At 41.1% G+C, this 124,583-nt stretch overlaps 3 protein-coding genes and 1 non-coding gene across 8 annotated transcripts; 1 reads left to right on the top strand and 3 right to left on the bottom strand.

Annotated features, from left to right (window-relative positions):
- Positions 1 to 933: 933 nt before the first annotated feature.
- On the top strand, positions 934 to 63,294 carry col2a1b (collagen, type II, alpha 1b). 2 transcript variants are annotated; one of them, XM_061833221.1, is made up of 55 exons: positions 934 to 1,008; positions 3,891 to 4,063; positions 15,378 to 15,587; positions 18,048 to 18,064; positions 18,819 to 18,851; positions 21,465 to 21,497; positions 21,578 to 21,631; positions 23,636 to 23,737; positions 25,564 to 25,644; positions 28,031 to 28,075; positions 29,579 to 29,632; positions 30,251 to 30,304; positions 32,042 to 32,095; positions 32,321 to 32,374; positions 32,462 to 32,515; positions 33,479 to 33,523; positions 34,159 to 34,212; positions 34,298 to 34,342; positions 34,576 to 34,629; positions 37,890 to 37,988; positions 38,090 to 38,134; positions 38,279 to 38,377; positions 38,517 to 38,570; positions 39,530 to 39,637; positions 40,223 to 40,276; positions 42,213 to 42,311; positions 43,217 to 43,270; positions 43,485 to 43,583; positions 43,931 to 43,984; positions 44,075 to 44,128; positions 44,251 to 44,304; positions 45,740 to 45,793; positions 46,646 to 46,690; positions 47,030 to 47,128; positions 48,552 to 48,659; positions 48,744 to 48,797; positions 48,977 to 49,030; positions 49,116 to 49,169; positions 49,246 to 49,299; positions 50,804 to 50,911; positions 51,074 to 51,127; positions 51,216 to 51,269; positions 52,151 to 52,312; positions 53,597 to 53,704; positions 56,357 to 56,464; positions 59,156 to 59,209; positions 59,350 to 59,457; positions 59,544 to 59,597; positions 60,131 to 60,238; positions 60,348 to 60,401; positions 60,519 to 60,626; positions 60,705 to 60,993; positions 61,214 to 61,401; positions 62,175 to 62,417; positions 62,492 to 63,294. In XM_061833221.1, the coding sequence occupies exons 2-55, from the start codon at positions 3,988 to 3,990 to the stop codon at positions 62,636 to 62,638; spliced, it is 4,461 nt and encodes a 1,486-aa protein (XP_061689205.1). In that variant the 5' UTR covers positions 934 to 1,008; positions 3,891 to 3,987; the 3' UTR covers positions 62,639 to 63,294. The 2 variants fall into 2 exon arrangements, with proteins under 2 accessions (XP_061689205.1, XP_061689204.1); XM_061833220.1 differs by lacking the exons at positions 934 to 1,008; positions 3,891 to 4,063 and adding an exon at positions 11,445 to 11,605.
- Positions 63,295 to 65,919: 2,625 nt separating this feature from the next.
- LOC133507678 (leucine-rich repeat-containing protein 3-like) lies at positions 65,920 to 78,051 on the bottom strand. 4 transcript variants are annotated; one of them, XM_061832978.1, is made up of 5 exons: positions 77,949 to 78,051; positions 75,006 to 75,077; positions 74,711 to 74,806; positions 70,009 to 70,116; positions 65,920 to 69,859 (listed from the first exon to the last, which is right to left on the bottom strand). In XM_061832978.1, the coding sequence occupies exons 2-5, from the start codon at positions 75,010 to 75,012 to the stop codon at positions 69,066 to 69,068; spliced, it is 1,005 nt and encodes a 334-aa protein (XP_061688962.1). In that variant the 5' UTR covers positions 75,013 to 75,077; positions 77,949 to 78,051; the 3' UTR covers positions 65,920 to 69,065. The 4 variants fall into 4 exon arrangements, with proteins under 4 accessions (XP_061688962.1, XP_061688964.1, XP_061688961.1 ...); XM_061832980.1 differs by having other exon boundaries at positions 74,892 to 75,077; XM_061832977.1 differs by having other exon boundaries at positions 74,711 to 75,077.
- A 2,688-nt stretch (positions 78,052 to 80,739) lies between these two features.
- Positions 80,740 to 112,979, bottom strand: myg1 (myg1 exonuclease). Its single transcript, XM_061833051.1, has 7 exons — positions 112,481 to 112,979; positions 111,089 to 111,201; positions 100,015 to 100,174; positions 97,350 to 97,499; positions 93,957 to 94,079; positions 93,662 to 93,843; positions 80,740 to 82,331 (listed from the first exon to the last, which is right to left on the bottom strand). Exons 1-7 carry the CDS (start codon positions 112,850 to 112,852, stop codon positions 82,142 to 82,144), a joined length of 1,290 nt encoding a protein of 429 aa, XP_061689035.1. The 5' UTR covers positions 112,853 to 112,979; the 3' UTR covers positions 80,740 to 82,141.
- On the bottom strand, positions 84,245 to 84,317 carry trnat-ggu (transfer RNA threonine (anticodon GGU)). Its single transcript has one exon. It is a non-coding gene; the product is annotated as a tRNA-Thr (tRNA).
- Positions 112,980 to 124,583: the final 11,604 nt, after the last annotated feature.

Consider the following 124,583-nt stretch of genomic DNA (forward strand, 5'->3'; position numbering starts at 1 on the left):
TGAGTGAGTGAGTGTGAGTGAGTGAGTGAGTGAGTGAGTGAGTGAGTGAGTGAGTGAGTGAGTGAGTGAGTGAGTGAGTGAGAGTGAGTGAGTGAGTGAGTGAGTGAGTGAGTGAGTGAGAGCAGCTCACAACAGTGACAGTGCAGGATTTTATTGATTCAGCTGGGAAAGGAGCCCGGTGCAATCATGCCTGAATAAAATTTAGGGGCACAAATGTCAAATATTAAATAATGGTCTTTCATCTAATCCAAAGAAATTCTATAATACTGCCTCCATTTTTAAAGCTAAATGGAATAATAATGTAAATACATAATTGATGTGCTGTTGCCTTAAGGACATTTTATGCAGATTTCCTCATTTTAAAACCATTCCCAGGTGTCTTAATGGCATATTTGTGATATGTGTTCATCCAAAAAAAAATCAGGGACCAACAATTGTAGGATACTTTAAACATCCTATTTTTATTCTTGCTCAAATAAGCATATTTGAGAGGCCTGCCCTCTTTCATGCTAAGTAGAGTTGTTCTTTGACCTACACACAGCAGGCCTGGGTCAATTGCAAGTCCGGCTTCAATTACCATAACAGCCAAGGGCGGAGCTGACTAAATAAATTTCAAACTTACAGAAGTAGAGCCCAAAGTATTGGGGGGGAAAAAGCGAACACCCATAAAGACAATGAAGCCATTTTCACTTGTGGTGGTGGCACCTCACACGCCACACCGTGTGTATGTAGTGCTACTTCATCCACAACTTCACTGAGTAATCAATTATGGGCACTCCAAAGACTCAACTATTTGTGTCCAAACAATTGAAAAGTGAATTTTACATTTTATTAACCCCCCCTACCCCAGTTTGTTTTGTTTGAAGAGAGTGTTTCCAGATGGTTCATTGAAGAGGTGCTGGAGTTGAGGAAATCCTTCAAAGTGGATGACCGTGACAGCTGCCTTTTTGTGGAGATCCTATGTGACCAAAGTCACTAAATGATGTCTGTTTTTCATCACCACTCAAGGTAGCCTCACTTCTTTTGCCAGGTCAGTGTCGCTTAAGGCAAAGAATCCGATTCCATGCTGTCTGTTTTCCACAATATCTAAAGAGAGAGAGAAAGAGAGTGAGAGAAGGGTTTTTACTTTCCTTGTTTTGTTCCCATTTGCCCCCAGATTTTCTCTCCTAGGGTGTACTAGATTTGCATCCAAGGATTGATACAAACTGCTATGTAGAACATTCCATTGACAGCTACAAAGTCCAACCGTCCAGCTAATCTCTATAACGCTCAACCTGTGTAAGGATCACGGCTCTATCAAGCCAGCCCTCAACTCCTTTCAAACGTGCACATTTCAATTCCAAAGTAGTTCGGAATTTGTGCAAAACAAATGAAAACACATTTTCAAATATTAATGTTCAAACAGATAAACTGTAATTTTTTTTTGCAATTATTCACTGCAAATATTAATTAACTTTGAATTTGATGCCTGTGACGTGCCAAAAAAAGCTGTGATGTGGGCATGTTTACCACTTTTCTTCCATCCCTTTCCGTTTTGGCGATTCTCAATCAGTGTTTGGGAACTGCAGGCAATAATTGTTGATTTCTAAGTGAAATTCATTTGTTCAGCAACGCGAGGTCTCCATTGTCAGGTTTTGCGCTTCATAATGCGCTACAAATTTTCAATGTGAGACAGATCTGGAATGCTAGCAGGCCAGTCTTGTACGTTCACTTTTTTACTTCAAGGGCAGGCTGTGGTAACCCTTGCAGAATGTGGCTTGGGATTGTCTTGCTGACATAAGCAGAGAGGTTCCTGAAAAAGGATTGCTTGGATGGCAGCACATGTTCCAAAACCTGTATGTATCTCTCAGCATTAACGCTGCCTTCACACATGTGCAAAGTTACCCATGCCATGGACACGAACATACCCCTATACCAGGACAGAACCTGGCTTTTGAACTTTGCAATAGTAATAATCCAGATGGTCCTTTTCATCTTTGGCCCAGTCTACATCTTTTCCATTATTTCCCAAAACAATTTCAAATGTCAACTTGTCAGACTACAGCACACTTTTCCACTTTTGTGTCAGTTTGTCTCGAATGAAATCAGGCCCGTGACATTTCTGGGTATTGTTGATGTGTGGGTTTATGGGTATATGGCTTTGCATGGTAGAGATTTAACTTGAATCTGTAGATGTGGCAACAATGGTTTTCTGAAGTGTTCCTGAGTCGATATAGCAGGATCTTTTACACCAAGATGTAGGTTTTTATTGCAGTGCTGCCTGAGGAATCGAACGTCACGGGCATTCAGTGTTGGTTTTCAGCCTTGCCGCTTACATACAGGGATTGTCAAGATTCTCTGAATCTTTTGATGATACTATGGACCGTAGATGATAATAAAGAAACAAAGTTATTTTGGGATAATCATAAATACTGCAAAATAAGAGACATTTGAAGCTTTTAAAGTGTGCAGTTTTCGACTCTTTGCTCTGCTACTCTGAATACATCTGGTTTGTCTATTAGCTTGTCCATCTGCCATCCCACCTCTGCAGCAGGTCCAGTTTTTGGGACTTGGAAAGGTATTTCTTTCAGTCAGGCTGTCTGGCTTCCTCCTTTCCGTAGCAACACATCACCACCACTGAACATTGTCTCCTTTCAAAAAAAAAACTATGATAATGAACCAAATCAAATTATGTCATTAATAGAAAGTTGTGACTTGAATAATATATTTAAATATATGCAGCTTTTAACCTTTCCTTTATTCCTTCTTCTGCTGCTCTTTCTTCTTCCCTGGGTTTTCTAGTAGTCTGGATTTCCCAGGTTCCATGCTCCCACTCACAGGAAAGTCTTTGTATTAAACCACAGTGACTGTTCATTGGTGGTCACATCTTTCATTTTATCTGTTGATTTTTGGAGGCGTCTGCATTAGTTCATATCCCATGTGTCACACAAAGACAGTATTTGAGTGTGAAATCTGATGTTACTCACCTGAGTTACGTGTCACCAAACATGAACACATGAAATTTCCACCACTGCTTTCTTTCTTCTCATCATTATTTTTCTGACACTTTCAAATTGGAGTCACAAATACATCGTTGGACCATTCAGTCAGTTTCGAGACAAACTTATCCATGCCTCGACAGCCTGAAGATTTATTTTCTATGAAATGTCTCAATAATTAGACAAAAAGAATCATCCATCCATTTTCTTTGCCGCTTGTCCTCACGAGGGTCGCGGGGAGTGCTGGAGCCTATCCCAGCTGTCAACGGGCAGCAGGCGGGGTACACCCTGAACTGGTTGCCAGCCAATCACAGTGGAATCATACAATTAATCATCAATAATTTCCTACCTCTGGTGCATTACTTTCTGTTAAAAAATAAAAAAAACACAACATACTTCCTGCTGCGTAACTTTACAGAAAGCAAATTATTAATGTAATAATGAGCATTTAGCATCGTTTCTTAATAAAATCTAAAATTTCATTTGTATGAGCTGCATGATTGAGTAAAGCACAAATGTTCTTGTAGATAAGTATTATAGATACAAGAAAAAACTCAACAATCTGACAAAAGTAATTTACAGTAGTTTTTGTAAAAAATCCCACTAAATATTTAATAGAACTTCTGCATGCTGCACTTAAGCACAAAAATACTTGAAGATAAAGGAAATTGAAGATGCAAAAAAATGGCTGAGTATTTGAACAAGTTATATGCAAAGCTGTTACAATATCCAACTAAATATGAATAAAACATCTGTTGGTTATAATTAATAGGTCAAACTGATTTTGATAAACTGTTTTAATAATTCATCAAAAGAAACCTACAAACACAAAAAAGGGCCCTCCAAATGTGTTGCCTTTTGAACAAAACCCTCCAAAATTATCTCTCTCATCAAGCATGTTATCTCTGAAAGGTGATCACGGAAGAAGCTGGAGTGACACTTTGGCGTCAGCAGCCGCTCCCCGGAATACTGCGAGCTTTGTGCGAGACGCCCGCTGACTTCTGCAAAGATGACGGGGGCTCCCCTGTTGACTCTGCCCACGTGCTGCGAGCCAGACAGAGGCGTGTGTCTCGAGTCTGCAGCAGGTACACAAAGATGGCCTCTCTGACACATCCCCACGTACACACACACACACACACACACACACACACACACGTGTCTGTACTCGGGCTAGTATCAAGGTTGTTGTAAGAGTACATATGGGAAGCAAATCCATCTGTGCAACACATCATCACATGGACAGTACTGAATACTTTACAAACATAACCTGGATCTTCATATCCTGTGCAAAAATGGGTATAATATGCAGCAGCGTCAACACTGTTACTGCTCACAAGTACAATTAACCTACGAATTGTTTGACAGTCTCGCTCCCAGGGCGGTCCCCCACATCAATAAAGTATCATTTGTTTTTTTGGGTGATTTCTTTGGTTTATTTAGCCAGGCTGGAAACACATTAGCGTGCCGGTTCCCAGACCCCTTTTTTGTACACTCCGTCAATAAACATTGCAGTTCATAAGACGAGTGGTGTTATTTGCTGGCGGATGTGACTTTAGGGTTATTTGAGATGTAAAAATGTCTGACATTCCTTCGGGTCGGTTGTAAAATTGAAGGGCCAGCCAAAGGAATAGGTACACCTCAAATAGAAGTGGTGTGTCCAAAAGAAAGTCAAGTCCTGTTTATTCGTTTCACCCTTAATCAGAAATGGGTTTCAAATGGCTTCGCAGTCTCCTGGTTCACAGAAATCCACAACATCCCCAGTCTACACCCTAACTCCTCCGAGGGAAGTGGTCCTTCTTAGGATTTGCCCAGATCGGTCGATGCTGAATCCTCTACAACAACAGCCTCGCTTTGCTCGTCACTCCCAGATCAGAGAACAGGGGGAGAAGACCGAGATGAAACAGCAATAAAACAGTCCAAAATACAGATGTTAGGGAATGAGGCCATTTTTGGTTGTACCTCTAACAAAATTTGCGAATTAATGCACGCACACCAAAAAATGTTTGGAAATGCCTTTGTTAACAGTTTAAACCTGAAATATGTCGACTGTAATCACAAAATACTTTATTTAACGTGTTACTATATTACCCTAAAAAAATTAATGACTTATGAAGGATTTTAAAAAAATGCTCTGCAAGTCAAAAGATTCCTTCTGTGTGTGTCACTGAGTTACTGTACCTAATATGGTTCATGGCATTGGTTTGACTGAAATACAGTAAAGGAGTAGTCAAAGCAATTGTCGTTTTGTGGTAGTCGCTAACCCCGTTTGGCCCCACGTTGGAAATGTTTTTCGTCATCCCGGCCAGGATGTCACATGTCCTCGGTTACGATGCTAACTTTGCTGTGTGCGCCGTCGACGTCCCACCCGCCTGCTCCTCCTCTTGCACCCCCCCCTCCATCCCTCCTTACCTCTCTTTTTTTATTCCTGCAACTGCACCAATCCCCTCCCTCTTTCTTTCTCCAATAACCCCCCCCCCTTCATGATTATCTTTCCAGACCTCATTCCTGAACAGCTTGTGACAGAGATGGTTCCCAACATTTTTGCCTGCTTTAAAGTGCGTGTGAATTCTTTATACACCTACTTGACCTTGTGTATTACCTTGCTATACAAATGGATCAATACTTGGCACGCTTCACCGGAGCAATTAGCCACAAATCTTGGTAAATTCGTTTTGGACTTTTAAGGAGTAATCACTATCAATGTGAAGTAAAGCTGTGTCTTAACTCACTCATGTATTTATATATACAGCCAGTTTACTCTTGATTTATTTATTCTTACCAGTGGAGTTAAAAAAATGCCCCACCACATGAAGAAAATGTTTTTGTACCCAAATTGGGGATCAGTTTTAAGACAAATGTTCCTGAAGTAGTACACTTTGAAATAAAATTTAACAAAGTGTTGGAGATCGTCAACTCGAGCATATACTGCAAGACTTCAGCAATGTACTATAGTTGGCCAGCTTCTTTAATGTGTTGGTGAGGCCGCCACAGCGGTGTACCAGTCAAAAGGGAATACATGACTAGAACCTGTGGTGGCTGTTGGAGGTATAGAAGTACAATGAGCTCTTGACAGCTGTTCAAGTTTAGTCTGAGGAATTGTGCTCCAGGACGATTCAGACAACTCTTCATATGTCATTAATTGGAACTTTCGGTAATTCTGTCAGACGGCGCCGACAAGAAGTTCATATGCCACTGAACCCGACGGGGAAGAGCTTGGTGCATAGAGTCTATTTAGATCTTGTGCAGGATTCTTGCATCCCAAATGCACCTACCTGTACACAGTGGTATAAAAACGTATAAACCCCCTTCTCAAATTTTGATATATATATATGGACAGTTTCCAAAGACACGCTGGTGTATTTTGAGCGAGATCCTTCCGAAGAACCCAAGTGTGGTTCAGGTTGAGGTCACAGACTGATGTCTGAACATTCTCCTTCAGGATTTTCAGAACAGAAATTATGGTTCCATCAGTCCCAGCAAGGTGTCCAAGTCCTGAAGGAGAAAAGCCGCTCAAGGCCATCACTCTACCACTAACATGTCAAATGTTGGTTTAAAGTTTTTTGTCTGAAAAGCTGTGCCATATTTACACCACATCTAATGACACACACACCTGTCAAAACGCTACATTTTTTATCTCGTCAGTTCGTACAACATTCTACCAAATGTTTAGGGAATGTTAATGGTTTTTTTTTTTCATTATTTAATGCAAATGTAGGACAAGTCTTCATGTTCTTTTGGACCACCAGTGATTTTTGCCTTAGAACTCTGCCATAGATTCCATTTTTTTCCCATGTCTCTTTCTTGCTGTTGTGACCTTCACTGAGGGAAGGGAAGCCCTCAGTTATTGAGAAGTTGTCCTGAGTTCCTTTGTGACTTGCTGCATGAGTTAATTGTTGTTCTCTTGGGGTCATCTTTGTAGGCCGGCCACTCCAAAGGAAAGCTCACGATTGTTCCATGTTTTTTTTTTTTTTTTTTCGGTTGGATTAATGGCTCTTCTCATGGCTCACTGGAATCCTAAAACTCTAGAAATGCCTTTTTTAACCCTTTTCACAATGATGGATGTTCATTCTTTTCTCAACTGTTAATGAATTTGGTTCGTGTCATTTTGTTACAGATTTGTTTCACCTTTTGTCTAATTTGATTTTGTAAGAGCAGATTCTGTTTAAGTGGTTTCTTGATTAAGCAGGTCTGGAGGTAATCAGACTTGGGTGTGATCAGTTAACAAAATACGTTTTCACACAGGGCCAGCTAAATGAATATTTATTGTTGTTGGGTTTTTTTTTTTAAATTAAATTACTATCCAAAAATAGTCCAAGTTCACCTGGGTTATATTTGTTTGATATTTACATTTGTTTGAAGAGTGTAAACATTGAAGTAGAGAAACTATCCAACAGCAAAAGAACTTCAGAAGGGGGACTGTCTCAAAAAGAGGTTACTGCGCATATGCAACTTTTAATGAGAGTGTTTGGGACAATTTTGCGACACCAAAACCAGAAACACAACACAAAATCAGACAACACAGATTAATGAAACAGCGATTATCTTTATTGATATATAATTCGGTCCTATATGTAAAAGTAGTGACACATTTCAAAATATTGAAATTTCATTATTTCATTTTTAGGTTTTCATTTTTTTTTCGTCTTATTGGTCGTATAGTGCCCTCTATTGGGCAGCCTATAATAGCCCTACAACAGCGCAAAAGGAACATTTTTTTTTTTTGTTTTTGTTATTCTTCAAGGAATTAACTCTTTTTTTCTACGACGGAGATCCGTTCCTACAGTAGCGACTTAACTCGAATTTCAACTCTAGTCGGATTCCACCATGAAAGTAAAAATTTACATCAAAATACTTTGTATAAAAAAAACAAATACAATGAAATAAGCAAGATGATCTACTTAGCATTACTGCTGAGAAGGTGGATGGAGAAGAAGAAGAAGGGGAGGCTGTGCTTAGCTACTGCGAAGGAATCTGGTCCTCACTTCTCTCGCTCTCAAGAAGTATCAAATAACCTTGTTTTGTGATCATTGTATCCAACATAGGAACGGAACATTCGCTAAAATACGGGCTTTGTCTTTGATAATTGTCACCACGGTCGACCGACTAAGGTCTTGGTGGTGTTGGTGTCGCTCCTTTCTCCAATCTTTTTATGATCTTGAGCTTCGTTTCCATGGTAATGGATTTTCTTTTTGCTGCAGAAACATTGCTAAAAGACACAGCGTTCTTCTTTGGGGCGATTATGTCTAAAAAGGAGGGCGAAAAATGCAAAGATACTCCCGGGGTACAAACACTGACAAACATTAGCCAGACAAAATGGCGGATGGGGGACGGGCGTTGTAAAGTCGAAACGTCTTAGTTCGAGACCGTCTTAACCCGAGGACTCCCTATATTCCAGTTCTGAATGTCGAGACATTGCCTGTAAATTTCATAAAGGTATTATGCTGGCCACTATTTCACACAGATTGAGAAAAAAAATTCTCAATACAAACAAAACAGAGACTGTCGGATGTCATACAACTACCGGTAATTGCTTTTTATTTTTACCTGACTGTGTTCCTGCTGGTAAAGCTGCCCTTTTCTGCATTATATGGCAGCTTTGCTCTCTGCCCTCAGTTACCAAGGAAACAGCATAGTGAGTTTGAATGATGATGCAATTTTTTAAAAAAATTACATCCGATGAATTCTCTCCAGTTCCAGACAACAAATGACCACATCGGAATTTGATGTGACCAGCAAATATAAAGCTAGTTATTGTATTGCTTCAAGTTGCTGTTGACTTTCTGTTTGTGTACGCGGCAATAGAAAAACTACAAGTTAAAAGTTAACAGATCAGCCAGTAAGATAAAGTAATTTTCCTGGTATGTGGTCCACATGCTGCGTATGCGGTTGGTGCCCCAGCAGTTTCATTCCTCTTAACACACCAATGAGCCTAACGTGGGTTTTGAACGTGTGAACGCCGGCCCAAACAGGCTCCTAACCGTCAACCAGAGTGTAGAGGAGACCGCCTCCTAAGCTGATATTAGATCTGCAGCCTATGGATGTGTAATTGGTAGTCTAGGGATCCTGTGACTTTGATCGTGAAGCTGCAGGCTTTATGGGACTTCCACTTTGGATGCAGAAAAGAAACAATTATAAGTTACAGTTACATAGTCAGGCAGAGGCCGAGTGGTTAGCATGTCTGCTTCACAGTTCTGAGGGTGCAGGTTTGAATCTCAGCTGCATGTTCTCCCTGTTCTTGCGAGGGTTTCCTCCGAGTTCCTCTCATGTTGCTAAAACATGCATGTTAGTTCCAGTCCGGGGTGGACCCCCGTTTCTCTCGTCAGATGTCAGATGGGATAGACTCCGTTTCACCCGTGACACTAATGAGAATAATTGCTGTAGAAAATGGATGGTTGTTTGTGGACTTGCGTCCTGTGATTTGCTGGCAACCCGTCAAGGGTGGACCCTCGTTCCCCCGTCAAACGTCAGCTGTCATAGACTCGAGCTGGCCTGCGATCCTAAGGAGGAGAAGCGCCCATGTCATGTGTGAAAATGAATGTAAAATGGCATCTGCTAATATAGGATTAAATCAACTTTTACTCTGTTTGGTTCTAGCAAAGGTGTAAATGAATTAAATTGTTTTTGGCAGTAGTACGCTCATGCTTGCCAAATGTAGAGCCCGTGGAGCTTTAAAGGTGTTAATGACAGGATATCCCCATCATCATAATGTGGCGCTCTTAAGTAGGAACTCAATTAACGACCCCCACAAACAAACACATTTTCTTTTTTTTCCCCCTTACATGGCAGTTAGTAGAAAATAGATTCACTGGTGCACCAGCTGCTCCCCGTGGCCAATAAAGTGGCCGAGTTGTTCAAAGGTCAAATCCCACAGGTCACAAGCTGCTCTGGGGTGAAAGACCTTAGAAAGAAGACTCACCCAAGACTGTATCCCCTGTGATTTATTTATAGAAACAAGTTGAAGCTACAAACATTTGCTCCTTTACTCCAGAAAGAAAATATCATTTATGTAATGTGGAGTGCTTTGTTAACATTTACATCATTGTAGTTGTGCTGAAGTAGTGTTTAACACGTGTGTCTCACAGTTCCGAAGTTCTTGGTTTAAATCTCAGATCAAGCCTTCATCTGTGCATTTAGAAATACGCGTGTTAGTCATTGAGGACTTAAAATGTGCGTCCATAAATGTGTTTGTGAGTGGTTTTCTATTTGTCCCTAGTAGCTAGTGCTAGCTGGCTACTTGTTCTCACACAGCCTAGATTCTGAAGAGGAAAAAAGGAGTCAAAGCACGGTTTGGATTTTTGCAAGTGGGGGCAACACTTCATCACCTAGTTGCCAAAGTATACTTTGCCAATTAGTTAGCATAGCCGTGCACGTGGCGCACAAACACCCCAATCCCCACATAGACAATTTATCCGAAGATTTGATTATGTGCTGGGGAGGTGTGACGTGAAAATGACAGATCTTCGCCGAGCCTAGCTGCCAAGTTATGGTTGTAGAAAATTGGTGTGGTGTAAATTCGGCCCAGTGTTACATTACAATCCACCAAAATTGATAAGATTTATATTTTATTTATTCTATTTGATTGAAAGATGTCATTAAATCATCATTAAAGACATTAAATCGTCAACATTTCTATAATATGTCCTCTTTAATCTATACTCTGTTCCAGTTGGTTCGCTGAGCGTTTGTGATAAACGAGCAACATTCATGTTTTGTAATTCCAAGAGCTGCTGGGCCATAACAAAATTCCCATTAATTACTGTAGTCCGGCGCAAATAACGCAAAAATATGTGCGCCTTTTGAACAAACCTGTCGAGGCAAACGCACTCGGTATTTCCAAGTCAGCCTCAGGCTGCGACCAGTTTGCTTTTTATGTCATATTCTTCGAGGAGGCATATTTTGGTGATATATGAGGTTCTCGTGATCTGCTATGCGTTAGACATTTTCAGAACCTTTTGTCGGGCTCCGTTCACATGTGATTTGTATGACACCTGTTGGGAGTGCATTGAGGTCACGCGTACGCAGACAAAGGCTGCATGAAAAGCTTTCTATGAACCTGACATGAAGAAAAGGGGGAGGGAAGCAAAATTTGGAAGCAAAGTTATTTTGGGGGAGAGGGGGGCTTCTGTGGCAGCATCTGGGGGGGGAAAGGAGTGGTCTCGGACTGATGGAAGGAGGTATGGGGGGGGACTGGAAGACAGAATGGGAGGGAAAGTGGGCTCAGATTTCAGCCTCACTGGGGGTAGGGGGCCGGGCTGATATTTGGGAATATACGAAGATTCATTGAAGGCAACGGGGACATAAAACTACCGCTTGTGGCCCGCAAAGCGGTCGGTGCTGAGCTTGTTCTTGCAGGTCCGAGTCCTGCCTGCCGGATTTCTTCTGCCCCCCCCCACCCCTGCTCCTCCCCCCGTCAAGGGCGATTCTCTGTTGAATGGTGCGGCTTTGAAATCACCGGAGGACGCACGCACTTGAGAGACTCCGTTGGCGCAAAAACTTCTTTTTCCCTCCAGGGCCACTGCGTGTCTAATATTTAGACATGGTCAGCTTCCTGGATTCAAGGACTCTACTGCTACTTGCAGCCGCACAAGTGTGCCTATTAGCCGTTGTCAGGTGTCAGGACGATAACCGTAAGTCCCCTTTTGCTTGTCTGACTACTTCTTCACATCCTCGTGCGTCCAAGTGGTCGTTTTTGCGCATGGTGCGATGCTTTTACAGACAAGTTGGAAGCAGTTGGCTGGTTTAGAAGAGGAGGTGTGTGTGTGTGACTAATAGTTATGTGGACCTTCTGGCGAATAAGTGGGATGGTTGCCTGTGTCCACTGCCTTCCCTGGTGGCATAAAACATGACTTAGACGAGTAAAAGTGAAAAACGAGATAACTCACACAAAAGCTAGAGTCAAAATCTCCAAAGTTTGGGTTCCCATCTTCCTTACTCTCCCTCCTCCTCCTTCTGCTGCTGCTAAGATGAACAACCTTGTGGGTGTTTTATGAGTGTTGCCAGGCTCACCTTTTAACTGTAGATTCACTTAATCTGAAGCAGAGGCTCCTGAAGCTTTTACACTTTAAAAAAAAAAAAAAAGATGAAGGCTCTCCAAGTACCACTTAACCAACATTAAAATACAGTAGCTTGTTCATTAAAAAAAAGTTATTTCTACAAAAATTCTAATATTGTAAGCCACTGTAACATTACTGTATTCATTGTTTAAACATTGACACTGCACGTGAATTTGGCAACATTTAAAATCACATTAATAAGGATTCAATGTAAATGTATTGTAATTTAAAGTTAAATACAACTAAACGGTGAGTAACAAATGTACTGTACTGGATTTTTTTTTTTAAAGTGCACAATTTAACATCAAATTCAATGCTTCCTCCACACCTGTACCACATTGACGTTCATTGATATTGAGGGTGAGGAGGGAGGGTTGAGCAAAAACTGCTGAAAGGTGGTCAGGCTCAAGGGCCTTCGGTGAAAAGCGTTCACATTCCATTGCCGTCAGAGGGCAATCCAGGCAAATCTCTGCTTGCCTCCATTTTTTCAAGTTCACTACTGAGTAATATTTGCATGACAATTTTAAATGTTAGCCACTTCATCAATAATTGAATAAATTGGCTATGGAGGCCCTCTGAAGTGAAGCTGAGTCCCCACGAGAGGTTTAAGAGTGAGGGATGGGCTCTAGGAATCACGTTCCATAAGCAAGTTTTCCATCTGCTTTAAAGATTAGCCATAAAATGTGACAGTCCGCCTGCGTGGAAGCAAGAGAGGGTTGGGGGGGAGAAAATAGAAGATGCGGGCTTTTGTTATCTTCTTGAAAATGATCAAGGTGTATTTTCAGCCTAGAAATTGGGACAAAAGTGGGATTGTTGGGCCAAAGTAAAAGCCAGTCAGGTCTCAGGTTTCCCTCACCAAAACGCTGGCCCCTCTGTTATAATGCGCCCCCTTCCCTTTTTCTCACTGTTACCTTGGGCAAAAAAAAAAAAAAGGATGGAGAGTGGTAGTAAAGTTATATGAGGAGTCTTAGGTCACTTTTTTGACCTTTTCAGTAAAAAGAGAAAGGCGGGAGGGGGGGGGGGGATCCTGGATTGCTAAACTTCAACCAGACAGCATAAGATGGAAAACAGCCCCTCAAGATGCACCTGGGAGCACTTAATGCTTTTCATTTTTGTACCCCCATCTCCTTTCTTCTGGAGGGAAAAGTTGCCAGCACGACGTATTTGCATCCTTGCAACAACCCCACCACCTCCCCAATTGAAGCAGACATGTGCCTCCATCAAAAGGTCCGCACATGAACGCTGAACACTTTTCCAACCCCCGGCACCCAGGTGGGCTCCCAAAAACCCCATGTTGTGTTTACGCAACAACAAAAAAAAAAGTTTATGAATTCCCCGCTCTGTCCCCCCCTTCAGAAAGGCCTCATTCATTCACGGCACGCGGGGGGCCTCTAGGTCACCTCCACCTGAATGTAAACAGGGCTACTGAATTTGGAGGGTGGGGGAGATTTTCTGGATTCCCTCGCATGAGTTGCACAAGCAGTCGCAGCATCTGTGAGTGGAAAAATCAACTCCAGTGCTAGCAACAAGCTCATTGTTGGGAGGGGGGGGGGGGCTTTAATGTACAGTAGCAGCTTTGAGAGCCCCACTCGGTCTCTCCTCTCCAATAAATGAAAAGCAGAGCTATGTTGAATGTTTTTTTTCCCCCATTTCATTTTATTGAATTCCCTATGATTTTATTTGACTTCATTGTTTGCACATGGTCTACAGTTCTTGTGATTTCCTTCAAGGCTCCATGCTGCAATATTAGAGCGCCATCCCGTGGTCATGTCTTATATTGACTGTGATTGGGATGAAAGCGTCTCAGCTCGTATAATAACCAACGTAATTCATCACTCTCATAAATTTGAGTGGATATGTTTGTTTTACAAATGATCATCAGAAGTTACGTTAGGAGGTATTCATTTTACATTTTTAATATCTTCATGTTCTTTTTCAATCCAGTAAATGGTGGGAAATGTTTTGTTTTTCACTGATCCGAGGCCATTATTACCTTTATGAACAAATGGTTGCAAATATCACACTAAAAATTTTAAGCATTTGTTGCAAAGATTCTTCTGGGGGCGTTTCATTTCTTTTTTAAAAAAATAATTTTAAAATAGCAGGTGAGATTTAAAATCACTTTCAGCCCATCTGTGGGCCCCAGGCTGTAGGTTGCCCACCCTTATCCTGGCTCATTCTACTAAATTGGCAACATCCTTTGGAAATGGAACCCAATGTAGGAACTATTTGAAATTCTTAGTGTTTTGACACTTTCATGTGAGATTTCCAGAAAGCACCACACATACAAATGTTTTGTGAGTTTACGTGTAAACGTCAGGCTTCACTCAACAGTGTCAAACGGAAATGAGTGCAAATTAGTACGACATTTTCATTTGTTCTGAGTGAGCAGCCACAGCATTTGGCGCATATGCACGAAACACACAACTCTGCGAAGAAGATATTGCTCAATTTTACTGTTGATTCGAGTGTCAAACTGCACCGCATCACACTGACAGTTGCAGAAAATGTTTTTGCCTCTCTTATCATGGTCAAATTACAGATTTAGTTATGTTTGTATAAGGAGGACTAAGCGGTAAGTGTATTCCATCCTGCCATTTTCAACATATACAGTATAGGTGCATCTTAATAAGTTAGAGTAGGGGGAGAAATCATTTTCGATAAATACTTATGTTGCATAGCAGAGCTGTGGATCAATTCTAAAACAATTTTCTTTCGCCTTCGTTTTGAGACAATTAAAAGCTCTGAAACAATTGTGATGTAGCGCATGAATCTGAAATCGCAGCCGTAATGAAATTGGGTTATGTGGAGAGTAATAGGAGATAAAAAAGAAAAAAAATGATGAGAATAAAATTATACAATTCAGATTCACTTGTTTGAAATCCAACTTTGTTCCCTCTTCAAACGTAAACATGGAATAACATTTTGGGCTTATCTCATAAAAATACAACTTTATTCTGTTTCTCCTTGTAAAAATCAAAACTTTTTTTCTTGAAAAAAAATCATTCCTTTTGTCTCATGATGTTGCTTAACTTAATTTCCCCCCAAAAAGACTTCTTTATAATCTATCACAGATGGAAATTTGTGATTTTCCCTCTTTTGACAACTCCAAATCAAGAAATTAGAATATTACGGTATGTTAAAACATATCAAAATGATTTTTAGTCTAGAAATTAGCTATGAATTTGTCTTCTGGGAAGTACTGTAAAATGAAAAAATACCCTTTGAACTTTTCAATAACACTCTGATTTGTTGAGATGCACCTGTACCTATGAAATCCATACTATGTGCTTATCTGACATACCCCCACCCCCTACACCCCCCGCATGCCCTGTGGCTGGCGCAGAGGGCGATGCTCTTAGCTGCTTGCAGGACGGCCAGCGCTTTAGCGACAAGGACGTGTGGAAGCCCGAGCCGTGTCGCATCTGCGTGTGCGACACCGGAACCGTCCTGTGCGACGAAATAGTCTGCGAGGAGCTCAGAGACTGCCCCAAGCCCGAAATCCCATTCGGAGAGTGTTGCCCCATCTGCGCCGCTGACCCGCCGCCGCCCATTGGTTGTAATTTATTTATCTCAATCCTCTCATAAATAAATTACCCACACCTTGTTATTTACTTTGGGGTAGGTGGAGAAAATACTTTCTTTTCTTTTTGCCACCTCAAAGTTAAATACAAGATTTGAAAAAAAATTTTTAAAAATCCTGATTTCATTGAAATGCTTCCCTAAAGTTTTTTTTTTTCCCCACAAGCTCACCTTGGAATAGTCTTTTACTATCGTGATGTTTAAAAAAAAAACAACAACAACCATGTGTGACTCATTCAAGGAAATACCTTAAGTCAAGGAGAGGCAACTTCACATTTTTATCCCTCACTCTCTCAGTACTTTGGTGAGTGATGTGGTGAGAAAAGTACGAGGGCTTCATGAATGAGTTTTACATTAAAAAAAAAAAAAGAAGAAAAAAACTCACTGGGGAAGCATGAATGAAACCGAGTGCTCAGCTGTTGATTGAATGAGATGCTTTAACACTGTCCGTTCACATGCTACAAACGTGTTAAATTGCATAGTTTCCCATTAGAAGTCCACATTTCTTAAATGTGAACTTCTATTTGCGCAACTTTGTGTTTTTCTTGACCAGCAGTAGGATTTTTGAAGTTAACATGAGGAAATGTTTTTACATTGTGACTGTCCAATGAAAACTGTCCAATTCTATCTTTCCACACATTTTCCAACTATAGATCATTTATCCTCATCAAAGTCACCGCTGAGCTGGCTTTGAACGACAGGTGGGGCGCACCCATGACTGGTCGCTTGCCAATCGGCACAAATAGACAAACAGCCATTCATGTTTGCACTTTTGGACAATTTCAAGTACTGTACTTGTATTGAAGACAAACCCCCCCCCCCCCCAAAAAAAAACACGTTCTTTTGGAAGACGGCACAGTGGTTCAGCTGGTAAAGCGTCGGCCTCACACACTTCTGAAGACCCGGGTTCGTTCCCGGCCCCGCCTGTATGGAGTTTGCATGTTCTCCTCGTGCCTGCGTGGGTTTTCTCCGGGAGCTACGGTTCCCTCCCACATCCCAAAAACGTGCAACATTAATTTGACACTCTAAATCGCCCCCAGGTGTGATTGTGAGTGCGACTGTTGTCTGTCTCCATGTGCCCTACAATTGGCTGGCAACCAGTTCAGGGTGTCCCCCGCCTCCTGCCCGTTGACAGCTGGGATAGGCTCCAGCACTCCCCCAACCCTCGTGAGGATAAGCGTCAAAGAAAATGGATGGATGGATGTTCTTTTTGATGATTTCCATTGGACAGTGCGAATGTGTTATTTCCCCTATTTTTAGGAGATCAAACATTTCAGTGTTGATTTCAAACAACAGCAACAATTACTTAATAGATGTAATAATGTTTTTTTTTTTTTTTTTTTTACAAATACACAAAGTGCATCTAAAAATGTACTCTCTTGACTGCCGAGTATATTTTTTGTTTGGTCCTAGTAGGTCTCAAATTGGCTCAAACACACACAAAGTAAAACCTCAAAAAATACATCTCTTCTAGAAACACCATACTGAGTAAAACTAAAATACAACAGGTAATAGACATTAGCCTGGACATTTAATATTCAGCATGAATAAGGTCGAATTTTCATCCTTAAAAAGTATATTTAATATTTTTATTAGTCACTGTAACTGCAAGGAAATTTTGTACATCAACACTGCGCTTAGATACACAATTTTTTTTTTTTTAAATAGTACTTAATGATAACAATAATATCTAACTAATCAGAACTAAAGAGAAATGTTACCTAGATCAGTGATTGGAAACAATCAGTTCTAAAAAATTACCACAAAGTATTACTTAAATGCATCTGAACTAGTCTTTTAAAAAATGTGCTGTACTGGATAAAAAAATTTAAACAACTTTAACATGCACAGCTTGAACAATTAATTGATTCTTTTTCACACCGCTAGAGGGAGTCTACGTACTACTTCGTTAATGCCATCAAATTACTGTAACCATCCCTTCCATCCATTTACCGTCCTGCTTATCCTCACCAGCATTGGCATTATACTGAAGCCTATCTTTGGGCCAGAGGACCCCCGAAACCGGTCAAAATTAATGTTATTCTCTTGACTTCAACTAATTTGACTTTTAAATATGCCAAAAAACACCTGGATAGAAACAAAACGTGAGTACATTTTTGAGGGTCACCCTGGATTTTATTGTGCTCTCTTTCATCGCCTGCTGCCTGGCAGATGCTAAGACGCATCTGCCTTTTGCTTTAACACTTTTATGCTCCAGATGGAGATTCAGCAACATCCAAATGGGCAATTCGGAGGTACCAAGATATCACATTTTTGCAGGGTTCTCTTTAGAGTGGACTATTTTTTTTTTTAAAGCGGTAGACAAAACAGGCGTGTCAGCGTGTCAGGACAGATGTTTAAAATGTGTTTTTGTGTTGTTTATTAACCTGTGTGCTAACTTTTTTTTTTTTTATCATCTACTGCCACGTCACAGGAACACCTGGAGCTAAGGTGAGTTTTGTGTGTGTGTGCACGTGTAACGTCTGTCCTGTGTTCATTTTATAGCCTGTTGCTCTTAGATGTTTAGCCATTGCGGTACCAATGGAAATTTCTTCTGATGTGTTCTGTTCTTCGGTTCAGTGAGATTGCAGGAGATTTTTATTTCAATGTCTTACTTGGCTAATTCTACAAAGGAGACTTTCCTGTAAAATGCCTTAAATTCAGTCATGTCTGGCTGTGTACTTTTACCATGTTCCCTCAAAGTAGTCAAAAAATGTCCAAAATGTTATTCAAAGATTTACTGTCACAAATGACATAAAACATAATCCATATTACCTTGTGCAGTAGCAGCAGGGCATTTTTAGGCACCTAGGGTTAATTAATATATATTTTTTAATATATATAGTTCAGGTTATACCCTGGATTTACTATTTATGATGATATTGGATATCTTTTATGGTCGTTTTCCTCAAATAAATCGTCTAAAAAAATCATATTGCACTATTATCCATCATCAATTACATCACTGACTCCATGGTAACGTTCAGATTTACGGATGACAAATCTGCTATGGTAAAGATGCCTATTGTGGTAGTGATACATTGAAATAATACTGTATATATTTCACTTTTCCGACTCCATGTTGTTTTAATTGTGTGGCAGGTGTGTATTTGAGATTTGGCATTTATTTGTTGAAGTGGAAGCGTATAGTTGGGCAAAGCATCTGTTATTAACTGTTTTTCTGTTTTGTTTTGTTTTCTCACAGGGCCAGAAAGGTGAACCAGGAGATATTACCGATGTAAGTTAATGCCACATAACGGTCACCACACAAATTATTAAAGAATAAGATTGTAAATTTACAATGTTGTTGTTGATGTTACTGTGGAAATGCAGTCAGTTACAATTACAAGTTACTCAGTTGAAAATGAAATAGTAATGTAACCATTTCAATGACATTCTCAAAATAATGTAACTAATTACATTTGATTAGATTATAATTATTTGTCTTCATTTCTTAATGAATGCATCAACACGACTCTTGGATGTTTCCGGTAAAATGTGGATTAAATGTATCCATCATTCATTTGGAATTCACCACATATTTGTTCTTTACACAAATAATAAACGGTAAACAAAACAATGAAATATATTCATATTATGTCTGTTTCCTGTAGAAAACCACTATACCATACCATGTTGACCTAACAACAAATGTGAACATTTTAAACAATATTGCTTGATATGACCACCCACATAAGTGAAGATTCCAAAAGAAAGAAAAAAGCCCAGAATGGTCAAAAGTGTAACTATAAGTCAATCGTTTTAAAATCTCAGACAAAAAGCTAAATTGCACCGCGACGTGGTGCTTGAAGGTCATATTTGGAAAACTATGTCATCTTTGAGAAGACGACAGAATGGCACTTGACCAGAGACAGCCAATCACGGTCTTTAGAAGGAGGAAGAGATATGGAGAAGAAAAAAAATTAAATGCTGTAATATTAAAATTGCGATCTGCTGTATTTTCTCCCAGTAATGTCAATTTTTGTCCATCAGTCTATTTTCCATGGCTTACTCTGGGCGAGGGGTTGGCTTCACCCTCAACTGGTCGCATAGAAACAAACAAAAATGCGCACTCAAGTCAAAAATTACACTTAAATACATTTTGTACTTCAGTTCTGTCATCCCGTTACATGTCATTAGTTGCCCCCCAATGCTGTTGATATGTACTCAGTGAGCTCGAAAGGCCCCATTGTTATCCAAGGCCTACAAGGGACCACCTGGAAACACTTTGCCCCTCCGAGTACACAGTACAGTACTTTTCGGCTTGCAAAAACGGAATTGTTTATCCTATCGTTCGTTGAAATGCTTTCCCGTTTGAAGGTTAGCCATTAACGAGTCTGCTCTGATGAGTGGGGGATGGGACTAATCCCTTGCTCCCCGCCTTTGTAAACTGGAAAGACATCCAAAATGCGGAAAGCTTTTGAAGCTCTGCGGAAGAACGTTGAGGGACGCATCGGGATTGGTAGACTTTTACCATGAATAGTACGATGAACAATCTCGACTTTTGTAGGATTATGTAGTATATTTCAGTAACACGACTCACAACATTGCGGCACTGTGGCTCAGCTGGTAAAGCGTTGGCCTCAGAGTTCTGAGGTCCCAGGTTCAATCCTGTACCCGCCTGTGTGGAGTTTGCATGTTCTCTCCGTGCCTGCACGGGTTTTCTCTGGGCAGTCCGGTTTCCTCCCACTTCCCAAAAACATGCAACATTCATTGGACCCTCTAAATTGCCCTTTGGTGTGTTTTTGTGAGTGTGAATGGTTGTTTCTATGTGCCCTGTGATTGGCTGGCAACCAGTTCAGGGTGTACCCTGCCTCCTGCCCGTTGACAGTTGGGATAGGCTCCAGCACTTCCGCGGCCCTTGTGAGGATAAGCGGCTAAGAAGATGGATGTATAAATGAATGAATCATCTTATAATAGCCCCCATTTTTCCACATTCTTTGATTGCTTCAAACCATTTAACGTCAAGGTAGTGACGCAATTTTGGATCTCTTGTATGCTTGGGGTGGAACATTTCACATTATCCACGGTGCGGTTCATAAATATTTGTTTTATTGGCCTCTGGTTTTGGTTTGGGTTAGTACACGTTGACTCTTGGGAAATTCAATTGTTTTGTGTAGTTAAGTTAAAATGCAAAGTATGTACACAGCATGATAATTAATTATTGTTGGTTTTTGTACTATTGAAATTAATTTTTAATCAGAAGTATAGGTAGATTTGTGAGTCTATAAATGTTTATAAAAACTCAACTGATTACATAGTTGTATATGTGGCATAGTTAAATCCACATAAACTGAGACGTTTCATAATTCATATGGGGGAGTGATTATTATATACTAATGACAATGATATGTAAATGAGCTCAGCTCATAAATTAAGTTCACTCGAAATGTTAATTTTAACTGCTGAAGTCTTCCATTCAGGTCAAGACAACATTATTAATAGGAGTTGCAACTCCATGTTGTCGGTTTTATGCGACATGGAGCGTTAGAGACCAGTGGTGGCTTCCGATGGTCTCTCTCGTGTTATTTTGAATCCCCCTCGAGTTCAAGGCAAGACACGCCCCTCTGCAATATGATTGGAGGGCATGCCAGGCCATTGCATCGATCTAAAAATAATGGCTATTCTTTAATGATGTAATTGCGTCAATTAAATGACGCACACATTAAAGATTTTCCCCTCATTTTATTTTATTTGAAAAAAGTTTGTGCTTTCTAGTTCACCCACACTTTTGACAGAAAACGACCCTTGTGAGGATAAGCAGCTTGGATGGATGGATGGATGGATGGATGGATGGATTCTCTAATTACTAACTGATGTACTGTATTTCCTTTCCTGTCCCCAAAAACAGGTCATAGGACCAAGAGGACCACCCGGCCCAATGGTCCGTTCTCACTTCTTACTTTTTCCATTCGCCGCATGTAAAGGAGTAAACCTTGGATCTAACATGACGTGCTCCCTCAGGGCCCACCAGGAGAGCAGGGACAGCGAGGACCAAGAGGAGAAAAGGGAGAGAAGGTCAGTCTCCTACAGCCTCAAGATATGTCACTTTTAAGGTAGTACAGTAAGGAGAGGTTGGAGTATACAGAGAAAATGGCTTTTCACAGAGTCTCGTGTTATTTACATTAAGCCGGGACTCAAGCGGGCCTGTTGGGGACACTTGATGTAAAACTTGGGCCTCCCATCGTGGGCACGCAGCAATCCACGCAACCTTACATCGGCATCTTTTACAGTACACGATTCTGTGTTGGCATTCAGATTTTACACATGGCCGGCCGCCTCTCAGCACATTCTTGCGATTTGTTAATGCACGCATCGTCTGCCTCCTTAACATGTCCTCAAGGGGAATATTTACACCCATTCTGCTGCAAAGTCGAAGTTGGGGCTTGACTAATTGTTGGCCCCCCAGCAGCAGCAGGAGTGAAGCGTTCGCAAGGTCACATAACATCCAATGAAGAAACACTCAGAACAGAACAGAATAGGAATTTATCAGCGTTGTTCTGCAACAATAAGAAGTAGAATAGTGACATATTACAAACCTATGTATGTCTACCAAAATGGAGTACTCTAGTGAAAATATATACACAAATGTACATCCAAGGTCCAAAATGTCATTAACAGCAGGGACACACTTTAAGCAAAAAATATTGCACTAATAAAGCTATTAGGCGTGTCATTTGACTTGTAATAAACACTATATTTTTGGTACGGTATGACATAAATATGCACAAAAAACTATTTTCAACATATTTCGGAATAGAACAGCAATTTTAACATGAGCATCAATGTCACTGTGAAGTCATCAAAATCTTTGGGCCATCATGAAAATCGAGCAGAACTCTGAGGTCTTATTAAAAATGATGAAACACTTCGGCACACACAAGCACAATATGTGTCAAAAAATCTTTTTCCTTCATTTTATATCTTATTACTTAAAAATGGATTGTGTGTATGTACCACTGCTTTGCTAATTACAGTGTGTAATAAGTGATTATTTGTTATTTGATAAAAATGAATCATTTTGATCATGTATATTCATATATATTTACACGTATATAATATTTTACGTGTCCCTGAAATTGCTGTCCACTCTGCCTTTAAGGCACTGGTGTCAAACTCCAGACTTCTGGGCCAGATCCGGCCTGCCACATGATTTTATGTGCCCCATGAAGGGAAATCTAGTGTGTCAACTTCCATGATTCTTGTGACAATCTATAAGAAAATTTCAAATTGTCATGTATCATCATTGATAATGTTGAGATATTGCAAGCACTTGTTGTTACTAAACATGAACAATATTTGGAAAAGCCCATTACCCTTGATTATTGGTTCCAGAACTGGTTCATAAATTTTGGTTTTAAGTTTTATGGTTTCACAGTCCTCACGGCACTCTCAGGGAAACTGTAACTACAATCTGGCCCAACGATGGGTTACTAGCCCTTTAAGAAACCCTTTGACATTTTCAGTGATGTTAAAACCAGAATTTTCTAAATTTCTAACCCTTCTTCAACAAAGGCTGACACGGTGGATAGCTGTAGACCAAATACTGACACTAATCTTAATCATATAATTTGTGTAGTTGGATGCTGTCGGTCTCAACATTAACATTCTGTTAATTTAAAAACAAGTGCAGGCGTCTGCTAAATATGCGTTTGTAATGGCGTAACAGGTACATACTAAAATCTTAACTTTTGGGGGGTGAAATGGGAACGTTTGAAAAACATAGTGATATCAATTTATTAATGTATAGTACAAACTGGAACAACAATGTATAACTAAAAGGTACCAATGCTTATGTACTCGTGAGCCACAATATTTTATACAACTTAACCAGATCTGGTACAAAAGTCATTCAGATCACTTTGCAAGGCAATAAGTCGACTAAAAATATTACAATGTGATTCTTTTTCCACCAAACAATCAATAAATAGGAATAAACCAACTTCTCATACCTTTAATTATGTGATCAATGTCAGTTTTTTTTATGTATAATATAGTAAATTACATTCATATTGATTGCAGGGAACACCCGGTCCACGTGGCAGAGATGGCGAGCCTGGCACCCCCGGAAACCCCGGCCCCCCTGGACCACCGGGACCTAATGGACCCCCTGGGCTCGGTGGAGTAAGTATCCCACGATGCTCAGGGACGGTAGACAGAAAAAAAAAAGATTAATAGATCATTTTTGTCATTATTTGGAGGAGAAAAGAAGGATGTTGAAGGCAGTCGGGGAAGTTCCAAAAGGGCGGGGATGTTGCTTATTTGGGGGTGGGGGGGACAGGAGAGACTTTGTGAAGAGGAGATGGAGCCGGGGGCGGGGTCGCTGCGGTCCCCATTGGCTACCCCGACGGCCCTTGACCACACACCGTTGAAAAAAAATCTCCGAAACCGGAACAGATTTGAAGATTTTACAGCACTTCTTCACTCAACAATTGGATTCACCCAAAAGGACGGCTTCGGACCAAAAGGGATGAATTAGGATTAAATTCCGAGGACGGCTCCTCGAGGCTTTTTCGTGTTATCATAGACGCGACCACCCAATTTTATGGCTCTCTGTGAAACCCTGGACTCAGACCCCAGTAAGCCTAGTAAGCCATAAAGTATACAGTGAAGATAGACACCACTTGCACTAACTAATAATGAATCTGCATTTGCAAAGATAATACAGACGGTCCTCCTTTTTCCGTGACTCGAACGTATGAGATTTTGAGGTTACGATAGGGGTGTTACAAGAACAATGCTCATTTTACTGTTTTTCATTGAATTGTTTTGTTTTTATGACCGAGAAGGGTTTTACATAGAAACATTTTCTGTAAAGTTAACCTCCAGCTATTCACCAGGGCTAGGGGGCAATCCGGTCCTATTTTGAACCAAAAACATACAACAAAGTTTTTTGTATCAGTGATGGACCGTCGACAAAATTGGGTTACATCGCTGCCATAGGAACGGAACTGTGTTGTAAACCAAGGCTGTTAGCCAACAGCAATGATATTAAACCGACACAGAGGGTTGCTCTGAAGAAACAACAGGAAGCAGAACTGGAGGGAGCAGAAATGAAGATGCTGAGGTTCTCGCTCGGTGTGAACAGGTTGGATAGGATTACAAACAAGCTCAGTTGAGGGACAGCCAAAGTTGGATGTTTTGGAGACAAGAGAGAGCCGACTTTGATGGTTTGGACATGTTCAGAGGCGAGAGAGTGAGTATATTCTTAGAAGGGTGCTGAGGATGGAGCTGCCAGGCAAAAGAGCGAGAGGAAGACCAAAGAAAAGCTTGATGGATGTTGCGAGGGAGGACATGAGGACAGGAAGATGCACTAGGTAGGCTTAGATGGAAAAAGATGACACGCTGTGGCGACCCCTAACGGGATAAGCCGAAAGGAAAGGAAGAAGAAAGAAGACATTATTTAACTTCATGTGAAATCCTGCTGCATGCTTTGAATGGCAAAAAGTAGTGCCATCTCGTGGACAAAGCCGGAGTGCTAACATCAAGGATGTGAAAATAAATTTTAGCTTGTGCAGGTGTATGTACAATGTTCCCAGCTCTATCGCGGTTCATGTACTACAATGCTGTTACATAACAAACTTTTGAGTAAAACTTATCTATTTGTCTAAAGCTGAAATCCGTGATGCCCTCGCATGTGGAAAAGGACAGCCACAGTTACCGATATGCTTTTTATTATTTTTTTTACCATTTATTGAACGGTGGGAAAAGACTAAAAAGCATAAACACAATGAAGACATGTGTGCTGCTGTCAGCCACAGCTCACACGCCACCCCACCAGACCCCCACTGCCTCTTAAAGGCACATCGGTAGACGCAAGCACTACAATAACTACTGCCTTTTTCTATCATTTTTCTGGTGTGTTCAAATATGTTTTCTATATCGCAGATTTTGACCTCTCTTAAGTGGGTCTGGAACCTAAACCCAGCATCTTGTCCTTTGTTTTTCAGAATTTTGCTGCTCAGATGGCAGGCGGCTTCGACGAGAAGGCCGGCGGCGGCGCTCAGATGGGTGTGATGCAAGGGCCCATGGTGAGCCATCCACTTCCCCCTCTTCTTTTTCTTCACCTTCTTCCCTTTCGCAAGCGAATTTAAAAGAGAGCACAAAGAAATCGGGGTACTAATCTGCGGGACCAGAAGAGCTCCACGAGACGGATACATCGTCATCGTGACGGGGATTTAAAATGATCAAGGAGAGAGAGGAAAGAGGAAGGTTTTCAACTAAAGAAGCTTATTCCGCCCGGAAAGGTTTTTGGAAGACGGAATAAAGAGGCTTTATTTTGGCTGCCAGTCAAGTCTGGAAGAGTAACATTTAATCAAAAAACATACACGCCGGACCCCGCCTCCTACCCCACTGTGGAACAACACTGCTACTGAGACCCTCTTAAATGCATTCATACAGCATATCCAGAATTTAGGACGTTACAGAGCTCCATTGATAATCCTTGCGCTCCAGCGGTCAAGGCTTCCCGATCCCACTCAAAGGTGACTTTCATTCACATCTGAGGACCACTGTGCCACATTTATTTGATTTATTTTTTGGGGTGGGAGTGATTATTTTAAGCCAAGATCCCGAAAGGCACGTTTATTGGGGGAATATGTTTAACTCAAAATATTTGAAGAACTTCCATCGATTCCTATAGTGCCTTTCCTGTATACTGTAACAGCCACAAGTAAACTGTTGCCAATCCCAGTTGACTTTTTGCAGGGGGGGAGAGGGGGTAAGACATGGACTGAATGCCCCAGTTAACTTTGGGCAAAGGAAGCAGGGCCGTGGTTTTTCCTAGCTGACATTTGCCGAGAAAAGTGGGTACACCCTGGACTGGTTGACACAAATCCAAGGCACTGGTAGACTAATAATCATTCACTCTTTGGATCACAGCTATGGACAATTTAGAATCGTTGCTCCCTCATCGTTGTCTTCAGTTTTCAAATGTGGAAACAAAGTCAGAATTGAAAACCCACACAAGGACGGTGACGACATGCAAAAATGCTGGAGCTGAGATTCAATCCCAGAACCTCAGAATTGTGAGGCAGGCATACATTTCCCGCAATCGCAGCCATTTAAAGAACTTGTTAACGCTGAATTCCCCACATTTTTCCCCCAAAGTGAGTGTTTGCCTCATCACCTTCACAGAATGTGATTTTCTGTTGTTAAGTGTTCAGGCGTGGGGGTTTGGGAGGGGGGGGTGAAATTGAGGTTGAGTCGAAAAGAAATGAGTCGCAGGAATCTCACCTGCTGCTGAGGGGAACAATTAGACCCACGTTGGTCTTGTTTTTGCCTTCCGTGTTGCCGCCTAAAAGTCACGCAGAGTTCAAACATGCCGCTGAACTGTCAACCGTGGAAGTACACGACCAGGGTGCGTGACACTGTTGAATTTCAAATGCTGTTTTTTTTATATGTGGAGGTGGTATAGCTTGAGGCCCAAAATGACAAGGTGATTTATAGCCTTTCGTGAGCGCCAAATATTGGGTTGTACTCTCGCTCTCGGAGATGGTAAACGTGCTGCTCAGTAAGTAGAAGCACGAAAACTTGTGTAAAAAAAAAAAAAAAAAAGATGTGCGCTAAAAATATTACGATTCTCAAACATTGCCTCCCAAAATGGCGTGCGATTATGTAAGTGTTCAGTCGAGAAATACTGTAGTCACAGAAAACACCTAGCATTAGCACAGTCGCACACACCACCGTTGCTAGCATGACTCATTCATTCTTTCTTAGTTTTATTATAACACTAAATGGGCTGAAGTTTTATTTTTTAGAATTTACAAATAATTAAAAATCATGAAGCGGTGATAAACCTATCTTGTAGAAATGTTGTCCTTTTTGCGTTGCTTCTGAGTTCTCTAAGCTGCCCGAGGACTGTTTGTGCTTCTTCTCTTTGCTCATCTATTGACTGATTGTTGGCAAACAACGGATTGGCATTTTTATCAGCAAAGCTCCTGAAGCCCAAGGTGACAGGTCGGCACAAGGTGTTGCGTGCGCCTTTGAGTACATGACAAATGACTGGTTGATTTTCCTTAAAAATGTAGTTCACGGTACAAGATGGGGCCAGAAAGGGCCGAATTTTTCCACACATCCTTTTATGAATGTAGTCCTGTCAGGTGATTGGGATAGTTTGAATAAATATGACACAAAGTTGTTGTTTTTGAAAACTCAAAATTTTCTCTTTCATTATATTGACAAAGCATGCCACGAAAAAGAAAAAGACAAAAGTGCTCAATTGTGGCATTATTTTATCATGTGTGAGTGTGCATAATATTAAATGTAAACACATTGATAGAACAGAACCACCACCACAAATTTAGTACTGTTGAAGAAATACCTCAATTAGTTTATTAAAGGCATTTTGGATCTGAGCTGGTGTATTGTTTTGCTGGGAGATGCTAATTACTGATTGTGTTGTTCCTGTCTTTCTAGGGCCCAATGGGTCCCCGAGGACCACCTGGCCCCACTGGATCTCCTGTAAGTAGTCCACTTTGCGGTCCACTTCCTGTCCCTCTCCCTCTCTCTCTGTCTCTCTCGGTCTCACACAAACAATAATTCACAGCAAGAACATAACCTGGACAGACTACATATTTAGAAAGCAGCATATGTGAGGAATACTGCCAGCTGCAAGCTCCCCCGGGTGTTTTCACTTCCCCCCCCAAAACACCTGACAATTTATGTCTCGCGCCCCCGCCCTTGTCTTCTTCACCTGCTCCTCCTCATCTGTAGGCCTCGCAGCTTCCTCCTAGCCCGTAGAAGGAAAGGAAACTAAACATGCGATGTCCGCCGACGGGTCTCTACTTGCTAATATACACTACGCGCTTCCAGGGGGAGGGAAAAACATCGTGTGTAGATGACATTTTGCATTATTAGTGGATTTCAACAACAGTATTTCATTATTCGTCGTGCAATTCACCAAATTCTTTTGGATTTGAAACGAGGACGGACCTCAGTACTGTTCAAACCACATCTTCCAAATTTTGAAGATTGATTCACTGAACCTGCTTATGTAAAATATCAACCAAATACCTTATACAGTCGTGGCTTGAGATGCAATATAATATAATAATATCATATTGTACGGGTACAAATTAATTTGTGTGTTCATCGACATTTAATGCCGCAGTCCATTTCATTGTGTTGCTCCTTCTGGTGTGCCCAACTTGGCCACTGAGAGGCAGTATAACACACACATGCAAACAAACTGAGAAGTGTTGTGCTTCTTGGACTTCTGTAAGTGACTCAATAAGATGCTTTGAGGATAAATAATATATTCTTGTCCTTCTTGTTGTATTTTTTTTGTTGTATTATTAGTATCATGACTTTATTAGCGAATATATTAGCACAGTACTCTAGCGTCTATTACACATTTACTTTTATTTCTATTTTTACTTTTTACATTTTTTTTACAATACTAAAGAACACATTCATAGCGATCAGTACTATTTAGCTGCTTTTTTTTCATTTGACTTTATCACACATTATTTTTAGTACATTCCATTTTACTTGTATTATTTTAATATGTATTTATCATGTTTTGTTTTTATGTATTAATTTCTTTTAATTCAAGAATGATGGAGTGATGAACTACATTTTATTATTTTTTTTATATTGTTTCTTTACTTTTACTTGTATTTATTTTTTTATTATAGTTAGAGAACACATTAGATGAGTAATCTTTATCTTCTTAATTTTCATTTGTACTCATTGCTTCCTTTTGATTTATTTTACCAAATTATTACCAACCAAGTTCGAATGAGTGAATTTTAGCTCTTTAATTCTTTTTCATTTCCATGCATTTGCATTTTTACTTGTGGCATTTATTGATTGTTTCTTTAATTGTGATTTGATTGAAATAAGTCAAAGCATTGGGATCTTCTAATTTTTATAAGATTATGTAGTACGTTTAATTTTGATTCTGTAATTGATTTCATGAGGACAAGAACATTTTGAACGTCTTGCCCTCCTTCCCTTGTTTAGGGCCCTCAAGGATTCCAAGGCAGCCCCGGAGAGGCTGGAGAACCCGGACAATCTGTGAGTGTCCTTCCCCTATCTGCACATATTTTGCCAAATCTATCAGTACAGTACATCATCTCACGATATATTTCATCGCTATGAACATCAAATGTTCCTTCATTCTATTCGTCCACTTATTTGCTGTCCCTCACCCCCATCCCCACCCGACTACGGCATTTTCTAAGAACAAATTAGAACATTTTGCTCCACTTATGAGTCAAAGCTGAGCTCCTGATGGTGTGCACAAGTGTCCACGTGCAGATTGTAATAACATCTGTTTCTCTTTTATGGATTTATTCATGTAGACAAAAGGCTCCCTGTCGTTTGAGCCCACTTCCTGCTTCCTCCTTTCTTTTATTCACCCCTAATGAAGCTTCCAGAAATCACAGAACCCTGCCCAGTCCCCGTCCCTCAGCAGGTAGACTGAACCTGGGGGCTGTGCTAATTCCTCTCCTGCGGAGTTCGGGATTATCTTGCGTTTCCCCCTTGACAGCGCATCATTATGTGCGATTAAAACGATCGCCAACCGGGAAAAGCTCGGTGGGCGCGCTGAGGCGACTCTTGCGGACCGTGCGCTTGTGTACCAAAGACGCAATGATGATGGTATACCTGTGTTCGTTTCCTCGTCATTTACAGGGTGCCTTGGGACCCCGCGGCCCCCCTGGACCCTCTGGAAAACCTGGAGATGACGTGAGTGTGCAAAAGTTACTCATGAAAGTTCAAACATTTTGGCTCGCTTTAATTCAGATCCGGAGCGATATGCTGATACTTACTTTAGTCACATTTCCACTCAGCGTTCCAGGAACTTTGAGCTCTTGGTTTTTGTAGTTCCAGGAATGAAAATGGTTCAATCAGGCTCCGAGTTGCAAACCCCTGCACCCGAAAGTAAAGTCTTTTATTCTGAGTCCAACTAATTGCTTTGAACTTAATTTAGACCCTAGTTCCACCAGTCCAAACGCACAATGGTCCGACAAATGTTCTTAGTTTCAGCATGAAGTCCCTGCAATTGGTTACTTTTACTCTATAAAAGTTTTAAAATGACCTAGAATATTATGGGAAATGTTGAGTTGTTTTCTGTTTATATGTTTTTCTTTATGGTTATTATTCTTGATTATTAAAATGTCCTGCAAGATTATCAGGAGTCAAATAATGTTTTGATTAATTTTTTTTTCAATATTTGATTTAATGTCATACTTTTTAAGTTTTTGGTCATGTAAAGTTGTCTTTAATTATTCATATATTTTTATTATACATGAATATCAGACTTCCCTAAAATGTTATGAGAAATAAAAGCAGCACTTTTTATTTTAATATTTTTGTAATTATTTTAAAATTATTTTACATGTTTTTAATATCTTGTGTATTTTCAAAATTCCTTTTTACATATATTTGATTTGGGAAATTAATTAGATAATATTTGTATGGTAATATGAATATTTTCATAATATGTTGAGGAATACAAGAATCACTTTTTATTTCATTAGTTTTGTTTTGATTCTCTATTTTTTAAATTTTACTTTTCATCATTTTAATTTCTGTTCAGTTGTTATTTTATGTATTTAGAACTTTTGAAAATTTTGTCACAGTCAGAAAACTCATTGAACCTCCAAATGTACATTGTTTGGAAAAAAACCTTCAAATTGCCTAAAATATATAAAAATCTGTAAAAGTGGTTTTTTAGTTCTGAAATGTATTTTTATTTTTGTAATTTGATTTTAGATTTCAATTATTTTAATTCATTTATTTTTATCTTCTTTTTCTTTCGGCTTAACTGAATTATTATTATTATTATTATTTATTCATTAATATATATTTTTTTTACCAGTTTTGACTCGGTAATTTTTTCAATTGGGCATTTTCCACACTCTATATACAATTTCGGTTCCTGTTCATGACTGATGCGTCAACATATGGGTGTAATGTTCTATTCAGCCACTGGATGGCAGCAAACATTTGATATAACTGTATACGCTCAAGGAGAGTGATATCCAACTTTTATAGAGCCAAGGCACATATTTTACAATTGAAAAATCCCACGGCACACCAACAAAAGTAAATGTCACAAAAAATGGATCGATTAATTAATGTATGTACTTCCTGCCATCTAATAGAAGAGGATTTTTTTTTTTTGTTGTCTGTCATTGTGCCTCACTGGCATAAATAGATGAATAAAGATGCATTATTTATTGGAATAAATGTTTTTTTTAGCAATTACATAAAATTGATAACTTCCCACGGCACACCTGAAGAGCGCTCACGGCACACTAATGTACCCCGGCACACTGTTTGGGAATCACTGGTCTAGGCGTACTACTGGACTTGCCCAATAATTCCACTAATTATAAGAAGCAGGACTGTACAAAGGCTCACAAAATGTGTAGTATTTCTAATTTCTTCTGTTTTACATTTTTTTTTTCTATGATTTAGGGTGAGAGTGGCAAACCTGGAAAATCAGGCGAGCGTGGACCTTCTGGACCGCAGGTGAGTGTCACTTTACAATACCTAAAAATGACTATTTATTGATTGCTAAAATAGCTACGGTGTGGAGTGTTGGTCACTTCCAGACAATGGCAGAAAGTAAAAAAAAAAAAATAAAATAAACCTGCGTATCCTCCTACTGCCAATTTCAGAGGAGCAAATAACAGCTTTGTATTCAGGCCCAGAGTAAATATGTTGGTGAATAATTTCACGTTGTCTGCTTTTCAGGGAGCTCGCGGATTCCCCGGAACGCCCGGCCTGCCCGGCATCAAGGGGCATCGAGTGAGTGCGCTTGGTCTTCTTCTTCATCTTTTCTGACATTTTTTTTAATTGTTCATTAATGATGTTTTCTTCTGTCTGTTGATCTAGGGATACTCCGGTGTTGATGGTGCTAAGGGAGAGACCGGTGCTCTTGGGTCAAAGGTAGGATCTCTTACACTTGGCGAATCTTGATGACCCCACAATATTTTATGAAGGAGTATTAAAACCGATCTGGTGGGGGTGGGACACACGTCCTAAATAATGCCTTAAGAAAGTCAATGTTCTTTCTCAGAATAAAGTTATTTTTATCAAGATTTTCTTGCAAAAAAAAAAAAAAAACGGAAGACATACATCCTTTTAAAGAAATACATTATTTTTCTTGTTCGTCTGACTTTTTTTCTGGAAGTAAATTGTAAATAAAATAGCATTACGAGTTCTTCTCTGAAAAAAAGTACTTTTTATCAAAAAAAATATAAATCTAAAATCCAAACTTTATATTGAATTATTAAGGTTTTTATTCTGATTTTGTTTTTGTTAGAAAAGTCATCTCAAAAAGTGTTATTTTTTTCTAAAAAAAAAAAAAAAAAAGAGAGAGAGAGAGAGAAAGAATAATCAAATATTAATTACTTTATCAAAAAATTGGAAAGGTAAAATTATTTTGGTGAAATGATGACTTATTTTCAGAAAGAAATATGCAGATTTTATAAATATGTTTTTTGTGGGGGGAGAATAAAATGCGACTTTCCTGCAAAATGATTTTTTCAATTTCCAGAGTATTTGATTTTTTAAAAAATTTCATTCTATTATAACGTTTTTTTTTCTTTTCAAAAGTATGTTTTTTTCTGAAAAAAAATTCAAACATGAAGATGTATTTTGAAAAAACTTTTATTTTAGAAGATGCTACTTTTCTTGTCAATACAAAACTTTCATTGATTAGATGATTGGTTTTATTTTTGTAATATTACAATGTTCCATAAAAAAATCTTTGATTTCATCTCGAAGAATGTCATACATTATCTAAAAAATATTATTGGGGGGGGGCGCTGGGGGATTCGTTTCACTTTATAACTATAAAATTCAAATTATGAAAAAGTGATGATGATGATGATCACTTCCCGTGTGCAGGGCGAGTCTGGTGCTCCTGGAGAGAGCGGCGCTCCCGGACCAATGGTATGTATGTTATTCCCTTTTCCGATATCCAAGCTATCCCTCAGATGAATTTGGCAATTCTTTCAAGAGCGCAAATGCTTTCTTCGAGCCCCTTTTTTGACACGTCCAGGTGAACTTTATTTTCCAACGAAGCATAAACCAGAGCCCGTTACCAACTTGTATTTAACCGAGCACAGAAGCTCTCTTACGAAAATTCGCTAGGCTAATGCTAACACATAGTTGAAAATACCATAGACAGGCCAAAGAAAAAATATATCATCAGTGTTGAGGTCATTATGAAGCCGAATGCAATTTATATTTGAACACAAGCAGTAGAAAACCTGCATTCACAGCATCCAACAATACTCACAGGGATATATTCTTTATCCTCCATTGTACATATTTATTATCCTGCCCTCTGGTGGCCAAGGAGAGCACATCAGAAGGCTCATTGAGTTAAAGCGTGACATCATCCATCCGTTTTCTCTACCGCTTATCCTCACTAGGGTCAGTGGGAAAAACTATTTGAGATTCAAGTGTTTTCAGATATGAGCGTGATCACGGAGCAAATTTAAACTCGTACGTCAAGGCACAACTGTGCAATATATCAAATCTGAATGCGTCCAGTGTTACTGACACCATTATGACCGCCACAGGGACCTCGAGGTCTGCCCGGGGAGAGGGGTCGTCCTGGGCCCAGCGGCGTTGCTGTGAGTGCCTAAATAATTAAGCTTCATTCAGACAACAATATCTCATCAAACGTGCTGACTTTGTGGTTTATTTTGGTTATTCTAGGGTGCCCGTGGTAATGATGGTTTGCCCGGTCCTGCTGGTCCCCCGGTAGGTAGCCAATGTTAAAAAAAAAAACATTGTTCATCCTTAGTCTTAGTTTTTAAAGTTGGAAACTTTACACGGGAATCAACAGTGTAATAGCAAAACATTTCCTCAATGTGATGCCTGATTTTCATAGGAAAGCATCAAAGTAACATGTTCAGAATTAAGGTGAATATTTTTTGCATGGAAATCTGCTAACTTGTTTTTTTTTTGTTGTTGTTGTTGTTGTTCCTTGGTAGGGCCCAGTCGGTCCTTCTGGAGCTCCCGGCTTCCCTGGTTCTCCTGGTTCAAAGGTCAGTCTCAGTGTTAGGTGAACAATTTCCTGTTTGTTGAAGGGCCAATTGCCACAGGAACATTTTAGCCAGCTACTAAAATTTTGAACATCATGTTGATACACTAATGAATAGCATTAAATGACAAATATCACAGTAAAAAAAAAATTTAAATAAAGTATCAAATTCATTACAGTTAAATAAAATGGATTTAAGTCATCAAATCAGATCAAATAATTTACAACAGCATTGAATGAAATAAACTAATACAAATAAGTTGAATTAAATTAAAATGTTTCAACAAATAGTTCATATAGAAAATTAATTATTAAATGTAATAGGATTGTATCAAATGTATTAAGTTGAACAATAAAACCAAATGGTTGATTTTGATCTAATTAAATCAGATAAAATTAAAATATCGAAATTAAGCTCAATTAAATCCAATTAAATTGAATTAAAGTCTATTAAATATTTTTTATTAAATAAAATGTATTACATACAATAAAATCATTCAAATGTTCTCTTAAAATACAATTTATTAAATAGAATAAAGTTCTTCAAATTAAATTAAACTGAAATTTCTTCAAATAAAATCAAACAATATTAAGGCAAATATATTAAATATAATTAAAGCCAATAAAATAAGATGTTATACCACTACACAATCAAATCATGTGAGAGCAAATCAAATGTAGAATAAAAAATAAATGCAATGTTACAAAATTGTATTAATTGCAATAAACTAAATTAATCTAAATCAAACAAATAAATGAAATCCAACTGAATCATATTAAACCACATTAAATAAAATTATTACAAATACTGTAAATTACATTTTTTTCCTTTTAGATATTATTAAGTTGGGGCCTGTAAAAATAGTGGCACCCAAGGGACATTTATTGGATGGAAATGAGCCACAAGTAGATTTCATGTTGGGAAACCTCAAAATGGTCTACAATAGTTAATGGAGAAGGGAACATTCTCTTACTGCATTTTCAACACGTAACCCGCAATCTGTTTGCATCAAATACTCAAAGGAGCGTATTCTTTTCATTTGAAGTTGTTCTATTTTTGTATGCATTTGCAGGTTAATATAGAGACAAATTGTAACAATTGGTGTCTCTTTATACCGAGTCAGAGCGTTCCGATCGGCGAGAGATTACGTTAGAACCAAGTGGTCAACTTTTGAAATGAGACAAAGCTGCGCTGCATTGAAAAGTGCTTTAAAAGCAGCCGCCTGTGTGGAAACTTGGACTGAGGGTCTCATTCCCCCCCCCCCCCCCAACCCCTCACCCCACCCCCCTTCCCCAAATCTGATTTATTCATCCGGAATGTGCAGACAGTCTCGGCGAGCCCGATCTGCTTCCGTGGCCTCGTTATTGATTCTCTGCCTCCTTTTCGTTCTTTTGGGAATTCACAAATGGAAGATCTCTTTGGAAAATCTGGCAGTCGTGGAGCCAGTTTGATGTCTGCCATCTTTTGCGTAGCTCGATTTTACAATCTGTTAAAATTCTAATAAAGAATACTCGCCGATCCTCAGGACGTCCTTAATTACAATTTCCAAAATGAAGGCCTGAATTATCCTTAAACGTGACCCTTTATTCTTGAAACTGCTGCTCAGAGGTCTTAATGTAATGCATCTTTTTTTCATATTTTGTATAATGGCAACTAGCAAGCACCTGCCAGCTTGCCGACTGACATTTGTAGAATAAATCGTCGTTTTGAAGGATATTCCGTCCTCCAAAAGCCCCGTCATTTTCAATGGTTGTCCCATTAGCAGCCCCCCACAATTTGGGGGAAAATCCACCCCCCAAAGCAAATTCATTTACCTTCATGAAATTTAGCAGGCTTGCTGATCATGGGGGCACAGTGCCGCACATGGTTAGTGTTGGCCTCCCAGTCCTGAGGTCCAAGGTTTGATCCTGGCCCCGCCTGTGTGGAGTTTGCATGTTGTCCACGTGCCTGTGTGGGTTTTCTCCGGGCACTCCGGTTTCCTCCCACATCCCAAAAACACGCAACATTAATTGGACACTCTAAATTGCCCCTAGGTGTGATTGTGAGTCTGACTGCTGTTTGTCTCCATGTGCCCTGCGATTGGCTGGCAACCAGTTCAGGGTGTACCCCGCCTCCTGCCCGACGATAGCTGGGATAGGCTCCAGCACCCCTGCGACCCTCATGAGGATAAGCAGCTAAGAAAATGGACGAATGTTGAATATTAGTATATTTTAGGGTCACTTTGAACAATTGACGCAAAGGCAAAGTCATCTTTGTTTTTTCTATCCACTGAACTTCATCTCGTTAGTCAAGGGCCAGTTTGAACTTACTGTCACCAAATTCATAAAAAAATAATCCCAATGGGCTTCCTAAATATTTGTCTTTTCTTACTTTCCAAAAATGCGCAAATATGGCTAGGCGAAGGCACCGATGCTATTGGGCTACTAGTGAGTTTACTAGACAACCACAGCCTATGCTAAAGTTCACAACATTTGAGTTTTCGGGATTACTTGTGGGTGGAGTTTGGCGGGAAAGTGTGATGTGATATCCCATATTTTTAAAAAATATTGTGATATGCTATTGCGCCTGTATCCCCTTCTCCCCGTGGCCACATTTCAGGAATGTGAGCTCTAAAATTTGTCTTCCTAAGACTTCAGAGGCTGTAACCGAAGTGCAGCTAAATGAGCCCGTTCGGTATTTGACGCAGCACATTTAAGCGCTAAAAGGACCCGAGAGAGGGGGGAAAAAAAAGCATAATTAGGACCTCAGCTGAATAAACGAAAGCTAAAAATATCCACCTCAAACCTCTTCGTGACCTGAAAACGAGTGACGGCTTTTGTCTGGAACTTCCCCTTTTTGGCAAGATTGACGGCCACTAAGTGAAATAGCATCGGTTGGTCTGCCATGTGAGCAGAGGAATCCTACCCATCCACTTCTCAGCCCCAGACCCCTCCCCAACAGATACATTCTAGTTATATCCCCCCCACCCCCAGTTATGTCATACTCCAGAGTCCTATAGGAAAGGAATTCAGTTCAATGCCTGTAATCCCAGGAAGTATGTTGGGCTATCTGGCACGTGGCCATTAAAGTGCTTGGGGGTGCAAGGGGGGCTTTTGTGCTAATAGTGAAAGATAGAGAACGCTTCAAAATGTTGAGCGTGAGACACACTAAACAGAATTTAATTTTTCAAACGTTAATACAGATGAAATGCAATCATAAAAGTTCTTGGTTTTAGTACCAGAGGGAACCCACGCTGAACAAAAACGTCTTGTGTTGTCCATCAGGGAGAAGCCGGGCCCACCGGTGCTCGTGGACCCGAGGGTGCGCAAGGGCCCCGCGGAGAGTCCGGCACGCCCGGATCATCTGGACCTTCGGGCGCTTCTGTAAGTGATTTGACATGAAATACTTGGTCCTTATGATTTATTGCAAATATGGACTTTGGACTATTGTAGGGAGGCTTACTTCACTGTTTTGTTCTTTAAAGGGAAATCCCGGTACTGATGGCATCCCCGGAGCCAAAGGATCATCTGTAAGTAGAAAAACACTTTAGTGGGATCCGTTTATGATCCGCTTTATGTTATATTATCATAAAACAGGAAATGAAGTCTTAACGGAGAGTTGTTTTTTTTTTTTATTGTTTGTTTGTTTTTGTTTGTTTTTTTTTACTTTGAAGGGGGCTCCCGGTATCGCAGGTGCTCCCGGTTTCCCTGGACCTCGCGGGCCTCCCGGGCCTCAGGGAGCGACCGGACCTCTCGGGCCAAAAGGAACATCTGTACGTGATCATCGCATAGTACAGCCAGCAGAGATAGTGGCTTTCATCTGGAAAATACGAGGATTTCCACTTCAGAAGTAGTTGAAGATGAAGAAGGTCTGTTTTTTTCTGTCTTTTTTTTTTTTTTTTTTAACTTCAGGGCGATCCAGGTATCACAGGCTTCAAGGGCGAGGCAGGACCGAAAGGAGAGCTTGTAAGTGTCATTTCATATTTATTTCTTTGCATTTACCCCGGGAGACACGTTTCCCCTGAGTCCTTTAGTCACGGCCCACTTTAAGAAAAGTCAAACCGAGCGCATTTCCATCCATCCATTTTCTAGCTCATCCCAGCAGACATTTGGCGAAAGGAGTGGCATAAACCCTTGATTGGTCGCTAGCCAGCCAATAGGGTGGCATATTTAGACAAGCAAATTTTCACCTTCACGGTCACATCCATAGACAATTTAAAGGAAAAGTGTCAAGCAAATCATCGTCTATGTTCCCACAAATTGCCAGCTGCAGTCATTTTGTAGCGGGACAGTGGTCATCGCCTCTGCCTTGCAGTCAGGATATGTGGGTTCAAATCTCTGTGAGGCTTTTTATATTCTGTCGCAGCTTCCTCCCCCCAAAACATACTTTTTAGGTGAAATATAGATTCTCAATCGTCAACAGATGTGAACGTGGCCGTGACTGGTCGGTTTTCTACAAGTGCCTTGCGATTGGTTGGCGGCAAGTCAAGGGTGCTCCTCTTCCCAAACGGCAACTGGGAGGCTTTCCAGCTTTGCTGCAACGTAACGTGGACAAGCGCTCTCGAAAGTGGACTGATGGGCACTCACTGTTTAGGTTGCCTGGAAATTAACAATTGTTAAGTGCACCCGTGTGAGGGGAAATACATGCACTAGTAGAAAAATCGTGAACGTAGCATCCATCATATCATTACTTCTGACTTTGAAGAAAAATATCATTGATTTAAATATTTCAATGCCCTGCAATTGGCTGGCAACCTTTTCGGGGTGTACCCTGCCTCCTGGCTGATGATAGCTGGGATTGGCTCCAGCGCTCGTGCGACCCTCATAAAAAATGGATGGATGGATCGATAATTTGAGAACAATGCACCCATTTTGTTAATCTCCTGTACTTGACATTAAGTGCTAATAACAGCTGCGATGTGCAGGGACCAGCTGGTCTTCAGGGAGCCCCCGGCCCACAAGGAGAAGAAGGCAAGAGAGGACCCAGAGGTGAACCCGGTGCTGCTGGACCAATTGGACCTCACGGAGAGAGAGTGAGTACTCTAAAATATATCCCGCATAGCAATATGAAGGTTCTGTAAGTGTGAGGAGTGTTTGGTTTTTTTTCAACTCAACCCCTGAAGCTAGTTTTATTTATTAAGATGAAATTTGTTTATCATAATGGGTTCCATCAAGGAAGAACTTCTTCCCTTTCCTTAAAGTTCTTGACTTGTGAACCTTTTGACATACAAACAAATAAGAATCCTTTTTAACTGTTCACATTTAAGTACTGTAAAGTGTTCCCTCACATATTTGCAGACTGGTAGTCACTAATTTGCCCATTTGTATAGTGTGTACAAGTAGAAATATTTCTTTAGCATGATCCGGTGCCATCTGAGTGCCCAGTACTTTTGTTGCATGAGTCAGGCCATAGTTTTGTCTAATAGAAATTGCTTTGCCGCCATCTATTGGGAATCTATAGGTAATCGCAAAGCTTTTTGTATGGGTGGCAATTACTCACAATCAGTAAATGGGAATTCTAATTTGTCTGAATATTTTTTTTCGTTATCATACATTTAATGGCGAAGCCCAATGAGTAAGTTGTTTCTTCGTAATAGTAACCCCATTTTGTTTCCTAGGGATCTCCCGGTAACCGCGGTTTCCCAGGTCAAGATGGTCTTGCTGGTCCCAAGGTGAGTCATGTCCTGATTTCCACAAGTTTTTGTGATGATAATTGCAGCGCAAAATGGAACTATGCCCTTTTTTAAAATGCATTAGCGAGAGAATCCATTCTTGTCAACTTGCAGTTTGCCATTGCAACTTTTTGCTATCATGCTCGCAAAATGTAATTTAAGAGTCAATGTTATCTCCTACGACAGGACTATAATTCAATTTTAATCCTATCGACACCTTAACCTTCAAATCGAACCCCCCCGCCCCCCCCCCACACACAGACACCGAAAAAAGTACTTCCCATTTTTGCTGACGCATTTATTACAGCGTCAAGGCAAGACGCTTTTTTGCCAAACTCACAATCGCACATTTTGTTCCATTGTATTGTTTGTGTGATTTCGCAAGGATATTTTGCACCTTTTAGCATTTTTCATAAACTGCTTTCAAAAAAAGACACTAATGATTTGTTTAATTATGCATGTTGTGGGTGTTTCCAAAGAGTGAACGGCTCACTTGCACTTCCTGAGCATTTCTATAAAGTAAGATCAAACAACTATTGTGTCTGATAAATACATATTTACAGCCCAAACAAAGTATTACAGTACTATTTCTTACTTTGTTTTCAATGACTGGTAAGTGTGGGGGTGTGCCAACTCTGATGGAAAATTAAAGGGGTGCATGGGTTGAAAAAGTTTGAGAAAAGTTGTTCAATCTTTCACTGCAAATAATACCGATCTTATTGCCACTCGTTTCCCAAACTGTCGTGCGTCCACCTCCAGAGGTAAAAAAAGATGGATGGGGCAATCAATTATTTAAAGCCTGAACTCTTGGTGGAGGGGGTAGGGGTGCTCCAACCCTGTTGGGATGTTGAAGAGCATGTGCGGCTTTAAGAATATCGAGGAAATACTATTCTGTACTTTCATGTGAAAATTGTGAATATGGTTAGTTTTCCATTGGAACATCTAATTCCATTTTGGGGCCACAGGATTCCCAAACTGTGTTGTGCACATATCCTTGTGTGTGTGAGATTAAAAGTGTAACGGCGCCACAATTATGCATTTACAACCAAAATTCTGTCAAAATTTTAAATTAATAATAATAAATCAACGGCGGGTGCACGACAGACGGGGTGCACCAACATTGTTAGAATGTTGAAGGTGGTGTGTGACTAAAAAAAGAAAAATTGTGGGGAAGGACTGTTCTTTATTTTCACATGTAAATGCTAACTGGCAGAGATTGGAACTTGCATTGAGGCATGTAATTCCTTATTTTTGCCATTTTCTGTGTTGTGGGCATCTCCAGGTGTGTTACAGCTCTCTGATACTGTAGTTACACTCTTACTGACAATAGCATTCAATCGAGGCATGTAATTTCATTTTTGCCACCATATTCCAAAAATATTGTTTTATACACACCAGGGCTGCAGAAAAAAAGGGCAGGTTGATGTTTGTGTCCTTTATAATTGAGATATGAGGTTGTATTCGTATCTTTTTTTTTTTTTTGTTTGTATGGTTAACTATAATGCCTGTTTTTGTTACCAGGGGGTGCACAAACAGTCTGGCTGTTAAAGGGGAGGGGAGTGAAGCTTTTTTTTTTAAGTGCGGGGCTGTTCTATTACTTTTAGTAATAACCCTGCTGAGACTTGCCATGAGGTATGTCATTCCATCTTTTTGCCACCAGATGGCAGCATCGCTCGGAATCCGTCACTGCACCAGTGACCCAAATGTCTCATGTGTCAGCAGCAGAATCTCATTTAACGTCATCTCCCCACACGCAAATCTCATTTACACTCAAATGAACCTGCCAGAATTTAATCTGCTCATCTTCAGCAGGTCAATGAAAATCTTTACACCATCCAAAAGAAAAGTTCCTCTCCTCCTTTTGTCTTTTAGTGGGTGGGGGTGTTGGGCGGGCGCAATGAAAGGCCTGTTTTTCATGCTCTCGGTCTCTGTTTAGGGTGCCCCCGGTGAGCGTGGACCCTCCGGCGCCAGTGGTCCCAAGGGTGCTAATGGTGACCCCGGCCGTCCCGGAGAGTCCGGTCTTCCCGGCGCCAGAGTAAGTTCTCATGAAGGAAATGGATTCATGAGATAGTTTCGGATCATGCTTGAGAATCATCCTTTGCTTTTAGTCCTGCAGTTATATGGTATGAAAATATCATATCATCATTATAGTTTGCAAAATGACCAAGATTATCAGTACTACCGTAAATCAGTAGAAATAGTAGAAAATGAATGACACAAATATAATAATACATTGGATGAAAAAACGTAAAATATAAAAAAAAATACAAATTTCCATCAAGAAATTCTGAAAAAAATACAATCATTTTTTTAACTTAAAAAATATCTGATAAAGTATTTAAAGAATCTGAGAAAAGAAAACAAATAGTTTAGAGAGAAAATAATACCAAATATTAGAAGAAAGAAGAAATAATACCAAATATTACATTTATACTAGACAAAAACATGTGTAAAGATTAAAACAATCGAAAAGAAAATTAAAGATGTAATATTTGAAATGAAAATAGTGTTATACAACATACAAAAATTATAAAAACATTTCAAAACCATTTGAAGAAAAATGTGTTGAAGGAAACAAGACAAAATATTAAACGAAAATGTAAACATATTAGAAACACAACAGAAAATATTAAAAATATATTCCAAAATAATCCTAAATTCACTGTTATCAAAGATACTAATTATGGTATTATAAATATTTACTAAAGAGTGTGAAATGTTATCATGTTTTATCAATAAAGCATAAATTGTTCCAAACCCCCCATGGGGACAAGTTCCACCAACATTTACTGTAAGTTATTTTTTCCCCATGTCTTGCATTAGTAACCATTTTGTTATGCAATCTAGCAGAAGATTCAATAACTAAAATGGTAACGTGCATCTTGTCTCGATGCAAATGATCTTTACGATTGTTGATTGTGTGTCTGTGTATACCGACAGGGTCTTACCGGACGCCCCGGTGACGCCGGCCCCCAAGGCAAAGTGGGACCTTCTGTAAGTGTATTCCATACAATTGTGTGACTGCTAACAAAAAAAAAAAGACCCCATCTCCTGCTTCGGGGGCTGTTCTGTGATTTTGCGTCTTCGCAGCTACAGAGACGCTTTTTTAGTAACTGAGCAATCCGCTTTCATTGACGAATCCAGTCATGACTTTGCGGCCCGCTAGTTTTACTGTGTCGCTTCAAGTTGTCTTTTTGTGACCACACAGGGAGCTCCGGGTGAAGACGGCCGACCGGGACCTCCCGGCCCCCAGGGCGCCCGTGGCCAGCCCGGCGTCATGGGATTCCCTGGCCCTAAAGGAGCCACTGTAAGCGAGCTATCACAACGTTAACCTAAACTTAACACCATGCGACTTATTTAATCTACGTCTGGGATGATGTATATTTCAATTCTTGGGGCAGCACTCACTCAGGCGACTTACCCGGATAATTAGGGTACTCAGATGCACTTGCAAAGTTACTGAGACGGTCAGTTGTGTCCCCATTCTTGAAATAAAACTGGCATGTGCTCGTTTCTTGATTTGGGGCCGCAGCATTCTACTGCCCTACACGGCACAGAAAGGACACAGCGATATGATTGGGGCAAAGACCACTTTACTCATCTGAAATGGATCAGCTCTCACTTCTGCATTCTGTCTCTGTTGTGTGTTTTTAGGGCGAGCCTGGGAAATCCGGAGAGAAGGGATTGGTGGGAGCTCATGGTCTGAGAGTAAGTGTGAAGGAATCAACAACAAAACAAACAAAAATATTAAAACACAAAATCCACACATCAACTTTGGATTTCTTTCTCTGTACTCAGGGTCTGCCTGGCAAAGATGGAGAAACTGGTGCCGCTGGACCCCCGGGCCCTGCTGTACGTATCTATATCACCCCTAAAAAAATGCTATGGACGGCTTCTATTCTAGGACATCAAGCATTTTTCCAAAATGTGTATTATGACAAATGTCATAGTAATTTTGTTACTTTTGTCTTTAGGGCCCCGCCGGCGAGAGAGGAGAGCAGGGTCAACCCGGTCCTTCTGGTTTCCAGGTCAAACTCTCACACTTGAAAACTAGTTTGCATACCTGCAAAATGAAAAGCATGTATGACACCTGCAAAATGAAAAGCATGTATGACAAAATTGTTTTTGCTGTTGTATTTCAGTTTAAAATTCATTAAAATTTTTCAGAAACAAATCATTTTTTTTCCATGGGCAGTGAACGGTAGATGCCAAAAGAGGAAAACATAAAAGAATATATATTTTTTAAAATAAAATAAAAAATTAGAAACATTTCCTGTTCAAATACTAAAATTTGATTTCTAAAAAAAGGTAAAAAACAATATTCAAAATTAACTTATTATAGATATATATGTAACTTATTATATGTATAATTATTTATATATATATGTTAAATTGTTGATGGAAATGAAATGAAAATGGAAAAAAGATATAGTTCCAAATGTAGCTTGTTTTTTCCTTCATTCTATTTTTAAGAACAAAATACTTTTCATTGGACACAAACAGTAACAACCTTCATGTCAAAAAAGAAATCCATAAAAATGCAATTGCACTTCTGTCCACAACTAAAATGTTAATATTTTCAAAATTATTAAGTAAATAAATACGTATTTTGAAACGAACCTGTTTCTTCCATATCCTAAAAAAATCCCATGTTCTTTAAAAACAAGGGAATTTGTTTCCCATATTTCCCATTTATTTCATTTATATTATTGTATTTCAAACATGTCTGAAAAAGCTACTTAGACAAAATAAAACAAAAATTTGAATCTGACAATGAATAAATAAAAATATACATATGGTAAAAAGATAGCAAAAAGTAGCTGCTGCAAATGGAACATACTAATTATTTATACAAAAAAACATATCAGGAATTATATTCATGCAGTATGGAGTGTGGAATCCAAAATAAAATGTCATAAAGAAAATCAATTGTTGGACATACAGGCGGCACGGTGGACCAGCTGGTAAAGCGTTGGCCTCACAGTTCTGAGGACCCAGGTTCAATCCCGGCCCTGGCTGTGTGGAGTTTGCATGTTTTTCCCATTCTGTGTGGGTTTTCTCCAGCCACTCCGGTTTCCTCCCACTTCCCCAAAACATGCAACATTTGTTGGATACTCTAAATTGTCCCTAGGTGTGATTGTGAGTTCGTCTGTTTATCTCAATGTGCCCTACAATTGGCTGGCAAACAGTTCAGTGTGTACCCCGCCTCCTGCCCGTTGACAGCTGAGATAGGCTCCAAGCACTCCCCGCGACCCTTGTGAGGATAAGCGGCAAAAGAAAATGGATGGATATTAAAAATAACCTTTATTGCAACCTCTTGTCCATTCATCCCTAGGTAGTATTTTTGTATAATGTATAGCAACATAATTATGATAACTATATACCTAAGAAGTACGTTATTGATACACAAGTGCAAACGTCTGCTCGCCCATCTGGTGATGCTTATGTTGTGTGTCTGCACAGGGTCTGCCCGGTCCCCCCGGCCCCCCCGGTGAGGGTGGCAAGCCTGGAGATCAGGTACGTGCACACCGAGCAGTCCTCCAATCGTGTCGAATCGCCGCTCGGAAGCTAGACGACAATCAGATTTAGTCCTCAAGGAACCCGGCAAAGGTTGAGCAAATGACTTTGTTTTTGCACTACGTCAAACTTCCTTCCCTCCGGGTGTGTGTGACTCACTTCGGATAATTTAGCACTTTTGAAAGCGCCGCTAACATTGACTTGAATAGGGAATACAATTTAGATATTATGCAGTACATTTGTTTTTCTCCTATGGGTAAAAAAAAAAAAGAAGAAAGGATATTTGTTTTGTCATCTGGGACGAGAAGGCTAAAGTAGCTCAGCTCAGGTGTTGTTTTGATTACCAAATATTTTTGTGTATTCTGTGAGTATGTCAACTCGATCAGGATTTATTTCCCAGATCAAAGTAATACCCTTCATCATACTGAATTCCTTCATTGATGATGATGTTTATATATTGTTATTACTATCATTAGTATTAGTATCAAACTCCACAAGTTTTTAGTTTTTTAATGTATTATTGAAAAATATTTTTCTTCAGCCTCTCGTTTCACATTTATTCATTTGATTAATTATTGCATTATATTTTAGTATTATTGAATTGCAAGTTCCTTCAACATCTCTGGTGATTATTATTTATTTTATTTCATATATGTTTGTGTTTTCACTTTGGGATACATCATACTTAACACAAAGAATTACGCACTTCTCCCCTTTTGGGGCGCATCTGTTTGCATCCCAGCTGCGTAATATTCATGATTCAAATCAAGTAATAAAATTCATGAACTTTCCGAGACCCACATTCTCTTTCATGACGTGTCACTTCCTCTCTCTGTTTCTCCCGTGTGCCAGGGTGTCCCAGGAGAAGGCGGAGCTGCCGGTGCCACCGGGCCCAGGGTACGTTGACACGATCCGTGAATCTTAACTAAGTGCTTGTCAATATTTTTTACACCAAGTACCACCTTGAAAAATATTTTGTCCCACCGTAATGGCCAACATTAAAATACAGTAGCCATGTAACGATCGGGGGAGGAGGGTCTTCTTTAAAAAAAAAAAATCGGAAAAGAATCCCAAAAAGTTCTAAATCCAACTGAACTGTACTTACCAAAAGATAACACAGTGTAACATTCTGCATAATTTGAACACTGAATTATTAATAATTGAGTTACTTGAGTGTGTACCACACGTTGAGAAGAAGTGCATGAACTGATTGATTGTCTTTGTGTTGATGTGCAGGGAGAGCGAGGCTTCCCCGGAGAGAGAGGAGCCGCCGGTTCTCAGGGTCTGCAGGGACCCCGCGGCCTGCCCGGAACTCCTGGAACCGATGGCCCCAAGGTGGGTCATAAATCACAAATGCGCCACTCCATTAATTGGAACCAAAATCAATAGCTGCCTGCTGTTTGTTTGTTTTTTCTGTTCTGCTGCTTTTCCCTGCAGAGGAAACTTTATTAGGGAATCATTTTGATAAGACTCCTTTTCACTTAACAGCAAGCAATGATTATTTAAGCAGAAATCGACTTTACACAGGCGCAATCTGCCGTGTGTTTCCAATCCAGCAACCGGCACATTTAAGCTGCTTAATCGCAGCGACGTGGTTTAAGCAGTTGGCATTTTCACACGCAGGGAGATCGGAAACGATGTCCTTATCATTGTCAAATGTCAGACAGCAGCAACTGAAAGACAACCTGCAATTGGTCCCTTACAGCCATAATTGGGATTTATCAGATGGCCATTTGGTACACCTGCGCAATCTAACAATAGCTGTTTATGTCAGGACAAAATATCAAGAGACACTGAAGAACCGACGGGACCCGCCTGTGTTGGAAACCCTTGTGTATATGTATTATGTAGCCATCCATTCATTTATTCATTTTCTTACCGCTGATCCATGTAGCTTCACGTGTAAATATGTATATTACGTTTTGACTTTTAGGCCCCAAAAACACCAGTTGTCTATTTTAGTTTATTCCTTGAGACTAAGGAGCAATTTTACAGAGCAATCGCAAGGAAGGCTGTATGGAGCTCGTGCACGTGACGTCACCATTTTCACGGCGCCTGGTCAAAATGAGCTGTTCGACATTGTGGGAGACATTGAACTCCCAGAGGAGAATATTTACAGTACCCGAGACCTGTGGTGCTGTTGGTTGTCACAACAGGCGAGACAGATATTCAAAGAGATCATTCTATGGAATACCAGCTAAAAAGACCAGGAAAAAAAAAAAAAACATTTAAAAATGATGACCAACCAAAATACACACAATCACAGTATAGCGATCGCTTCATTTCAGGGAGGAATTACTCTTCTCAATCTCAAATTACCAAAAAGTATTTATAATGCCAAATTGGCTCATTTGAGAACAATGCGTATTCTGGCCGTCGTTCTACAAGACATATTTCCGTGTCGTCTCCAACCGACTTAGCATTGAGCAATGCTTAGCTTGACCGGCAATATGGCAAGGTAAAAAAAAAAAGTCGCGTGATTTTATGACGTTGGTGCCTGAGCTCTATAGAATGTCCTGAGACAGACAAGGTTGCTCCGGTCCCACTCGTCCTAACTTCCTCCCGATTTTAAACAGCAGCATTTCACCAAGTTCTACACACTTACGTTATGGTGAAGAAGTTAACATTCACCAGGAGATTCATCCAAGAATTTATTATAGGAATGATTTCGTTACGGTTATTTTCCACTCTCCTAATCTGTTGCTCCCACTGGTCTGGGCTCGCTTCATCATGTCTGCCGTTTGGTCTCGCTGTCCAGGGAGCTATTGGACCCGCCGGAAGTGGCGGAGCTCAGGGACCCCCAGGTCTGCAGGGTATGCCCGGAGAGAGAGGAGGATCCGGTATTCCCGGACCCAAAGGAGACAGAGTAAGGACGTCTCCCTACGTGTTTACGTCTGCACAAGCAATATTGCTGATATGAAATTACCTTTTTTTTTCTCCACGTTCGCAGGGTGATCTTGGCGAGAAAGGACCTGAAGGTGCTCCCGGAAAAGATGGAGGCAGGGTGAGTTTAAAGTGCTGAAGAAACCCAAAAAAACAAAAAAAAATGAAGATCCAACTCTGAACAAATTGAGCCATCATTCTATCAAAACAAGACAACGGACAACTTCTGGTGCCCGGTGTCAGTCATGGCGACTGTAAACGTTTTTGCAGTTATTTCATGTATTTTAAAAAATTTTTCAGGGTCTTACTGGTCCCATCGGCCCTCCTGGTCCTGGCGGTCCCAACGGTGAAAAGGTAAGGTTGATATTTTTCATCATGTACATAATGAATCTCAAACCGTATACTGGTGTAATTTATTTCCAATTGTGTTTTATTTAAGGGTGAAACCGGTCCTGCTGGTCCTTCTGGAGCTCCTGGTACCCGTGGCGCCCCCGTAGGTTTTTCCTCCCGGACAAATGCAATATGTCGCAATTGTGCATTCATCCGCTATGTCTCGTGTCCTCCTAAAGGGTGATCGAGGTGAGACTGGACCTCCTGGACCTGCTGGATTTGCTGGACCCCCTGTAAGTAACACCTTGACAGGCATGACATCTGCACGGTTCATTATCAAGTATACTATATGTGAGGATGATGCACGATGTCGTCCTCGTCATTTCCGCACATCTGTTTGTCGCTGTCGCAGCTTATCACCACGCGCGCTCAAAATGGATAGCGGTGACAAAAACACTTCTGAATTCTTCCCGTTATTTTTACTTGTAAATGAGGGTGCACTTGGTTCACTTAGCTCAGTTTTACTATTTAAGTGCCACTGTCATGAAATGCATGATTTTTAGTATGTTATTAATGGGGAAAAAAAGGCAGCCGGAATGGACCCGTCTGTTTTTTCACCACACAACATGATTTTAACATATATGGCTTTTTGTCACTCCCGGCATGAAAATCCTCTCGAGGGATTTGTTGTCAAGAAGAAGAAGGAAATGCCGTTAGTCGCAGACGCCCACTCAAGCGGACTCGTATGTTTCTACTAGCTTTACCTGCTGGAAGGTAGTTCTTTGTTCCTTCGAGTTAGCCAAAATGCCGGCTCGTTGCACTGCTTGATATTGTTCGAACAGTCGGGAGGATAGATTGAGTCTTCATAATTTTCAAAAAGACCCGGTTCGTCATGAAAAATGGTTTGCACGGGTGCAAAGGACGAGAGCTTCGTGGGTTCCAAATGACAGTTAGGTGTGTGTAGAGCTACTTAAAAAAAAAAAAAAATTGAGGGGGGGCGCAATCCTCTCAGAGAGTAACAAAAGATCCATGCACGTAAGTCAGGGTCCTAAATGTGTCCATATACCCATCGGCGCCAAGCACAGCTTTGGCTGGGCTGGCTCATACATACTATCTCTGAGTCTATTGTTAGTTAGAAGTGATCCGCATATCATCTAAATATGGCTCGAAACGGAACAAAACAATAGGATAATATTGCCCCGGTCACTTCACTCGACTGTGTCCGAGGCAAACGGCTTCGGCCGGGCTGGCTCATACGTACTGTTTGTGAGTCTTTTGTGATCCGCATATCATCTAACTATGGCTCAAAATGATAGGGTAGTATTGGGAGATGTTCTCCTATTTGAAAAGAGTTTCCTTGTCCCATAGTAGGTGGCACAGCATGTTTTCAATGGCAAATGTCGCGGTGTAATGTCACGGACAGAAGATGCAGCAAATATGACGACCACTTGAATGTCGCATGAGACTTCCGCAACTTTGCGGATGGATGATGCGATCTCCGGTCATATATATTTTTTTGCATGGACATTGAAGCGAATAATGTTATTTTATGTTATGTTAATGTATTTTTCAATACAATATCTATTTTCGAATGTTTATAGGCATGACACTTGACCTTTAACATTTAAGTCATTCAAATATCCTCACTCATATCCTCACAAATCAGGAACACTGATGACCATTCCAAAACAGAATAAATGATGGTACTAGTAACGCAAACGCCATCCACACGTTTGCCACCACAAGCTAATGCAACGTCTTCAAGATGACCCGAAATTGTTGCCGTCTCCCCACCAGGGCTCTGACGGACAACCCGGACTCAAGGGAGAGATGGGAGAGTCCGGACAGAAGGGTGACGCCGGCGCCCCAGGACCACAAGGACCATCCGGTGCACCCGGACCCGCTGTGAGTGACCTGAATAAAATCTAACATCCACATAATAATCCGTTAAATGTTAAGAACGTGGCTAATTATGTGGAATAGTCATCCGGAAGCATCTGAGGTCAAATAGAACCCGCGCCATGAATTTAGCACTAAGGTGCAGCGTGTTGTTTGTTTCTTTTCCAGGGCCCGACTGGAGTTTCTGGACCTAAAGGAGCACGCGGCGCTCAGGGGCCTCCTGTAAGCGACCCGCCAACACCCTACAGCCTCGCCATCACGTTTAATAATTTTCTATTGGACAGATTTGTATCCCATCACTCTCTTTCAGGGCGCCACCGGCTTCCCCGGAGCCGCTGGCCGTGTCGGACCACCCGGTCCAAATGTAAGTATCAATGTTAAAATGTGTTCATCTTTTATTCCAGAAATAAAAATTTTATTTGAAAGAATTGAGACTCTTTATATTGATATTTTTTCCAGAAATGCGCAAAATCATCTCATCAAGAACATATCTAAATTATCACATTATTCTTGTTAATAATTGTTACTAATGATTATTACAGTGAAAATTAAAATTTTTTGATAATGTTATACTTTTAAAACAAAATGCATGTATCTTTAAATTTATATTAGTTTTAATTATAATGTTTATGTTAATTTTTATATATTATTTATAGTATTTTCTACCGAAAATAATTTTTTCAGATGAACATTAAAAAAAAGAGAGATACATGTTTTTCTTCATCCCTCAATTATATGGTGTAATTATTCTAAAGGAAAACCATGTATCTTCATATCTTCATATCATATATTCACATGATATAATGAATGGGCGGCACGATGGCTCAGCTGGAAAGCATTGGCCTCACAGTTTCGAGGACCCGGGTTCAATCCCAGACCCTCCTGTGTGGAGTTTGCATGTTTTCTCGTGCCTGCGTGGGTTTTCTCCGGGCACTTGGCTTTCCTCCCACATTCCACAAATATGCAAAATTAATTTGAGAGACTAAATTACCCTCAGGTGTGATTGTGAGGGCGACTGTTTGTCTCAATGTGCCCTGCGATTGGCTGGCAACCAGTCCAGGGTGTACCCCGCCTCCTGCCCGTTGACAGTTGCGATAGGCTCCAGCACTCCCATGACCCTTGTGAGGATAAGCAGCTAAGAAAACGGATGGATGGCTATAATGAATGTTACTATTTGAAGGGAAAAAAAATGAAATTTTGCTTTTACTTCATTCCTGTTCTGTTACTGAATTGGATGCTTCCTAGGGCAATCCTGGACCCGCCGGTCCCGCCGGCCCTTCAGGCAAAGACGGCCCCAAGGGCGTGAGGGGAGACGGCGGCCCTCCGGGCCGACAGGGCGACGCTGGACTTCGCGGTCCGGCCGGGACTCCTGGAGAGAAGGGAGACGCCGGAGAGGACGGCCCCCCTGTGAGTGTGTCATCAGCGCCATTGTAGGACGGCCATTAGTCACTATTAGTATGGTACATTTCAAGTTGAAAGTGGCGCTGTCAGCACGGCCGACTGCAGAGAAACAATGCCATCCATTCTTTGGACGTAATATAATAGCAGGGTAGTACAGAGGCAACCGCCTCCATCTTACTGACAGGGAAACACACGCACACAATCGTGTGTCCAGAAAATAACATTAGAAAAATGATTGCATACTCAACATGATGGCCTCCTGCTCTGTGCTCCATACGGTACATGTTATCTTCATCCGGACCTCACCCAATTCCTTTGGCTCACAAAGCGCATGTGTTCTGGGAGAAATCACTGCATGGAGTACAACTAACAGTTTGATGTAGTGTGCGTGCTAAAGGTGGAATGCCACACGCGTCAATGACTAAAGGCAATCGTGTGTCCGTACAGTTGTCCCATTTCGCCCAACGATGGGAATATGGGAATTTTAAAACTGACACATCGGCCAACTTAAAATCTCTACAGTATGTAAAATAGTTCAGTTTAACTCTTTTCCATTGGATTATTCATTGGAATGAATGAAATCGTTAAGTTGTGTATTTAAGAGACCAGGTACAAAATTAGATCAACAAAAACACATTAAAGAAGACACAAGGAGCTGTGTTTGAAAAGGTGTGGGAAAAAGTCAAATTTATTAAGCCCTACGCCATGTTACATTTCATTAATTGTTTAATTTTATTGTTTTACTTTTAATTGAAAATTGATTAATTATTCATTAATAAGTTATTCCATTATTGACAATTATTACCACTACACGATTTATTAGTTTAATTATAATTTATTAGCCAATTATATGAGAAAGACAATCAAATATTCCAACATATATGTAATGTGCTCTTTAAATCATTTTAAATAAATCAATTAACATTTATTTACTAAAATGAAAATATTTTGATTAGCCAGTTTTTGAGGCAAAACCAGCTAAATTAATGATTAATGGAATTTTCCGACTTGGGGTTTGTCACACTTTTGCACATGTTGCCATCACTGGTAACCCTGTGTGGTGGCGTTAAAATAAAAAAAACAATACACAATTGCTTGTTTTTTCCTGTTCTTTTGCATTTTCACTAGACTACAATCTTAAATGCGCCATAATATAACAGAAGTGGGAAATTAGTAACCACCTCAACATTTTCAGTGTTGAAATATACAGCGAATAAATGTCAATGCTCATCATTGACGGCTGTGATTTTCCGTTTTAATGGCTTCCTTGTCTCCGTCGCCTCTGTCCAGGGCGCCTTAGGTCCCTCCGGTCCTCAGGGTTTGGCCGGCCAGCGCGGTATCGTGGGTCTGCCCGGACAGCGCGGTGAGAGAGGTTTCCCCGGCCTGCCTGGACCCTCTGTAAGTACCCAAATCTTCCCCACAACAAAGAAAATCATTTCACAGTGAGCGAAAGCTTTGGCGTGTCAAATTTACATAACTAGAAACAGAAAACTATTCCAGAAGAGATAATGTTAAGTATAGCAAGAAGCTAATTTACTCATACTGCACATTTTGTACACAAGGGAACTCCATTTGCTCTACATGATTAAAAACATTTCAAAACAAAGGGAAAAAACAGCTTCTAAACCTTTTAAACATCATAATACAATTCAAACAGCATATAGTGCGAGAAGGAGGAAAAAAAGAAGAGTTTTGAACCTGGATTTAAAAACGTTCCCGCAAACGTCACTTCTGTTGCCAACGTACTCCATTCATGTGCAGCAGAATAGCCAAATGCTGCTTCACCATGTTTGCTTTGGACTCCAATGTGCTCGTACTGTGTTTATGTTTCATTATATTCCATCCTAATGGGTTTCTGATTCATAACTTCAAAAATATTTTGTTTTCATTGATATTATGTACTGAAGTTGAATGTAATTCAGGCTCTTTTGGATGCAATTTTAGTACCAAAAGCACGTCTTCAGCTTTTATAGTTCTTGAGATACATGTGATGACAAAAAAAAAATGTTTTATCCATCATGATTTGGAAAGTATTGATTTTGATTCAAATGTATTGAAATTGTATATAATCGTGGGTATTGCGGGTATTGTGGTTTCCATCTGGTACAGTTCCGGCGCTATGACAATGCAAATCAACACTGTTTGAGGTTTCATATTTTCATATATTTATTCCTAAACCCGAAAAATCTACCTGTATCAAAGATGCCATTGAAGATGAAAATTTAATCGATTGTTTTGATAATCGTTGATTGATTAAGGTGGCACGCTGGTTAGCACACGCTCTCTTTCTCTGCCTCGTCTGTGCGGGCTTTGCAAATTTTCTCCTCGTTTGCGTGGGTTCAAGCGGAATGCCCGGACCCGCGGGTACCCCGGTATCCTCCAATATCCCCAAAACATGCGTGGTAACTTCATTGAAGAGTCCAAATTGCCCGTAGCCATCCCTGCGGCCTCTGACTGGCTGACAACAAGTCCAGGGTATACACGCCCGCAGTGTACAGTATTTCAAATTAGCAGCCCTTCGCATTAATCACTACCCAAGAAGTACCTCTCAGTTTCAAATACTGTATGTCGGTCAATTTCACATCACTCTCTCATGTCATATTACTCATAAAAATGTACGGGTGTGGTCAGTCATGCCCGCAGATATAAAGTTGCGGGGGTGTGTTCTGTTTGTAATTATGAGTATACCCCTTTAAGAGCGTAGGGGGGCAGTGTCAGGCAAACTAGGAAGTAGAAGTAGGTTGATCAGCAGCTCGAAGACCGTCTCTTTCCATGTCCAAAAAAAAAAAAAAAAAAAAACTGCAATTGCAAGACTACACAAAATAAGTGATGTCTTTCAATATCTATGTATTTCTACTAGTAACATATTTTATGCGCATGATTTTTTGTGCTCGACTGTCACGCCGTCAAATCACAGTGACTGTTACTTGTTGTTTATTTGATTTTCTTAAATCATTTTTTAAAATGCCAAATAAACAAACAGTAAATGGGAAAAAAAGAACTTCAATGCAAAATAAATACTTGTGTGAGTATTCAATAAATCAGTGGACTAGTTGGTTGAATAATCAATTGTAAAGACATTCGATGATGTGAAGTTGGAATTGTACGTGGCCAGCAGTATTTTTTGTGAGAGCATACGTTTGTATGGGTATATAGTTGGAGAGTGTATGTACCAAATTTCATATCCCCCTTTGAAGGATTATTTGACTTATCTGCGCTTTTACTAATGAGTACATTCGTCGTCCACTAGTGCGCGATTTCGCTTTCATGCCCTTGAAAGCAACACTTCATAGCTTTGGTTGAAAGCGTCTTATATACGTCTATGCCCATGCATATACGTATTTTTATATATTTCCAGAACCTATGACACTATCTGACGCCGTCCGCATCCGTCAGTCCTCGAGTCGCGAATGCAGGTTGTCATGGCGATCAGCGGGGGCCCCCGTGTAGTGTTCGACCGGATGAAGGCATCGTTTGTATGCCGGGGATGCTTTCCTGCATGACTTTTTTCATCATAAAAATACTAATACTACTACTTCATTTACGAGTAAAAATACGTACATTCCGTATGTGTCTGTAGATTTTTAAGAAAAATTAAACATTTCTTTTAATCATTTGATCTGTCATTCGAAGGGCTTAAAAAGGCCATATTGTAGTTTAACTCCTTCAAATCATGAACACAGTCAAAGTTTCATTGTGTTAACTGACGTTAAAGTACGTGAACGTCATTCAAATTTAGCAAAATAAGTAAGAAGGATGAATCATCTGCGCGCTACTGGCCGATGGAAACACTCCTGTGAATTTCGACCATTTGCAATTAATTCCGAAAAGTACATTTTGAGCCTTCCTGTTAAAAATAGCAGCAGCTCACTTGTTTCTGCAGTCGCTCATCTCAAAATACGAATCATATTCCTTCACCGTCGATGAGTCACGCCGGCGACATTTTACGCACGGTTGTGACTCAAAAGATTCGCATCTCCATCCGCAGGGGCCTTTATCAGCTCGACACACACATAGATGACTCACTTCCTCGTCTTCCTCCTCTCTCAGGGTGAACCTGGAAAGCAAGGAGCACCCGGCGGCAGCGGAGACCGCGGACCCCCCGGACCCGTCGGACCGCCCGGACTCACCGGACCAGCAGGAGAGCCTGGCAGAGAGGTCAGAGAAAGGCCGAGCGCCCGGCAGGGTGGTCAGAGGCTATTAAAGAGCTCATAAACACATGTACGGTGCAGTACGAATGTGTTTACTGCTTTAGGCAGAGGAAATGTTTGCATAAACAAATGATTTTTACTTTAATGCCACAAAAGGGAATGTTAATACTGTTTTATATTTAGCAGGTACTTTTATTCACGCTTTCTATCAAAAATGTTTCTTGTTTTTGTTTCTTTTCAACCCGTTTCTACAAGAATAGTCTTTTTTTAAATGAAAATGACCTTCCTTTTTTAATGTGATTAATTAATACAATCAGGGTTTTGTCTAGTTTTTTTTGTAATTTTTTTCCAAATTTTTATATACAGAGAAAGAAAGAAAAGAGAAAGGGGGAGAGAAAAAACACTATTAATTCACATTCATTAACAGTGGGATAATAATACCTTTATAAATGACAGAATCGGAGGATTTCGCTCATCTCCAATTATCTGATCTAGTAGGTCGTCCTCAACCAAGTTCATACCCGTAAGTGAGCAAAAAAAATTAACCTTAAAGGGAAAACAAGAATAATCACAGTAGTGGAAAAAAGAAGAAAAATGATACCACCTCAAAGCACCTGACAACAAACGTTCCAAATACAATGTACAATGATTTACATATTGGCTTCAAGTAAAAAAAAAATTTTGGTTTCAAATTTTCTTGGTATGAGAACCCATGGGGTGATACCTGTTCAAGACAAGATGCAATACTTTTGAGTTAAAAAAAAAAAAAAAGAAGAAGAAGAAAAAAAGACCACTGCACAACATGCTAAGAAAAAAAAGATAATAATAACAAAAGGCATAAGTGGTGGGAACCAATGAATAATTATGTAGTAACATCTTTTGATGGTATGGCGTATTTTGTCCAGTTTTCCCAATGTCCCTCAAACTTGTCTTGTTCTTGCCTCAAGATGAAAGTTAACTTCTCCATTTTAAAGATCCTTGAATCCAATTCTCAACTGTGGGATTATTCTTGATCAACCATTTCCTTGTGATAGCTTTTTTTGCTTGCTCGTGACAAAATACTGTCTATATATTCATTAATCCCAAGCATAAGGTTTCCATTTTTAAAGGAATCCTGACTTCCATAATTATCTCCATATTTTGTTTTATTTCTTTCTAGTATTTTAAAATGATTGGACAGTCCCAGAAGACATGAAAATGTGTTGTTTAGTTTTTATTTAAAAATGTTCATCCTTCCATCATCTACCGCATTTCCGGGGTCGGGTCGCGGGGGCAGTAGCTTTAGCAGGGATGCCCAGACTTCCCTTTCCCCAGCCATTTCATCCAGCTCTTCTGGGGGGGATCCTGCAGCGTTCCCAGGCCAGTCTCTCCAGGGTGTCCTAGCTCATCCACGGGGTCTCTTTCCGGTGGGTCGTGCCTAGAACACCTCTCCTTGAAGCCGTCCGGATCAGATGCCCCTACCACCTCATCTGGCTCCTCTCGATGCGGAGGAGCAGCGGCTCGACACTGAGCCCCTCCAGGATGACCGAGCCTCTCACCTTATCTCTAAAGGAGATCACAGCTTGATGAAGTCAAAAGAACCACATGATCTGCAGAGAGCAGAGATGCGATTCTGGGGCCACCAAGACGGACACCTTCTACGCCTCAGCTAAGCCTAGAAATTCTGTGCATAAAAGTTTTGAACACAATCGGTGACAAAGGGCAACCCTGACAGAGTCAGACTCTCACCGGAAACGAGTCCGAATTACTTCTAGCAATGCAGAGCAAACTCTTGACTACGGTCGTACAGGGGCTAACAATCACTATCGGGATGTTCGATATACCATACCGCCCTAGGACCTCTCACTGGACTCCGCGAGGTAGAATGTCGAACGCTTTCTCCAAGTCCACCATATACATGTTGACTGGTTGGGCGAAGTCCCTCGAAGACTCTGCTGAGGGTGTAGAGCTGGTCCACTGTTCCACGTCCAGGACGAAAACCACATTGCTACTCCTGAATCTGAGATTCGACTTGCAGACCTTACAAGGGAAACTGAGGAGTCTGATTCTCCTGTAGTTAGAACACACCCCCCAGTCCCTCTTCTTAAAAAGGGGGACCATCACCCCGGTCTGCCAATCCAAAGGCACTGGGCCAGATATCCACGCGAAGTTACACAGGCATGTCAAGCCAGGACACTTCCAAAGGATATTTAAACATTTTTGAATTTATTCCAAATTAATTGATTCATTTGAAAAATTTGAAATACATGACTTCTGTCATTTTTACAACAATATCTGACTTTGTCAAGAACTTATCATTTGACCTAAAAAATACATTGATTAAAAAAATGTAAATGCAAAAGTACACTCACTTTTTTTTAATAAAAAAGAATTGGACAGAATACATTATTTTTAAGAATAAAAAAATTGTGATTTATTTGTTTTGAATGGAAATAAAACACAAAATGAGATAAAATTAATGAGTTACTTTTAAAAATAAATACAAATTGATTCATGAAAACAACCTTTTATATATATATATAATATATATATATATATATATATATATATATATATGGTCTAGGGTTTTTTTATGCTCCGAGGCATCTGTTTGGGAGAAGATAATTATTTTTGGAAGAATGTTATCTAACAAAAGTGGAAATCCCTTTTTTGCAGTTATACATAATACAGTAATATTAATAGGTTTCTCCTGTCACAGGGCAACGCTGGATCTGATGGGCCTCCTGGTAGAGACGGTTCTCCAGGAATCAAGGTGAGGGGTTTTTTTTGGGGCCCAGTTTTGCTCGCTAAATTATTTGGTATGTGTATATATATATATATATATATATATATATATATATATATATATATAATGAGTTCGTGACTTTGTCGAAACTTTTTTTTGTACTTCAGGGTGACCGCGGTAACACCGGACCCGCCGGTGCTCCAGGTGCGCCTGGCGCTCCCGGTTCCACGGGCCCAGTCGGTCCCACTGGAAAACAGGGAGACAGGGGAGAGGCTGTGAGTGCAACCGTCGGCAGTGATGCGACCTTCCTGACTTGACTTTCGTTCACTGCAATTTTATCCTTTTTCCCCATCATCCTTAGGGTGCACAAGGACCCGCCGGACCTCCAGGAGCTGCTGGTGCCCGAGGGATGCCCGTATGTAACTCTTGAATTAAAAAAATATTCAATCTCAAGTACAAGAGGAAACTTGGAACTTGAACAATTGGTTCCGGAATGATGTTCGATGAAATTTCCCAGCAAGAAATAATAGTCCAGTGGTTGAATTTCCGCCATTACTGTATTACAAAGTGTGCATATTTGAAATTCGAGTCAGGTTAAGTGTCATTTTCCCACATTTGGGAGACATTGTTATGGTCCGATCAAGCCGAGGTTGCACCTTTGGCAAACACAACCCTGCTCATCGCCAAACAAGGCCAATAGCGACAGTGAAACATGGCAATCGTGCTTTTGGGATGTTTTTCTTCAGTCGGATCTGCAGCCCATATCATGGTGGAGGGAATATAGAACAGTTCTAACGAGGAGTCTGTGTTTGTGCAAAACAATCAGACCTCTCCTAGAACGCACCCCCGAGACACCAGGGAAACTAGCCTACGAGAGCAACTCAACTGTATTTTTGGTTCATCATAAGTATTTTAAATGATTTATGATTCATGATGATTTTTTTGCAGGGGCCCCAAGGACCTCGCGGCGATAAGGGTGAAGGCGGCGAGACTGGTGAGAGAGGACAGAAGGGACACCGAGGGTTCACCGGTCTGCAGGGTCTGCCCGGACCTCCAGTAAGGAGCCACGATTGCCATATTATTATTATTATTTATGCCATATTTTTTGAGTCACGGGTTAAAAAGAAAAAACAAACAAAAAAAAACACTCGTCCATTTTTTGTAGGGTCAATCTGGAGACCAGGGTGCTACTGGACCTGCTGGACCTTCTGGACAGAGAGTGAGGAGACAAAATCTTTTCACATTGACATGTTCCTATCCTCCGCAGTCTCCACTTTGCTGCAGCCGTCCTGCGTGACGATGGTTGGAAATGTCTTTTTTTTTTTTCTGAAAACAGGGACCACCTGGTCCGATCGGGCCCAGTGGAAAGGAGGGTTCAAACGGTATGCCCGGACCCATCGGACCGCCCGGACCTCGTGGTCGCAGTGGAGAAACTGGTCCTTCAGTGAGTTCGAGCTAGAATTTGTCTATGGAAAAAAAACTAGAAAGACAGACAATATGAACACCCTCCTTCATCTATCAGGGTCCTCCAGGAACCCCCGGGCCCCCCGGTCCTCCCGGGCCCCCCGGCCCCGGCATCGACATGTCCGCCTTCGCCGGCTTGGGTCACACGGAGAAGTCTCCCGACCCTCTCAGGTACATGAGAGCCGACCAGGCCTCCGGAAACTTGCGGCAGCACGACGCCGAGGTGGACGCCACGCTCAAATCCCTCAACAACCAAATCGAGAACATCCGAAGTCCCGAGGGCTCTAAGAAGAACCCGGCTCGCACCTGCAGAGACCTCAAGCTCTGCCATCCCGACTGGAAGAGCGGTGAGTGGGACGGCGAGTTAGCATGTAGCTGTTAGCATATCGGTTTGTAAAGTCTTTGGCTGTGTTCGGAATCAATCCCGACCACTTTATCAGCAGTTGTCAAAGTCTGATGTGTACGCAGCCTCCCTCTAGTGGTACACCAAAGAACTGCATAGGTACAGTTCAGTTGTATTTCGATTCGGAAGGAATTCAAAATGTTGTCGCCCTCGTGCGTCCGCAGGAGATTACTGGATCGACCCCAACCAGGGTTGCACAGTGGACGCCATCAAGGTGTTCTGCAACATGGAGACGGGCGAGTCCTGTGTCCGCTCCAAGCCGTCCAGCATCCCGCGCAAGAGCTGGTGGTCCAGCAAGAGCAAAGACCGCAAACACGTGTGGTTCGGAGAGACCATCAATGGAGGATTCCACGTGAGTATTTGCCTGTGGGCTCGACACTATTGATACTCCGCAGTCTCCACTTGGCTGCAGCAGCACGCCTTCTTGCTGTTGCAACATTTGAGGATGCGAAGCGAGTCATGACAAAAACTACACATGACCAACAAAGTTATCTTCCCTTCGACTGCTCCAGTGTGGTACTCCATAGTCTCTACTTTGCTGCAGCGGTCCACTTTCTTGGCCTCACGTAACTTTAACTTTTGAGGACACTCCATTCTCTTCAACACACTGATCAAAAACTGGAAACAACACACATGCTCATGCTAGCTTTCCCTCTTGCTGTGCCATAACACGGCAGCGTTGTACTCCACAGTCTCTGTATTGCTGCAGTGACCTCTTTTGTCACCGTCCTTTTGTAACCTTTGTAGATGGAGACTAAAAATAACACACAATATTAGCATTTGCTGTTTTTGTGCCTTTGTTGTGGATGACGAAGTAAGATGTTCCGCAGTCTCCACTTTGCTGCAATAGTCCACTTTCTTGCCATTGTCTTATTGTAACATTTGAGGATACTGTAGTCAGCAAGAAAAGAGAATAATAATAATAATGCATGCTATCATTATCATACCCTTCCAGTCCAGGATTAATCCCCACAGTCTCCACTTCTCTGCAGCTGCCCACAGTCTCCTCTCGAATATAAAATGTGCCTTTTTACTGTGGCTAAGAAGTAAAGGATACGGCGGTTGTCCTCCATGGCTATTGTTGATTAGCAAGTGTCACGTTGGCACATTTTGCTTTCCTTGCAGTTCAGCTACGGCGACGACAACCTTGCGCCCAACACGGCCGCCATCCAGATGACGTTCCTGCGCCTGCTGTCCACCGAGGCCTCCCAGAACATCACCTACCACTGTAAGAACAGCGTGGCCTACATGGACGCCGCGGCGGGCAACCTGAAGAAGGCCGTGCTGCTGCAGGGCTCCAACGACGTGGAGATCCGCGCCGAGGGCAACAGCCGCTTCACCTACAGCGTCATGGAGGACGGCTGCACGGTAGGAATTTGAAAGAAAAATTCAATATTGACTCATTTATTTATTAACGGCTTTGTGTTGTCCCACCTGTGCAGAGACACACGGGGAAGTGGGGCAAGACGGTTCTGGAGTACCGGTCGCAGAAGACCTCCCGCCTTCCCATCGTGGACATCGCGCCTATGGACATCGGTGGTGCCGACCAGGAGTTCGGAGTGGAAGTGGGCGCCGTGTGCTTCCTGTGAGATGACCGACGAGATGCAGGAGTGAAAAAAAAAAAATCCAAATAAATGAACGTGGAGCACGTGGAGAGAAATCAAGACACTTTCTTTGTTTTGTTTTTTAAATAAATGGGACTTCTTCTTTTACTAAGTAAAAAAAACAGTGCATTTTTTCACCCCCCCCCCCCCCAACTTCCCCCTCCCCCCCCCAAATTGAGCTCACTACGTAGAATATACCTGCACTGAACGGCACCAACCAACCGTAGCATCTCACCTTCAGAGCTTCATGTGTCCGTGTTATTTATTTATTGTTTGGGCTCTGTGTGTTGCTTGAAGTCAATAAAAAGCCCACTTACACATGTTGCTGAAACGAAACACATTAAAAAAAAATGAAAGAAGTCATATAAGCAGATATTCCTCATATCGACCATAACTGTGTGTGCTTACAATGGTGCTATAGTTCTCTACTATTTTATTCCAAAGAAATATATATATATATATATATGTGTGTGTGTGTGTGTGTGTGTGTTCACACATATACAGCTAGGTGCCTTCACTTCCCATGATTCATATTTTTGACACACCCAACTAAAAGTTGGTCTTTTTATTTGTCTTCCAATTGTAAAGCTACCTCACACAGTGCAAAAACAAAACCATCGACTAAATGTTTGTTTACAGCCCCCCCTAAAAAAAAAAAAGATTAGAAGGTGAGAACCTCGTGAGCCTCACAAGGTGTGACTTGACCTTTTTTTTTTTTTAAAGCTCGCGTGCGTGCGTGAGATTGTGTATATTTTATTATTATTATTAATAATAATAATAATATTGATAATAGCATTCTTATATTAATATTATGATCATGACTTGTTTTTTTTGTTAATGTAAATTGGAAAATAAAAGACAAAAAACAAAGTTGCCTGATTTTTATTTTTTTCTGGATGCTATCGGCCCCCCACACTGGAAAAAAAACAGTTTTTGTTTTGTTTTGTTTTTTTCAATGCCAATGATGCCACTGAACAAAGAGATTGTGAGCGTGTGCTTTACTAAACTTGTCCATTAGATTAAAATGATTCGAGGCTCTTATTCTCTGGACTGATGTCTTCCTGTACGTCTTCACAATACAAGTATAACGGTAATAAAAGGCACGAGCATTTCTATCAGCAACGTACTTTCTTTTTTCTTTTCTTGATTTTATAACTCAATATAACATTCAACAATAACAAAAAAAAAAAAAAAAAACAGTTCAAATGTCAGTTGTTGTTTTTCTTTTAAATGTTTGTCCAAGATAAATCAGTTCACAACTTTCTCCACCATTAATAGCGTCTATATATATAATATAAGTGGGACGGTGGCTCAGCTGGAAAGTGTTGACCTCACATTTCTGAGGTCCCGGGTTCAATCCCAGCCCCACCTGTGTGGAGTTTGCATGTTCTCCCCTCTGCCTGCGTGGGTTTTCTCCGGGCACTCCAGTTTCCTCCCACATCCCTAAATCATGCAATATTAATTGGAGAGTCAAAATTCCCCTATATGTAATTTTGAGTGCAACTTTTTTCTGTCTCCATGTACCCAGCGACTGATTGGTGACCAGTTCAAGGTGTACCCCGCCTCCTGCCCGATGACAGCTGGGGTAGTCTCCGGCACTCCCGCGCACACTTGTGAGGTTAAGCGCCTCAGAAAATGGATGGATTTCAAGAGAATATGTTTTACAGTAAATGTTGAAAGGAAAATAAATAAATAATATATTTTTTTAAAACAGCTTTTAATGTGCTGACAAAGTTCTAACGTTACGAGGGAAAAAAATCATAACAAAAAAAGCTATGCTGTAATATTACATTAAAAAATTATTTTAGGAAAAAGCATTATAAAGTTGAGAATATGTTTTGGAAATAACAATTTGATTAAAATGCTAAAAACAATTGTAATATTACTGAAAATCACATTTTGAAAAAAAGTTTTAATGCAATGTGTTTGTTTTATTATGTGAACAGACAAACTGAACGGCAAAAAAAATCTGTCACTTTTGGGGGGAAAAAATTCTTCAAGTTTTAATGTCATGAGAAAAGAAAAAAAAAATAAGTAACCTCTATAGAGCTCGTGCACCCGACGTCGCCGTTTTCACGGCGCCATATTGCCGGTCAAACTGAGCTGCTTGACATTGTGGTAGACATTGAACCGGAGGAGAATATTTACAATACCCGAGACCTGTTGTGCTGTTGGTTGTCACAACAAATGAGACAAATATTCAAAAAGATCATTCTATGGAATACCAGGTAAAAAGACCAGAAAATAACAATGCATTTCGGCATTTAAACAGGAATTATTCTTCTCGATCTCAAATTATCAAAAAGGATTTCTAATGCCAAGTTGGCTCATTTGAGAACAATGCGTGTTAAAAAAAAAGAAAAAAAAACTGTCGCAGAGGCTTATGGAGGATAAGTGTGACCGCAATCAGTTCCGTGTACGTTCCATGGAGAAGACTCCGTCCTCTTTTTTTTTTCAATCATAGTTAATGAATGCAAGTTTGTGTAAAACCAGCGATCATTTATTTAAATATTGGTATTTGTATTGAATACTAGAGGAAAAGATCGATGGATTACGGCAAAGGTTAACGTGCGGCCGAGTACGCTTCTGTGTTCACGAACCGTCAACCTGTCGTCTTTTTTTAATTCAATTATAGTTAATGAATGAGAGTTTGTGTAAAAACAGGGATGATTTATTTAAATATTGGTATTTGTATTGAATACCAGCTGAAAAGATCAACGGATTCTGGCAAATGTTAACGTGTAGCCGAACACACTTCCGCGTTCACGAGTCGTCTCCCCGTTGAGAACACATCCAGCAACAAAATATTTGTATACGTCCATACCTTTATATGCTATCAAACTCTTCCGTGTAAATCTCGACAAGATCTCGACTCACAAGATACATGTGTATATCCAGTAGTCCAAGACAAGCGGAAGCGAATTAAGTCCAATTTCTTATCGCCGAAAACATTGACTTTGGCATTAAATATGGGTCCTCTATGCCAAGTGTCTTTCACTTTTCCTCGTACCTTCGTTTATTATCACCTTCTAAATGTTTAACGGTAGTGGACAAAACTCTGGGTGTTGTACTAGAAGACGTATTTTCGTGTCGTCTCCAACCGATTTAGCAATGAACAATGTTTTGCTTGACCGGCAATATGGCCTGTCACATGATTTCGGTGACGTAGGTGCTCGAGCTCTATAAGTGTCCTAATACTTTCATCGAGTCTTGAATAATGTCTACGTACACGCTATTAATTCGCATATTACTCCAATACACGAGTGTCCACATACAAATTTATTGTGAAGGTCACAGGACAACAACAAATATTGCGGACCGAATGACATTAAATACAAAAATGATGACGTTTCAAACACCACACAACATAGAGTATGCTACATAGAGCACATTCCGGTACATTCAGGTCGACGATAGAAAGTACAAACGTCATTATCATGATGTCACACAAAAGACTGACAACGTATGCAAAAACATACAATCAAGAGGCGTAGTCGAGGATTAACGTGAGCTCCATTTTTTATGTGTGTGTGTGTGAAGTGTTCCACAAACACATACGCGTAGACACACGTTTAAGTGAGTTGACGGAAAATGTCTGGGGGGGAAAAAAGGCAAGCAGGCACTTAAGAGAAATTTCAAAGGCGGTCGTGACCAAAGTTGCGTTTGGGTCCCATCGTCAAAGAAGACAGTAAATGAATCACTTTGCAATGCTCAAAATGTATGTAGTATATTAGACGATGGCAATATATGTATAATAATAATGTATAATCTTATGAGAACAAAGTGGCAGCGTTAAGTGGAAGAAATAGAAACGAGACTTAGAAGTGAATGTCAAGATTTCCACGTAGGCCTGAACACAACATTCTGTGGCAGCTTTTCAAGTTCTGTTTTGTTTTATTTATTTTTTTGGGGGGGGGTTATTAATTTTGATTTTTTTTTTCGTACTCTCATTTGGGGGGGAAAAAACATTCCGATCCAACTTATTTCTCGTCGCGTTGCTTTCTTTTTTCTCATGCGAGTGCCATTTTTTCGTTCTCCTGAGTTGTAAACACCAATTTTAGTTTCGGAACGTTAGCTGCTGTTTTTCAAAAAAGAACAATTTTTGTTATCATACTGTTACAAAATCTAATCTCGTAAAATTATATTTATTTTCTAAAAATACAACTTTTTAAAATCAATTTAACTTGTCAACTTTTTTTCTGAGCACAAATTTTCTCAGAAACAGAATTTCTTTTTTCTAAATTTTTTTTTTTTTTATATTACAACCTTTACTTATAACATTCTGTTTTTTTTTTTTTGGTCTCGTTCCTATGAAGTTAAAATCATTTTCCCCCCTAAAAAAATACCTATCCCACCCTTAATTTTTAATTTACATCTTGACTTCTTGTAAGATTCGGTCATTAATATTTTTAAAAATGCACTTTTTTTGAAGGTTTCATCTTTTTTCCAAATTGTAATTCATTTTCATATTCATTTAAGTTAGATGTAAGTATGCCTGAAGGATGAATTAAACTTTTGCTTTCACTAAATGTAACTAATAATTATATTATTTTCTATTATATTATCATATTCCTGAGGAAAAATCAACAGTTCTCTTGGTCCAGTGATGACAAATCCCAAATAATAAAATCATCACCTGCTCAATCGCTAAAATTAAATGCAATAAACTCCTTTTTCGAGAAAAATGAAGAGTAGAAAACTTAATATATAAACTTAAAAACAGGAACAAATGTGATCAAATGGTAAAATAAAATAAAATTTTAAAATAATCACTTGCTACTCCATTAAAAAATTAAATGAAAAAATAGTATAAGAATAAATGATCTGTTGTATCACACTTCAATAAATCACCAGATTAATGAAAAATACAATATATCACCTGCATTATCAGTAAAATAATAATAAATGAATTTAAACTGAAAAAAATAGGTTGAAGTTATTGACGTTCAAATGTCCCTAAAAACAGACAGCAATGAGTCATTTGGGCCAATGTCGATTGCTTGAAAACGGTTGCACAAATCCTGGCATACGGCGCCAAAGTCACAATCACGCTCCAGATAACGACAATGACGATGATCATGATGAAATTCTTTCTCAAGGGTCAATGATTGCCAATTCAACCTCACGGAGAGATTGAAGAGGAGATTCTAGGGCACAGCGAGATCAAATCAAAGGAAGGGGAAGTGTAACGAGCGCAAAGTTCTTGTCCGTCTCAGCCGCCACGTCACGGTACGTCTTTGGCACACAACCACATTGTGATCATTTCAGGGGAGAAGGTTTGGAACAGCTAATTTCAATTTTCCATTATACATTCGTTAGACGAAATGGTGCCGTATGGTTTGGTCAAACATTTTGTTATTTAAATATGCAACGTTAGATGGTCTTTTGTTGTATGTGTCAGTTTTACGATAAGCGCCAACTGGCTTTGCAACTCTTATTTGTTGAGCTGTGCGAGCAACAGTCTCTGTGTTTGTTTCCTCAATGCGATGTTTTATGTACAACACCTCACAGCCATGCAGCATAAATCAGGAGACTCTTAAAATTTTCAAACTTAAAATAAAAATCACGTTTTGATTTGAGGAGAAATGTCTTCAAACGAACAAAAAGAAGTCAAGTCGCCTCGATTGACGAGCCTCGTGTAGGTGTTTTGGTTGTGCCTCAAGATAAGGATTTAGTTTCTTCCACGATCACACTCGTATCTTAAAACGTTCATGTCTGAAATCATTTTTCCCCAATTAAATGAATAGAAATGCAATTAATCCATTCCAGCCCAGTATTGTACTGTAATACGCATTAAAAGGAAAACATGAGCATAAAACATGACTGTGCCAATGGGGTTAATGGACAAGGAAGGAGGGGGATATCCATCCCCACCATGACCCGTTTGGAGGCACCCTAGTGGGGGTCTGAAGTGTAGTCGCATCTAAATGGTTTCATATCTCAAGACAGAAATTTGGCAAATGACGGTTCCAAAGATAAATCCAAAGACTCGTATCTCAAGGCGCCACAGTACTGAAAGTCTTTTATGTAACGTATTCATAGTTGTGTACATGCTCGATGCATGGCATTGATGCCTTACCGATTGTTTTTGTCTGTGTTCATTCATCCACATGAAATACATCTGTTTCAATTGCTTTACCGCCATCTTGTGGCATCTATAGGCAATTACAAACCCATTTTAGGGGACGCTTCAATTATTCGCAGATTTTCGCGATGACCGGTGGGGATTAGTGTCTAGCAGCGGGGGTTCACTGTGTACAAAACTCCCCTGCAGCACAAAAACAAAGAAAAAATGCTACAGCACAAATAGGCAAACAGATCAGCCATTTGTGTGAAAAAATAAATCGTTTTTTTTTTCTTTAAAGAATGATTAACAATAGCTGGAGGGGTGAAACATTCCAGATCATTCAATTCAGAAGCCGGTGCTCAGGGTGTCTGTCTCAGTCGGGGTCTTGCGGGGACTGGGGAGACTCTTCAGGTACTCCAGATGGCGGCGGGCCTCGGCTTGGTTCTGCCTCACATAGTAGACCACGTACACGATGACCATGAAGAACCACACGAACATGGTGACCAGCATGGCCACGTCAGTGGTCTTCCTATGCAAGCTGCAGAAATTCACGCCCGAGTGCAGGAGTCTGACCAGCGGCTGTCCGGCGTGCTCGCCCAGCACGCCCGGGTCCTCCCAGCGGCTGACCTCGCCCAGCCCTCGCACCGAGCTCTCGCAGACGATTCCGTTGACCGTCTCGGGTTCCAGGTTGAGGGTCTCCATGAGTTCCTGGAGCATACAGTCGCAGTGCCACGGGTTGTGGTACAGACGCATCTTGGCCTGCGTGCCACCAAATTCGTCCCGGCTGGCCTGCCTCAGCTGGTTGTGGGACAGGTCCAGTAGGCGCAGCTCGGGGCCCAGGCGGCGCAGGGCGCCCGAGGACAATGAATCGATGCGGTTGTGCGCCAGGTAGAGGTCTCGCAGGTGGGCCAGTTCCACAAAAGCGCTCTCGGGGAGGCTCCGGATGTTGTTGCGCTCCAGGTGCAGCGACACCGTGTCCGGCGGGATCCCCTCGGGGACCTCTTGAAGGCCCGCGTCCGAGCACAGCACGGTGGCCGTGTCCCAGGCGCAGCGGCAGCTGTCGGGACACTGCGGGTGGGCCGGGCTCCAGAGGGAGCAGAAAAATAGCGTGCCGCACAACCACGCCGCCAGATCGCCTCCTAGAGACGGAGAGACACAGAAATATGGTTTTTACATATCCAAAAAGAGAGTGAGCGAGATAGCGAGGGATCCAAAGAAATACAGCAAAAGAGGTAGAAATAAAGAGCGAGAGAGAGAAAGAGTAACAGAGAGACAGAGACGGACTCACCTCGGGATCTTCTTCTTTTCGGGGTGTGCTCCATCGCTGCTGTGGTGGGACCGGGCACATGGCCTCGGCGCAGCCCCCCGACGCTCACCTCCACTTGGCCGCCGCCGTCTGGCACATTGAAGAGGAAAGAGGTCACTTTGTGGCGGCGGACTCGACACATACTTAGCAATGACCTTTCATGGGGGGGGCACGCTATTGTTGAGGCAGACAGCAGGAAAAAGGCATTCATGCGTCGCTTTGGGAGCGGCCGTATTTTGGAGTACAATCTTATCACATTCACCGTCGGTGTATTTAAAGGCGTCCATGCTTGCCGTATGTGCTCCAGCTGCAAATGGAATGGAACTCCCCACGGATGGGGGCGATTGTGTCATTTGCCGCTTCGGCCCTTTGAATATTTCAATAATGTTCTGTTTAAAACAAATGGAACCTTGTTGCTCTGTTGTGGCCACTTTATGCCAATCGAAACCCATGAAAATGACAGTTTTGAATTCCCGCCTTTGGTGCAGGCAGCGTGGGATCGATTCCCGCTCAGTGATGGTGTCGATATCTGATCTGCGACTGGCTGGCGACCAGTTCGGGGTGTATTCTGACTTCGCCCTAAGTTTGCAGGGATAGGCTCCAGCTCTCTCCCCGGATAAATGCACAGGTATTGCGTCTGGAAGGGCATCTGGCGTAAAAACTGTGCCAAAGAAATATGAGCATTCATCTGAGATGACACGCTGTGGCGACCCCTAACGGGACAAGCCGAAAGAAATTGAAATCGATCATAAACTGTCATATAGGTCAAATGGATTTCATTCTGGACTAAAAACCTAATTTTCTTTAGCTTTGGTGTGTTTTCTACTAGATGGCATAATTTACAAATTTTGGGACAGTATTATACATTTTCAAATGAGGATTGAGACACCAGGTTTAATTTTTTATAAATAAACGTGAACAAAAGAAAGAAACGTAAAACATTTGGGCTGTTCTGGCCACAACTGGCTAATATGAGCTAACGAGAGCCGTCTAGCTTCTCATTCGCTGACCCACAAGAACTCACCTGGCCAGGGCCCCACCTTTTAAAGCTACAGGACACACATCCATAGTAGGTATGCTGTTCTTTGGATACAACTCAGCATTCTTTCTCCACAAACACGACAAGCTGAGTTTTTAACCAAAATGACATTCTCCCAGTCCTTTTCTGTATCATCCAAGTGCTCTTTAGCAAACGTCAGATGGGCCCGGACATGTCATGGTTTAGGCGGTTGGACACATCTGGCACTGCAGGATTTGAGTCCCTGGCGGTGTAGCGTGTTGCTGATGGTCGTCCTTGTTACTTTGGTCCCAGCTCCCTGCAAGTCATTCATTAGGTCCTCCCGTGTGAGGTCCTGGGATTTTTGCTCAGCGTTCTTGTGATCATTTTGACCCCACGGGGTGAGATCTTGCGTGGAACCCCTCATCGAGGGAGCTGGTCAAGGTTCCCTCCTTTCATTTAAATTCCTCTTAAATGTGTAGCGAGCGTGGCACCTATTTTTGTCAAGTGTACAAAACAGAACGGGGAACCGCTGTGTCAACAGCAAATAGTTCATTTGTGGACATAAGTCGCCAAACCGGAATAACGCCAGAGCCTCTCCCTGACTTCCTTTTTATACTGAATAAAAGAATCACATTACACTCGTCTATACCACTGTTTGTCTTCCCATGATGCCCCAGCCCCTTGATCATATGTCATGGCGATGACTCTGCATATCACGCAGGCATTGCGAGGATGACGGGCAGAAAAAAAGGGGCGGGATCGATGTGCAACTGAGGCCCGGCGGGTTATTAACGCCGAGAACATCAATCGAGATGGAGTCTGGGAGTGTCAATAAAAGGCACAAGGAGGGAAAACTAGTCCGGCATCAGTCAAAGGGGCCCAGCTGCCCTCATCCCTCGCGCACTTAAAAGGTAAAAGGACGTGTCCAGACGACGCATCCACCAAAGGAAGGAAGATGAGGAAAACTGAAAGAAAGTCACATTCTTGAGGGTGGATGAAAGTTCAAAATATACCGTCCACAAACATATTTGTGGATAATATATAATCAATATTAAAATTAAAAATCCAAATTAATGAATGAAATTTCACCGGCGATTTAGCTTAAGTACCACTTTGTAGCTCAGGATGAGGGAGAATTAAAATTAAACAAATAAATTTAAATATATCAGGGCCAGAGGATATGATTTTTTTGGGCACTATAATTTTCTTTTAGGATAAAAAAAAAACAAAAAAACTAGAATAAAATCAAAGAATATTACTCTTTCCATCTAAGAATAATGGGGAATGAAAATATTGAAAAGAATCATTCAGAAATAAAAAAAAACAATGAATTGATTTTTTTGCCATTTATCATCCAAAATAAAAATAATTAAAATGACAAATTAAAAATTAAAACCAAAATAAAACCAAAAAATAAACCCAAAAATTCCACTATCATGGGCAGTAAAAACAATTTAAGTTAATATATATATATATATATATATATATTATTTTTTTTTTAACTGTCTACTGGAGGGCTGATTCAAACAGTAAAAAGAGGAAAAAAACATGATAGCAGGAAGTATGATTAGTATTCTGAGACGGGGGACATTTGCTAATATGACTCAAACTGTCTTTTCACATTTTAATTCCGATTTGCCCCTCAATGAACAGCCCACACGTCACCTTTGAGAGTTCTTTAGAATCTAATGAACCAAACAGCAAACAATTCAGACATTCAAATTTAGTTTTGCCGATGTCAGTGTTGTGTCAGTTCATCAAATAAAGATACAAACACAATCAAAGAACAAAATGTGCCCTGGGTTCACATCAGACTAGCTACAGAACCACTTAGCCCAGTATCATGTTTTCAAATATTGGACTAGGGTCCTACACCGACGTGAAAAGGCAAGAAAATGGATAGCAAGGAGGTGATGTCCTGGCCTCAAGGGGGGGGGGGGGGGGGGAGAGATTTGAAGGCACAGCTGTACCTCCACTTCAAAAGGAGCCAACTTTCGAGCTTTTCAAGCTACAAGCCATCTCTAGGCCGATGTTTGGTCTTGAATTGTGAGCAACAATTACAGGAGTTACTTTAGCGAGTTATGGTAGCAGCCAACTTCACAAAAAAGCCAAAGTAGTGAGCAATTCTTCAAAAGAGGCCAAGTGCTTGCCTCAAACCGTGTACTTACGCTTTTAGTTCAGGTAAACTAAACACAACTCTTGGAAAAATTCCTAACGCACAATACAAAATGCCACAGAAGGGCTAATGAGCCAACATCGATGACCCAGTATTTCAAAATTTTTCAATACAGGCAGCACAGTGGTTCAGCTGGTAAAGCGTAGGCCTCACAGTTCTGAGGACCCGGATTCAATCCCAGTGTGTGTGGAGTTTGCATGTTCTCACCGTGCCTGTGTGGGTTTTTTCTGGGCACTCCAGTTTCTTCCCACATCCCCAACAATTGTATTCATTGGAGACCCTAAATTGACCTGAGGTGTGACTGTAAGTGCAACTGTTGTCTATCTGCATGTGCCCTGCGATTGGCTGGCAACCAGTTCAGGGTGTACGCCGCTTCCAGGCCGTTGACAGCTGGGATAGGCTCCAGCATTCCTTTGTGAGGATTAGCAGCTAAGAAAAGATGTTTCAAGTGGTAGCAACACGTGTAGGCAGCAAGTAACAGTACTTACAAGTACATATTCTTTATCCTCTGTGAAAAATAGTCTAGTTTAGTTTAGTTAGTTCACCTAAAGGTTTTATACTGCCCCTGGTGGCCAAAGCGCACACACCAGATTGAGCTGCTACGGTGATGCATAAACTGTCCAAGTCGTCACTTTCTATTAAATCATTGCTCTATGTATTTATAAAGCACAACACTTTTATTTCTTATTAAAACCACATTACACTTTTTTTTTTTGGGGGGGGGGGATACTGGAAGTAATTAACGGCATATGGATTCATTACAGGAACAAATGATGCATTCCCATGAAATTTTCAAGATGAGCCGAATTGCTGTTTTAGCCTTCCAGAAGTGTGAATGCTTGTTTATGTATATGCTGGCAATATTTTTTTTTCTTTATTTTTTTAATACACTGTATTCCACTTCTCTCTGCCAAAATCAGCTGGGACAGTCTCCAACCTAATCAAGACAAGCGCTAGAGAAAATGAAAGGACGGATTTCCTTTTTTTTTTTTTTTCCTACCTCAGTCCAAAATGGTGTCAGACCATCTGGTTCTGGTTCAAAATAATTCACAAAAAATATGATAAAACATGATAAAAAAAAAAAAGTATTAAGAGTTACAGTCCAATTCAAAATGTGAAAAATGCTATTTCGGTTTGACTTCCGAGAGAATTCAAGTGAGACCATCCGTGAGGTCCTTTGAGCAGACATTAATGAAGTGTGATACAGTAGTTCCATATTGGATAAAAAAAAAAACGCTTGCAAATCAACAACTAATAACAATAATCATCATCTGCTGCATGCACGACAAAAGGAATTGGATTTGAGACCCCAAGAGGAGACCCAACACATTTACACTGCTCCCTTCCACACTCTAATTACTTCTTGGACTACATTACAAACACTTTATCAAACATTTCGTGTGCGCACAAATATTATATTAGCAGTTCTTCAACATAGAGCAGCTCAACCAGACCCCTAAAAGCAAGTAAAAAGAGACTGAACAAACTCCACAAATGGATCAACTTACATGTAAATGGGTTCCTCGGAAATGTGCCGTTAAACGTTCTCCAGTCTCTTTGCTGGATTTTCAGTGCAGTTCCTCTCAAAGCTGACCGGATGTCACCTTCGGAAGGGCACATAAAAGCCAAATATGAATTTTGACGTCTGCCCTGCTCGTGTCTGCGTGAGGCGTTCATCAGCGACTGGACCGAGAGCCGAGGAGAGCTCGAAATAAAGAGGAGGAGTGGGCGTGTCTTCCTCTCCTCTCGCTGTCTCTCCCTCTCCTCCCGAGGTGCGTCTCACGTGTCATCATCCTCGCTTACCCGCCATGTGGACGCCTAGATTATTTTCGTATTGATTACAGGTGTCATGCGGCCTTAGAAGCGTCGTGTCTTCTGCGGAGGGATGTCAAGAGGAGAATTAACGCATCAATATTTTAAAAGAGGAACTGTGAGAGAGAGAATGGAGAGATGGGGAGGGGGGGTTGATGAAACATGCTTGAGCAAGAAATGTGAAATGGCACCGCTGCAAAAAGGTTAACTTGGTTGTTATATGATTTACACACGCACAGGGGGTCCCAAAAGTCATTATTATATTGCGTTCTATTTCATTTCAGGTATCAGTTTGACAGACATGAGGCCATTTGCTTTTGACAGCGTAGTCCTTGCAGGTTTTGTAAACCTGCCTTGCCAATTGACGTTAGAGTAGCGTTGCAAAATTGTCACCCGCTGCTGCTCAGTGCCACTTTGAGGAGGTTCACGGCTGTCAAAATCCTCCCCAGCGTCGTACAAATCTAGGCCATCCATGGCAAGTTTCTCAGAACTGGATCTGTTCTTGACATTGCATTCTTGGGAATGGAAGGCTTGCTACTCCCACCACTCATGAAAACGTTGAACTCATAGAGCAGGCACACAAAACCCAAGACTCCAAGCGGCTTCAAGCGAAGATCATGATGATCAACAACCTCAATTCTGTCCGGGTAAACTTATATCACTGGCAACCGTTCGCTCAATCTGGCTGTGATAAACGTTCCTTGGTTTTGCGCCAAAGTCTGTGCAAAGATTTCAGTTTTCATCAGTGGTAGTAATAGCTGGTCTCACATTGTGTCGTTTATTGAGAACAGATCCTGCTTTAAAAAACCTCCAGTGGAAGGCAGACATCAGCCTTGTGAAGCCTCTCAAGGGCGACGTACGCCTGATCCGTGTTATGATGTGAGCAGCGTGATGAAGATTGTGGAAATATCAATTTTAAGTTAACAAGGAAATGCATTAGTACATTTATGATCAAACGTGCAGGGAATTTTGCCCATCAGCTGCTTTTTAGATCGCAGCAAGTTGCACAAAAAGTACTGAAAAGGGGAAACTCTGGACGAGCATTACAAAATTTCGGAAAGCAACCCATTCGTGGGCAGCGTCCTATTTTTGGGACATCATGATTTTCACGCATTACATCATCATCATTATATCAAAATATTGAAGTGTTTTAATCTGAAGCCATAATTTGGTATCAGGAGAGGATAACCCAAGGGTCAAAGTTAGCACGGAGTTATTTCCCTTTCCTTCCTGACCCAACATGGTTGCCTCAAGCGTTTTCCAAGAGAAGAAAGGGAGAAAGGTCAGTATACAACCAGGTTTGTCTTCAAAATGCTTATCCATCAGTATTATTAATGCATAAGTATCATTCTAGAATAAGAATTAATTAATAAACATAGCTCTAGTATGTACCACCTCACAGAACTGCTAACATACCAGTCCCAGTTTTAGGACGTTGCCCGCGAGAGGGTACATCTTTTTTGCCCTTTGTTTTATACGTTAAACGAAAAAGAAGTGTTATTTCCTTGATTGTGGCCAGTTAGGAGACTTTTATTTCAATAAGGCAAAACATTGCCACCCTACCTATGAATGGGTTAAATTAAAGTCACACATAAAGGTGTACTTTAGGTTCTTCGTGAAGTTGCACCTGCTCGTGTACGAGTCTTGGTATTGTTGACAAAATAATTTCACAAAAATAAATAAATGGGTGCAAGATACCTGTGAATATTCTTATTTATCCAAGTCATTTCATTCTCAGAGAATTGAATTGATCACAAATGGACTGACCCAGCAGAGTCCAGTTCCAATCAGTTCAATGGGTTAAGATGGGATCGGTCACACGTTTCGTCTTTCTATTCGTGACAAAAACACACAGAAAGAAGGTGCAGAAAGAAACGCGTCCTTCAGTTTTATATTCTAGTGGCAAGCGGTGCCAAAGCCCCTAAAGGACCCTCAAACGTTCGGTGGGTCCCTCCTCTGCAGTTGCGGCGATCAACTTAGCTGAAAGTGACGTTTCCAGACTTGACAAATGCAATGCAAAATGCTGCTCATTTTCATGTTTGTTTTTTTTATTCTATTATTTTTGTGGCTGCATTCTCCCTGACAGGCGGCAGTCTCCTCAGCTGACGAGACAAGACAGAGACACACGGGGACTGACTTGAGTTTTTTTTCCTCCTAGAATGATGAGGTTCAGGAATACCAAGAGTTGGGTGTTGTCTATCTGGAAACAGGAGGATGAAGTTTGTTGGCAACGTGCAGACCGCCGTGCGAGAGGCCTCATCTGTTTGTCGGCAAATGAAATGAAGCTCGCGCTCATTTGTAAACAAGACGCTGATAGCGGAAAAGATTCATCAGCGGGAAGACGGCGACAACATAAACACCCACACACACACCGTGCAGTGTGGAGTGATAAAAGAAAAGCACTCAAGCATTTCTTGTCTTTCTCATGGGATTAAATACACTAACAACAGGTCAGCGCGGGGGCAGGTGCTCTGCTCTGTGCAGCCGCTTGGTAGCCATTTTTTTCCACTTGCGCTGCCTCGTGGGACCCGTGAGCCCCCCGCTGGAGTTGTGAGGCAATACACGTGACAAACGACAAAGTCTTGTTGTGTTGAGGTAGACAGAAAACCGAAAAAGAAAGTTCTGCCTGTACAAAGAAAACAATATTGTGGCGCTACTCTACATAGAGGTCTACCTTGAGATTATTTTAATTTTATTAATTTTTGTTAAGTTTGTTTGGAACTCAAAAACTCAAACCATTTCTTATCAATTGTAACGTAACACTCTTTAAACAAAGTTATGACATCATTAAAAAAATTTCAACATATTGCACTAGAGCAGCGGTCGGCAACCTTTGACACCGAAAGAGCCATTTGAACGCGGTTTCCACGGAAAAGAAAACACTGGGAGCCGCACATCTAAAATGAAGAAAAAAAAAAACTTCTACTACATTACCGCAGCATGTTTCTCCATTGGCTTTGCCGGGCTTGAAAGTCGCTCAAAATAGACGGCGTTTCAGCGGGTATACCCGCTTCCGCAGTGTGACGTCTATTTTGAGCGACGAAAAAATAATAAATAATTTAATTAATATTTTAATATTTCAAGATCACAATCTTCAAATTTAGAACTAAAATAATATAAAAACTAACACAAATAAAACGCACTTCAATTAAATACAAAAAAAAATTAGTAATTTATTTTCCCAAGCCAATCAGAGCCGCATTATAAGGATGAAAGAGCCACATGAGGCTCCGGAGCCGCGGGTTGCCGACTCCTGCACTAGAGGCTCAGCTTCTCAGTATGGCAGTCTTATTCTTCGCAGAGGACAAAAACCATATGCCTGTGAGTATTGTCAAATTGTCTGTATACGTATGCTACTCCAAAGTTTATGTTCACATATCAATCTCTTGAATATGTTTTATGTGGCGCATGACAATGACAAATAAAAATTACCCTCACCTCCATGAAAGACATCTTAGCTGAACATTAGTATAATGTGATTAATAGATGCTAACGCTAATCTGTGGAAACGCTGGAGCTCTGCATACCTTTGGGCTTTGACTTGACACTTTGGGCATCGCATCAGTGTTGTGGAATAAATCTGAGAAATTGGGGAATGCGGGGGTGTGGGGGGGAGCTCCCAAAATGTCCTTAAAGGTCCACTGTCATGGAATGCATGATTTTTAAAATGTTATTTATGGAAAAAAAGGCAGCTGGAATGGACCCATCCGTTTTTTCGCCACACAACATGATTTTGACATATATGACTTTTTGTCACTCCTGCCATGAAAATCCTTTCGAGGGACTTGTTTTGGAGAAGAAGCAGGAAGTGACGTTCGTAGCAGATGCCCACTCAAGCGGTCCCCTTATGGTTCTACTAGCTTTACCTGCTGGAAGGTTGCTCTTTGTTCCTTCGTGTTAGCCAAAATGCCGGCTCGTTGTACTGCTGGATATTGTTCGAATACTTGGGAGGATGGATTAATTCTTCACACTTTTCAAAAAGACCCAGTTTGTGGTGAAAAATGGATTGCGCGGGTGCAAAAGACGAGAGCTTCGTGGGTTCCAAATGACAGGTGCGTATACAGCTACTAAAAAAGAAATAATAGTTTGGGGCGGGGGCGTAATCCTCTCAGAATGTAACAAAAGATCTGCATACGTAAGTCGGGGGTGCTAAATGTGTCGATGTACCCATCGGCGCCTTTGATAGATGGGTGGATAGATTGAGGGGTGGATCGACAGACTTGCCTACTTTCATTTAAAGAGAGGTCTTGAATAAGGTAACAATGTTAAAGTTTGAACGGTTTGAATTGGTGAAGACATGTGGAAGGGGTGTTGAAAACTTGTCAGAATAAGTTTTTTTTTTTTAAGTGTCTACAGTTCAGAATAACGTATGTGCAAATGTATTCACACATTGAGATGACTGGGACCTCACCATCGGTATTCTAGGGCAGGGAAAGAGTTCCAGTGTGGCTTAGAGACAATGGGGGGAAAAAATGAATTCCTCTGTGTGCATTTACATCCACATTTGGCGTTAGAGATAAATGAATACTTTTCATTGGAAAGCCATCATATATAAATAAAACAGATGTGCGGGAATGGTGATGGCAGGAAGCTCATTAGTGCATATTTTATTAATTAAAATTTTCCTTTAATAGGAGTCTGCAGCGAATCAAGACTATAACTCTACCGCTGCCTCCGAGTCGGTGGTTATCCGTCCATTACTCCCAACGTAACAATGGCCCCCTAATTGCTGCGAATTACAATAGGACAGCGTGATGTATCCATGTAATAACACTAGGCGGGAAAAAAAAAAAAGTGTGACAGAGTTGCAGAGTGAGTAGACAAAGAAACAGTCCACACCAGTGAGTAACAATGAATGAGTCTTGCTTTTTGTTAGTGAAACATGGTGGTGGGCGTGCATGGCTGCCAATGGAACCGGTTCCCTTATATTTACTGATGATGTGACTGCTGACAAATGCAGATTGTTGAATTCTGAATTGTTTTGGGCACTATCATCTCCTATTGTAAGGCCAACCGCTTCAAAACTTATTAGTGAAAATGCTTTGGCCGAAAATAGCTACGAATATTTTCAGTTTCAGAGTAAAATACTGTTAAGTGAAGAAAACGGGTCCAAGCGGAGTGGAACAGTTGGCGGAAGGTGTCTGGTGTTCTATGTGACACAAGAGTATCCGCCAGGATGAAGGGCAAAGTTTATAAAACAGTGGTGAGGCCGGCCATGATGTACGGATTAGAGACGGTGGCGCTGAAGAGACAACAGGAAGCAGAACTGGAGGTAGCAGAAATGAAGATGTTGAGGTTCTCGCTTGGAGTGAGCAGGTTGGTTAGGATTAGAAATTAGCTGATTAGAGGGACAGCCAAAGTTGGGTGTTTTCGAGACAAGGTTAGAGAGAGCAGACTTAGATGGTTTGGACGTGTCCAGAGGCGAGAGAGTGAGTATATTGGTGGAAGGGTGCATAGGATGGAGGTGCCAGGCAAAAGAGCGAGAGGAAGACCAAAGAAGGGGTTGATGGATGTTGTGAGGGAGGACATGAGGACAGTGGGTGTTGGAGAGGAAGATGCACGAGATAGGCTTAGAAGGACAAGCCGAAAACAAAACAAGAGTAAAATACTGTACATCCCCCCCACAAACAAAACTAAAGAAATAACACGTCACATGTTAGGAGCAGCAAGAGTAAAGAAATATTTACTATGAAATAGCAATGCCTGATAAGAGAACTGCCAAATATCCAGTTGAGTTGACTGGGAGGTCACTTTATTACCACAGCTTAAACTCATATTTTGAAAATGACACAGTGCCATAAACCAAAGACAAAAGTGAAAAGAGTATATGAAATAAAACAGCTTCAATAAAATACTAACTTTAACATTAAAAACATAAATGTCTAATAATTCAAAGTCAAACTTGCATGTCAAAATGAATTATGGGCACGGTGTATCAGCTGGTAAAGCGTTGGCCTCACAGTTAAGAGGACCTGGGTTCGATCCCGGCCCAATCTGTTGAGTTTACATGTTCTCCCCGTGCCTGTGTGGGAGCACCAACTGGCCCACTGTAATGTTGACATAATTTCCAAATATTTTTTGTTGCATTTTTCCATGAAAAGTGCATACAAATACATTTTATTTATTCAGGTGTTTCAATTTTCGGTAAAATAATTAAGTTTTTGCATCATGTTTTTGTTTTTTTTGGGGGGGTCAGCAAGAAGTGGAATTTTATGCAACGGCCAAGTCAATCACCTGACCTTTTGACCTGTTGAGGTCCGTTTAGAGTCAAATTAAATTTGAAAGTGCTTTGTCATTTCAATTCAAATCCTTTGCGGTGGTGTTCAGAGCCAAACAGATAAGAATTGTGATGATGTCCCAATATTTATGGAGGTGACCTTATATGTAATGGGAGCAACAGGCTAACCAACAGGGGAAGGAAATACGTGTTACAAATCAGACAGAAATTACGCGTGTAACTCAGTGAGCCACCGTGAGGAGTGCCAGTTCACGGCTTTTGAAAATTTAATTTCTCTGAATTAATCAAGGCGCGCGTTATAGATGCTTTGATGCCGCAGCCGGGTAGAAATAGCCTGCACGCTTCTTTGTAGTGCACAACCAATGAAAGGAGCCACCGGCCCCCGTGCTGACCCGTCCGCATGAATTAGACTTCCTTAAAAAGGGAATTCACGGCTATTCGCAGGCTTTGATGGCCAACCTTGGCAGATGGTTGACAGCGAGAATATGAACAGATTTGCCAAAGACGACAGCTTCACTGCTAGAAAGACGGAAAAGACCACTAAATATTATATAAAGAGCATTTTCATGGAAATGAATGGCGACAATGGCAACAACTGATAATGACATTTTGCATTTACCAGGAAATACTTTCATCTGCCAAGGAGTACGTTTTCTTTCTTGTTAGTTACTTGATTGACCAAAATTGTGGAAGACTGGAAAATGAGAATATTTTTCACCGCACTTCCAGATATTGGGTCCATTAACAAAATCAAAATCAAGTATCATAATTAAAGGCAGCTTGCTGTTGCCCCGTTCCAAACCATCCCCAGACTAACGAAATGAACATTAGTGATGCCAACCCTCTCTGACTACAAAGAACAACAACAATAAAGGAACTTTCCGACTGATCAGCAGTCTCCATTCGCAGAAGACTTGGAGGTGGCCTGAAGGGTCCTGCGGGCCATCTCTAGGGCCCCTTCCCGCGTCTTGTTCCCACCAATAAAGCCGCTGGCGTGTACAAAGACGCAACCCTCGATGCCGCTGAGCTGGGACAGTTCATCGTCGCGGATGCCGCGCCACTCCTCCAGCAGGGGCAGTCTGAAGACAAAAGACGGAGGTTAGCGTCAATGCGACAGCAGCTGCTTCAACCTTCTGTTGTTAAGGGGTACAAAAAGTGTAGTGTCTAGGCTGCTTCTCAAACGTAGCAAAAGGACATGAACCGTAGCGCGGCCTCAATCAGACTCCGCAAATACACCACCAGAAGCAATCAGGCCTGATTCTTCTCCTCCAATTATGGGGGGGGGGGGGGGAACAGTCAGGCAAGGACACCAGAATCAGGGCAAAAAATGGCTCCAAGAAGAGCTGACCTCACTGCTGCCAAAGTGCTCTCTTCAGGAATCGCAAGTCAGAATGAAAATGTAAAAAAAAAATTACAAAATAAAAATGGAGAACGGATCATTTGCCAACTCGCAAATTGAGCACAACCCCTGACTCAGTGTCTGCCTTTAAAACAATCGCAATATATGAAAGATGATTTATGCTAGAACTGCCATGCTAATCTTGGGCCATGTTTTTGTTTTTTTTTTTAAACATAAAACTTGATGAAAAAAAAACTATGCTTTACAGTCTATTACAAGAAAGGGAAGGCAAACCTTTACTGCGCTCAAGGGCCACGTTGGATTTTTAAAACATAATTCCAGTCATGTGAATTGAAGATGAGGTAAAAATATGTAAAATATTTAAGTTTTTTCACGCTATTCATTCTCATTTATAACTCATTCAACGACACTATAACAGTATGAAAAAATAACTGGGTATCTAAAATGATTTTGCAATACATAGCAACATTCATCAAATGCATTATTTACAATCAATCCAGGAACCAATTATTTAACGAGAAAAATGCCAATATGATAGTTGTCTTCAGAGTATGCCTTAGAACAAAAAAATCTTCAATATTGAATTATATATGGGCATAAGTAAACTAATTGTTGGGTCTGTGGCCCAGAAACAATGCTTATGAATTACACAATTATACAACCAAGTAGCGGAAGGGAAGTATCATAAAACGATACCTTTTTTTGGGGGGGAACTGCCTATGTTTGAAAATGTGCCTTTAAAATGACTTCACAAATGGGCTCTTCTGTTACAGAAACAGGTGAGGCAGAGCTGCAGTGTTGTTGGATGCAGCAGCATTATCCGCGTTGCCATCTTAAAATAGACTGAATTTACAAAACGGTCCATTATTACTAATATCGTGTTCCGTTCCAGAAGAATACGCGGGCGAATCTTTAAACAGTATGACAAGGCGATGTCCGCCTGGCATGTGCTGTTCTTCCATGGCATAAACGTCAGCACAAACACGTTGCGGCCCCTGCACCATGAATTCATGTCAATACATGTTGATCTCCATAAAGACAGCCTGGGGAGGTGAGCGAAGCGCAGCCATAATCGCTGTTAAATGAATCAAGCGGTCGATAGCGCCATTGTATGACTGCCTGCACGGAAAAGGTCAACAGGCTTGGTAATGAGGGAAGGAGTGGGCGGGTTTGCAGAGGCTGTTATGAGAGGTCAGGAAGCTGCGATTCTCCAGATGACCGCTCTAATTATAAAGCCCACAGTTGGAAAATTAGTCGCGGAGGGCAGAGAGCTCCATTTTAAAGTACAAACGTGACATACAGTAGACACTACCACTTTTACCCGGGTTAAGCTTTTTTTTGTGTCTTTTTTGTCACCATCGCTTACGTTGGTATTGCAAACAAAAATAAACGCTGAAAAACAGTGCAAAAGTACAAGCAACCGGTTACCTTTTCTTGTTTCAGTCACCCAATTGACAGAGTTGACTTGATTTAAGCATGCGGGGCGAAACACATTTGCACAATGTGTCTGTTTCTTTCGGCTTGTCCCTTTCGGGGTCGCCACAGCGTGTCATCTCAGATGAACGCATATATACGTTTGGCACAATTTTTACGCCGGATGCCCTTCCTGACACAACCCTTCTCAGGGAATGGAGGCCCCAGTGGGATACGAACCCACAACCCCTGGTTTACCAAACCAGTGCTCTAACCACTGAGCTACGGGGCCTCACTTTTTTTATATTGTCATTCCAAATTTGGTACTGAGGCAACCGATCATTTATTTTAACAAAGTTAAGACATTTTTGTTTACCCCTGCTGCCGTTGGGCACAAGCACATCATCGTGCGTGTTCTTCGCTGCTTCGTGCAACTTCTTTGCGGCCGGAGGACTCGGCATCGAAAATGGGAACATGAAATTCAAAATTTGCACAGTTGTGGGAGAACTGGAATGTTAGTACCGGTTAGAAGCGGATCTTGACGCCCAGCCCAAGCTTAAAGAGGACACTCAAGATTGGTGACTGGTTTTACTGTACTAAACATTGACTGCTGGTTTGTAGAAAATATGTCTAACAAAGTACAGTACACTTAGACACTGGTTACACTGTCAGCGTGGATGTTAGCACGAATGTAGTACATATGTAAGCAATCATATGACATATATATGAGGCAGTGAGGGACAATTGCATTTTATATTTTTAAGCAGAAGAAGCTTACGACCTGTGTAGGCAGGTCATTACTGACGATGTGGTACACACTCACGGTGTCACATTGAAACTAAGATCATCATACCACAGCAAACAGAATAGCATAAACTAGAAAATAATATATAAAAATGACAAGAAATAATTACGAGCTGTTCGGTCCCTGTAAGACCGCTGTCAGAGTTTGGTCTGCATTGCCAGCAATAAGTCAGACTCGTTTCCGGTGAGAGTTGGACTCTGCCAAGGCTGCCCTTTGTCACCGAATGTGTTGACTTTTATGGACAGAATTTCTAGGCCCAGCCGCGGTGTAGAGGGTGTCCGGTTTGGTGGCCTCAGCATAACATCTCTGCTCTTTGCAGATGATGTTGTTTTGTTGGCTTTATAAAGCAGTGATCTCCAGCTCTCACTAGAGCAATTCGCAGCTGAGTGTGAAGCGGCTGGGATGAGAATCAGCACCTCCAAATCTGAGACTATGGACCTCAGTCGGAAAAGGGTGATGTGCGTTCTCGAGGTCGGGGATGAGATCCTTCCCCAAGTGGGTTAGGGTTAGTATCTTGAAGTCTTGTTCACGAGTGAGAGAAGAATGGAGTGGGAGATCGACAGACAGATCGGTGCAGCGTCTGCAGTGATGCGGACTTTGTATCGGTCCGTTGTGGTCGAGAAGGGGCTAAGTCGAAAGGCAAAGCTCTGAATTTACAAGTCGATCTATGTTCCTACCCTCACATATGGGCACAAGCTGTGGGTCGTGACAGAAAGAACAAGATCCCGGACACAAGCAGCCGAAATGAGTTTCCTCCACAGGGTGTCCAGGGTCTCCCTTAGAGATAGGGTGAGAAGCTCGGTCATCCAGGAGGGGCTCAGTGTCGAGCCGCTACTCCTCCGCATTGAGAGGGGCAAGATGAAGTGGCCTCTGGCATCTGATTCGGATGCCTCCTGGACGCCTCCCTGGTGACATATCCCACCGGAAAGAGTCTCCGGGGAGGACCCAGGACACACTGGAGAGACTATGTCCCGGCTAGCTTGGGAACACCTCGGGATTCCCTCCGGAAGAGCTGGAAGAAGTGGCTGAGGAAATAGAAGTCTGGGTATTCCTGCTGAAGCTACTTCCCCTGCGACCCGACCCAGAAAAGCGGTAGATAATGGATCGATGGAAGAAACATGACAAAGACTTGACAAAACATGCACTTTAAACACAATTTATCTCCTCCCAGCATGCTTGGCGGCACTTAAGAGGGAGAGAAAATGTGATTGTGAATGTTTTTTTATACGTCTCCCGTGATTTGTTGCCTACCAGTCCAGAGTCTACCCTGGCTATCAACATTGTTAGCTGAGATGGGCTCCAGCACAGCCGTGACCCTACTCTGGATAAGATGTATAGAATATGGGCAATCTGGAGATTTTCAGAGAACAAATTGAATTTAAATTAAATCTGACTTTCTTCAATTTCACCTCATGAGAAAAAAATAGATTTACAAAAACATGTTAGTGAATAAACATGTCACACAATGGAGAATGTGCGACTTTTCACAAGTACATTCTTTGAAAAATACCCCAAAAACTACACTTTACACTAACAACTATACCAACTAGCCATCCACGATCCCATGCCAATGAAAACATACAGTAGTGTCACCTCGTTAGCCAAAGTAAAAATAAAGCAAAATAACCTTTAACAACAGTTGAGGCCACTTGGGAGCAAAGACAGGAAAAGAATTATTCCTTCCTCCTTGTTGAGAAGATTTCCTGGACAATAAAGGTGAAGATGATCTCGTGTTGTACAGCCTGTATTTTCTTTCCGCTTCACCTATTCCGCACATTACCTTTCTGAGGAAGCACCGCTTCCACTGTTCTCCCCTCGATGCCCCGCACACATTTCCGATAAAAATAAACCTCTCCCCCGCCCTCCACCACAGGTGCGGTGGCAGGGACACAGGTGATAACAACACCCCTATAGCACGGTTGGCACGTTTCTATTGGAAGGATGCGGCCGCCCAGAGAGACAGCCATCTGGATTTTTAAATTTGATTTATTTTTTAATTCATCCAAGCACTATTTATCCCATTTATCGATACACTTATATGAATTTAAAGCTTCAGATAGCTTCGGAGTTCACTAGAACAGGCGCTAGCTCCTAATGAAATTCTGCAGTGGAGTGGAAAGGAGACAAGGGAGGGGCGGGCCGGGGGGGGGGGGTTACGTGTGAAAGGTGAGGCAGCGAGATAGGAAGATGGGTGGACGGGGGTGAGGGGAGAGGGAAGGAATTAGTGGAAGGATGACAAGATTCACCATGGAAAAAGCTGATAGAGGGGATAAAGACAAAATAATGGACATAAAAGAGATGGTGAGAACAATGGAGCGCTACTGATGGGGGGGTGAATGTAGGCTGTAGACAGCCATGGTCACATCATCCGCCCTTCTTTCTATTCCTTTATCACAAAAAGAGGATAAAAGCAGACAGCAAGGTCTTTTAGAGGTTACAAATATACCTTTTTCATCTCTATTTGGCATGCTTTATGTTTGACGACATTGTCATGGGAGGCGCAGAAGATGTAGTACTATCGCGGAAGAATCATCAGCATTAAAATAAAAGTAATACAAATATTTATATACATTTATGATTTTTTTTTTTCTTAATTCTTCAGCAAGTCTCCTCAAACTGCATGTCATGTGACACATTTTTGCGGTGATCGCCGTCTGACTGAAACGAGCAACAGCGGGCACCACAAATTAATTCTGGTCAACTATGCAAAGTCCACCGGAGGAGGGGAAGACACTAATATGACGGCTAGTGCGACGGATAAACCTGAAATTGTGGGCCCTCCAAGCGCATTTAGGTGAGAGGTAATGAAGCATTTCTGCTAACTGGTTGAGAAAAGAGATGGAAATTGTGTAGTCGACAAAAATCAAAGTATTTACCGTAACTATTTCAAAAACTTCTCCAAGTCACACGGAAGATGTTCATGCGACTTCAAAGACACAATCCCAAAATAATTAAGTGGTGCAATGAAGAAAACACAGGCACAGTGTAGTCTAACAAATGTATTGATCATGCACGACAAATGAATAACAGTGGTGCAACAATTAAATGAATAATCGATAATGAACGGAATGAAAAACTTTCAATAATCGATTAATCTTAGAGACATTAACTCGGATTTCATTCGATTTATGACAATAGTTTTGTTTCATCAAAATAAAACATTTGTAAATGTTTGCTTTGAATTTGGAAAAAAATGAACTTTTTGGCTTACATTTTCTGACATGTTATAATTGACATGTTATCTGACATGTTATCAATTTCAAATGTCCTGTTTTTAATAAAGGGAAGGAAATGTTAACTTCATCCCAAAAACTGTATTATAAATATAATGAATATAATATCTTTAAAGCAAATCTTGCATCAAACATTGGTCTGAAATTGAGGGATGACTAGATTCTTAAATCTGGTGTACTGTTACAGACCTATTTTGGACTCGAAAATCCAGAGCTCAGGCACAGCAAATGTAACCTAACATAAGCGTGTGTCATTTTTATTATGACAAATCTGACCAGCAGTGACGTACATCACCAGTACATCATCTAGTGCCTGGATTTGCCAGTGGAAATGCTCAAAAAGGAGTGGCGCACCAAGATTACACTAAAAAAATGAAGACATTAACTCATCAAAAGCAATCACATTTGGTAAAAGCAATCATGTTCAGTTCTAAGTATGGAAACTAAAATATTAGCTAGACCTTAATGCCTCTATTATGAATGTCCTTTGGTTACAAGCAAGACAGAAACTGCATTCATATTTTATAATGGTATTTATTTATGGGATTAATCTATGTTGGGTTCAAATTATATTTTGCACAGACACAGGAAAGGGGAGGTGCATATATGTGCGTGTATCGAAAGAGGTGGTGTATACAGAAAATTGAGATTTTTTTATAATAATGTCATAAAAAAAGCAATTGCATGGTGGATGATTTTGAGCTTGAGGCAGCGGAACCAAAATTGAGGCCAATAAGTTGGAATGTCATTTAAATACTTTCTACTGCCTGTTACATGAACACGAGAACATTCTTTCATCATCATGTGATATGTGAAGTGACAACGCAGCATAAGGGTGACAGCGAAGATATACAAAATTAATGCATATTTCATATCTTCGAGTGTTTGAATACACTCATTCAATCACTCACGTATGCCTGACTCCTTGTATTCTAAGTACAAAAGATGAATGGAATTATTATTGTGCTTAGGGCCTGGGGTCCACAATGTGGAATGTTACTAATTACAGCTTATATGAAAGGGGGCACATTGTGGATTGTTGATTTTTTTTTTTTTTTCTTTTTGTCATTCCAAATATTTGGGTCTCTGGAATGCCTCCCCACCCATCAAGTACCAGCGACCACCACACGTTTTCCTCTATTTTGTTCTTTTTTGGACAACAACACAACACACAGGTGATCAACACGTCGTCGACACCATGGTAACATGTGCATGTGGTCCTGTTTGACTTGACAAGATAAAGCCCAATCACCGTAAAAGATGGGATGCGGTGGTTGCGGAATGCAAGATTTTATTGCAGTATTCTGTCTTATATAGTGGAATTGTGAAAGACAAAAATTTGTCATGTATTCTGATCCTGGCATTGTGTGTTTTCTGACTCCGACGTGCTGCCTGTCCCATATCGCCAAAGTGTTTTGTTTTTTTTAATAAATAACTTGACTGTCGGATATTTCCAGTACTACATCAAAAGGAACATGACGAGAAAAAAATAAACCAAGTTTAATATTAAAAAATACTGTACACAAACGCTATGTGAATAAAAGTCCTTTGTGGAGTTTCTTCGACAAATTATGACAAAGCCAATCAGCATAAAATGTGTCATATCGGCCGCAAACGATGAAACCATTCAGATCTGTGTAAAGTCCTTCTGCTACCAATCCATGCTGTACTTTAGCACCAATGAATACAAACGATAAACACCGCCACATAAAGTTTCACCAGCCATGACATGATCAGCAAGATTGGGGGCAGATTTTCAAGTAACACCATACAATGTCTGCAAAATCATCATGCAACAGAAATACCATGAAGACGCATCCCTGGTGACAGACAACCCCTCTGGAATATGATTGGCGGTTGCATCGCCGGAAAACATGACAGATGATATGTCTGCAATGACATCTTGGCTAATTTGCTACTTTGCTCTGGAGTGGACACACTGCCTTGTCTCATTGCTAAATGTAGAAAAAAAAAATGGTAGTACATGTTATAAATCTAGCAGGTCACGTGTGGACCAAATCGAAAAAGCCGAACTTTACCATATGTAGGGTTTTCAAAAATAGTGTTAACATAACGTAAGGAGCAAATATTTGATTGCCGTGGTATCAAACTCAAGGACAGGAGGCCGGGTGTGGCCCGCCACATCATTTTATGTGGCCCGCAAAAGTAAATTATGTGGGTCAACTTCTAGGATTCTTGCTTAAATCTGAGCAAAAACTCAAAATAGTCATATGTAATCATTAATAATTTTGAGACATTGTATTTTTCTGTTACCAATACCCATTTTAAGATAACTCCATCAATAGTGGCAGAAACTATTCTGATTTTAAAACCAGTTAACCCTCGATTTCTTGTGTTTATGAAAGAATATGATGCCTTATGGTTTCACTGTCATAACGACCCTCTGAGGGAAATTGAAATGATAATGTGGCCCTTGGCCAAAATGAGTTTGACACCCCTGAGCGGATGGCGGAAAGTGGACATGGTGACATTCTTCAACATCAGTACTTTTATATCCCTGAAACTTTGCAGTGACGGACAAATAAATACCATGTCTAACAGTTACGCCTCCAATGCGCCAATTTGCTGCGAAGACAGAGGGAGAGTGTCACTTCACTGCTTTGATATGTTGACAGGCTTGTGCTTTTCATCAAGAGCGAGCAGGCTGGAGTTACTTTACAGTATTTTGGGATTGGTATCTTGAACATTACAATTGCAAGGGATTAGGCAATGAGTCTCAGGCTCTTTTCAGGATATAATCTAGTACTAAAAAAAATACGGTTTTCCTCATTTATTTTTAATGGTTGATAATCCGATTTTTCCTAATTAGTACCATAAAGCCAAGTAGTTGAGCGCAGATGACATTTATTAACTGGTCCTACAGCTTGTTCCCCAAGGCCCTATCTAAGTTTGTTTGCGCAGAGTAATTTCTGATCCCCACACTGCCATTCATTGCCACACCTCAGTGAAACACAAATTAAACCCGGACACCTGCTTCAAGGTTGACTCCAGAGCACAGCTGGTTCAAGACAAAAGCCGTTACTGCCATTTTTAAAGAGACACATGCAGGCAAGTGAAGGAAAAAAAGCGAAGGAAGACAGTCAGCTTTCAGGCGCTCTGCTGTGCGCCCATCTGACAGGCACTTATGTTGAAGTAAACGTGTGCCAAATGCATGTCCATTGGGCAGTACTGTATCATTGGAACGAGGTGGGATCGGCCGCCAAAACCACTTGTTGCCACCAATTATAGTACAGTGACCACAGCTCACACTTATAAGACTAGCAAGCTTGAAAATGGTGGAAAAGAAGCATTTTTTTTTTCAGCTCGCACAACATACAAAGGGTGTGTGGCATACTGGCAATCGGCTCAGCGACTCAATAACAGCAACTACGGCGCTCCGGTGGGGCCACTGATGACGTTAAACGAGCAGCTTTGTGGACAGTCTCAGCGGGTAAACGTTTCCCCTCTGGGAAAACAGGAGCCATTCTTGAAAGGTGCTAATCATCTAACACATTCACACTGAAGGCTTCCTACCATCATCACCGTCATTAATCAGCAAGGCTAAAAAAAGAATGAAGTTGGACTGACAAAGGTGGTGGACCGCAACCTTGTCCTTGTGCTACAGAACCTACTGAACAGCAAATTCTTTTGGTCATATCACCATGAAGAGTATTATGGACCACCGGGCCCATACAAACGTCAATGATTAACGAAGAAATCAACACACACACACTTGCTTTTTGCCCCAAATATTCTGTTTTATCCACAAATTCGAATAAGCCATTTTACAGCAATGAGCACATTTTTTGAGTCCTCAAATCCTCAATCATTATCCGTAATATATCTCCATCCAACAATCCATTTTCTTTGCCGCTTATCTTCACAAGGGTCGCGGGGAGTGCTGGAGCCTATCCCAGCAGTCAACGGGCAGGAGGCAGGGTACACCCTGAACTGGTTGCCAACCAATCGCAGGGCACGTGGAGACAGACAACAGCCGTACTCACAATCACATCTAGGGGGAATTTAGAGTCTCCAATTAATGTTCCATGTTTTCTGGGATGTGTGAGGAAACCGGAGTGCCTGGAGAAAACCCACACAGGCACAGGGAGAACATGCAAATTCCACACAGGCAGGGGTGGGATCGAACCCGGGTCCTCAGAACTGTGAGGCCAACCCTGTTCAGGGTCACGTAGCGCTGCAGCCTATCTTGTGCGAAAGGCGGACTACACCCGGAAGTGGTCGCCAAATAATTGTAGCGCACAGATAAATACAGACGACCATTCGCACTTACATTAACACCATCACTGAGTTGGAACTTGAACCCCCACTGCCTGCAGCAAACTCAGGCAAATGTCCCACTACACCACCAGTAACTCCATTTGGTAATGTTTCACTGTTTGTTGTTAAGGCCTATTTGCATGTGAGGGAGGCGCACAAGACTATTTTCCAGAAAATATGATTTTGTACGCATTACCTTATCCCTCTCCAAGGACATAAACTGTACAGGCTATTTTGTCTTTAAAATAAGTTTTTCAGGTTTTTGGCTGAGTATGGTAATTTACTTCCTTCACAACACTAAACAGAAAATGAATGACTGCTAACGGTTTTGGTATGCCGTGTCGCATTTAATACATATTTAATACAGAAATATATACAAGAATCAAAAAGACAGATAATTATGTTATTCTGTCGTTTCTATCACCGTTGTGGTATGACAATGTCTATGCTATTTGAAAATAAACAATGAGCAGCACCCACTTCTATTTCTCACAAATGCAATATTCAAATCAGATTTGCTTCATACAGCTCTATTTGGTCTTTTAGGACAAATAATTTGTATATTTGGCATTATTAATCGCTTATCTTTGATCCGATAACAAATGTTATGGGATCTATGTCCAATATAAAATACATTGTTGACTGAACATGAGGAGTATCACATTTATTTTTACTGTCATCGTTAATAGAGCTGACTCCCATGCAGATACAGTTGTGCAAATTTGGGCTGACCTTGTTCCACTGCATTCCCTGGGTGGATGCAGGTCGCCAATGGTGACAAGTTAATTAAAGACACTAGTTCAATAGAGGATGTTGCAAGCGAGATGAAACTTCTGAAGCTCCCATTCATTAAAATCCACCTTTAAAAAAAAAAAGGACTGGAGTTCATGCAGATAATTGTCTGTAAATGAAAGCATCAAGTACGCAAGTGCTCATGTAGTTTCCCAGAAGTGAGGGAGCTACACATGAGTCTGGGCTCAGGTGGTTCCGTTGAGATCTAAGATGTGTTTACATCTTTTTTACTCCCACTTTTTTTTCTTTTTTTTTTTTTTTAACTCTTGCTCTGTACGGAGAAATGACCTCTGTTTCAACCTACGGACAATTCTCATTCTACAAACAGGAATTTATGTACTTCAATGAGTTTTCAAATGCTTTAATAGGCAGTGCGTCAACTGAACACATCAGGGAGAACGTGGAGCCCAAACCTGTCACCACTCTGTATACCGTCAGGCTCCTTTGTTAACTCGAGCATGCAGCTGGACATTGTCAAGCAGACATTACCAAAAAAAAAAAAAAAGACATGACAGCAACTGTTATCACCTGCTCTGGAAGGTGTTGAGGCCCGCAGGGACACAATGGACCCTCCACTGTCCATTCTGGTCGGAGTACAGCACATACTTGATGGGCGTCTCTACCTGGAGCTCCTTCTCTAGGGAGAACAGATGCTCCTTCCAGGGACAACCGCCCTGGAAGAACTCCATCACCTGCCCACTGGGATCTACCTGGAAACAAGAGGGGCTAATCATTGTCTGTCTCGAGTTTTTCCAAACACAACAACAATCAATGTACAGTCCAGGAAATGGCACTCAAGCTGCATCAAACATTTTGTGCGTACCTTGTGCCGCTCATTGATGGCATCTTCCACAACTTGGCGGGCTGGCAACCAGCAGGACATGTAGAAATCCAAACGGTCCAGAAACTCTGCTCCAACTAATGCCAAGGCCTTTTTGAACCCCTCCTACAGATGGAAAGATATAATTGAAGCAGTAAAAAGAGCACTTGCTGTTCCCGCGTATCTCGAGGAACCCGCCTATGTTGATAGACCGTGCAGTCAAAACTTAGATCTTACAATAAAATTTTACTAGTTTACAGTCCTGTTCAAAAAATAAGCAAGACCTGAACATGACTTATTTTCTTGACTGTCTGACATGAAATTTGACTATACCTTTCCTGTTTTGGGTCATTTACCGAAATTATTTATATTTGCTAAATGCCAGAGTAGTGACAGGGGTTTTTTTGGTGACAAATATATATAAAAAGACGATCGATCTATCCATTTTGTTTGCCGCTTATCCTCACAAGGGTCACGGAGAGTGCTGGGGCCTATCCCAGCTGTCAACGGGCAGGAGGCGGGGGGCACCCTGAATAGGTTGCCAGCCAATCGCAGGGCACATAGAGACAGACAACAGCCGCACTCACAATCACACCTAGGAGCAATTTAGAGTGTCCAATTAATGTTGCATATTTTTGGGATGTGGGAGGAAACCCACGCAGGCACGGGGAGAACTTGCGAACTCCACACAGGCGGGGCCGGGATCGAACCCGGGTCCTCAGAACTGTGAGGCTAAAAGATAATACAGTCGCGCAAAAAAAACACTTGCACTTTGGGGGTGCCAATATTTTTTAGCATAGCTGTCTATCCATCTATTTTCCAAGCCACTTATTTTAAGTTAAATGTAGGGTTAAATCTGGCCTCGCCTGTGTTGAGTTTACATGTTCTCGCCATGGCTGCAAGGGTTTTTACCGGATAGTCCAGTTTCCTCCCACATCCCAAAAACATGAATGGTAAATTGACTAAAGACTGTAAATTGCCCTTCGGTGTGAATTTGGGGACGAATGGTTGTTTACATGTAATTGGTTGTCGACCGGGTTTGGGTGTACTGTACATCTCCCAGAGTTGGTTGGGATAGGCTCGAGCATCCCCGCAACCCGAGTGAGGAGAAGATGTAGAATATTATGAATTTTAACTTTGCTATGAATAAATATCTAATTTTTGTGTAGCTTCGTCATGTTAGGCCAGTTTAAGGAACAAAACAATGAATATCCTCTGGCTACATCAACATATTCATTCAACATGACCAAAATAAATTCAGTCTAAATTTGCACGACAGGGAACTGTGACGGGTCTAAGCTTTAGCAGACAAGGAAGGAAGAGATAAGAATCTCTTTGCATCCTAAAAAGTCTGTTCTATTGAGGATTTTTGCCAAGCATTTTTCCAATTAAATCTGACTTCCTTTGTGCTCACTGCATTGCTGCGTTAGTTGTGCATAGAGCAAGGCAAATTGGAGGCAATTGCACGGGTCCACTTCAGCACGGAAATGGCACAAAGCAAATTGGCCAAGCTGGCACAGCCTGGACGATGGAAAAATATAAAATGAGTTGACCAAGACAACGGATATGCATAGATAGGTCGGAGGTGTCTCACGACACTCAGCACAATAATGTTCCATTTCTTCCGCAAGCAATCTCCTGTTGCACTAATGAGGAAAGTCATACAAACTGCTCTTTTCAAAAGACGTAATCGTCATTTTTAGGGGGGGCGGGGGGGGGGGTAAAATGCTGCCCTCTGTGCACTACACAAATGCACGGTTTAAAGCATGGAGCAAGGCCAGTTTTATTTTCTAAATCAATGTTTACCAGCCTTTAAGCCAAGGCACATATTTTCACATGTCACAGCACACAACAAAAAGTTACACAAGGTACATATGCTGAAAAAAATTATCTTCTCATTTTACTCTCAGTTAAATATTAGACTTTATGCAGATTTCATCGGGCTCATCGGAAATGGCCAATAATCAGCATTTATTGCTGATCAGCCAATCGGTTCAAGTGGCATAATTCGCCAATCCTCTGCAAAAGATATTTACTCCGTGTTGCCATCGTGGACAGTATATCTGAATCCAAATATAAGTACTGTAGATGAGTAATATCACTTGAGTTTTTTTCCAACATTTCATACTACAATGTAAGTAAATTATGTATGATTATTGCTGATATAGACCAGGGGTCGGGAACCTATGGCTCGCGAGCCATACCTGGGTCTTTTGATGGTTCAATATGGCTCGCAGAGCCATCATAACGACATATTTCTGTCATGCATGCAACGTAAATGACACATAGTTTGTCCTAGTGGGCTTGCCGTAGTTTGCTGTGGAAGTCGATGTGGTGCAAAAGGGTCGAACGCCAATCTGTTGGAGCAACTAATTATGTAAACGCCTTTTATTTGACAAAGGTTGCTCAAAGAAAAAAATATGAAGATTACCAAAGGTTTTAACAAGAATGCAGCCTTTGTGGAGAGAGACGGTTCTGCTGTGTGTCTAAATTCAGAGATGGGGAGTATGCCAAAGCATTTGTACTCGATGTTGCCAATAAACATTGACAACTTTGCATAAAGACAAGATAATCAAATAAATAAAAGACGTGCCTTTGTCGGCAAGAACTGTTTACCATCGCACCAGCATGATGGTAAATGAAATTGAATTACGTTCACAATTCATGGATGGAAGTCTCAACACCTGCATGAAGCTTAATCTAACGGCAGGAAAACTTGGGAGCACCAGAAGTCGCATTAATGGTAAGAAGTACTTTTGTTATCGTTAGTCAGCAACAGCGTAACAATGTTATTTAAAAGAATTCAGAGACTTATTGTACTCTGAAGTCTTTGTCTTACATAAATGCGCAAATACACCAGTATTTAGCTTTTAAAATATTGTACGGCTCTTTTTTCTTTGTGGTGCATGCAGCTAAAGTAAAGTATTTGGCATTTATGGCTCACTCAGTCGAAAAGGTTTCAGACTCCTGGATTAAACCAATATCGGTGTCAGTCAAAATTCAGGGGTGCAATATCGGTATCGAATCGGAAGTGAAAAACTTGGATTGGGGCATCTTCAATAGGAACAAAGCGCCGACGTAAACAAATAACACCTTGACACGCAGAAAGAAATGAAAGCTCTGTATATTCAATGATGCCCTTTTGACATGTAATACAAATCAATAAGCTATTTTCTGCAATAAATGGTAAAAAAGAAACAACCACTTTTGACAACTTCAAGCACCTGTGGGTATTAAAGTTGCTTATACTGCTTAGGGGCTTAAATAAGACCGTAAAAATGGGATTGTATGGCATACCTTTAGCACCACTGAGTCATGGCTGCCTTTTATGCAGTCGCAGTGATTAGCGCTACAAAGTGTGTGCATGCACATGCAAGTACACACACACACACACACCTCAGTGTCCTGACTCTTGCTGTTCCAGCGTGGATTCAGATGGCCAACACGTGCGCTCAGCGTAGTGGATATAGCGTAGCGTGCCTCACCATCAGACTGTGAAATGCCATTGTCGACAGCGTCCACCTCCTCCACAAAGTTCTCATAGAGCTGCCGGGAAGTGAACAGAGGATGCGAGCGCCGAGCTTAATGAATGGGTAATGACATGGAAATAGTCAGTTTTATATTAATGCATGGATGTCAAGTCTCCTTTTTTTTCCCCAAGACAGGGAAGGAAGCCGCAAAGGAATATTGGGGACCATTATGTCCAAATTCATAGCTATTGACTGAGCTAAAGTGCAATGTAAGCTCGTTTAAACAGAGAGGACCACTACTATTTTACAGTTAGCTGAAAAAGGTTAGACAAAATGCAATAGAGGGACAGCACAGATAGAGATGTATTTCAGACTAAATGTCCTTTCCGCTCAGGACATACAAGGTAATACACTGATCATTTGACACTATAAGGGGGAGGCAAAAAAAGGAAACGGAGCTTCAGGGTATTTAAAAAAAAGGGTGTTTATAAAGTAGCTGTGGAGCATACATGAAACATTATGTTTGAGGAGTTGCACAGACTGGAGATAAAGCAAGGTAATAGTGATGACTTTTATGGCGGGCAAAGATTTGGCGAGCCTAATGTGCCATGCAAAGATGCATGTGCAAGGGCCTCCTGCTGGTGGGTCCAAAATTCAATAAATAGAACTGCCGTACTCTCAGCCGGGAGTCTGTCACAGTGGAATTGTCTCAATTCCAACTAGCTGCTTTTATTTCTGGTTCTTCTCGACTGCCAAGTGTCTGATGGAGGCAGAATGCCCTAAATAATTTTTTCCCTTTCTTACATGCTTTTTTTTGGGGGGGGCTTAAAAGACATTAATTATTTGCTAAAATTTTAAAACTGTTTTCTAGTGTTTTATTCACGTTTAAAACGCTTTCAAGGATAAGGAATCAAAGCACTCCCTTTTTTTTTAGCCTCCTGAACTGAGCCTTTGTCACGCAAATGAGGCACTGTTCGCCTGACCCCCTCTACTTTGAAGCCACAGCAGAGTACAGTACTCGGTACAGGTTACTATGGCAACCAGGGCAGAATTTAGGGGATTGATTCTATCTCCCGATGTGGAGCCAATACTTTATTACCAAGCCTTCAAATTTCACCTAACTTATATGCCGGATGTGTACATGTGGTGCATGCAGCGAAAATCACCGAACAACAGGACTGCAGAGACCCAACTATTTGTATACAGGCATTTTAATTAGTCAATTTTCCATAATATGTACTATTCAAGAAGATAACATAACAACAATAGTTGAAAAATTAAACTGGACACTTAATTAGGTACATATACACAATAAAATGAACCCTAGGTGGAAAACCTCAGTTCTTCTTTGATGTGAAAAATGCACTTTTTTTTTTCTTTACAAAATGTGGATTAGTAGGCTGGTTAAACATTAAGTACATATATCAGCATCTGCATTGTTATTTTACGCAAAATGTAATATATAAATAATAATTGCTTCCAGTTTAAGCGATATTTAGTTAGCTAGTTTAGTTGCGAACTGCTTTATGCTACGAATGGAGTGGACGAATTTCTGGCAACCACGTGAACTACTAGCCCTGAACAGTTGGACTAATAATTCCGATGCATTTCCCAAATTAGCTTTATTGGGTCACCATTTGACAAAGTGCTGCAAGCTTTTTTTTTTGTTTTGTTTTTAAACTGACTATCAAGCAGGCACATGTTTCCTTGGCAACATTTTAAAAACTAAATTAATGGTTTTTGTTTGTTTCTATTATTGATTTTTACACAAAGTGAATGCAAACATGACTAAGAAATATCTTCTTTTAATATGATATTGAGGGTTACATTTTTTTGAGAAACCTCATCTAAACTATGTATTATTGTGATCTTACAGTGTTGAATCATGCTGAGAGTTGTTTCTAATATTTTGGCTGCCCTCCTACCTGCATCAGAGGGGCACAATTTAAATAAAAATTGAACAGAAAGCATTGCAGCTCCGAATAACCATCAACTACAAGCAAAATACTGTGACATATCATGTACAAATAGCTTTTTATTAATACCCCTCCCAGTGTCAGACTTTTTGAATTGATGCAGTTTGAGTACATGAGTACATCCTCCTACTGCACATGTGTCAAACTCAAGGCCCGGGTGCCAGATGCGGCCCGCCAAATGATTTTATGTGGCCCGCGAAGGCATATCATGTTTATCAACTTCCATGATTTTTGTAAAATCTGGACCAAAATTTCAAATTGCCCTATCATAAAGGATGACATTGATATATTGCAAACATGTTTGTGGTACCAAACATCAACAATAGTTGGAAAACCTCATTCCCCTTGATTTCTGAATCCAAAACTAGTTGATCAATTTCATCTGTAAATATGATGGGTCAATTAAAGATTTTCATGGTTTCAGTCATAATGGCCCTCTGACAGAAACCGTAACTGCAATGTAGCCCGCGATAAAAATGAGTTTGACACCCCTGTCCTACCGTATTAATGCATTGATTTGCTTTGCTCTATCGCCTCCCCGCAGTGGGCATTTGCTTCAATAGAAAATAGCAGAAAACAGAGGATCCCCGGGAAGTGTTGTCTTGTCACACTCACTTTGTCATAGAGGACCTCCAGCTGCTTGTCATCCTCCTTCAGTTGCGTCAGCTGGGCCAGCAGCTGACGGCCGAAGTGGAGATAGACCAGGCCAGCGGAGCTGAGCTTGGTGACCCAGGGCTTTTCGGGACTCAGGCTGTGGAACGTCTCTGTGAAGGTTCTGAACATAAAGACAGATGTCACGAATGTGAGCTAGGCTATTGAAAGGTACCAAAATGGCAGAATGTAGCTTAGCTTCTACTGTGTATGCAAGACTTTCATGTCAGTCTTTGGCTTGTTCTCCATCACATTAGTTCACAGGAACAAAGGTCATGTCCATGAGAATAAAGGTAACTTTTCATAAGTTTTCTTTGGGTATTGGACTTTTGTCCACATGTAATGTGATTTGGAGGTCCTTGAACAATGTGATACAAACCTTCCTATCAGGATCATTTAGTTCTCATTGGACCAGTCCTCATGGCTATAGTAAATATATTATAATTGTATCGGGGTTTTTTTTCTAAATTACCAGTATGTATCATGAGCATTTGTTGAAATGGAGAGGTGGGGGGGTTGTATCTTCCAGTTACCAAAATAAACTTTCACAAGTCTTTGACAGGAACAAAAGCCATGTCCGTGTGCGTAAAGCTAAGTCTTACTTTTCTTTGGGTGTTCGTCTTTTGTCCACATGTAACAACAATTTTGAAACAGTAAGACTGATGAATCAAAGGAGGGCTTTTAACTTTCACCATTCCTGTATCAGCTCTCTTTTCAGATCTTTTTCACTGGATAATATTCCCGGTATATGATGACACTTGGGCTGTTAACACTTAGGAAATAATTACAGTGTCTCTTTTATATTCAACTTATAATGAAGCTAATTCAGACGTAAAACAAGTAATTGTTCAATTAAAAATATAAATATTTGACCTAGTTTTGAAAATAAGCATTTACACAATCATAGAAACCCATCCATTTCCATCAATTTTCTTCACCGCTAATCGCCATGAGGGTCGCGGAGAGTGCTGGAGCCTATCCCAGCTGTCAACAGGCAGGAGGCGGGGTACACCCTGAACTGATTGCCAGCCAATCGCAGAGCACATTGAGGCAAACAGCCGCACTCACAAACACACCTTGGGGCAATTTAGAGTGTCCAATTAATGTTGCATTTTTTTAGAATGTGGGAGGAAACCCACGCAGGCACAGGGAGAACATGCAAACTCCACAGAAGCGGGTCCGGGATTGAACCAGGGACATCAGAACTGTAAGGTCAACGCTTTACCAGCTGATCCACCGTGCCGCCTATTATGGAAACCTTCTTTTATTTTATTTATTTATCTTTTACAAAACTGATAACTCAAAAACAAGTGGAGTCACATTCAGGGGAGGTGCACGTCATGGCGGCTACCCCGGTGCAGCGACCTGCCCTCATGATGACCCGTTCAACAAATTTTTTTCTCCATCTCGCTGCTGCATCATACTTGGCACAATCATGAGGTGAGAACAAGGTACTCTAGACTCCCTCACCCACAGTCGAGCCCCTGAACATCGGTTCTTCTTTTCTATGAAGAAACGAATTACTGGTTTTCGACTCCCGTCACTAATTAAACTAAACAGATCAGTGATGTACAATTTAGAAATATTTTAACCTGTGCCATCAATCCATTTTCCAAGCTGCTCATCCTCACAAGTCTCGCAGGAGTGCTGGACCCTATCCCATTTATTACTTTTTAGGATTATGGATACAAGAAGGTGGTGCCACGGCTCATTTGCCTCGCAGCTTTAATTAGGGCCCGAGCACAAGACTTTTTATAAGTGAATTACAATGAATTACAGTGATTATGACTCCATTGTAACATGCTTCCAATGTTGTCTGAGATAGTTTTTACATCTCCATCATCCTAAATAGCCATTATTAGTACACCTAATGTAGTATTGTCGCCACTTTGCACTTTTGCATATCTGTTGTTGACCAATATTGGGAACCCATGTGCTTGATAAGTATCTGCACCATTTGCACAATTGACACTGTCCCAGATTATAGCACTGTTCGTGACTTTAAACTGCTTAAATTTCTCGATGTCTCTGCGCCATTTGCACAACAGTCACCGTACCAGACTATTGCTCTACTCGTCATTTGGATCTCCTCTAAATTGCCAGAGGACTCGGGATCATTTGCTCAACTGTCACCAAATATAATAATAACGTATTGGCATCACCACTTTACTGGTAATGTTTCATTGATCGATGACACTACAGACTCCATTTTTATATTTTTAAGTCTAAAAAGTATTTTCTGTCTTGTTGTCGTCATTATTATTGCGGTCTGTTTGAGCAGCTCCAACTACCGAAGACAAATTCCTTGTGTGTTTTTTACATTCTTGGCAAATAAAGATGATTCTGATCCTCTTCTTGGGGCCCTCAGAATACCGGAAATTGCTACGACATTCAACCACATGTATCTTGGTGAAAATGTATTTATTTTACAAGCCAAAAAGCCACCCAAGTAGCCCACACTGTCACTGCTAAAGTTGTAATTGGGTGGTCTTGCCTATCATAACAAGACAGTGAAAAAGTCTCAAGGACCAATCAATGTCTGAAATTGAACTTGAAGTCAGTCACTTTGGTTTTCAGCATGCTCGAGAGCTTTTAATGGTGTCACAAACTCCTACTAAAGAATTTACCCGAATGAGCCCCACAGAAGAGCACATAACCTCGACAAATAGATTGCAAATGATTTTAGCGTGTGCCATCGAATAATCATTTCAATGTTTGGTCATGAAAAACATGGGTCTGAGGGCCCATTTCACAAATTTAATTAGGTACTGACCATCAGTCAGTTCAAAAGCACACTTAATTATACTTGACAAATTAATCGCCTGTTGCAGAATTGAACCTGTCTGCAAACTGAATGATATTTGAAAGGCCAGCTATCATCCAAAAAAATGTATTTTTATTTGGTATTTTAGGGTCCCGCAAAACGAGATCCCAAAAACGTCTCACTGGCATCCCTTGCGAATAAAATCCCTGGCACCAGTTTCTCTCTACTTGTGTCTACATGTCGTAGCACAAAAAAGGCTCAAGATTGGACGTGTAGAACTGAAGTCAAAGTGACCAATTTTGATTTGAAGCAACTCTGTTGAGCGAATTCCAGGTCTTTAACTAGGGAATTTCAATCGGGCAGGTATCCTGAACAGATGGGCCACGTTAAATTGGATTGTCATGCACTCCTTTTATGAGTAGCCATGAAAAAGGGGGCGCGAGAGCCCATTTATTGCTGCTTGTGGCTTTAATTTTTAGATGTGCACGGCACTGGTGGAGGCAGCAGTTAATTGTAAAGTCGGCTAATTAGACTTTTCAATCTGTGAGGCGGATCTGTGTCTGTGGTGGATGGAGCGGACGCATTCCCATACACGAAGCCACAACAGAGACTCAACTACAGTGTTGTAAAAAAGTATTGGCACCCTTCTAAAATTATTTTTGCATAATCTCCCTCACTTTAATGTTTGAGATCATGAAACAAATGTAAATAGATAAACATAATGCAAATGAAATTAATGTGGTGATTTAATTTATTAAGGAAGCAGAAACCTGTGCCTGTGCGTAAAATTAATGCCCCCGTAAACGTAATAACTGGTTGGGTCATCAGCAATAGAAATCAAGCATTTTCTATTACTGGCAAGGAGTCTTTCACATCTCTGGAGATATTTTCGCCTTTTCTTCCTTGCAGAATGTTTGAATTCAGAAAGAAAAATTAAGGGTTTTGAGGATAAATGGCTTTTTTTCATGCCACTATATTTAAATCAGATTCATGACTTTACTTTGACTAAGTCAATCCAAAACCATAAATTTATTAATATTTTTTAAGCCATTCAGAAGTTGACTCGCTGGTGTGTTTTGGACAGGTTATATTGCTGAAGAACAAGAGTGCACTTTACCTTGAGGTCACCAACTGATCGCTAAACATGATGCTTTAGGATGTTCTGTTAAAAATCTGAATTCATAGTTCCATCAATCACAGCAAGTTGTCAAAGGTAGGGCTGCAGTTGTTTAGAAGTTGTCTTGACTTCCTTTGTGGCCTTCAGGATGAGGCATTCCTCTTCTCTTGGGGTAAATTTTTTAAGCCGGCAATTACTTGGAGGGTTCACTACTGTTCCTTGTTTTCTCCATGCGAGGATAATGGCTCTCACGATGGTTCGCTGGAATCCCGATCCTTCATAAATTGCTTTTGTTACACTTTCTCGACATAGATTTCTATTAATTTACTCCTCAAATGTTCTGTAATTTCTTTGGATCGTGTTAATTTGTTGCAGCCATTTTTTTTAAATCCTCTCTCTGATTTGAACAGATTCTGTTAAAGTCATTTCTTAATTGAACAGGTCTGGAGGTAATTAGGCTTGGGTGTGATCGGTGAAAATTAAACAAAAATGTTGTTTTTAAGTTGTAATAGCTGATGAATGTGTATCAGAGGTCCATAGCGTGAACCCCACAAATATTTTAAAGTCCATTAGGCTTCAGGGGCAGTTTGCTTTGTTCAGAGATGGAGAGCCAGCAGGTTGCGTGGTATGTTTGCAAGCGTGAGCGCGCATAAATAAACAGCCACGTGCACAGATGGAGTAGGCGGGAAGGAAGGGGGGGGGGGGGGGGGGGCAGTTCATCTGGCAGCATCGAGTCACTGCTGGTCATTTGATTGAAGCCACGCGTGATGCACACCACAGCAGATAAATGACTGACAAGTGAATGAATGACATGAAGGAGTTTGGGGACTTCGGGGCGGAAGGGGTAATCTGGACCATCAGAGGGTCTAATTGGCCAAGATGGGGCATCATTATGCTCACTAACAAGTGAGAAAACGCACAGAACCGAGGAAAAACGGATGTTTGTGTTGCCAAGGTTGCACCCTGCTAATAAAAATTGTAATTAGAAAGTCTAATCTTGTTTCTTTGATCCTTGTGTTCAAAAATTTGATTTAATGACTTGACCCTGTCACATCCAGTTTACCTAATCTTTGTTTACTTAATTAGTGCCAGTTTCGACAAACTTTTAAAGAGGGTTAGATAGACAGCTGTTCCTTTTTGCTAGTCTATCCATTTATTTTTCATTCTGCTTATCTAACTTGGGCGGTGGGGGTGCTGGAACCTATTCCAGCTATTTTGGGGCGAGAGGGAGAGGCTGTGTACACTCTGAACTGGTTGCCAGCCAATCACAGGGTGCATAGAAACAAACACATTCACACCTACAGGCAATTTAGAGTCAATCAACCAACCAAACATTTGTTATGTGTAGGGAAACCCACGCACCCACTGGGAGAATATGTAAACTCCACACTCATGAGGCCAAGATTTGAATCCCAGTCTTCAGAACTGTGACACAGATGTGCTACCCAGTCACCTACTGTGCTGCTTCGTTAGCAGTCTACATATACTTAATTATTCCAATATTTTTGTAGCCAATACGTAAACTATCATTTACATTTTTTGGTAATGTGTACACACACACACACCTTTAATAGTTTGGTATTTTTCCCAGATGTTTTTTCTTCATATGTTTGTGTATTTTATATCTACGAGTAACGTGGTTTTTTTTTTTTGTTTGTTTGTAAGATTTCTTTTTTCAGTTTTCTAGTATTTTCACAAGGGTCCCGGGAGTGCCGGAGACTATCCCAGCTATCATCGGGCAGGAGGCAGGGTACACCCTGGACTAGTTGACAGAAATCGCAAGGCACATAGAGACAGACAACAGTTGCCCTCACAATCAAACCTAGGGGCAATTTAGAATGCACAATTAATGTATGTTTTGGGGATGTGGGAAGAAACCGGCGTGCCGGGAGATAACCCACGCAGGCACGTGGAGAAAATGCAATCTCCACCAAGGCGGGGCTGGGGGATGAACCCTGGTTCTCAGAACAGTGAGGCCAACGCTCTACAGCTGTTCCACCATGCAACCATATTTTTGTATGTTATTCAATATTTATTCTTATTTTTTTTTCCAAAAAGGCTTTAATAGCAGTGTTGTGATTGCCATACAGTGAAGAAAATAAGTATTTGAACACCCTGCTATATTGCAACCTGAGAAAAACCAATGTTAACATTTGTTACAGTAGCCTTTGTCTGCAATTAGAATTCTAGCTGATGGATAGGTGTTCAAATACTTATTTGCAGCTGTATCACACATCATTAAAAAAAAAAAAAAAAAAAAAAATCATACATTGTGATTTCTGGATTTTTCTTTTTAGATTATCTCTGGAGTGGACATGCACCTACGATGAAAATTTTAGAACCTTCCATGATTTCTAAGTGGGAGAACTTGCAATATAACAGGGTGTTCAAATACTTATTTTCTTTACAGAATGTTAATCTGTTGTTGAATTTCCCTCCTATCGCCGACTTCACAAAACACCTCAGCTCGCTTCGACCCCTTACTCACATTTAGCCCCGCCCATCTGCGCAATAAGATCGCTCGTGTGAGCCCCTGTCAGTGTGGTGGCAGCCCGTGTGCCTCGTGAATGCACAGCGGGGAGAGCGATCAATAGAAGGGCACTAATTATCAACAGTCGCCCGCCAGGAAAAGGGACCTGTCATGTCTTTATCATATGGTTGGGAGGGAAGAAAATTTATGGGTGTTAACGTCAGGCCACTGAGCTGACCGGTCGCCTTTCAGCGAGTGAACGCCATCTGCAATTAAAGAACTTGCGCTTCTCGTTTTGTCTAGTATTTTTACGAAAATGGCTCGAGGCACAATGATGGTGTTCAATAGACCCCAACCGATGGGGGTCATGTATGTCACAAAGTTTGCGTGATGTGACTGCAACAGTTCTTATAAAGTTACTTGAAAAAAAAAAAAAAGCTAGATCAGACAAGACAAATTTACTCTTTTACGATTGCACTATCTCAGATTACTGCAATAAAATCTCCTATTCCGATACCATCGCATCCTGTCTTTTTTTGGGGGGGGACTTTGTTTTGTCAAGCCAATGGATATTTCCGACCTGTCAATCACTTGTACAATAATAACCAATCAGATGGCCGTTTTGTCTTAGCACCTGGCTTGACACGCCCCTAGGCCATGTTGTTCCACATGCAAAACTGGTTGTCAGTAGCGTGCGCTTGGAAAAGTTAATGTTACAAAGAAAATTGTCCTTAGATGCGCTGGGGGAACCTGCAATTCTGATGAAAGATATCCTGCTAGGTTACAGGGGGCCCGGTTGATTCATTTTCCAAAGCCTAAAACGCGGTTGACAAATTCTCTACGATGGATTAAGGCTTGCAGAAGATAATACAACTAAATGTGGACAATATCAACCAACAATGCTGTATGTTCGAAGGTAAGTGAGGGAGAAGTATCTTCTCTGAGTTTGATTTCATTATTATCAGTACTTTATACATTGCAGGAGAACAACTTTCCCTTTGTTAGTGTATCACTTACCTGCTGAATGAAGTGTGTAATGTTTCATGCCGAAGAGTCGGCTCAGTGATACGTAAATGCGCCATGTCATGCAAGAGAAATGTCTGTTTGCCTATTTGTATCACATCAGACTTTTAAGACAGAGAACTGGTTTCGGTTATGAGCCTAGTCAAACTTTTCATCTGGTGACTACGGTACTGACTGGGTTAATGACCATTGTTTAAATGCACTTGTAGAAAATCGAACGTAACTCACTCATAGACCACAATCATATTACCTGTGAGCTTTCCAAGTAAAAAGTACTCACCCTGCGTTATATGCAGTACGATACCACAATTTTATCCTATTGGATTTCAACAAGAAGTTTGTGAGGCGGCATACTTTTTTTTCCATCGATTGCCAACATTTCACTGTAACTGACATTGCATTCTGCTCTGTCCAAAATCTTAATTATGTGTACATATCTTTGCGTGAAATTGTTGAGACCTCTCTGTAGAACTCTCTTGGACGAGCCTGAAGCATTTGGCAAAAAACATACCGCAATATTATCTGGAATACGCGATATAGAATCAACTTCAAATCTGTTCTGTTCAGTCGCCATTTTGGAAGCTTGTGGGACATGGCAAATGTAGCTAAGGGGGGCGGAGTTTAAGATCGCCAGTCAGAAAGGTCCATTGCAACCAGATGCACTCGCTACCGAAGGGATGACAAGAAGTGGATTTCGCTATTATAAGAAGAAAATGGGGGAATAGGTGGCTTTCGTGTAAGGCTTATTTGAGGAATGTTCACGTACTTTGAATACGATACGGCTCTCGAGCAGGTAACAAAACGTTACGTTGCCTAGCAAGCTAGTGCTAGCGCTCGTGGTTTTGTGTAAACATGCTGCCGTTCTGTTCAACACATTATCAGACTGGAGGAGTGAATTCCGGCCTTTTTTGAGCCAAGGCACATACTTAATTGAAAAATGTCACAAAAAGTAGATACATTAGTTACTCAATGTACTTACTGCCTTCTAATAGAACATTAATTAGCCTGTCTCTATGCCTCACTGGCATAAATAGATGAAAAAAGATAACATTATTTATTTCAATTATATATTTTTTGAGCAATTAAGTTCACAAGTACATACAGTAAAGAAACAGGTCATTTGTATAGACTCCTTGCTACATCTTGTGATCAGATTGGTCATCAGTTGTCCTTTTTTTTTTTTTTTTTTTTTAAACTTGATGACTGGCACAAAAAAATCCTGATCATGTAAATTCTACTAGTGAGGTGGCCAACCAGTCATAGATGAAGAGCCACATTTTTTACTGTGTTACGGCAAAGACTCGCATCATACACATCAGAGAGCCACATCATACAGCGGAACATCATTCGCTACTCACACACGTACCTTTCCTCAGCCAGATTTCTTGTAAATGTCAGACACCAACATCGTAAGAAAAAGCGACTCCTAAAGAGTGCCAAGGCCAGTAACATTAACATTAAAGGGCCGGTAATTAAAAAAAAAAAAAAAAAGTACATTGCGTTCTCTCTCACACAGACAAAGTACCCGTTCAACCAAGTGTTCTCTTGTATGGCACAATTCTTATCTAATCCCAACAAGAATAGTCACATGATTGGAGGTTTGAGTGCAACTATGAATCAGTAGCCATGCTAATGTCCGACATTCTCTGTTCGACGGTGTGGCCGAACAGTAGAAGGTCTTATACCATTTGTTTAAGATTTTGTTTTCAGGTAACAAGATTTTATTGATATCACCAAGGCATTTTTTTAATAAATTAACCTTAATTGTGAAGCTTTTTGGCTTTTACAATGTTCCAACGCGCTTAATATGATGCAAGTGTTAGTCTCTGTATGCTTCATTACTTTTTTTTTTTAATAAACTATCTTCTTTTCTATGTGATTTTTCAAACTGAGTAACTTATGACAGCAAAGTTTTGGAAATTCCAGGTCAATGTTATCATGGAGTGCAATGAAGTGAAGTTTTTAAGATGTGAAATGTGATAGATGTCTGACACCAAGGGCAAAGTGGCTTGCTGTTGCGCTCATCAAAAAAAAAAGGGAGCTCTCGCGCGCTAGTAAAAATGTTACACATTTTCATTGATCTGTACAGTTTTCCCTGGCCCTTTTGAGAACGAAATTGACATATTTTCTCTCAAGATAACCATCCAACTGGGATACTCAGAGGTATTTTTATTCAATGCGAAAGCCAGTTTTGCAAAAATACCGTGCTAACCTTTCCTGCTGCGGTCACGTGACTGTGGTTCGGAGACAACTTTTCTGTGTCGAGGCCATCCTGCTTGGGGGTTAACCCTTTCTTCTCTTGTTGCACAGCTGAAATGGTTGGCTGGAACAGTAAAGCCACCCTCCCCCAGTAGCACTCACTTTTTTTCCACCCTTCTGACCCTCCCGCTGCGCAATCCCATCTCAGTCACTCGCCGGTGTACAATGCACACCCACACATTGAGCTCGTTGTCACAATACCCATCACAGCCGTAATAAACTCAAGCAAAGATTGCACACAAATACCGTAATAAACAGAAGCTGACAACTACTGTAATGAAGTTAACCAAACCGCACCCACAAACAGAACTTCGATATGCTTTCGTGCCTTTACGAGAGCCGCACGAAAGGAGGCAAAGAGTCGCATGCGGGTCGACGGCCGCGGGTTGGCCACCCTTGTACCAAGTAACTTGTGACCATGGTAACGAAATCCATTTTCACCACTGACATAGTATTATATGGGATTACACATGGAGTATTCAAGAAATTAAAGCTATTTCAGCATAATACACACCCTTTAACAGTCACTCACGTTTGAAAAAAGTACAGTTGTGGTCAGTCATGCCTGCTGATATAAAGTTATGGGTGTGGTCCACCAGTCATGCCCGCAGATATAAATTTGCAGGTGTGTTTTCTGTTTGTAATTATGAGTGTACCCCTTTAAGAGCAGAGGGAGGCGCTGTCTGGTAAACTAGGAAGTAGGCTGAGCAGCAGGTCGTTGTTAAAGACCGTGTGATTCCGTGTTTAAAAAAAAAAGACGTCAGGCTGTAGTTCACTGCGCTGGATCGTTTTTCATGTGCTCTGAGAGTGCGACAAGTGTGCAGTGGCGCAGTTTAGAGGGAACATTGGTCAAGACTACAGAAAATAAGCGACGTCTTTCAATATCTATGTATTTCTACTCATAAAAAATTTTACGCGCGTGAATTTTTCATGCTCGACTGTGCAGATTTGCGAGTGCGATGGCGTGCGGGCACGTATCACAGTGACTGCTTTAACGTTAATTGTGCTTTAACGAGTTTTAGCAAATTAACATGGGGCAAGTTAACATCTGTTTATGTCTTGGTGTTAAAATGTTAATTGAAGTACACAGTATACCGTATAAAAGCTTAATGATAAATTGGACTCTAGAACAGATTACTAAAATATATTGACTCTCAATTGGAAATGTGGCTTTCAAAGTCTACCAATGTTACAGAAGGGCACCAGTGGCTCCACTGCACCACCACATTCTACTTTGACAGACCAACCATCACAACAGCCTCATCTAATCCCCAATACATAGAACCCTAAACAATTTACAAGTTATACATCAGGTTCACCGGCATGGATTCTCCCGTTGGGACTAAAACCTTTAGCTGGAGTAGCTTTGTCATCCTCTAGATAGCTGTAAATCAATGAGACGTACCTCTGATGATGATCGTACCGGTGCCTCAGTGGGTCAAACTCTCCTCCCACATCAACGACAATGTCACAGCCTGACAGCAGCGCGGAGTCCCGGGTCCGCACAATCTCTGCATCCTGAGCGTAGAACAGAACAGATGTGCAATCATCCAAAGAGCAGCAGTCAAGTGGTTCAGGAAGTCCTTGGGAAATGACATTTGAGTCATCCAAATGTCTTATTTGGGTGCCCTAAACCGACTGGATGTAAATGATTGGGAAATTAAATGAATCTCGCTCAGCACTTACTGTTGATTGTGGTGGCCAATTTGGACCTGAAGGAGGAACCAAGCTTAACCTTTTGACAAGCCAATCAATCATTAAGTAGCCTTGAACGCTCACATGTCCCTGAATTAGGCACAGTTTTTAAAAATTAAATGAGCTCTCACAGACAAGTAGTCTGCTATATCCAAAATCCTACCTTTACAAAAGATAATGAATTCTAATTTATATATATCCCAAAAACATACAGTACATAACATGGATGGATGGATGGATGGATGAAAGTAGTTAGAGAGAAAAACAGAAATAGCTTACATTAAATTGAATCCACTACAAGGATACTTGATATTGAACCAACTGAAGGTTTTTTTTTGTTTTTTTTTTGTAAATATTCTTGACGCTTGAATTTGATGCCTCATACATGTTTCCAAAAACCATGGGTAACTTGCACATCTGTGAAGTCATCGTAATGCTGAAAGTTACAGCCAGGTTTTGGAGAAACATGCAGTCTTTTTCCAGGGACTTTCCTGCTTATTTCAGCAAGACAATGCCGAGCCACATTGTGCTTGTTCTACAACAGTATGGTTGCATAGTAAAGGAGTGCGAGTACTAGACTGGCCTGCCAGGAGTCCAGATCTGTCTCCCTCTGAAAATCTGTTAAGCATTATTATATACCCAGTACAGTACATTTGGTGAGAACTGTTGAGTTGTATTTAACTTTCAAGTAGAAAACTCGTATTTAACATTCAAAATGGTTTGAAACATTTATCTGTTATACATTTTAATGTAATAGCTTTTAAATAACATTTTTTGTTTATATTTTTATGTTATGTTGGTACTTACAGCCAACATTTTTAAAGGATACTTAATAAAAGTACGAAAACCACTATTCCAGATTATGCAAGTGTACCAAAAGTCTCCCTCCCATCAGGCAAACCCTGACATTACATTTGTTTTAGTAATACCGATTAACGTAATCAATTTGTTCAAAATAACACATTCCCGTTTCCTATGCAAAGTGTATCTTGAGCTAGTATCAACGAGACTGTCATCTGTCTTTATAACAGCGCCCCAATGTGGCATGTTTTAACGACACAACGCCGTAATAATACTAGATAAGACAAGACATCCTCCCCACCTTGTATTCGGGTAATTGCTGGAGGAAGAAGCAGGCCAGAACCTCGTCACAGTGAAAAGTTCCGTTGTGGGTTCCGATTTTTTTGCCAGCCATCCTGTCTGCGCGGAGCCTCTTGGCTTCAGTCGACATGTGGCGTCTCCCTGCGGCGTGAAGTTGAAATGAGACACGCTGAGCACGAAGCTGGTTGCGCTGAGACTTTTGCAATTCGATGAGGAGAGTTCTGTTATTGTTTGTTTTTAAGAAATATTCTGTACGGACTAAATTCGTTGCCAACAAACACACGCGCCTCATTAATGCAACGAGCTGTCGGGGGACACATTTAAGGGTAGGACCGGATACGGTGCGTCTGTTAGAAGAACCGGTGGGCCACATGAACACACTTTCAGTAGTTCCAATCTCGATTGTTCCAATGTTGTGTCGCTCAGCTTCACTGTTATAGTATTTGGTTTTTTTTTGTCCCAAAACATCAGCAATAAGCAAAACTGCATTTTGTCAAATTGGACTTCAAACGATCATGTCATTAGTCTATACTCGTGACAGTCACAGTATACATGGGATGTCCACGGGGCTTTTCCAGGTTTGGTCATGTGACATTTCTAGCGCCTAAATAACTTTTTCCCTTAAAATGACATTTTATATTTTGTCCTCCACAATCGATAACAGCCATATTTATCAAATATATGACATGCGGGCGGGAAATGTTTTAAATCAGCTCTTTGGAGTGTGATTTTGTTGATGTCTTCCTTTAATTGTTAAAAGATTTTGTTTTATCACAGACATATTTGAAGTAGTAGTTATTAAACACTTTGATCATGTCTCTCAACAAGCACACAACCCCGTTACTAAAACATTTTTAGGCATTAAAGGAAAAGGCAAAAAAAAAAGATGCAAGTTGTGTATCTCAGCAGAAATGAAATCATCAGGCAAACTGCTTTTGCCATGAATACAATGGAGGTAAATGCCTACTTCAACTTTTTTTTTTATCATTTTTCAGTTTTTTGTTGAGGGTGGGAGTCATAATGGATTCTGTCAATCAAGCTAACACTACGCTGTTACGCTTATTGTCAGAAAAAGACATTGATGTAAAAGTTTGTTGTTGTTGGGTTTTTTTTTTTGTTTTGTTTATTTGTATTACATTGGCCCACAGCTCATATAGCAACTGTGTACTCTTGGACAAAAACCTAAAGTCTGGAGTTTACATATTCTCCCCGGCCTGCGCGAGTTTTCTTCAAGTACTCCGTTTTCCTCCCACATTCCCAAAAAATGCATGGTTAATTGATGACTGAATTGCCTGTTGGTGTGTGTTTGTCTATATGCAGCCTGCGATTGGCTGGTGACAAGATCTGTTCGGGGCGTACACCACGTCTCACCCAGAATCAATTGAAAAAGGTGGAAGTAAAACCCGAGACCCTAGTGACGATAAGTGGTCATGTGAGGCAAGGGAGGGACAAGGAAACACAGGCCAACTAAACTATCCATCCATCTATTTTCTCTTGCCTGCCGCTTATCCTCACGAGGGTCACGGGAACTGCTGGAGCCTATCCCAGCTGTCAACGGGCAGGAGGAGGGGTACACCCTGGACTAGTTGACAGCCAATCGCAGGGCACATCGAGACAGACAACAGTGGCACTCACAATCACACCTGGGGCAATTTAGAGTGTTGCATCTTGCATATTTTTGGGACGTGGGATGAAACCGGATTGCCCGGAGAAAACCCACGCAGGCACGTGGACAACATGCAAACTCCACACAGGCGGGTCCAGGATTGAACCCGAAATCCTCAGAAGTGTGAGGCCAACGCTTTACTATCTGATCCACCATGCCGGCACCAACTAAACTATCTCATATTCTTATTGTTAATGTAATACATTGGCTTAAGACTGTGTTGACATTACTAAAAAAAAATCACATTTAAATCATCTGACCCCATCCAAATAAAGTAATTAAAAATGCTGTTAATATGTTCCAGTGCCTCAAAATGACAAAATATATACTATACTATATACTATAATACTATAATATATACTTGGAAAAAGACTACTCTACGCTACCATATTTTATAAAAAAAAAAAACCATACAGTAATAACACAATTAAATATAATGTAGCGGAGTCAACAGTATGGTAATTCAGTGGGTATTGTGTGGATCCTTTTGTTGTGCGTGCCTTGGCCACCAGGCGGCAGCATAATATATACAGAAGCACATAAGATTTGACGATAAAACCCAACACTCACAACAAAGATGCAAGTGGTAGTACGTACTGAAGTTGTTTGTTTCAGATGATAGAGAAGATATCTGTGATTATTCATTTACTCTCTGGCTGCATGTGTTGCTACCGCTTGAGTTATTTAAATGTTTATAATTAACCCAACACCAAAGCTAGTTTTTGACCCCGTTTAGACCATTTTGGATTGTGTATTTGCATTAAGATGGCGGATTTAACTTGTAATTGTCTTTGTTCTATGTTTTGTTTTGCAGGGAAACATTAGTTGGGATTAGTCACAAACACCTTGAAGCAAGACCTTGCCCTCTTTTTTTTTTGGAGGGGGTGGGATAGTAAACAAATGTTCACTGTCTATCAATTTACTGCTTGGTGTAAAGTACATTGCAGTCGTAACTCACATTTTTTTCTTGCAATTAAAGATTTTTTTTTAAATCCCCCAAGGGATGCCTCATATTTTGAAAAACTCATAAACCAGATGAAGCTTAATCAAAAATGCACGTACCACTGTGCTATTGTTCGCATTTGCGTTTCATCAATGTAAACATGAATATTATGGGATATGTGTCGCTTGAAATGTGTATGGAAATATATAAAATATTGGATGAATTAGATACTGGCGTTTAATCCAAAAAACTCACTTAGAAGGGGTGTTTTAAGTGTTCATACTACTAGCTCAATTTTAATATAGTCTTACTTCATTTAGTGAATAATCAAGCCTTGAATCCCTGACCAAAGCCAGCCCCCTCACAAATGTGGACACGAGCGATTCTCAGACATGGAAATTCATGATAACATATGATTATAAAAGTGTGAAGAGTCACTGATGGTGTAGTGGTACACACGCCTGCCTTTGGTGCGATGGGATCGATTCCTGCTCAGTGATGGTGTCGATATCTGCCCTGCGACTGACTGGCGACCAGTTCAGGGTGTAGTCTGCCTTTCGCCCAAAGCTAGCTGGGTTAGGCTCCGGCTCTCCCGTGACCCTTGTGAAGATAACTGGCTTGGATAAAGGATGGATGGATATAAAAGTATTAGCATTAGCACTGTAATCAACCTTGCGTTAGCCACAGCTGCTTTGCTGGTGGCTTGACTGTAATCAAGTGTTACTAAATGTTATTGCTTTGAAGTTTTTATTTCTTTGGCACGTACAATCCATCAAACATCAAAAAGGTGATAACCTTATCTTTCAAGTAGAATTTTTGCTGATTCCTTATTACCGTGTGTTCTTACTGACAGTTTTAACAAATGCGACAAACTGGCGATTTAAGGCATGCAGTGTGAAAGCAAAAGTTTAATCAGCACTCCAATATTTGCCATCAGGCTTTCTGGCCTTAATTCAGGACCATGGACAGTACCTCACATCCACTCTCCAAATAAACATTCCTCCTCCTCCTCTTGATGGGATTACACTGGCTAATCGCTTTGGATGCAACAGAACAACACGTTGCTTTGTGTTGACACGTTTTTTTTTTTTTTTTAATTATTCATCAAAACTAAGTCCTCTCCAGTCAAATAAATGACCCTTCATATCGCTAATGGCTCATGCAGTCAAGTGTCTCATTATCATATCTTTGTATGGTTGGAGACAAGAATACAAATTTAGCGTAGAAGACAATGTGGCTGACTCTGATTTATGCTGAATATATTTGGCTAATTGAAAGGATTATCCTGTCTTTAGCACGTTATGTGTACTGACGTTTACTTGGACAGCGTGTACTGATATCTGTTTTTGGTTGGCATCGAAAGAGACATAATCAAAGCAGATGTTTTACTTCAGTGAATGCACAAAAAAATGATGTGTCATGCGCAAAGATAAGCATAAATAAACAAGCTCTGGAAATCATGTTTGTCGGCCCACCTCCTGCCATGTGCGCTCCCCATTGGTCGCCGGCCCATCCTCTCACACAGCCCCAAAACCATGAGATGCAGAAACGTCACATGCTGTCTCACAATTTCCCCCCCCCCCTCCTCCTCCTCCTCCTGCTCGCCACTTCCAGTTTTACACACGGCAATGACAGGAAGTGAGTTGGTCTGTGCTTCCCTTAAAAGGAACAGTGCAGCCCTTGGCCACTCAGTCATCATGGCAGTTATCAGATTTGGGGCAAGGTTGTTTTTATTTATTTATTTTTATCGCATTCTTATCTGCTATCAAGCCAGAGTCTCTGCTAAGATCTATCTATCTATCTATCTATCTATCTATCTATCTATCTATCTATCTATCTATCTATCTATCTATCTATCTATCTATCTATCTATCTATCTATCTATCTATCTATCTATCTATCTATCTATCTATCTATCTATCTATCTATCTATCTATCTATCTATTATCTATCTATCTATCTATCTATCTATCTATCTATCTATCTATCTATCTTACTTATACTGTATATCCATCCATCCATCCATTTTCTTTGCCATTTATCCTCACAAGGGAGTGCTGGAGCCTATCCCAGTTGTCAACAGGCAGGAGGCGGGATACACCCTGAACTGGTTGCCAGCCAATCACAGGGCACATAGAGGCAAACAGTCGCACTCACAATCACACCTACGGGGCAATTTAGAGTGTCCAATTAATGTTGCATGCTTTTGGGATGTGGGAGGAAACCGGAGTGCCCGGAAAAAAACCCACGCAGGCACGGGGAGAACATGCAAACTCCACACAGGCGGGTCCGGGATATATACGGGTGGCATACGGGATACTAGTTAATGTTATGATCAGCATGCATAATTCATGAAGTGTGATATTTATTCCGGCCAAAGTAATATAATTGCTGCCATTGGGATTTAATCTGAGGTTGCGGTCTGATAAGAAGTCTGAAGACAATATGCAGTGCAGTCAAATTCATGGAAGTCAAGTTGATGTGCCATTGTTTATTGCCCATCCCTGCCTGTTTGCTCACTTGAGCTGTGTGTACGTTTGTATATTTGTGTGCCTGCAACATGTCTAGTTAAAAACATCCCTTTCGACTCAAAACAAGACCGTAGTAATAATGATAATGGTCCACATAATAATTAAGGCTCTCCCGCCCACTCGTCGCAGCTGGTGAGCAGCCCCACTTCGGGGTATTTGGGAAGTGTAGTTAATCCAATGTTAATCTTGAGCATGATTTACGCATATTACATCGTTAATTGGAATAGGCAGGCCTGCGCAATTATACTGTCGCCAATTACTTGCCTATAGTTAACGTACGTATCCCTTTTAACAGATTAATTCTCTTTAAAACGTGCACTCACTAATGCCTTTCCCATTTAATATGATGAATTGATTATATGCTTTATTATGTGGCTTTGCTGAGGCATCTTACATGTAATGGAAAAGATTTATTAGAGTTTGCTGTTTTATGGCGAGTCGTCGTAGTACAACGCCCTTACATAAAGGCAAACGCTGAGATTCAATACATCACCAACCATCTGTCTAGTATGTGAAGTACAAATTTAGTAGCAACTACACTGGAATTTGTCTTTGAATGACCCCTGGAAATATTTATAATAACTCTAAAATGGGAACTTAATGGCGGCATAGTGGATCAGCTGGAAATCGCTGGCTTCACAGTTCTGAGGACCCGGGTTCAATCCCAGCCCTCCAAGTGTGGAGTTTGCATATTCTCCCCATGCCCGCGTGGGTTTTCTCCGGGCACTCCGATTTCTTCCCCCATCCCAAAAACATGCAACATTAATTGGACACTCTAAATTGCCCCTAGGTGTGATTGTGAGTGCGGCTGTTTGCCTCAATGTGCTCTGCGATTGGCTGGCAACCAGTTCAGGGTGTACCCCGCCTCCTGCCCGTTGACAGCTGGGATAAGCGGTGAAGAAAATTGATGGAAATGGATGGATTTCTATGATTGTGTAAATGCTTATTTTCAAAACCAGGTCAAATATTTATATTTTTAATAGAACAATTACTTGTTTTACGTCTGAATTAGCTTCAGAACAAGTTGAATATAAAAGAGACACTATTTCCTAAATGTTAACAGCCCAAGTGTCATCATATACCGGGAATATTATCCAGTGAAAAAAATCTGAAAAGAGAGCTGATACAGGAATGGTGACAGTTAAAAGCCCTCCTTTGATTCATCAGTCTTAATGTCAATCGACAACCAATCACATGTAAACAACCATTCGCCCCTAAATTCACACCGAAGGGCAATTTACAGTCTTTAGTCAATTTACCATTCATGTTTTTGGGATGTGGGAGGAAACTGGACTATCCGGTAAAAACCCTTGCAGCCATGGGGAGAACATGTAAACTCAACACAGGCGAGGCCAGATTTAACCATACATATAACTTAAAATAAGTGGCTTGGAAAAAAGATGGATAGACACCTATGCTAAAAAATATTGGCACCCCCAAAGTGCAAGTATTTCTTTTTTGTGCAACTGTATTGTATTTTGGCCTCACAGTTCTGAGGACCTGGGTTCGATCCCGGCCCCGCCTGTGTGGAGTTCGCAAGTTCTCCCCGTGCCTGCGTGGGTTTCCTCCCACATCCCAAAAATATGCAACATTAATTGGACACTCTAAATTGCTCCTAGGTGTGATTGTGAGTGCGGCTGTTGTCTGTCTCTATGTGCCCTGCGATTGGCTGGCAACCAGTTCAGGGTGTACCCCTGCCTCCTGCCCGTTAACAGCTGGGAAAGGTTCCAGCACTCCCCGCCACCCTTGTGAGGATAAGCGGCTAAGAAAATGGATGGGTGGGAGCTTCCTGTTTGTTTTACAGCATGGGTTTGTCAGAATTTTTGGTGGGTCTACTCATGAGACACGTCTACCATCCATTTTCTGAGCCACTTATCCTCACAAGGGTTGCAGGGGTGCTCGAGGCTATCCCAGCTGTCATCAGGCAGGAGGCAAGAGTACACCCTGAACTGGTTGCCAGCCAATCGATGTGTTGATTTTCATGAGTTTTGTATTTTTGGGCAAGTCGGGAAACTCTGCTTTGACTTTGAGGTGAGAAAAATGGGATTCAGCCTGGACTGGTTGCCGGCCAATCACAGGGCACTTATAGATGAATAAGCGATACCACTGAAATTCAAGTGTTATAGACAATTTAGAGTCTTGAATTAGTTGTATGTGAAAAATCACTGAATTAAATGTTCACAATGGACATAATGTTGTAGCGCCGTGAACCTTTTTTTAATCTAAAATTCTCAAGTACAATCCATTTGCACTTAACTTTTAAAACAGTTTGTTTTTCAAACTTCAAACTTTGAACTTAACGTGCAGGTTTTCAAAATGAATGAGACACCGCAAACCCCACAGAGAGGCCTGAGCTGAGATTCAAACGCCAATCCTCAGAACTTTGAATCGGATGTGTTAAACACTAGACCACAGTTTGTGATACATAGCACCATAACACTGTACCCACAAAAGGTTTCCCCGTCCGTGACATAGCCAATTTTGCCAATTATTCGTGCGCGCGTGCGTGCGGCCCTATTAGAATTCCGAGTCTGTCCTCTGCTGTGTATCACACACACGCACACACCATCGCCCACCTCCATCCAACTGCAGTCACCACCTCATATTGCACCGATGACTTCACACAGGCCGACGGAGGATTCTGTTTCTATGACAACATGCTCCCGAACCCCGCCCCGCCGTTTTCCATCTCCCTCCTTTTCCCGGCACAGACCACGTGACTGTCAGGAAGTCTTCTCCCTTCTCCCCCTCTATGGTGATTAACCCTCTCCTCGTCGCCTCCGTGCCTCTCAAAGGGAAACATCTCTAATCTCCCCCGTCAGATCAAAGCGGCACTTGATCTAAATGTTGCATTAGCATTTTTTTTTTAAAGCACACCAGAATGAGTCATATACCAAGAGACCCTCTTGTATGGGAAAAATCACAATACATTGTTGTCAAGGTCAATCATGGTGAAAGCGTCACACACTTACTGAGGGAAACCTTAAAGAGCAGGTTGAAAAAAACATGGCCCCTGGGCCACACACAGGCCGGTACAGCCCACCGAGCGCTTGCATCAGGGGTAGACACATTTTTGTGCTGAATGGTCACATTTGATTTTTCAAACCGACAAATGCGCCAGGAAGAGTGGGTAAAAAAAAAAAAAAGTATGAATACATACTTGTATGTAAGGCGGCACGGTGGAACAGCTGGAAAGCGTTGGCCTCACAGTCTGAGGTCCGGGGTTTGATCCCGGACCCGCCTGTGTGGAGTTTGTATGTTCTCCCAGTGTCTGCGTGGGTTTTCTCCTGTCACTCTGGTTTCCTCCCATATCGCAAAAACATGCAACAATAATTGGACACTCTAAATTGCCCCTAGGTGTGATTGTGAGTGTGGCTGTTTGTCTCTACGTGCCCTACGATTTGCTGGCGACCAGTTCAGGGTGTACCCCGCCTCCTACCCGTTGACAGCTGGGATAGGCTCCAGCACTCCCGCGACCCTCGTGAGGATAAGTGGCTAAGAAAACGGATGGATGGATATTTGTATGCAGTTTGTTTGGGTCATCAAATTATAGGTGAAATTGTATTCATTGAATTGTTGAAATTATAATTTAGCAGTGCGGTGGACAACTGGTTAGTTCTGAGGCGTTCAAATCCTGGCCCAACTGGGAGCAAAATCCATCCAACGACTATCCGAGCCTCTTATACCCATGAGGGTCGTGGGAGTGTTAGAGCCTGTCCCAGCTATCTTCAGGCACGAGACGGGGTACAAGCTGAACTGCTTGCTAGCCAATCACAGGGCACACAGAAACGAACAAGCATTCGCACTCACAATCGCACCTAGGGGCAATTTAGAGTCTCTAATTAATGCATGTTTTGGGGACATGGGAGGAAACCACAGTGCCCATGTAAAATCCATGTTGGAGGCATCGGGAGAACATGCAAATTCCACACAGAACTGTGAGGCAGATGCTCTAACCCAGGGGTGTCAAACTCATTTTTGTCGCGGGCCACATTTTATTTATGGTTGCCCTCGGAGGGCCGTCATGACTGTGAAACCGTAAAAATCTTTAAGCGCCACATCAAATTTACATATCAAATTTATGACCTCGTTTTGGAATCAGAAATCGAGTGGAAAGGGTTTTTCAACTCTTGTTGTTTGGTAAAACAAAAGCGCTTGTGATATCTCAACATTTTGAAATTTTGGTACAGATTTGAACAAAAATCATGAAAGTTGATACATGTTATCTGCTTTCACGGGTCACATCAAACCATGCGGTGGGCCGGATCTGGCCCCCAGGCCTTGAGTTTGACACCTGTGCTCAAACCAGTTACACCACCGTTGGTTGATTTCTGGATTTATTTGTAATTGTTATTGTTTTGCCTAGCTGTCTGTTTTAAAAATCAAACAATGAAGCACCCAGGTTTGTCCATCCCTTACCAAAGTTGGGCAGTGACCTCACCTGCTCCATTGACTGCATTCTTGACTTCCTGTCAGGAGTGCTCGTACAGTATGCATGTGCCCGCAATGAGCGCATCAACTTTATGAATGAAAACTCTTCTTCCTGGGTGGCAGACAGGAGGTGAGATCATCTCGTTCCAATGGAGAATCCCCCACCCCCCACCCGTCCATTCCCCACAACATACTGTACTGTCTATCCATTTCATATCATATCATATAGGACGGCGCCACTCTACATGAATCCACCAGTTGACAACAAGGATGATGCATTGGGTTACTAATTGATGACAATGTCGCCCCAAGTCAGCTTCCGCGGAGCTGCATTCCTTTATTAGGGCTCATAATATATGCTTCTATGTAAAGCATCTTTGACATAATAAAAACAAAGTACAATCGAAATAGAACAAATTTAATTTAGTCGGGCGGCATGGTGGACCAGTTGGTAAAGTGTTGGCCTCACAGTTCTGAGGACCCGGGTTCAATCCCGGACAGGCCTGTGTGGAGTTTGCATGTTCTCCCCGTGCCTGTGTGGGTTTCCTCCACGCACTCCGGTTTCCTCCCACACTCCAAAAACATGCAACATTAATTGGACACAAAATTGTCCCTAGGTGTGATTGTGAGTGCAGCTGTTTGTCTCTATGTGCCCTGCGATTGGCTGGCAACCAGTTCAGCGTGTACCCCGCCTCCTCGCCAATGATCGCTGGGATAGGCTCCAGCACTCCCTGCAACTCTCGTGAGGATAAGCGGCAAAGAAATAGATGGATGGGATTTTGTAAAGTACTTTATATTGAAACTCATCTCATAACTTTACTCGAAAAAATGGCTGAGAGATGATTTGATTTAGAAAAATGGGTACCGCACCAGCACTCCTGGGGACCCTCGTGAGGAAAAGCGGCAAAGAAAATGGATTGATGGATGTATTTTAGTCATTAGCATGTAGACACTTAAATGAAAGAATATGTGTGTGTGTGTGTGTGTGTGTGTGTGTGTGTGTGTGTGTGTGTGTGTGTGGTGTGTGTGTCACACACATGTATCATGTTCCCTTACATGTCTTCTTCCATTTTGAATCTTTGACTGTACATTTTCCATCGTTATGACAGCAAAGCTGCACGCTAATAGTCTTTGCTTTTTTTTTTTTTTTTTTTTTGTCACGTTCCTATAGGAACCGAACGAGTGGATGTGGATGATTGGTTATCCGTTCAGCGGCGAGCGAAACTGACAAACACAAGGGCCCTCAGTGAGAATCCGCAAATAGCCTTTGACGACTAGCCCTCCCCCCCTCTCCAGTCACCACCCCGGACCTTAATAACACCCCACCTCGTCCACCCACCCCACCACCTCGAGAGCCAATTGACGGGAATCTGCATCCGATTGCCACGAAGCTTGGCGTAGTCCACTTGTATGCAGAGGCATGTACACTATGTGCATATAGACATCGTCACACCATCTTTCAGTGGAGATTTTATGTTAATCCCCTCCTACAGAATCGAAGGCGCAGTGCCAAACAATGCAGCAATGTTCTTTCAGCCGCTTGGCGAGGAATGCGAGCAGGCTGCTTCCAATACGGTTCTGATGATGTATTTTCAGTTTTCCCTCAAAATGAACAATATGGGGCATGTCTCATTTGGTCCATGAGGAATCACCACAAAAGCAGCTCTGATCTCCAAGCACCCATAAATAAATCATGAGGAAAGTTTGGGGAGAACAACAACACAAAAGAGTGCGAAGCTATATTGCCTTAAGTTACTATACTGAAGGGATCCTTCAACGCACAATAGGAATAATTTACGTAGTTATTTTTATTTCTTTGCCACCTCTTCATGTGAGATTAAAGCAACATATTTTTGTCTTATTTTTGGATGTTATAATAATGATTGAGGCCAAAAGACATTCGATTGTGAAAATTAAAGAAAACTCTTTTGGTTAATTTTGAATTTTTGAACAACCGGTTACCACATCTGCCTCACAGTTCTGAGGACCGAAGTTGAAATCCTGGCTGCGCCCTTGTGGAATTTGCATGTTCTTCCCCATGCGTGCGTGGATTTTCTCCGGTTACTTTGGTTTCCTCCCACATCCCCAAAACATGCATTTGATTGAAGAAGAAGAATTGCCCATAGGTGTGAATATGAGTCCGAAAGGCTGTTTGTTTCAATGTGCCCTGCGATTGGCTAATGACTGGATTCGGGCTCTAATTACCAGATTACATTTTGCAAGTGCCATCTCGGCATTTACAGTATTTTTCTCACAAGCAGCAACCAAAGTTATCAAATCAAGTTTAAAAATTCCGTCAATTTGAGCAGATCTCAGTAGAGGAATGTTGCATCGAAACACTGCAGCTTCACTTTGATTGGTTCTGCTTCCGGTAACGCTCAATTAATCTGGGGGCTCTGGAAGTCTCTCACTGATCTTGATCATCATCTTTCTAAAATAATGGCCCTCGTAATTTTTTGTCATAAATGTGATTTATGTATCTATCTATCTTAAATCATCTTCTTGAGATGACCTCTGCTTAAATTACCTCCAT

Source organism: Syngnathoides biaculeatus, chromosome 10 (assembly GCF_019802595.1).
Source record: "Syngnathoides biaculeatus isolate LvHL_M chromosome 10, ASM1980259v1, whole genome shotgun sequence".
NCBI lineage: Eukaryota > Metazoa > Chordata > Actinopteri > Syngnathiformes > Syngnathidae > Syngnathoides > Syngnathoides biaculeatus.

Excerpts from the sequence above, each read along its gene's own strand:
- myg1 (XM_061833051.1), bottom strand. The coding sequence starts at position 112,852 with ATGTGGCCCACCGGTTCTTCTAACAGACGCACCGTATCCGGTCCTACC. Across the intron at positions 97,500-100,014 it reads TGGAGGTCCTCTATGACAAA|CTCTATGAGAACTTTGTGGA; the intron begins GTGAGTGTGACA and ends ACTTCCCGGCAG. Across the intron at positions 82,332-93,661 it reads CTCAACACCTTCCAGAGCAG|ACTGCCCCTGCTGGAGGAGT; the intron begins GTGATAACAGTT and ends TTTTGTCTTCAG.
- col2a1b (XM_061833220.1), top strand. The coding sequence starts at position 11,515 with ATGGTCAGCTTCCTGGATTCAAGGACTCTACTGCTACTTGCAGCCGCA. Across the intron at positions 45,794-46,645 it reads GTGGCAAGCCTGGAGATCAG|GGTGTCCCAGGAGAAGGCGG; the intron begins GTACGTGCACAC and ends CCCGTGTGCCAG. Across the intron at positions 50,912-51,073 it reads CCGGTGCACCCGGACCCGCT|GGCCCGACTGGAGTTTCTGG; the intron begins GTGAGTGACCTG and ends TTTCTTTTCCAG.
- LOC133507678 (XM_061832977.1), bottom strand. The coding sequence starts at position 74,879 with ATGAACGCCTCACGCAGACACGAGCAGGGCAGACGTCAAAATTCATAT. Across the intron at positions 70,117-74,710 it reads TCCGAGGAACCCATTTACAT|ACGGCGGCGGCCAAGTGGAG; the intron begins GTAAGTTGATCC and ends TCAATGTGCCAG. Across the intron at positions 69,860-70,008 it reads GAAAAGAAGAAGATCCCGAG|GAGGCGATCTGGCGGCGTGG; the intron begins GTGAGTCCGTCT and ends CTCCGTCTCTAG.